General features: G+C 40.7%; 1 protein-coding gene across 5 annotated transcripts; it reads left to right on the top strand.

Annotated features, from left to right (window-relative positions):
• The first annotated feature begins 2,928 nt into the window (after nucleotides 1-2,928).
• MARCHF3 (membrane associated ring-CH-type finger 3) lies at nucleotides 2,929-105,741 on the top strand. Of its 5 annotated transcripts, XM_067568773.1 has the most exons (8): nucleotides 2,929-2,985; nucleotides 6,053-6,134; nucleotides 6,229-6,975; nucleotides 46,777-46,911; nucleotides 81,353-81,596; nucleotides 84,012-84,216; nucleotides 98,516-98,725; nucleotides 105,128-105,741. In XM_067568773.1, the coding sequence occupies exons 5-8, from the start codon at nucleotides 81,409-81,411 to the stop codon at nucleotides 105,284-105,286; spliced, it is 762 nt and encodes a 253-aa protein (XP_067424874.1). In that variant the 5' UTR covers nucleotides 2,929-2,985; nucleotides 6,053-6,134; nucleotides 6,229-6,975; nucleotides 46,777-46,911; nucleotides 81,353-81,408; the 3' UTR covers nucleotides 105,287-105,741. The 5 variants fall into 5 exon arrangements, with proteins under 5 accessions (XP_067424874.1, XP_067424872.1, XP_067424876.1 ...); XM_067568771.1 differs by lacking the exon at nucleotides 46,777-46,911; XM_067568775.1 differs by lacking the exons at nucleotides 46,777-46,911; nucleotides 105,128-105,741 and adding an exon at nucleotides 99,339-101,109.
• The last annotated feature ends 15,740 nt before the right edge of the window (nucleotides 105,742-121,481 follow it).

A 121,481-nucleotide genomic window follows, 5' to 3' on the forward strand; every position in this document is an offset into this window, starting at 1 on the left:
AAGTCAACCACCATAGTCAACCACCAATGAGGGGCTGAGGTCAGAGGGGAAGTAACTTCTTTCTACTGTGTGCAAGGCCAAGGAGACTTTATAATGTTTAGGCTAACCCTTAAAGAAGCATATTGAAAGGACGCCTTTAAAACATGGGTCTGAATTGCCTCTGTGACAGCAGGCAAGTGCTAATTGGTTCCTTTTTGTAATATAGAAAAATTTCAAAGAGCCCGAGTTTTTTCCCTACCAAGTTTTTGTTATAAAATAACAGCACTGTGAAGCCATTTCATCAACAGATCTCAAAGCATTTCACAAAGGCAAAGCATTGTTACCTCTGTTTTACAAATGGCATAGAGACGTTATGTGATTTGCCCTGTATCACAAGGTTAATCAGTAGCAGAGCTTGCAATAGTCAAAATACAGTAGCTATCCATGAGATAGCAGTATTTTCCCTTGTTTTCATGACGACATCTGCTGTGTGGGCAAACTCAGGAGCAAAAGTGAACCTTTCTTAGCATGTCAGAAGATGCTGACTTGTCTGTGCCTTATTCATTCACACTGAGGGTGGGGAGCTTTATTGTGAATGTCACATAGTATTTTTCTAATACTTTTTATTTTAGTGTGAATGCTAACAGGATTTATAATAGTATTATTCCTATGGATCACAAATTAAATTCTTATCTCAGGGCTAACTTGTATTGAGAAAATGGGAATTTCACAATGGTCGACCAGATTGATTTTGTTTTAGGAGGTCCCTCTAGTCTAGTATGAGGTTGCCTCTCTTCCAACCCTTCCTCATAGGCAGGATCAACCCTGATCCTGCATTCCTGGCATGCCCCTTCCCTTACTAAATTTCTGTTGACTTAAATAGGAGTTTTGGGGGTGCAAAGTATGTGGGTTTGAGCAGACAGACCTAGATTTGTGAGAGGTAGATTTCCCTGATGACTAATGAAAAAGAGTTATTTCATCCATTCATCTTGGGAAAAAACCTCCCCTTTCAAAGATTTCATTTTATGTATGAGACAATGCTAAACACTCCACATGTATCTGAGAATACATTACTATTTTCTCTGTTCTCATTCTATCCCTGTTAAGAATCAGTCTTTTACCAGAGAAAAGAGAATGCCTTTTTCTGGCTGTACGGGCAAGGCAACAGAGGTACATTTCAAATCAGGGGTGGGTAGCAGGCATAGGAGAAATAGCAGAATTAAATTACTTTCCACCAAAGGAAACACTGCAGGATAAAGTGACTGAGCAACAAGGAATGGAGGCCAGCTTGTATCAGACTGGGAAATGCTGTGTCTCTGATGTGGCTGAGTGTTGTTCCAGGATCACAGGCTGTAAGATACCGTCATTGCACTTTTGCAGACCTGCCAAGTCAAAGGTTTTACCTGCTGACTACACATTTGCTACAGAGAAACCTGAGCAAGCTTCTGATATTAACCGGGTGCTGGCTCAAAGTGGGGGCAAAGGAAAGAATTTTATGTGAAATCAGAAAATTAATTGTGTGTTTTAAGAAGCAGCCCTCACATAAAAATGTTTATGTCCTCTTCTGTCTCCCTGGTATTATCAGTTCTAAGAACACCAGGGGTGAAATCCTGGTTCCAATGGCAAAACTCCCATTGACTTCAGTAGAGCCAGAATTTGGGTCAGATATAGAATTTTTAAATGTCTTTACTTGCTTTGGGGTCTTTTTTGACATTTTTGGAGAGTTGATTAGTGTTAGTCCAGCTTGGGGTAGCACTAACAGGCCCTCCTCTTCTTCCATCTTAAGACTTGTCACCATGAAAGAGAAAAGGAACAATACTGGAAATATTGCATGGCAACTTGTATTATTTATTTTTTGGATTTATGTACTGTGTATGGCATCTCGTAAACACACTAAGCTCCCAGCAAATGTATACAGTAATCCACAATAAAGTTTATTAAAGTATAAACTTTAAAATTAGAAAGCATGTGCTCCTGCTGAATCTAAATTTATGCAAATTTGTGAAAATTTGCCATCTACTTTTTTTGGCAGAGGATGTTGACAAGAATGCATCTGCTCTGATATCCCTCAACAATCCGTATTGTAGAATGGCATAGTACACATACCTAGTAAATTATTTGCTATTTCTATCCCAGGTGAAAAAAACAAACAAACCCACAACTCCCTCCTTCCTGCCTGTCCCATTCCTATAAATAACAAATATGTGCTAATTTTTCATCACACTCAAATTTACTTGTATCTCCATCCCCTACTCTTTGTGTCATTAGATTGTAAACCCTCCAGGGCAGGGATTGCTCCTTTCTGTGTTTGTGCTGTTGTGCAATATGACTCCAATCCCAACTGGAGCCTTTAGGCCCAAACAAAATGTAAATATTTACTAATACTTATACTTACTCCAAGTAATTCCCCCCACACACATACCACAAAAATAGTTTTCCATGGAATTTGGCTTATCCTTCCAGTTCCTACACTTCTAAATAGAGTTTTTCAACCTTTTCTTTAACCTCTCATTATCAAAAAAGTAATGAGAATTAAGACAAAGGCTACATTTGGGGTTGTTATTCAATTCTGAATTAAAATGGTGGAAAAAATCCTGTTTAATTTCAGGCCTCAATCTTGCAAACACTTATGCATGTATTCATCTAAGCATGTGAGTAGACATATTGACACAGTGGTTAGATTCACAAAGGGACTTAGTCATCTAGAAAACCACTGGGATTCACAAAGCATGAGTTAGGTGCTCCAGCTGGCTGTACATTGAATGGAAGGGGACAGAGGACTCAGAATGGGACTCACCTAAGCTAGTCAATGGGATGTAGTTAGGAGAGAGGTGTGTCCTAAGCCCTGCCCCTTGCAGGGTGTTTGGCATCTAAAGCCCAGGCTGGAGGAAGGCACTTATCCCTGCTTCGAATTCCAAGCTGTGAACCCTCTCTTTGAGGCTGGTGGCAGTCCCACCTCTACCTGATGAGGAGAAGGGATTTAAAGAGGCATCTGAAATCTCTGAGGTGAGTGCTCTAACCTCTAGGATATGGGATACTCTGATGTAGAGCGCCCTCAATCTCCACTGTTGCAGCTGTTCCATTTTGGATAAATAATTAGAGTCATTGGACCCAGAGGACTAGATTTTAGGCCTTCCACCACCAAGCTATAGAGTCATTTTCATGCAGGCTGTCTCTATCTATCTCTGGCCCATTGGCTTTTTAACTTTTTAAAGGTTTAATTATTTAAAGGTTATTATTTAGAGGTTGAGGGAGCCCCATCTCAGAATATCCCATAGTCCAGTGATTAGGACCCTCAGATCAGATACAGGGGAACTTCAACCAGGGGCTCCCACATTCCAGATAAGAACTTTAACCCCTCCCCAGCTGCTAGCTGTTTTTTGTGGAATTAGATGTTCTCTGAGCACACCTACCGGATCAGGTCCCACAGGTGAGTGAGGTGGAGGAAGTTTTTCATGAATTGCATTGGAGATTAGGCTGAAGAGAAGTGGCCAGATGTCTAGAGCAAGGCAGCAATGTATGTACCAAATGAGGCCCAAATGAGTTGGGCTTGGCTGCAGCTAAGCAGGATTTTTGGGAATACTAGTGGTACCTAAATCTGGGATTTATGTGCATAAAACCTTATTTGAATTTATCCCAATGAGACTACAGATGTGAGTAAATGTAAGCCCCAGTGTAAATATTTAGAGGGTATGGGCCTAAGTGTCTCCTTGAATCTCCCAGAGCAATAGTTTCTAGTCATCTTTATTAAAAAAAAAATACAACAGTATTCTACAGTAATGGCCCCAGACACTGTAGTTACACCATGGTGAGCTATAGTTCTTTGACCATTATTTTAGGGTACTGGAGGATGATTGGGGTTTTTTTGGTTTGTTTTTAGTTAAGGACAAGATGCCTGAAAATGGGATTGGAGGGAGCGGGGCCTAGCTTCAGGAATCAAATGCTTTTAAAACCCATACCAATATATATCAAAACCTAAGCTGCAATCCTGCAAGCTAAGACACGAGTGCCTTTTCCGTGGGACTCCACGTGGGTGTAAGCATTTGCTCGTGCAGATCAGATTACAGGCCCGGATCCTAAAAGTGATTTTTACTAAGGCCCCAATCCCATCAACATTTAAGCACATAGTTAATTTTACTCACACAAGTACTCCCACTGAAGCTAAATGGGATTGCTTACACGAGCAGAGTTAGACAGGTGTGTAAGAGTTTGGAGTCTAAATGTACCTTTTTTTTCTTTTAAGTATTTTAATTATTTGTATTACTGTACACCTAGGAATGCCAGCCATGGACCAGAGCCCCAGTGTTCTAGGCTCTGTACAAAACCAGAACAAAAGGACAGTCCCTGGCCTGAAGAAATTACAATCTAAGTTTGCTGCCTCCATTTTCACATGTAAGAGCATCAAGGCCACTGGTAGTTGTTAAAAAGCCGAGAGCTAAACAATTACACCTAAATGCAAAGATTGTTTGTTTTTGGTTTTTGCCAGTGGAAAAAAACAAACCCCAGCAATTAAAACAAACATCTGCAACAACACTGGATAACTAATTCATTTTTGTTTTCTGTATTCTTGTGTGTAGAAAAGCAACGTGACAAAAATATTCAAAAACATACATTAGTGACCAAGCTTGTATTTTAGATGGGCCAGCTGTCTCTAAGGCTTCATAACTGTGGGTATTTCTTTAAGAAAATTCACTGCTGGGAGTGCTAGTGTAAGCAGGAACAACTCCAATGAAGTCAATGGATTGACAGATATTATCACAAGTGGAGAGTTTGATGAAATAAGAAGTCCCTTTAGGAGGGATGGAATCAGAAGTACTTGTGAATGTTATTTTTTAAATGTAATTTTAACATGGCCTCAGTTGCTTGTTGCGGTTCTTATTGACTTCAAGGAGAGTTACCTGTGCACAGAAGATCCACCAAGCTCTAGATGTGCTTTCCTTTAGAATCTCTGAGAGCAGGCTTTTGTTTTTTGACTTTTCTAGCAGGCATATTGCTTCAGGGGCTCAGTGTGCCCAGGCAAACTCATTACCCATCTTAAAAGGATAATTAATCATTTATGCTCAAAATTAGATTTCATTTAATATTGTTCTGGCCAAACCACAGCTCTTTACAGTTAAAGTGCAGCTCACGGAGCCCCACCATTCTCCCCCTACCAGACTGGGGTAAGGAACTTGGGGCTTCTGCCCTGTGATGGGCTAAGGGGGAGAGGAGTCTTGGGGCTCCAGCCCTGTAGGCAGGAGATCTTGGGCTTCTGCCCCACAAGAGACACCTGCTGGGGCTTAAGGCTTCAGTAGGAGCAGGCCTGAAGCCCCAGCAGGTGTGCCCTGGCTCTTGAGCTTCTGAAGATTGTTTTATGTGGCTCTGAGGGCCACTAAGTTTGGTCACTCTGGATCTATGATGGATCTCGTTGCTTTGATTACAGTTTGTATTATAAATTTAGCATTTTTAAAATGAAAATGCTTCTTTACAAACATGAATTTTGTTATCTTCATAACACTCCTGTGAGTAGTTATTCCCATTGGACATACAGTACTTGGAAACATTAAGTGATTTGTGACCCGTCACAAAGGGAAGTACATGACTATGTGTTCCTGGATCCCAGTTCATCCTCCTCAGGCATTCCTCCTCTTCCAAGACCTCTGGAGAACATTTATAGGGGCACTTCTACTCTGAAATTTAACACTATACAAACAATAGCTTCTTACTGAATAGATGACTTCCCTCTGTGTATTTAGTCCTCTCTGCAACACAAGTTTGCATTGCTTTTAATTGCATTTACTTTTATTTAATTTAACATTTAATTGCATTTACTTTTAATGCTGCAGAACCACATAGGGGAAAAAATGGAATCAGCTGAATTCTCTTCCTGTGCACCATACACAATTGTTTACTAGAGGCCAATTAGCTTGAATTCAGTGGAATTGCACAAATATCACTTTGGGGCATAATTTGACCAGCAGTAGCTTTATTGCAGGTGATGATGCAATAAAGGAAAAAAACCAGAGTGACTCTCAGGGGCCAGGCTGAGTTAAAAGAAGAATATTCGTTTGTTTATACTGCATATTCCACACAGAAATCATCCAGGGCCAATGACTGCAGAACCCCAGGGCAGCATTTGCACAGGTTCAAGCACTTCAGAGCAGACCTGCACAGGTGTAAGAGATCAATCCCTTTAAAAATATTTACCCTCCCCCCCACCCCCAAGTAGTTGCTCGGCATGATGTATTTGTTTTGCTGCTTGCACTGCAGAGTGACCTGCTGGCCCTTGACGTCTTGCTTGCCCTTGCACGTCTTTGCAAATCAACCGACCGGCCCTTGAAAGGCTACACGACGGATGCGTTTCACGAATACGCCTTTTAGTGCTCGCTCGCTCGGCGGAGACGCAGCAGCAGCAGCACCTTGCGAGGCACGTTTGGTTCTCTGCCTCCTGGAGGCTTTGACCGGGCGCGTTCTCCGGGATGTGTATCCGCTCTCTGGCCACCAGGGGTCCCAGCCACGCGCCGCTTCCCAGCCGCTCTTTGTCCTACTGCTTCCCCCGCGAGCCCGCCTCCCCGCCCCCCACCCTTCGGAGCGCGGGGCAGGCGGGCGGCGGGCGCGGCCGACTTGTAGAAGTGGCCGCCAGTCAGGAAGCGCGGCCACGCCCCCCGCTCCCTTCCTCCCTCCCCTCCCTCTGCCTGCTCAGCGCAGCGCGGCGCGGCTCGGCTCTGCTCTGCTGCCGCCCTCGCTCTCACCGGCCGGGCTGCTCCAGCCCCTGCCGCCGTTCCGCCTGGCTCGCTTAGCAGGTCAATGCATTGCCGGAGGCTTGAGGCTGAGGAGCTGGAGAAGCCCGGCTCTGTCTGGAGCCGTCCGGCTAGTCCTCGGCTCGCTGTCTAGCCACCATGCGCCTCAGCACTTCCTCGGAGTGCCCAGCCGGGAAGGCAGCGGCTTGAGAAGTTGGGGGGAAAACCAGGAGGGCGAACAGGGGCGTGTAAAGCAACCCGCAGCTACGGAAGGAGGGTGAGTGTGTGCCCGGGGTGTGAGGAGCTCCGCGCCCACCCAGGCGTAGCTCTCGGGGGACCTGAAGTGTGCGCGCCTGTCTCGGTTCTGTCGCTGTCCCCATGAGAAATCCCCGCAGGAGGGTGTAACTCGCCCCGGTGAAAGGGGTCCCCCTGAAACTTGGTGGGCAATGGGGTGTTTAAAATAACGCGTGCCAATGTCTGTTGGGGGCCGTCTCTCTTTAAATGATCCATCACTCGCCCAGTAAATTAGCTGTTGGTTTTCTTGGCTGCCTCTTTGCCCACAGGTAACGCAAACGAATTTAGTTCATATGTCACGGACCAAGCAAGGACGATAGCGAGTCATTTGCTTTTTTTCTGTTTGTCAATAATAAAAACTGAAATCAAGTCACAGCATGAAGATGAAACTGAGCAATAACTTCTGTCCAGATAATTGGTTAATGAGAATTTTTAGCATACAGTTATATGTGACATACAAATACATTAGATCAGACAGGGTTTTGTAATGATATTCTAGTCTCCTAGGAGGCAATTATTACAGTTTACCATCTGTAACACACAATTTAAAAACAAACAGGGAAAAAAAAACCCCAAGGAAACTATTTAAACACAGGATTGTATAATAAACATATTAGAGACACACTACATGCGAGAGTGTGTGTGTGTGTGTGTATACACATACACATATATACGCGTGTGTGTGTGTATATACATGTACAAACACTTAAATATTTAAGTTGTTGAATTGTACAAATAAAACTCACACTATGGCAACATTTTAAATTGCAACACAAATTAACAAGAGCTAGAGCACTCAAGGTTTAGTCTCATACTTCATCCTTATCTCATACTTGCGTGTTTTTCTCCCTGTGGAGAAGAGAGAGCTAAGAATTCAGTTTTATATGGGATAAATATGGCTACAATAGTCACACCATTGACTTCAGTTTATGATTTTGTGTGTCTACAGTATTCTGTATTCATAATATGTGATATGATACATATTCACGGGTAAATTTTAGAATTCCTGTGTAGTTTCTTGTTGACCATAAGTTTCACTGTTCTTTTAAAATCTATAGATCATTTTTTGTATATGCATGAAAATTTGTTGTGTGTACATATCACATTAACTGCTCAGAAGCGTTATATAATATGAAAATGTGGTATGTGTTTTTTGGTTGTGTGCATGAAAATGTGATAGAAAGCTCAGTCTTGAACTTCCCCTGGACAGTGGGGAGGAGAAAGGCAGGCTAGCAATGTGTATATTGTGTGTGTGTGACTGAGTCTGTGTGTGTGTGCGCGCATCTGAGTCAGTCTGTGTCCATGAACTTTACGAGCATTCAGTTCAAGACCATTCAGTAGAGATTCCACATTGCTGGTTTACAGCCCAGTAGCCAGCCAGCCAACCCACCTGTTAAAATATAACATGTACGTTCCAGTCAAAGCACTTGGAAAAACAACATTACTTCTTAGAGTTGTTTTGTTATCTTAACACAAGGCATGTGTATTATCTTCTGCGTGATGTAACATAATGGAAAATGAAGTCTGAGTATAAGCCAAATTGCATTTTAGGAGAGGTTTGGGTAAGTGGCTAGTCTTTTGGGGGTTTTTTTGGACAGATAATTGAGAGTCCGCATAAATGAAACGTATATAATTTGACATATACAAGTAAAAATTAAATTGTATATAAGAATGCTGTATCTATATCAGGATGGATTTCTACTTGTTTTTTCATAATGTGCTGATGTGTAATTTTAATTTTATTACCAGAAAAAATTGCAACAGAAATAAACAGTTTATTAAAGTGACTGTTCCAGCCACGACACTTAAGGTTTCTTCAGCAATTCCATTGCAAAATCAATCCATCACACACTTGTATCATAAAAATGTCCCACTCATCTTGAGTCTTAGCATAGGAATACCTTGTCCTTTTTTATGACTTAATCTTTGTACAGTGGTTTGAAGATGAAAAGGTCTATGTAAGTGTTAAATATTATTGTCTATAACATTTTAAAAAATAGTTTGATTTAAATTTCAATGAGTTTTCAATGTACCAGTTTAATGCTCTCTTGTGCTCACCTTTAAAAATGGTTTGGACATTTAAAAAAACATTGGGGAGAAATAATTTGGCAAGCGATAACTGCATGGAGAAATGTAACCACTTCAGAAATCATTAAGTTGTATAAAGCAAGGGTTATCTACGTACAAGAAGCAGAGCTATAGCTTTTTCATGAGGATATTTAGGGCCTATCTAATGCCAATGGAAATAAGTAGAAAGATTCCCACTCACATTAGTGAGCGTTGGATCAGGCTGTTGATACACCTACAGTACCAGAACCCATCTAGTGCTGATTCTGTTAGGAGACCAACATGGACAAATTCCTGCACTTGTGCTGATCCCCAGTGGTATCACTGGGAATTTTTGTGGAGGCAGGAGGCCTGACTGCACTGAGCTCATTGCAGGATCAGGGCCTAAATAATCTAAATGTACTTGCATGATCAACAAGGCTAGTTTTTGAGATGCCATTACATAGTATTACCCATCACTCAACTTGTAGTGGCTTGGTGTTCAGAAAGTAGTGCATTACAATCTGTCACGTATATCAAGCAATCCACTTGTAACTACTCTTTTCATGTAAGTGGCTATTTTAGCAAAAGTTAAAATAATATGGATGGATGATAACTGTCTTTAAACTTCCAAGTAACGGACTTCACTGACCTTAAGGTTAGTTGAGGCAATAACCACTTAAACTCCATAAGGTCCCAGTTCTGCAAGATTCAAAGATTCACAGATTTTTAAGGCCAGAAGGGACCACCATTATCATCTAGTCTGACCTCCTCCATAACTGAGGCCACAGAGTTTCACCTATTAATTTGTGTATCAAGCTCATAACTTCTATTTAAGGAGTGCCGTCACTTGCTACTCATGGCACTGGGAATTAAAGTGTGCTCGGAATCGCACAGCTTTTTTGCAGATTTAAGCACTAACTTGAAAATCCACTTCACAGATCTGTCATTAAATAAGAGCTATTCTGGCATATACTTGTGCATGTAACTCCTATTAAAGTTCATGAAGACAATCACACTTCTTGTGGGAGGCATACTGGTGAGAGCCTCCTGCTTCCAGCACTGGAATGAGGACAGGAGCCTTGGACTGACAGTAAGGTAAAGAAGTGGCTCCTGGAAGTGGGATAAGAGGACCCTGCTCTTAGAGGATTGTCCCAATCCACAATTCTAAAATGGTGCCCAGCTGCCTGCCTTTGGCTTTCATGCCATTCCTTCCACTCTTGCTGGATTCTGCCCATCACTGAGTAGCAGTAAGATTCTGGGGTTCTTTCCAACTTCCCAGGGCTGGTACTTTTTGTAGTAGGAGGGGAAAACATCTTGGACCTGATTCTGATCTCTCATCAGTTTTATATATGTGTAAGTCCATGGACTTCAGTGGTGTTACTCCTGATTTACTTTGGCTCAGGTGAGAAGAGTCAGGAACCTTGTATTTCATGGTTTCTGCCACATCTATTGTCACAGCCCTAGCCATCGACTGGCAAAAGAAAGCTGGGGCTGTAAAATAAAATTCACTATAAAATAATCCCTCAAGGCAAAAATTTACACTAGTGGCCTTAGCTTCTGGGTGCCTAACCCCAAACTCCCACTAAAGTCAGCGAGGTGGAAGCTCTGGATGCTTAGCACCTTTGAAAATTAGGCCCTTGGTGTCTCAGTTTGGGCATCTAAAATCAGAGGCTCCTTTGGCCATAATTTTCAAAAGTCCCCAATTCTACAAGATGTTCCAGAAGGGCAGACCCTTGAAACCATACTGATCCAATTTCAGATCCCCGGCTTAAGAGCCTAATCCTACCAGTTCTGAGTGCCTTTAAATGAAAATTGAGGACCCTCAGCACCATGCAGTATCAACCAATAAAAACAAAAGGCTTTTTGTTGTTGTTGTTGTTGACACACTCCCCTCCCACTCTTCACTTCCCCCCAGCATTGACTAGACCTAAAAATATGTGGGTGTTATTGTTTCAGACCCAGTCTTGAACAACTAAAATGTTTCGGGTTGACATTAAGCTTTTTGTCCGCCCATAGGCATGTGCACAGGGGGTGCTGGGTGTGCCCAGGCACACCCTAATGCAGGGGTCTCAAACATATGGCCTGCGGGCCGGATTCGGCCCACGAACCTTTTTGATGTGTGCCACGGCGCCATCTTGCTGTGCCGCTGAAAGAGTGGATGGCACGCGATTTCTCGGCGGACACAGCGAGCTGCCACCGAAAAAGGAGGAGCTGCGAGATTTTGTGGCGGAGACTAGGACACCACGAGAATTCTGACGGCGGGTAATTCAGATATGGCCTGCTGGTGGAATTGAGTTTTTCCCTGGGTGCATGCCCTCATGAAAATTCCCTGGGTGTACACCCTAGTGAAATGTGCTGCACACGCCTATGTGTCTGCTTGAGCTATGGTGGTACTTCATTGGCATTGTAGTTCTAGATTCCTCATGAGTCACCCATATCTCATTCTCCCCAGAGAAGTCCCATGATGCACCACGATCTCTTGCTGTTGCTGAGCCACCGTGGTCCATTGTGGGAAATGTAGTCCTGCCCAGCTGCTGAGCGCACAGGGGAGAAAGAAGGCACAAGACACTGCAGGACTCAGACAAACACAGCAATTAATGTTGATCTGAAACTAAAGGTTTGTTGACCTGAAACAAAACAACTGAAATGTTTCAATTTGGGACTGTCAAAACACTTAGCTGCAGTGACAACTGTGGAAGGGAAATGTTTTGACATTTCGTAGTTGAATTCTTTAACTCTTTTTCCACCCAAAATTTCAATATCAAGTTGAACGCAAATGTCAAAATATTGAAATTTCCTATGAGATAGAAATTTCAGTTTTTGGTCAGCTCTAGAATTAACCTCTCAGGGTTGAGGAAAAGAACTTCTCAAATCTTGTGCAAGGAACAGAATTTTTTTTTAAATAGTTAGAGTGCCATCAAGCCACCCAGCCAACATATTTTTATACTAAATGCCTGCCCTTTTGCACTCATTTGTTCTGATGAATTCAGTGGGACTACTCAGATACTTAAAGTTAAGCATGTGGGTTAAGTGCTGTGCTGGCTTGAGGCCTTTAATCTTTGATGTTGCAGTAGAAAGGGAGACTGGATTGGCCCAGTCCTGGAACTGAAAAAATCCTCAGTGTTTCCAAATCAATAAATAGATGACATAATATAATTGTAACTGGTAATTAACTATGGTTTAGAATGTCATGTATGAAGCTTAACAGATAGTGATGTGAGAGCCATTAGCTCCTTTTCCTTCACCTGTTACTTTACATGTATACATATTTAAGTTCAGTAAGCAAAATGAAGAGGGCTTGTGAGTGCTCTCATCTGTAGGAAAAGTACAGTAGATGCAAAATTTAATACAAAGAAAGTGAGAAATAATTTTAATAAAATGTCAGCTGAGGTAACGAGATGCACGTGGGTGTGTGTTAGGCTGGAATTCATTGGTGCATGTTCTACTTCATATTATCTATACATATGTATATTTTTCTTCAATGTTCTGAGGCTAACCCCAGACTCCAGTTAAAGTCTGGGGCTAAGTAGAAGCACAATGTCTAAGAAGCAGCGGCAGAACTACATCCTGCCAACTTTTTGAGGTAAGGGAAGACACCTCTCAATCTGGATCTATGTTCCTTGCTGTGCTCTCACATTCTTTTTCCTGTCTCATAATTTTTGTATCTATATTTAAAATACATTAACTTTTATGAAGTTTGCCACAATGAGTCTTCTGGGCTTACTCTTCTTGGCTGGAGTCATCTTAATACATCGTCAAACCGCCATTGATCCAATGATGTACCTATTACTCACTAGTCAGATATTGGCAAGAAATCTAGTAAGGTTCTAAACGTTTCTATCAAAAGGGCTAGGAGAAATTAGTTATATTTTTATCTAATCTTTGCAAGCAGCCAACCATATTTTCAAGTATATATGTTCTTTCTGATGATGAAATGTATACCTTAGAAAGAGATTACTTCTCCCTCTCCTGCAGAAGATATAATCAATCATTTGTGATGTCCAAACCCGGATTCCAAAGTGTGTTGAAAGAAAGGGAGTAGACTTCATATTGGTCTTCATACTACCACTTTTTAAAAGCAAAATGCCAGATGTTTCCAAAATATTCAGCCTTTCCTCCCCATGTCAAAAAAAAAAAAAAAAAAAATTGGGGCCAAACTGTCAAAAGAGCTCTGCTCCCAATTAAGTACCTACAAGAAGTAACCAGATTTTTTCAGAAGTGATGAGCTCTCAATGGGAAAAACATAACATTCTGTGAGAGGTAAAAGTGAACACTAAGCAATGCGGTGAGGACAGTTTTCAAAGGTCTACAGTGCTTTGTAGACCTCTCTATTAAATATGAATCTAGGTGGTTGCACACTATTTGAACCCCTTCTGTATTTCCTGATGCATTAATAGATTCTGGGTTAGTGTGATGAGGTGGGAGGTTCTAGTAGGATGGATTTTTCTTCTTTCTTTATCTTGCCCATATCTGTTTGCCCTCCATTCCCTTCCCCCTACTGTTCCTTCTCTGCTTGTTTTTTTTTTCTGACTGGTTATCACTGTGTTCTCATTTCTCTCTTTTATCCACTCTCTCTCTCTCTCTCTTTTCCTTTCTCTGTTCCCTTTAGTTTTCTGCTCCTCTCCTTGGTCCTAATTAGTTTTCTTATCACTCTAGCCCTCTCTGTTAGGTATTACCCCTCTCTCCCTTAATTCTTTGACCCTTTCTCCAGAGTTTCCCCCATCATTCTTCTTGCCTTCTTCACATCTTCCCAGCCCTGTGGTTTAGTAGCTCTTTTTTGCTGTTCTCACACCATCTGCTGTGTTCACGTGGGTAGTCTTGCAGCACTTATTAGCATGACCCCCATGACTCTACCAAAACCTTTTGCTAAATTACCTCAAATGCATACTTAATCTTGGTCTCTAGCTGCATATGAAATATTTAAAGCTAATACAAAACTGTCAGTGTCAACAAAGAAAAAGACTCCTGCCCTTCAACATAGACTATATCCCTATTACTCTGCAATTACCCCCACCTCAGGCAAAGGGATTGGCTTTGAGCTGAGTCCTGAAGGTGAGCACTCCGGATCTGTCTAAGCAGTGAGAGGGAAGTGAATTTTAGAACCAAGGACCTACCACTGAGAATGCCTGGTCTCCTGACTATGGTTTATGGTGGCACACAGGGTAGGGCCCTACCAGATTCACGGCCATGAAAAATGTGTCACATACCGTGAAACAAAACCTCCCAGTGAAATCTAGCTATGGGGGGTGGGGGCGGAGGGGAGGACAGGCCTGGGGGTGGGGGCTCCTACAATGCTCCAGCTACTAGTCCTGGTGGGGTTGGGAAGGGACAGGACTTATTCTTCCCCTGCACAGCTGCTCTTGGGGGAGGGAGAGCAGACCCATCTCTGGGTACCTCCCCCGGCTGCAGGAAGCTCTGCAGCTAGACAGCAGCTCTAGTGCTTCCTGCAGCTGCAAGAGGTTCCTGGAGGTGGAAGTGAGTCTGATATATCATCCCCCCCCCCCCCCCCCCCCCCAAGAGTGGCTGTGCAAGAGAAGAGCAAGTCTTGTCCCTCCCCAGTCTGGCCAGGGTATGCACCCCGGCTCGGGACTTCTGCCCCTGCACCTTCTGCTGCAGCTCAGGCTGCCCATTTTTCTGGGGGGCCCCCAAATTTACCAGGGCCCCTGTGCACGGGCCCCTTAGGCCCATGCATTAATCCACCACTGGCTGGGACTAGCAGCTAGGAGCCCCTGGCTGCAACACTCCCAGCAGCATGGGGGAGATCAGATTGCCCTTCCCCTCCGGGAGCCTCCTCTTTTTGCAGGAAGCTCCATGGCTGCTTCCTTCAGAATCCAGCTCTGAAGGTAGCATGTAATTGAGAGTGGCAATCCTGTGACCCACCCCATAGTCCTCTTTTGGGTTGGGACCTCCACAGTTACAATACCTGAAATTTCAGATATAAACATCTGAAAATGTGAAATTGGCTAGTTTTCGAATCCTATGGCTGTGAAACTGACCAAAAATGGACTGTGAACTTGCTAGGGCCCTACACCTAGGAAGTGGGATCCCCTCAGGTAGTCTTGACCCAAACCATATAGGACTTTGTAGATCACTGTCAGCTCCTTTAATTGCACTTGAAAATAAGTCTCAGATGCAAATAGGAAGTCAATACAATTTTTGTAAAAGTATTGCAGTATGCTTCCTGTGGTCACCACTACCAAGCTGTATTCTGCAGCATCTGAAGAGTCTTCAAAGGTAGCTTCATGTAGGGTGCACTGAAGCAGCCCAGTCTGTAGGATACGGAAGGTTGGATTGCTATAGCCTAGTCCACATCAGAGAAAAATCATTGCAAACACCTTACTAGACCCAGATGAAGTCAGGCACTCTTGGCCACCACCACCTCCTGGGAAGACAGGAGTAGGTGAAGATCCAAAATCCCTCTAGGATCATACAGGGCAAACAGTATCACTACCAGAGAGAGGGACAAATTAATTTTCTTAGTCTGTGAGCTGGGCTACAAAGTTAGGGCCATCTCTCTTTAGGGACAGTATAACCCCCCCTGATGTGAATAGAATTTTTTTTGCAACGTTTGTTTCTCTTACCACCCCTGTCCTACTCTGTTATTTTTGCACAACTCTCTTTTAAAATGATTTAATTCTGTCAGCCATGTGATTCTTTGTAAGTCCTTATTATATATAAACAATAGCATACAGAGGCTCCACATATGAGCAAGCCTTGTGCTGGATACTGAAATTATCTGAGGAGGCAGTCCATGTCCCCTGGAGTTTCCAGTTGAAAAAGATAAGTGCTGCATGGAGGGGAGAAAGACACCACACAGTCATTACAGGTATATAGTTGCAAAAAAATTATAGATAAAATGCCTATCATCTGCATCTTCCCATTAACCTGGCCACCTTAAATTTGCTGATTATTTTTTTCTAGGTTTCATGGCAAAGGTGGGACTTGGAGAGGGATAATGGGTTTTCAGGGAGGGTATCTCATATGTAACACAGCATGGAAAAAGGCAGGAATACCTTTGTGAGAAACTGACATGGGCAGATGAAACTGGTGTAGTCAAGGAAACTGTTATGACAAGAGCAGACTTGGGTCCTCTTTTGCTCTCTTCTCCTACTGTTGGTTTTTTGTTTGTTTTAGTTTTGCAGGGGTGCAGCCAATTTGCTGTTTTGTGGTCATTTTATTTCATAATTCCACCGCCCTCTCTGTCAATCTTTTGAATGAATATTTTGAATGAATATTTTGAATGAACTGGAGCTTTTTCAGGGAAATTTTCTCTCATGTTCATCTCCTATATTACAATCCAGTCTCCTTCAGCACATTTAGCGCCAAAACAGGTAAAACTGGACTAAATCAAAGAAATGTTCATTTGTCCCCTCTGAAATTGGATCAGTCCCACCTAAAGTTGGACATCCAATCTGAACCTAATTGTTCTTGGCCTCAAAGACAACATATCTCAGAGCAGAAAACATTCAACTCTGCTTCCAGGCCACACACATTCAGAATCCATGCTGGTAACAAAGAAGGTTGATCATGGTCCCTCATATCCTAAGGTCAAGGTTGTGTTGGAGTGGGATTACTGTTTGAGAGCCTGGATTCTGAGTTTCCATGGTGATGAGTATGGAGGGAGAAGAACACTTAAAACAAACACAAAACACCCACAAAAAAACCAACCCATTTTAAACACGTAGACTCACTCTTCAGCAAAGAAGGTACTTATTCTCATCCCCCCCCCCATTAGTCTAGTACTTGAGCACCTTATGATCTTTAATGTATTTATCCTAACATCTCTGTGAGCTGGGAAGCAATAAGCACTGTTATCCCATGTTATAGATTGGGAACTAACACAAAGGGAGACTAAGTGTCTCATCCAAGATCCCCCAGGCAGCTGTTAGGTTGAATTCCATGTTCTATGTCCCAAGTCCCAGTCTAGAGCCTTAACTATTAGATGGTTCTTCTTCTCCCTATCTCTCCTCTTACTTGTGCTGATGTGATCTTGTCTAAAATCTCTTAGGAGCACGTTGACACAAAGCTACTCTTAGGTTGACACTGTCTAGTGTAAAGGCAACAACTAGTAAAGTAACAATCATCCACAATTTAGTCATTGATGAGGCAACCATCATTTCTTGCACAGCTGAAACCTGGCTGGATAAGCTCTGCTGATCCAGTTCTTTCCAGTTAGATGCAACAAATAAACAAATGTATTTGATTGTGTCCAACTAGTTAGAGTCCTGGAATGGTGTTAATTTGGGAATAATTGTTGTGCACAGGCTGCCATTTTGAACTTCAAAATTGCCATCCAAACCCATGGTTTTGTCCAAATTGGTGCTCAGATTTGTATTTCAGTGACTTTCAAGTCCATGTGGATGAAGTTCTCCACAGACTCTTATGGCTGCCACGACAACTGTGAAGCTCTCACATACTTCAGCCTACACACATGGGAAAGCACGCTGGCCTGGTCAGACCATCCACTCTTCCGATTTGCAGCCAGGGCCCTCTTTTGCTCACATGTTTTTGATCCTATTTGTTTCATAGGTCCATCCATGGAGACAGATGAATGTGGTGGGCTCTCATACGTCTTAAAGGCACAATGTTATACAGCAAGTAATGAATTCTCTCAAGGGGGTTGGAAGGACAGACACTATGATTTTCTGTCCACAGCTATTGCTATCATTGCCTGTAAGCATATCATGGAAAAGGGAGAGTGGAGGACTGGAGTTCTATTCTGTTTGCAGGAGTTAAGAGTAGACTTGACAGCATGGGAGTAGCATGAAGAAAGTTCCCACATCAGTGGCAAGTAGCTTTGTACTTAGAGCACTGTTCTGGGGCCCACACTGATGCAAATAAGTTTTGTTTTACTTTGCTATGGTACTGTAGCTTTGCTGCTGCCAGGCAATTTCTAATAAACCATTTCTGAATTTTTAAATACAGACCGCAGTTACTGTAAATGTTAATAAATATATACATGTCGTTGCAAACTCCCATTTACTGGGCCCTGGCTGTATTTCCTTTTTGACAATCGCTGATTTCTCCTCTTGTGGTTTGATTTCACTTATGTCACAAACTAGCATTATCATCATCAGACTCTCTTGTCTGGTTGTGAAATATAATGCCTGACATTAAATTTGAACCTCCCTGAAGAAAGCAGAAAGGAAGAGCGCACCACTCCTAAATAAATTCCTAATTTTGGTCATCAGTACTGAATGGGAAAGAAAACAAGCGTACGAGAAAGAGGCTGTGGTAATATATGTATTAAAGCGCTAAAACATTTTAAGTTTTCTGCTCCTTGCAGTCTTTGTTTCTATAAATGTACAGTTTACAAGCAAATCTTCTCTTGATTACTGTCTCTCACAGATCCTAATGAGTACTTCCTCCTGACCACCCACTAGGATGGCTGTGGAGGGAATCCAAGCGTCTGTGCTGTGGATCCATGGGGGTGTATTAAGCTTGGAAGCCTCAGCAGGCTGCAGCACAGGTTCCTCCCTTGGCCATTCTGGCACAATTCCTGGGCACTGACTCTCCAGCTGTTAGCCCATCTCAGAAATGGGGCTCCTCTGCCCACCTGCCCAAGACCCTAAGAACCATCACTGACACCCAATATATCCCAGTTATCTAAATATAACCCTCTTCCACAGCTCCACCCCAAAGCTTCTGGTTACAGTGTAACTCTCTCAGGGGCCCACAGCAGTTGTGAAGCAGTCAGCGCGCGCGCACACACATACGCACTTTGCTCAGTCTAACGTCTTTATGCTCTTTTATACTTAATCATGTAAAGCCAGAGGAGTACAGATCGTACAAAACAATGAACTCTAAATGCATGTCCCTGCCTCAGTTTCCTCACCACTCTAGGACATTCTTTGGGCTGGGGTCTGAGTCCCTCAGATTATCCAAAGTTCTGGGGCTATCTGAGCTCAGGAAAGTGGGCAGTGCTGCCCTACTCCAGGAGGCTGCTGCATGACGGGTGACCTCTCCCTTCTGGAGCCCTCAGCCAGGTTCTGTGACCTTGCTCTCTCTCTTGCCCTACACTTCCTTTTCCTGTCTGGCTCCCCCTATTCCTCTGTATTTCTTTATTTAAACCCTTCCTGGTCACCTGGTCTCTCCTGTTCTACTCATGGCAAGTTTCCACTGCTCCTACCTTCCCCTCTCCAGAGGAACCAGCTTCTTTTTTAGCTTAACCTTTGTGAGGTCTAAGTACAGTTGTTAATTGTAAATATTTCCCATTGTCCCTGTGTGGTGTGTATCTGCTATAGGACTGGACACATACATAGACACAGATGATACAGCTATTTTTCAACATACAGCTTTACAATATCAATCATAATTCAAAAGTTGTACAGATAGCTTCAGTTCATCACACTGTCATGTGGTTATATGAATAAATATCAGTGATTTTAATCTTTATAATGTTCTGTTTTTCTAATATCTTGCTTTGGGCTGATGAATCTAGCAGTAGTGCTAAAAGAGTTGCATTATACATTCAGGGTAAGTAGCTAAAATTATTTTCCAAGCACAGAGGTCATACTCCTCAAAATTATTCTTCTGAAAACATCTTTTTTCTTAGAAGTATAAACTGATTTTTTACTCAATTATTCTACAAAAACTAGGACCCTAAAACCAGTTTTAATAATGATCATAAGCAAATATGTTTTTCCACAGGCTGACAAAAGTTGAGCCTTCTTGTTACCACTCACCGTCTTGGACGTGTTGCCAAAAAGGGCTGTGCAAAATAACAGCAGTGTCTTACCTAGTCTGTCCAGCCACCCCAGACAGAACTACTTAATGAAATATCCTCTTCTTCGTTAAGAGCAGAACTCCTAGTGACATCAACAGAAGTTGGATAAGGCCTTTGCCTCTCACAGGAGTTTATGTTCAAACACCCATATTTTATTATATAATATGAGAGACTTCATGTTGTTTTATTCAGAATATTTTATTGTATATTCGCGTCACATTAGAAGCAGTTCAGTAAAAGACTATTAGAACACAGACAGTTTTCTTTGTGTATATTTCCTGGGAGGAATTCACTACCATTAATACTGGTAACATACACAGATTTAAAGTATAGATTCCATATTCTATTGAATGACATTGGAAAAGACAAATAGACATCAGAGTGCTAGTAAAAACAGCTTGGTTTTTGTAAATAAAGATGCATGTTGTGTATGTGCGAATGGGTGAATGCAATAAGATAGCCCTGTAACTGGTTCAACAGAGAGAAATTCTCCCAATGCTGTATGGATGAGAAACAACATGAACGTATTGCAGAAGCAATTGCAATTAGAATCCATAATGGTTACATGTGCATAGCTGGAATACTTCTCAAGTAATATGAGCAAGGCTCTTCTGATACAGCTAGAGCTGGGCATGTGGTTTTCTGTGTGTGAATACTGTGCTTTGAAAGCTCCTTTATGATTCATAAAAGCAGCTGCTTTAGAGCTGGAGTGGCCGCCGAGTTTTTGCAATTCATTTAATAGGTATATCGCAGACTACTCCCATCTGTTTTGAAGATTTGGGGGAGTTGAGTATTGGGAATTTACTTGTTCACCAGCGGCAGTGACAAGGAAGTGTTGTTATTCATTCAGAGTGAAGTAGCCCTTTCTCCTCTCATTTAAGGTCTGTGGATCAAAGCTAGCAAGAATACCTACTTAAGCCAACTCAGAATTTGAGTTGGCTTTCGCATCTAATCAATATAAATTTTGCAAAATCTTCAGAAAGGTAATTCATACTCAACTTTTCATTTAAAAGTGTGGAAGAGATTCTGAAACTAGAGTTCTTCTAATATCTCTAATAATAATATTTCGGATGTTAGGATTAAATACAAAGCCCAGTGATTAAATAAAAAAAGTAGGTTTTTTACTGTCTTAATTTTGATTTTCGGTAAGTGGTAAATATTTCTTTTCTTTATATTTCTGTCCCTTGGTATAAAGATTTTTTTTCCCTCTGGTAGTCAGTCAGATCAGGAAGTTATCTTTTGTGCAGTCGTTGCAAATCTAAACCCGAACACAGTGCTTGTAATGTATAGTATCCTTTGCATGTAATTTTAATCCCACTAAGTGAAAATAAATAGCAGAGATATGATCTTCTTAGAGTGTCCACTTGGTTTTCAGCTTTGGGTTAATATTCCTTATAGAAAAATCTTATAGAATTTAATGGGGATGAAAACAATTGGTAAAAATATAAACTGAAAAAAGAGAAAAGCATATCTTCCTTTCTCCATGGGGTTTTTTGTTTTTGTTTTAAATCTGACAGAATTCTATGGAAGGATTATGGTTCCTATTATATTCTATAGGATTTTCCATAAGAGAGAGGTCATATTAGTAAACGTAAACAAAAGAAGGGAAACTATGAAAGAAAGCATGGTTATTGAGAATCATTTATAACCTTAAAAAGTTTCAGTAATGCAAAACCAAAGCACAGGCATTTTTATGAAGACAGTATCTTAGATTCAGATTTGGCTAATATTTGTCAGAACACTTCTCTGGCAAAGAGTTCTCTAATATGAAATCTAGTTTTCAAGTTTGCGATCTGAGCTTTGAAAATCCCATTTTAGACTTGAACAAGGAGGTCACTCTCAATGGTGTAACACAAGACAGGAAATGTCACAGTTAAGATTAGAAGCCAAACTGATACATCTTGCCATTCTCTACTCTGTTGTTCATTGTGAGTAACTGAAAGACTCTGTGCACTAACTGAGTTTCCCTCAGTCTCACAGTGTTATCAAGAACACCCTTTCAGTCCACCATCCCTAGTTGTGTCTAGACCAGCGGTTCTCAACCGGTGGTACGCGGAAGAAGGCTGGGTGGTACGCGAGGCATACCGTGCCGCCGAATGTGCCGCAGTGGGAAGGGGCCTCCCACCCACCCTTGCGAAACTGTGCCACCATCGAAAGTCCCCCCCCCTTTTTTTTCCCCAAGTACCACTTGACCTGCCTGTACCTGACCCGAGTGGTACTCAGGGTAAAAAAAGGTTGAGGACCGCTGGTCTAGACAACTCTATTCCTCAGTTAGAAAAGGTAAGTCATCCCGGTTTGTCCACTGCCAATGTCTTAAAATCCTAGTTAGTCAGCAATATTTTCATTGTATTGTATAGGAACAATTGCCTGTACAAACCTTACCTCTAGATATCCTACAGGATGAAGGAGAGTGATGGTCTAGTGGTCTGAATAGAAGTTAGAGAACCCAAGGTTCTGTGATCAGCTCTGACATCAGCTCTCCTGTGGGTTTGGGTAGGTTACTTCATCTCTCTGCCTATGTTTACCTATCTGTAAAATAGGGACAATAATATTGAACTACCTCAGAATAGTGTCAAGATTGGTTTAGTTAGTGCTGTGAAGAGCTGTGGAGATGAAAGGCACTGTATAAGTTTATAGTATTATCATCTGAAATTATTGCTATACTCTTTAAAAATGTAATTCCCACTTAAAGCCACTGATTCTGTAGAATATGGATTATTTTGTTGTTGATAGGGAAAAAAATTACTTGCATGAAACAGGATAAAATATTTTCCAATTTGGCTACCTTTACTGACTATATTGACTCAGATGGTCCAGCATATTGTTTTCTGTATCTTATTGACAGATTGTTTTACAGAAATGTTTCCTGCTCTCTCCTGAATGTGTGGCCCAAATGTGATAATGAATTTCAATGTTTTGAGAATAAACAATTCGTTCTCACTGTTCAATGATTGTATCCCCATGACTATTGATCAGATTTCTTTTTTTTTAAGAAGATGTGTGACCCTTGAAAATAAAATATGTGCTAAAACAGTTTTTAAAATTTCACTTATCATGGATTGTAAGTTGGCCTGTGTGTCAGAGAAAAGGGGAAAAGCATATGCTTCCACAGAACCGTGTATATCTCCAAGTTTTTGCAGGAATGCCAGAAAAAAAAACCCAGAATGTGCATCTTGAAAGACTTGTTATTAAGAAAAACCAAAATAAATGTGAAACTTGTAACTGCTAAGCAAAATGCTGGAGCAAAATAGAGCTTTTCTAGATCTAATCTACTTATAATACCACATTTGCTGGTGCCAGACTGAGATTTACTTTGGAAACTGATAGAAACCATCCCCTCATGCTAGATGAAGCAGTTGAATACATGCCCAAAAAGCCTGAGGTTATTTGGATGAGTAGATGGAGGCATGCAGCGATGATTGAATTTGAATCTGTTATGAGATCAAGTATTCATTCACTCACTAAACAAAGTTCTGAACAGAAATAACCTAAGCTCATATGCAGGGTACTCTGCACAGATGGTTTGTTAGCTGTTGCAAAAACTCAGAGAAATTTCTAGTTTCACATTTTCAGGGGAAGTTATATAGAGTGGATACTTTACTTTCTCATCCCCTTTTTAAAGAAGCATTTAGAGGATGTTTTACTAGTAGGGAAGCTTCCTGGAGCAAGTGACCTCGTAGTTAAATTTCAAATCCATAATCTTAATCAAGGCTAAACATATGAGGAGATATTTAACACCTCCCCTGCCCCTCCCCCCAATGCCCCTGATCCTTTTTAGGGTTGATTTAAAAAAAAAAAAAAAAAAAGGGGGTGGGTGGGGGGGCTGAGTTCTCGTGGAAACCGGCATGGCATTAGACTCTGGTATGGATCACAGAGAGGCTTACTGTTTTACTTCTCATTTGCCTTGAAGACTTCTTAGCACACAAGATTTCTCTCAGGAAAATAGGAAGTGGGGTTGGCAGTGCTCTGCCCATGAAGTTTTCATTTGTATGCTGTCATTGTACTGCACCTCTCTGCTGCCATGAGTTTGTATGCTGCCTTGCCACATTCTCTCTGACACTATGCAAGAGAATTGAAGAATAAGCACATTATGGAGGGGTAACGTGATTGGTCTCCTGGGAGGATGCCAATATCTGTGCCCTTCAGCATCCTTTTCTGCTTGGTGTGGGCATCAGCACTGATGGTAGTTTAATTTGAAGAAAGGAAAAATCATTGTAAACCATCCTCAAGCCTAAAGATAAAATTAAACAGCTGAGGAGTGAAACAGCACAAAAAGCACACCTGGGGTGAAATGCTGTCTCCATTGACGTCAGTGGCAAAATTCCCATTGACTTTAGAGGGACCAAGATTTCACCCATTGAAAGAGCTTTATTACTTACAGCAAGCAAAAATAGAACTCCTTAACAAATACAGAGCTAAAAAAAAGTTTTGTGAGAATGAAATGAATCAGTGACTAATAGTTGCACAGATTAGTTAATATTTGTATTCTGTCCTACATAGTATAAATAAAGGTTTCCCAGTGCATAATTTCTATGATTTCCCTAGGGTGCCTATTACAGTGGTATCTAATAACTACAAACAAAGTAGTGATTTGGAATAACTGTGATTATTTAGGTATTTTGGGGGTTTCTTTTATGAACTATAGTACAAATATGGCTGATAAAAATATTAGTCTTAGTAAGACAGGCATAAATATGATAGTTGCTACATAGGGGTAACTAATTCCACCTGTAACTTATGCTGTTGATCTTTTCTTTAAACTACACTAGTGCCATCATTTCAGACTTTTACAATGGGAAATATTTCTCTATTGCTAATTAGCTGTTTTGGCCTCCCACAGCCTCTGACTCTGTTTTTTATGACTAGGGACAGACAGCTGCTGTCGTTGGCTGGAGGCATTTAGTGTTGGAAAAATCTGTACCACAAGAGATGAAGGTGACAAAGTAGGAAACACTGTTAAAATGATGGAACAGGCTCTGCTCCCTCAGGGAAGGCAAGGGTTAGAAATCTGAACACTCTTTTGCTTTGGGCATGTGCTAAAATGAGAGATTCTAAATCAGATCACAATATTTGGAAGGCAGGCATTTCCCAAAACCTGATTTCTTCTGACCTCAACACCACCAAAGATGAATGGAAATAATTCCACTAATCCACCCACAAGCCCTGTTCATATTTTCATATTTGTAGAAGCTTATTTTGGGCAACACTTTACCACGCTGCTTTTCACACACACATCCCTGCTCAAATAGTCCTCAAAGAACCACATGGGAGGCATGAAGCTTCTTTTCTCCCATTCTTGATGCCTTGAGCCTCTCTCTGTCTCCCTTCCTAATCCTTTTAGCAACACTGCATCAGACTCTTTTCACCCCTCACTTCTCCATAGCATCATGCAGCAGATTCTTACCTCCCCAATGTCACTGCCTCAGTTTCCCCACTAGTTCTCTCTTTGTCCAGGAGTTTTAGCTTTTGACATTCCAGTCAAAGCAGAAGTTCATGTGTTCTCAGACAAAATGGAAGTCCTAAAACAAAGAACATCCTTGGGCATTGCCAGGCCACGTCTTCACCCTTCTTGACACAGTGATGTCACAAGGGTCATTTTGCCCTCCTAATCTAAGCATTCCCTCAGTCCTTCCTTCTTCCTGTAGGAGATTTTTGTCACTGCCACTAGGTGGCATCAGGGAGCCTCTGTACTCAGGGACCTTAAACCATAGGTCACAGTATGTCCGAAAACTAAGACTAGTTTATATTCACAGAGCCACTTCCTACTATTGCATGTCAGAATCTTCACCCTTCTCCACAGCTCAGCAAACAGTTATCTCTTCACCAACTCCAACCTTCCTCATGGGTTCTTCTCTCACCCATCTCTAGGCCTCTTCACCATAGTCCCTCCTCGGTTGCGTCCCCAGCTCCCTTGGTGGAGAGCCTCTTCTAGGTCTTGCTCTCTCCCTGGTCTCTACCAAACTAAGTATGGAGTTAGTATTTTATAGTATTGCAGTCACCCAGTCCTCGTTACATGTTTCCTGGGGTTCGCCTCCCATCAGTCTCACCAAACTATATTACCCAGAATACCATCTCTCCGACATGTCCAGAATGGCTGTCTCTGTCAACTCAAGCATAAAATGTCCAGAACTCCTTATCTTCTCTCCCAAGCTTTCTCCATTATACCCATTCTTTCTCACAGTTCATACAGATCCATAATTAAGAAGTAACTTTGACTTCTACCTCTCCCTTGCCCAAAACATTAAAACAGTGCCCAAATCTTGCCAGTTCTTCCCTCACAACATCTCTAAGACTCCCCAATTTCTTTCTAACCCTACAGCTACAATGCTTGCTCAGGCTCTTACTTCCTATCTTGATTACTCTAACCTTGTTCTCACCGTTTTCATGACCCTACATGTTGCTTTGGTCTTGTCACTTCACTCTTTGGATTCCTCCACTGAATCAAGTTCAAGCTACCATCGAAGTCCTGCATAATTTTGCCTCTTCTTCCCTACTTATCTTCCTTTTTGGTTTGTATTGTTTTACATCAACTTTGCATCTTCACTTTGCTCTTTATGCCTGACTCGTTACACTGTTTGTCCGCGTCTCACACAGCAATTTCTAACTCTTCTTCCATGATGCCGTACATGGAAATCCCTTCCTGAGCTCATCCACCAGACCACTACTCCTCATTCAAATCCCTCTTGAAGACCTATTTCTGCTGGGATTTCTACAAAGACACTGTCTAACTGATAGTGACAAGTTTGCAGAATAATTGGGAGTAGTTTATATGTTCTTCTCAGAAAGTCATCCTATAAATAGAAAGCACTTCTCAACCTTAACTAAAGGAGAGCTAGCACTTCTCTATAATGAAACAAAAAAAACTTTGGCCTATACCATGATGGTAACATGAAATTGTATTATCAAGATGTGCCTAATCATTACCTAGACTACTTTATTTGTATGTCACTCTTTTCCCTATCCTCCACTTACCTTTTGGATGCAGGTTGAAACAGGGACTATACCTTCTTTCCTGTTTGGAATGTGCCTAACACATTATTAGGTCAACTGGAATAAATAGTTCATTGTAATATGACATTACTAATATATAATTCTTAATCAGATAGATAAGTAATTCCATAGTAGTTCTGTTGTAATTTTGTATGCACTGATGTCATCTTATCCTAAAATGCTGCCAGATTTTGAAATATCAGAACAAAATGCAGCTTCAGAGTTAACCAAGGGTAAAGGTCTGCATATGCATTGTTACTCATTACAGTTTCAGATAACAAATCACCTCAAACAGATTTAATGTTCTCAAACTGACTTAAGATGCTACAAAGAGGGAATGCCAAAATCTAATGAAAGGTGTTGTGCAGCTCTGGAATCAGTAAAACCTGCTCACGCCATCTAGAAGTTTGGAATAATCAGAACTGAGGGTGAGAATGGTGGGATGGTGCATGGGGAAGAGAGACTTTCCATGTATGCACTAAAAGTATATTGTGTTCTGATATAGCTGACCAAGCCCGCAGTCTTTCTTACTACAAAAAGAACATTAGGTTTAACTCTTCCTAATTTGTATTGAATTATGTTAACTGTCTGAGATAGTCATGTGATGAGACACAATTTTGAAGGAACATAGTATTCTCTCTAAAAATAAAATGATGCAGTACATTGAAACGGGCACTGTTGATTTGTGTCAGGTTCTTGCCAGTATAATAATTGCAAAAGGCTAAGGCCAGGTTTTCACAACTATTTCCTGTGAGAGTTTGTTGTTAATTATCCTAAGAAACAAACAGCATGTACCGTCATTTCACTTCTCAAAGTGTCTATATGTAACACACTAAAAATAGCTTTGATCCCGTGTCTGTGACTAGAATTATTGAAGACAAGGTGATTCCGTACTAATGAGTTGTTAACACCAGACTTAGGTCAAAATACCATTCTGAAAGATGTAGGCATGATCCTGGGAGATGCAGAGCACCTGCAACTTCTGTTGACTTCAGTGGGAATTGTGTATGCTCAGCAACTCTCAGGATTGGGCCTTTATTCAGCAAAGTCCTTACCATCAATTAACTGCATTTCAGTGACCTAAACAGGGCTTCCCACCCAGGGGTCCACTGTCCTCTTAGAGAGTGTAGGGTTCATAAGGAAGAGCATTTATTTCCAAAGGAATTTTAAGAGGTAGCAGACTCCTGGAGATTAACAACAAATTCACAAATCAAAATGCTTCTATGGCATTCTTGTGCCTGAGTGACCAGAGTTTCAAATGCGTCTCTGCAGCTGTGTATTAGAATACAAATCAGGTCAGCAATACATAGTGCCTCATTAAGTAAGCAGTTTTTGTTGTGATCCATGCTCTTGTTACCTGGGCAACTGCCCAGGTAACCAAAAACCCAGATACAGATCTTTGAAATGGGACAAGAAGCCTCCATTAGAAAAGGCTTAGGGAAACTTGTCCTTTACAGTAATGGATGCTGTCAACTGGAAACCTTGTCTCTTTTTAAGAAATGAATTAGCGTAGATACACTATCTGCATCCGCCTTTGAGCATCCTTTCAGTTTTTGTGGGTTTACAAATATAGTTTCCTATTTAAAAATATTTTTTTCTCTTCTGTGTTCCTGTGTACAAGACTCATTGTCTCATATGTGACAATGGAAATTGACAACAGTGAAACTGGCAACAAAGCGCTGTCTAATGCACAAACTAAATTAAAAAAAATTTCCTTCCTAATCTTTCAATTTCAAAACTTAAAAATGTCTGACTTCCTCATGAAAAGGGGCTAAGATCAAGCATAGGAAATGCAATCACAAAAGGAATTATGAGTAATTAAAAGGAAGGATGAGATGAAAACTGGAGTTTAATCATAACCATAACGGGCACTACCAGTGCCCAATGAAACTGTGATGTGGAAATTTGCTTTTCCACTGCATTGAGAGAGTGGTGGGCATTTGGGGTCTGATCCTCACTTGGTTTTGCCATTGATTTCAATGAGAGCTGGATCAGATTCTTTGTGAGCAACTTCGCAGACTCTTATTTTGGCAGGATACATGCCTTACCTATAGAAATTAAGCACTGCTACATTGTATGCTCACTAGCAAAGAGACATTTGGAGATGGAGAAGTTGCCTAGTGTTGTGTGTTTGAGAGAGTGATGTAGTCTCAGACACCAGCTGTTTTCTTCTCGCCCTTCTATCTTCCGCTCATGTCTATCCTCTCTTCCACTGATATTTCTGCAAAAAAAGTGAAATTGGTTTGGTATGTATTTGGATGGCTCAAACACAAACTGTGCTGTATCGCTGACTTTTGCATAACATGGCTGCATAATCAAGTTTCATTTCGGAAACAGATCTGAAGCAGTCTTTGGGTTGTCAATAAAAAAAAAAAAAGGTGAGTTTCAAAACTAAATCAGATCTCAGTTTATTTATTACCTTAAAAAGATAATTTCACCTCCCAATCATCCCTACCATTTCCTGGTATCTGATTAGGCCTTTTTGAAGCCATTCTTCTTTTCTGTAACTGCTGAGACACTGCTGCTGGTTGAGTAAAATGTCATTGTCTTGCTTGTCTAGGGTGTCTGCCTTATCTTGTTACCTATTTTCTCGCTCATTTTTCTTTTGTCTCCCTATCTTCTCACTTTATCATCTTTGGCATTCTCCACCACCCCAGGGCTTCTAACATCACATGCTACTAGCATTTCTCACTTCTAACTCTAGTAATTTCATGTCAGTCAGATGAGTGCTGAAATTAGAAGCTGTCCAAAGAGCCCTACTACTGCATTTTTCATGCTGACAAAGAGGTTCTCAAGATGAATGCAGCATTCACCTGTAAAGTCAGCTGTATGTCCAATACATTTCAGTAGACAGCATTACTCGTTCTGTCCCAAGTAGTCATAACCAAAAGCTCTGGTGGCACCCTTGGATAGCCACAATGCTAAAAACATACCTGCCCAAAACTAAAGCGTTAAGGAACAAATGCTCATCATTTGCTCTCTATCATCTGGCTGAAAGGGGTTAAAAGATTTTTCAGAGCCTTTCATAGGCAGATCGGATGGCATATATTAAAGGTATACAAGATAAAGAGCTTGTCTCCTTCTGCACTCAGACCACATTGCCCATGAGAAGCTGCCACAGGGGTGGACATAGACACAGAGACACTCATGAACAACACGGCAGGGTGGCCACCTCATCCTCAGTGTATTCCTTCATAAAATACTTAAGAGTTAATGCCCAAGCCATTGTTTTTAGGAGCACAGTGTTGCACGTGATAGTGCTTTCGCCAGTCAGAAATAATCTACATGAAGAGTTTTTCAGTTTTCATTATATATTAGGCAAAACTGTTTTATCTCCCTAGTTGTATGCTGCTGATAGAATACTGTTGTAGAATCTGTGGATTTTTATGGGGCTGAGGAATAGGAAAATGTATGCATGCTTAACTATTAGGTACCCAGATCCAACTAATTCTGCCCATGATAAGGGATTGCTATTCAGCAGCTAAATGAATAAGAAAGTTCTCTCTCTTACTTGTTTTTATAGTGAAAACAATAAAAACTGTTTTACTCATAATAAGAATTTAGTCTGTTAGAAGAGAAGGTTTCATAACCATGGAAGTTCTCTCAAATGGCCAATTTTTTGGCAAGAGGGCTGTGCCCCTGCACAAGTGACTGACAGATCTGAGTTCTGCCTCAGAGCATCATGTCATCTGCAGACTTGTAGTTGGATTTGTAGACCTTTATTACTTGAAGGAAGAAACTGTTGGGTAAGCATGTATGCATTTTCTCTTTCCCCAGGCTGTCTTGGATGGATGGAAAGTCCTACTTTAAGAGGATTTCACATTTAGGACTTCGGTCCTAATTTGTAGGCTCCAGAGGGGCATACGGTTAAATAAATCAAAATAAGCAAATCCATTGTCCCTACTGGAGCTAGCATACAGGGAATCAGGCAAATAAGAACAATACCTGGCATGTTTTCAGACTTGGTTTTTTTCAGTGTTTTGGGTGTAAACTAATAAAGAAACCTTGCAAAATGCATCCTTTTAAAAAGAGTAATTTAACTGATCCTTTCAAAACAACTTTATGGTCCTATCTGATAGACTATAAGATCAGAAGGGACCATTCTGATCATCTAGTCTGACCTGCACAACACAGGCCACAGAACTTCACCCACTCCCTCCTGTAATAGACCCCTAACCTAGGACTGAGTTATTGAAGTCCTCAAATAATGATTTAAAGACTTCAAGGTACAGAGAATCCACCAGTAAGTGACCCCGTGCCCCATGCTATAGAGGAAGATGAAAACCCCCCAGAGCCTATGCCAATCTGCCCAGGGGGAAAATTCCTTCCCAACCCCAAATATGGTGATCAGTTAAACCTTGAGCATGTAGGCATGACTCAGCAGCCAGACACCCAGAAAGAATTATCTATAGTAACTCAGGATCCACCCCATCTAACATCCCTTCACAGGCCATTGGGCATATTTACCAGTAGTAATCTAAGATCAGTCAATTGCTAAATTAGGCTGTCTCATCATACCATCCCTTCCGTAAATTTATCAAGCTCAGTCCTGAAGCCAGCTAGGTTTCATGCCCCTGTCATGCCATATCACATCACCAACATGGTGCATCCTGGAGCATCGAAAGGGAGTTGATGCTAGCTAGCCAAAATTTTGGGAGGCCTTAACAAAAATATAACAATTAGGCGGGGTGCTAATGTATTTTCTACCCGGTGATATTCAGCACATGATTTAGCACCAGAAGGATATAAAACAATAGAGTTTTAGAAAAACCTTGGAACTGCATACATAAATATAGCATTGCTTATAAATCCTTGAACTAGAATTCCGTTTTAAAGACAAATTAGTCTCTGGCACACGTGATGGGTTGGGTGAAGAGATGCTTGCATTTGATTATGGATCTCTAACTCTAAGTTCCAGAGTAGATCTAGAAAATGGCCCAAATAAGATGATTAACCTTTCACAGCATCCAGAGTTAAAAATAATTGTGTGCTTGTATTGAGTGTCTAGTGGGTGCAGTAATAAGATTTGAATAGTTTCATTATTGCTTGGTACGTGTTAGTAAGTGTACAGGACCTCTTTCTCTTTTATGCTTAGTAAATAGTTTTTCTAGAACCATCAATGTTTGCACAGTAAGTGAAGTGTGTAGTTTCTCTGTATTCAACATGGCATGAAAAAAAACCCCACCATTGGCACAAGCTATAGATCAATTCTGAATGGAAGTTAGCATACTGAAAAACCTTACGGCAGTTACATTAGCCTAGTTTATTTAGAGTGCATAGTGCTAAACATTTTGTCACTGGGGACTATATTTATCAAGGAAAATAATATAGCGCTAATGAATACAGGGGAAAGAAACAATAATGGAAACTAATAATGTCAGTGCTGTTAATTTTTTTTTATTTAAGAAATGCAAGCTAATACTATATTACAGAGTATAAAAAGCTTATGCAATAGTATAAAGGCTGTTTAAAATTACATATGAAGATGCTGTACTATTGCCAACACTTTCATGCCAATAGTATTTTTTCCCTCTACGTGTTATGTTTTGTGGTTTAGTTTGCTTGATCACTAGTATTGGCTACTCATCAAATCCTTCACTCAAACCCAAAGGAAGAAGCCAAGATGAATCTGGGCCAAGTCATGGCCAATGAAATGTTAGTTTGTTCAGTTTTTACAGTTACAATTTACAGTATTTAGCAAGCAGTCATTTCACATTCATTGCGTCTGTTGGGTTGCTTAGTCTGTATTTAATACAAAGAACAGAAATGGGCCCAAACCAAAAGCCTCCTAAACTTAGGCCAAGTTGAGATCCAAGTGTGGATCCAAAATGCCCATCTCTGCTTTCAGAAACAAGAGGCTTTGAAACTTCTATTTGACTTGACTTGCTTGAAGTGCAAATTTTGACCTGTAAGTTGTTTTCCCTTTTTAGCAAAACAAACAAAAAAGAACAAACCACCACTGAACTCTGAGCCATATTCTGTCCTCTCTTTGTAGCACAACTGCTGAGTTATGTGCATGGTTCAAAAGCAGCATATGGCCTTATACTTTTTTTTTTTTTTTTTATTTAAACAATGATGTGTTGCCTGCAGAAATAGATTCAACCAATCATAATCATACGAGTATAGGAGGAGCTAAACTTATTTATAGGCTTAAATTTTGGCGTTTAATCCATAGATTATCCCCACTGAGTACTTGGTTTACTTGGATGTATCTGAGTAAAAAATATTTCACATGGACCAAATATAGCCAAGTTGGGACTGGGGGAAGGACACCACCAAAATAAAGATGTGGGACCTAATCCACTGCTAACCTGCACCTTGAATAGTCATTTACTCATGTGCCAAGTGACTGTAAAATACTGTCTTCTGATTTTAGTAGTGTCGTACATCTACTTCTCACTCGTATTTAAATGATTACACATGCTTGTATATCAACTGCAAGACCAGGAATTATGTAAGCTTCTGACTACCACTGAGAGATAGCCACATGTTAGACCCAAATTACAGATGCATAAAATGAAGCATAGAACAGTTAAGACCAAAATGTTCAAAAGTAGTGTTTGATTTTAGGTACCTCCAGTTTTGGGTAACTGGAATCTCCAGTTTGTGTGAAATGCAGGGCTGGGAAACAAAATGTAAAAGGCCCTTCTGATAGCAGTTATTTCTGACAAGAAACAAACCAAACCTTTAAAACCCTATCCCTTTAAGGACTAAGACAAAATAAGCCAAATTCTCCTTTCCTTCCTACAAGAAGGGAAAAGGAGTTAGGTTTATTTTGGCTTGATAGTACTTGAGCTTGTTCGCCATTAGACTTCCTAGCAACTTCCTTCACCAGTTCCCCTACACTTGTCACTCTGCTCTCTTTTGAGAGATTAGAGAGAGAATCAGTGATGGACCTTCCTCTCTGCCCAAGCTGATCCCAGCCTGTTTCTTTTCAGATCCCGTCAATTTGGACAGGAAGCTGTGAAATGAATAGTGGATTAAACTTTCCCTCACTTCCACTTGGATGGAGTGGGGTATTTTCACCTATTATAGTGCCCATCTTGAAACACTGTCTCTGATTTTCAGGGTATTGAGTATCCCACAGCTAACCATTGACAGCATTTGGAGCTGTGGGTGCCTGGCTTTGCTCATTATCAGGTTTCCAGGTATATCAACTTGGGCACCCAAAAGTGGAGGCACTGAAATCAGAGGTCACTTCTGAAAATTGACATACACATGGAAAACCAGATACTTGAATTCTAATTGAAAACATCCTTTTAAAACAAACAAACAAGAAAACAAAACAAAAACAGCCTCATCCTAACTAAGAGGTAAAAAGTACTTGCAAATCCCAGGCCCTTTTATCACATTGACTCCATAACCTTATGTGTAACCCCTGTCCATTTCATTACACAGAATCTACCACTAAAAAGTGTAATAGAATTTCCATGCCTTGTTTTAGGGCTAAGAGAAAGGGGCAATAGAATTCCTGGAGATTAACAGGAACATAGTGAGACTGGGGAAAAAAAGATACAAATTTGAAGTACAGATTAAAGTTCAAACAAAATACATCCTGTAATTCATACCAAACTCTAAACATTTGCAAAGATTCAAACCACCCTTCCTTTGTTTTGTTGCCTCAATAGAAGAAAATATATATTTTGGCTGTATATTTCTTCACACCTTATACAAAAAATAACGTAAACTGACGTAATGTAATGTTTCAGTGAATTGGTCTGCACAGAAATAATGAAGTTGTACAACAAGAAGTAGCAATGGGTTTGCTCTTCATTTCCCAGGAAGTGCTGGTCCCCATTCATTAAAAATAATCGTATGAGAAATCCAGAACTATAACTAACTTGACTGGAGATATTAGTGGACTTTAAGGATGTGCTGATAAGTTAAGTATTCCTGACTTGCAAATGAAGTATTTAAAGTTACCTGCAAAAAGGGGGTGGAGGGTGAGTACCTGTGTACATTTTTCCTTCTTCATGTTTAAAGGCAGCATGAAATATTTGTATCATGAGAATTCTGCTTGTTTGTTTGTTGTAGGAAATCTAGTCTTGCCCTGTTTTTTTTGCTGGCCGACTCGTTTGAGGCGTCAAGACTCAGAAGGGAAGTCATCTTAGCCCTCTATTTGATTGGGAGGTGGGAGGGGGGAAGCAGGCTGAGTATTTCACAAAGAGAGCTCTACATTCATATTTCCAATTTTTTTTTAAATCAATAGTTTTATCGAAATAAGGATTGACAGAGCCCAAAAGCAATGTTTTCACCATTCTGATGAAAATTCCCCTCTCTCACTTGCTCAGGTTTCAGTCTTGTGTGACATTATATTCCTGCTCGTTCTCCAGATCTCTAAAGAGTCCTACTGCAAAATTAGAGAAGTATAAAGTCTGATTTTTGTAGTGTGTAAAAAAACAAGCAAACACAAATCCACAGCCTTTCAGGCTTTCTGAATATGTAAAATGAGGCCAAAAAAGTGCACAAACACCTTTTCTTTTCATTTGTGGGTTTCCTTTAAGTCCCAAGCTTATAAATGCTTATGTATTCAAGGGATTAGACTTGCAAGATGAGACTTAGGAAGAAGTAACTGTGATGATAGAGAGATCTATATTTTTACTGAATTTTTTTATTCTTTTTCATTATTGGCAGGGCTTCAAAAATCCACTCATTTGTAAAGTGTGACATTTTCCATTACGCCTTCACAATCTACAGAATCTAAACTTTAATTTGTTAAAAATGATTTCCAATACTTGTGATTACAAAGAAAGCCTTCCAAAATGTGAACAGAGGGTAAGTCAGTACAGTACTGCCTTCCTAATTCTGCAGACAGCTCCAGAGCCCACTATTTCTGCTCATAGCTTTTCCAAGCTGCATTATAGTGAAAACTGACCACAGAGTCCTGTAAATATATGCTACTGCTACAGAGTCATGTGGGGAGCAGTAAAACTGCCAAGAAGCTTGTCATTCCAGTTTCTTCTGCTCCCTCTGATCACAGCTTAGTCTAATAGCAGGAGCAGCATGAAACTACTACTAGGCTAAGCTATGATCAGCAGAAGAGACAGGAATTGGAAATATTCACTAGAGAGAATGATTCAAAAATAGAGGCCTAGAGAAGGATGAAGTAGTGGCGACCAGTCCACCCAGTCTTATAGCAGCCAGAAGATTCTGAAGCTGGAACAGAGAGAGAGAGAGAAAGAAAATGCTGTCTTGCAACAGCCTGGGAAGTATGCTGGGTGGAGGAAAGTTTATCAATTTTGATCAGAAACCTAAGTTGAGACTGATTGAAGGGATGGAATCCTCAAGCAGACATCTCCCTGGCTGGAATCCCAGCACCTTCCTCTTTTCCAGTAGCTAGAGCGAGGGAGAGAAACTTTGTATCTCACATTGGAGCTTGTATCAGTCAGTTTGTATTCATCTTTCTATCACTCTTTGGGTAGTATATTTAGTCCTCCTGGTTATTAGATGTCACAATTTCTAAACCCTTGTGAGTGGAGTGTGTGTGTGGTGGGGAAGGGGGAGAGGTTTTGTGTGAGGATGGTAGTGGAGGAGAAATTTCTGGAATATATTAGCAAAGAAAATTACAGTACTGAAAGAGACAGTGGAAAGAAGAGAGTGGAACAAGGAGAGAACAAAATGTATGAAAATAAAAAGAGAGAAGGAAACAAAATAAGCACATTGAGGACAACTTCGGGAAAGATACACTATTAAAAAAAAAAAAGAGGGGAAAAGTGGAGTGAAGCCAGAAGGGGGAAGAAATTATGAGAAAAGCAATATGGATGGAGGATGTTTAAAAAATATAAGTATTAAATAGAAAGCTAATTGAAACAGTTACAAAAAATACAGCATACTACAAACAATCCACAATTTTATTTCTTTAAATTAAAGATGGAATGGAAGTGAGCTATTGTTGTGGTCATGGCAGCACAGTTATTTTTGACTCTGGTTAGCTTATTTACTTCTCTAGGTTGGAGGATTAGGGAACCTTTTTCAATCCTTTATCATGGTCATATAATTACATTATATTATTTTAAGTATTTTTCCCTTTCATGTGCTGTTGAAGAATGTTTAAGTGTAATAGTCACCAGAGGTATATTTCCCCCCCTGGAAAGGAAAGGACACCATATCATTCCTCTGTTCCTCACCTGCTGATTAGTGATGTAACAGTTTGACTCCTGTTCTCACTGCTCCTTTGAATTAGATGTTACCAGTCACTAAGTATTGACCTGTTACAAGCAGAAAAAGAAAAATCTCATGTATGCTTAGCAAACCAAACAGTATCAACAATGTATTGGAGATCTGTCATTCTTTCTCTCTCAAAGAACTGACTAGGTCAGGCACCCACTAAAAGTAAAGGAAGGATGCCTGTTTTCTTAGTGTTATCACATTTATATAGCACCTTTTCATCCCAAAGAACCCCAAAAGTCTTTACAAAACACTGTTAGAATTACCTGTGATTGAAATTCAGCCCTCACTGAGTGAAACACAAGAGCTGTCTAACAGTACACAGCAACACAACTCAGCAGTGAAGGATAGGAAATGATTAAGAATACTATATTCAATCCAAGCTCCAGGAGAATTATGGTAGGTGAAAATAATTGTCTAAACTGAAGATTGGTCACAACTCCAAGATTCACACCCCCTACTCTTAAGAAAAATGTCATGATCTTTGTCCATCAATGGCCAAGACCTCAGGCAGCACCTGACCTCCTAGTGCTATGTGAAAATAGTGGGTCAGTAGTGACTTGGAAAGAAGAGTTCCATGTATTGAATTTCCACCATTGCTTCCTTCACCAGAGATGTGGGAGCCAACCATCCAGCAACTAATTCAACCTTCCTTGTCAACCTGCCCCATCTTACAACACAGGGTGCACTGGCTTATTTTAATGCAGCTGAGATCAGTTTTCTAACATATGTAATTTCATGATTACCTTTTTGGAAAAGGTCACATGGAAACTCATTATAAGGTTGTACAGAAGACCGGGCCCAGATCCTAACTGAGATTCTGTCCCTTTCTGAGCTCAGGCAATGCCTAGGGGCCAGACTCTGGCTGCACATGGCCAACAGGGAATTCCCTGGCACAGGGCTCCCACCTACTGATGTAAAGCAGGCAGAGGCATTTCCTGCCACAGCAGTATTCCATGTGGAGGCACGTTGTGGGAAGAACCACTAGTTTCCGCTGGCATGTGGTCTGTTCTAAAAGCAGAAGTTAGAGTAGTTGTTCAGCTGCTGTCTTATTGGTGCCAGCACAGACCAGTTCTTGTAGTCTGGGAGCTGAAACTAGCTTCCTGATGCCTTCTCTGCCCCAAGCCAATCTTGAGCACGCGAGAGAATTTGGCCCCTGGTGAAGAAGGTATGCAGGCCTCAATGCATTTACATATTTAAAAAAAGCCAACTTTGTTTAGTCCAAGAATAAAGATTTATAAAAACAAAGGTCTTCCTTAACACAATGGAAATGCAGTAGCTTCTGAGACAGCCACAATGAAATACTAGGTCAGCACAAATCCATTCTATTGCTGGAATATTAGACTTCAGAGCTTGGCATCTACGTCATGCAGCTGTGCGTACTTCATGAGTTACTGGCATGTGTGCTGGCTCAGCTGCTAGATTTAAAGGAGGAAAAGAGAAGGGAAAGTAAGTGAAACCTGCAGTTCCAATCCATAAGCTAATTTTCTACATTAATTTACCAACCAATGAAATGTATGTAGACCAATCTTATAGCTGACATGCTCCGGGTAGCAATGAAGTCTTTCCCTTTCACTCTGTTGTGCCTTGCAGTGCCTTACTTAGAAAGGTTGGGGGATTTTTTAAAAAACGGACAGTGAAAAGCTAGTATACAATTCTAAATAAGTTGTATACTTTTTTCATTATTAGGAGTTTGTAGCCCTTAGGCATTCACCTTTGCAATATACAGCGCCTAGCGCAACGGGCAGATTGTAACTGAGATCTCAGGCTGAAGCTGCGATATAGGATACTAAATAAAAATAATAGGCTCCACATTTTCCTGGGCAATTGGGGAGAGTAAAGGCATGAGGAGAGTGGAGCTTTGAGACAAAATGGGGTATTTTTAGTCTTGCTCAGACTGAATGACTTTATTTTATCATCGAGTTGGGCTTTTTATGGTGTTGGAGAGAGTGGACAGCTCTTTGTGTAACAAATTTGGTCTGATGTGATATTTTAACTGCCGTGTAAAACACCTAGAGCTGCTGGATAGGTACTGTTTGTTCCTGTTAGAAATGAAAATAAATTAAAAAGTTATATCCTATAATGTAAGGGATGCACTTATTCTCTGGAATGGAGAATGCTGCAGTTGTCTTTCTCTCTCCATAGCACTCTTGCTAGCCATGTCACAAAGCAGTTGTCTTAATGGAGGTCACACATCTAACCCTTTTCAGCTGTAAGAAAAATTGCTGTGTTAATGGCTAGGGAGGGGGAAGGGACTTTGTATGCAGAAGTGGGAGCCTCTAGAATACAATGGTGGGCAGCTGAGAACACTTGGATGATTGTGGACCCACCAGCAGGAGGAAAAATCTACACAGATGGGAAACAATTGAAACACTTGTGTAATTAATAAAATAGTACCATGTTATAGTTTGTCTGAATTTCCTTGACCTCCTATACTTGCAGCACAGAGAACTTCAGAGTAGCCATTTCTGGTTCACGTCTAACTTGCATTAGCTTTGAAGGGAGTTATGCTCCCATTTAAAAGAATATACTTATTGTTACTCCCTTCAGATCTTTTTTGCAGCATCTCACAGCTAAGTGCACTGAGCTATTAGACAAGACACCTGTGAGTTAGAAGTAGTAAGATAGTAGAATAATTCGGGGTGTAATTAGACTTTCTATTTAAAAAGCCTGAGTTATTTGGAAGAGTGAGGCAAACTATTATTGGCTGCTGTCTAATTTGTTCTGTTTGAGGACCTTTGAGGGAACAGGGTTACATGCTGTAAAGTTTTGTGCATTATGTCGTAGTCATTGCAAGTACCTCACACAACATTTGAGGTGCTTTTTTTTAAATTAAAAAAAAGTATGAAAAATGCATTTTGGGGGTTTTATTGGCTTTTTACTCCACTAGTTTACTAGGCTACACAAGAGGCTATTGAGTGGGTTCAGTCTAGCTGAGGTTTGGAGGACAGGAAAGATCAAATCCAGACTAAGGTCTGATCTTGATTAGCTCTGAATGACAGTAATTGTCAAAGACTAAGCATGTGGCTGTGTTTTAGGAACAGCAACAGATTGAGGCAATGCAGTTGTCCTTGTAAAGCTTTTCAGGAATAGGAAAAAGAATGAAGTAAAGGAGAAAGCTAGTGACATGCTATCTACCAAGCTACTTGGGGAGAAAGGAAATTGTTGCTGAGAAGTAGAAAATGAAATATGAAACATTAGATGGTTGAAAATCTCATTTAAAAGTTTTCATGGCAAAGCTAGAGACATACTGTGAAAGTGTATGTGGTGACTTTGTAGGACAGGAACTGCAAGTTTCTAATAATTGTAGAATTCAAAATGTCAAGTGGGAAGAGCAGATTGAGAAATATTAGTGATATAAGACGTGAGTAAATACCAAACAGTTGTGGCCTATGCTGTAGCAGAGGGCTTTTCAAACAGTGGGGAGTAACCCCATTCGAGGTGGATATGACAGGGTTGTTGGGGGGCACAAGGAGCCGAGTGGTTAGGAATTTTTTCTTCGTTTTTGGGGGAGGGCAGTGTGTACTAGTCTGGTTTCCTGGGGTGCTCAGCCTCCCTCCCCTCTATCCCAGGTGCAGTACAAGTGGATGGAGATTGGTCTTGGGGTCCCTCCCCCGGCTCCCCTAGACTTCATTGCTGAGCTCATCTGGCATTGTGCCGTCAACCTGCTTCCAGCCGGCTCCCATGGGAGCCACACAGCCTCACTAAAGCTTGCTCCCTTTCTCCTCTCCCTCTCTGTCCCTTGCATTCACCCCTTCCCACCAGGGTGGCGCTGCTGGGAGTCAGCGTGGCAGAAGCGGGGACCTTGCATGTATGCAGGGAGGGTGTGATGTTACCACACGTGGGTTGCCAGTCCAGGTGGCTAGGATTTGGACAGAGTGCATGAGCCTCCTACCCCACGTGAGCTGCTTGCATAGGGTTTCCTCCTTACAGTTTAGGGGCTCAGCGCTGTCTGGGTCTCCCCTTCCCGCTGTGCCGAGGGGAGCACAGGCTTGGGACAGGGGTTTCCCAGCGGAGTGTGGCAAAAGAAGTTTGGGAACCTCTGCTGTAGCACATAGTCAGAGGGTTTACCTCGAGAGCACCCCGCTGGGATGGGTATGGGCACTTCTTCTGTCCCCATGAGGTTCCTTTGACAGCAGGGACTACTACGGAGTGAGTGGGGAGAGGGGCTGTCTCGCTACAGGTATCGGGGGGACAGTTCATACCCCCTTTCTGTGGTTTAACAGTCCAAATGAAAAAGGCAAGGCTGAGCAGTCCTACAGGCCCCTGCTGTCCCTGCAAGGCCGACAGGCCAACCATCTCTGAAATGGGGCTGGATTTCTAACCCTTTGTTAGTCTAAGGGCCCAGGCTTGGGCTCTGAAGAAAAGAAAACTAGAATAAAATATTCCTCTACTTCTCCAGAGGATCAGGCAGCAGCTTCTCTGGGCAGCAGTTCCTGCTGTGTGGGTTCCAAGAGCCCTCTGAGCTAGCTCTGCTTCTCTCTGATGCCACCGCTTACTGAGCTGGCATCATTCTTTTCAAGGAGCTGCTCTTGTCCAGATGTAGCAAGTCACTCGAGGCATGTCCACATTGCAGCCGGGAGCGAGCCTCCCAGCCCTAGGGGACAGACTTGTGCTAGTAGAGCTCAAACTAAGGTGCTAAAAATAACTGTGGATGTTTCAGCTGGGGCTTGACCTTGGGCTCTGAAATGTAAACAGTGTGGGGGCATGAGAAACCAAGCTTCTGTGTGGAGGCGCAATGTTCAAACAGCTCTTTTTAGCATGCTAGTGTAAGCACTGCTTGCATCCATCCATCTATCCAGGCTGGGGGGCTCATAGGTGCGCCCCATTGGAGTTGATAGTGCCCAGGTGAGTTCATTAACTTCTTCCTGGCGAAGGTGAGAACCTGTCCCACCACACAGATTCAAATCTCCATTACAATGTGTGGCAAAGTGCTAAGAATACCCAGTAAGACACTATGCTACCCCTCTCAGTTAGTGGGAACTTTGCTGTAGCTAAGCTCTGTGACAGCTCCCTCATACATCAGCTTGTCTGTCCTGTCAGGGCTTTCCCAGCCCAAACCTTACAGAGCAGGTAACAGTCTGTTAATTCCAGTCAGCAGGCTCCTTGGAGTGGGCTCTCTGTAAAGCACAGTCCCTATTACTGTACGTTCACAGAAGATATTAAATTTGCTGTTCCTTTAAAAAAAAAAAAAAAGACAGAAACAGGAGTTTGCTATCTTGACTGGCATTAATAATCAATTCAATTCAATCAGAGCACTGGGTTGTTTTACTTTTTATCTAAAACCAAGTTTAGATAATTAAATGAGAGGTTTTAAGTGAATGAGGGATAAAAAAAAAGGGTTATAAACAAACAAAAAGTGTTTAGGAGTTTAACCATGTGTTAGGTGCTGGTTTAATGTGTCTCCTCAGGTGAAGGAAAAAAAGCCTCACTATACTAGATTTTTAGTTCACGGAGTTTTTATAGAATCATGTTAAACTGAATTAACAGAAAAACAATTTGGATATGAAACATTTTGTTTTATGAATGTTAGCAAAAATTTTAAATTCAGCTTTTCAAGGTGCATTTTCCAATTTTGAGTTGTCGTCTTTTGTCACCTGGTAATGCTATAGGTGCCGAGACAGGCTAAGCCTACTCCATGTGTCAAGGAGGAGCCACTTTAATCAGACCTGTGTTCAAAGACTGGAGGAGATGTGTCCCTAAAGACACTTGGGAGACCTTCCATCCACCCAAAAAGGCCAGATGAATGTAGCAAACCAAACCACATGTTCGTCTTCCTTCTCTTCCCCCCTCACCAGATGATAGAATTCACTACTATCCCCCATTGTGAGCTCTCCTCTCAAAGACAGAAAAGTAAAAGATGGCTGTTATTTCACTACAACTTGAAGTTGTACAAGCAGCATCTCTTTGTGCTTGAATATGATTAGTTGTGAAAAATAGCCACAGCCCTAAAATGGAAGAATGAAATATCAGGAGTGTGAAATCACACAAAGCTAAATGGAGAAATTTTGTGCAAAGAGTTTGATATAACAAGGTCCTTGTTTTCACACTACTCTAATATAAGCAGAACCACACACTCACACACATGTAGAGTACTGATTTATTGATTTTTTTTTTTCCCCTTTCAGACATCCATCCACTGGATATTTTTGTATTTTGGCTGTTCACAAAATTAAGTCTAGCTGTTCAGAGCTTTCCCCATACACTTTGGAACCCACTGGTTAAAAAAGTAGTGCCCAAAAGGGCCTTTATCCAGTCTGAGCTCTCAGCAAACTGAGTTGCAGTCAGCAAACAAAATCTCTCTAATTCTCTGGAAGGTGCAAAGTAGATCAAGTGCATGTTTTTATTGCAGGTGAATTCAAAGAAGCCATTTATAGCAAATACAACTGCATGCAAATGGCTTTTTATTTTTAGGTTATGTAAATAGGGTGCAGCACTTCTCTTCCTAAGATGTTCCCAGTACCGCCTGGATGCTTGAGTGTTCTAGCATTATAGTCTCCATCCCTTGTAATGCTATATTATGCAATACTCTGATTTTGCTGGTAAAGCAGAATATATTTGAAAAAGAAGATACTAAGAGAACATTCAAAATGTGTATGTCTGACATCTGAATGAACTATGTTGGACTATGAATTCAAACCCTGAAACTATTTATTTAATTTTTATATATAATTTGTGGACAAAGAAAATCATCATGCTGTCTATCAGTTTTCCTTAAAGTCAGATTTTAATTTTGCATTGTGTGTTTGTATATACAGTTATAAAATCCTAAAGATAACTAAGCAGGTAAGAAGCCAGGCAAACCAACTCTAGGGTTTGTTCTTAAATATTTTCTCAATTTAAAAAGGGGTAGAGTAACAAACCCTTTTCCTGTATCTGCTGTTCTAGGTCAAGTCACAATAAAATATTCAGCCCTGGGACTTGAAATCTTGTTCCTGAATTGCTAACCTCACAGTCTGTTTCTTTCACACATTTGTCCGGAGCATCTTTACCAAAACATTTTTCTGGAAAATGACTTATGTTTCACTTTTCCGTGTTGTGAATAATCTGTTCTGAAACCTGGTGCCAGGGTGTAGGTTTATCCACCCAGAGTTATGTTTTGTTTTCACAATAATTTTCAGATATTTTATGCCCAAAAGGAATTATGCTGCTCAACTAGTCTGACTGCCTGCAGAAAAGAGGCAATAGAATTTCACCTACTAATTTCTGCAGTGGAAGAAATTATTCTTCCCTGCTATGTAAATGAACACTATCAAGCCCAGAACCTTGAGATTGAATTAGAGCAGATCTTTTTAAAAAAACAGTCTAATCTTCATTTAAAAACGTCAAGTGATGGAGAATTCAACACATCCTTGGTAATCTGTTCCAAGGGTGAGCTATCTTCACAATTAAAAATATGCATCTGATTTCTAATTTGAATGTTTCTATGTTCAGCTTCCAGCCATTGGATTTGTTAGGCTATTATTTCCTAGATTAAAAGGCTCCCCTAATATCAGATCACTTCTTCCTGTGTAAGTACGTTGAGACCTTGATAAAGTCACCTCTTGGCCATTCCAAAGAAAAGTCCTCTCTCTCTTTCTCTCACCCTCTTCAAGGGGGATTTCTTCACCAGAGACCAGAAAACAGATGGAAGTCTCAATGTGGAGAATCTTTGGATTGCAGCAATGCAAGACTCCACCTCAGCCACTTTTTACCAGAGTGTGATTACCTGGGCAAACTAGTTAAGAGGCTCCTCAAAGGGTCAGCATGTAGAGTCAGATGGCAAATGTCTTTGGCTCCTTCCTTCATGGCTTTTTCAGAATGGTTACATTCTCAGCAAGAGATTTATCTTCTAATTCAGTCTCACATAGACAGCTTTGGTTGAGAACTTAAATAATGATGCACACATACAGCAACTATTGTCATTTTAATTTCTCAGATAAATTATTTGAAGAGTTCCTGGAAAAGCAATTGCATAGTCCAGGTAGAGAGGGGAGAGCTGTGGGTACTCAGCATGTCTGAAGATTGTGCCATTTATTAAGATGTCTATAGAAATATTTAAATGCCTAGCTTTTGGTACCCATCTTTGAAAACGTTGGCCTGGATTCTGAAGAAATTACCATTTAAAGAGAATTTTGTGTCTGTTTCTTGTTTTATTAAATTTAAACTTTGTCAGCCTTCTTAAAAGCCCTATGACTAGTTACCCACTGTATTTTGAGAACAGGCAGTTCTTTTTATTCATGTGGACGTGTGTCTGAAGCAATGATAAGTTCCTTTTTATTATCAAATGTAGAAATACTGATATAGTAAATGCTGACTTCCTGTATACCCGGCTGTTTGTGAGCAACCAGTTGTGTCATTGCCACTGTGGCTTCTGTGGGTGAGTGAAGGAGGAAGTGCTGTTTCCACATTAATTCAGATTAAATTGGTCTGTTTTTAGACAATCTGGGCAAAATTCTCCACTGTAATCTTAATACCTATAGGAAGAGCATATTTGAAATTGACCATGTGGCTCAGAGATTTTTAACCTAGTAGTAGAAATTTATCCCTAAAGTGTAGACTTCCCCCTCCTACACATACTCAAATGTAATTGCCACCAAAACTAATGTCCATACTTCTGTTGAAGGTTCCAGAAACACTCAGTGTTGTGTTGCTTACTATGCAATAATCATGGCAGAGTCACCATGCAGAAGTCACTGCAGAAGTATAGAACTAATTAACCCTCCTTAGTCAGTATGGCCCCATCCTCTGGAGATGCTGACTGCTTCTTGGGAAGAGCCAGGCATTCTTAGCTCCCACTTTCCCCAAATTTGTCCCTAAGAAACCAAAGTCAAAACTCTCATTAACTTCAGTGAGAGCAGGGTTGGGCTCACTGACTTCAACTCTCTTTAAAAATGCTTGGCATTTCTGGGGAGGTGCTTATCACTGCAGAGGATGGAGATCCATGTTGGTGTTCTCTAGCCTTTAAGTGGCACTTGATTGCTGATTAAAAACAAGATTTTGCTATCGGTTTTAACCATCTCTAAAACACTCATCGCTACAGTTCATAAGTACTATTGAAAGTATTGCAAAGTACATATAGCAAAGGAACACTGAGCAGGATTTTATTTGGTCTCTTACGTGATCAACCAAAGTATTAGCTGAATTCTTCTTGCAGGCCTTACCTTAATTCTGGAGAGGTGGTAGCCAATTTTGGCACTCCCCCACCATACACGTTGTTTTTAAAACTCCAGTGTCTGCCTCAAGTTTGGTACATGCAACCTGAGGCAGAGTTTGAGTTTATCTCACAGATTTAAAGTAAACCTGACAAGGGGTTCATAGGTGTAGAAACATTGTAAATACATGTGAACACCAGATTTCAGGAAGCTTTAAATATTTTGACACAAATAGGATGAAAACTAAATGAAGAGAGACAGACAGTTTACCGGATTCATCTAGTTGAGAGCTAGTACATAACAGCCAAATTTAGTTGATTAAACTCTAATTTCGGAATAATTTGTATTATTTGTATTGCAGTAGCACTTAGAGGGTCCACGACTATTGTGCTAAATGCCATATAAACATACACAACGAGACAGTCCCTTCCTGGAAGAGCTTGTCTCTAGTCTGCTTTAGAAGGTAAGAGACTAGAGTCTACAGTACATAGACGGGAGCACAAGATAATAGCATGATAAGAACTGATCACAGAACACCAGAGGTAAAATCCTGGTCCCTTGAAAATCAATGGCAAACCTCCCATTGACTTTATTGGAGCCAGGATTTTACTCCCAACTGCCTAACAATTGTAGACATTTTCTAGGTATCACGACAGAAATGCATTATAAGGAGGGATTTGAAGGAAGACAATGGTGATTTTTTTGTGCATTTTTACAGGGAGCGCCTCCTTATAAGGAGCGGCATGGAAGAATTCCCACAAACCTCTCTGCCCAATTTTGGCAAATGGACAATGAAGGCTGGTATCATTGGCAGAATAGATGTGGGGGTTGATGTCTGAATACCATGTAAGAGGTAAGGGGGGGATAGGCCATGGAGGGCCTTAAAATTGAAGAAAGATTGTTTGTGTGTGATGCATTAGAGAAGAGGGACTCAGTGGAGGGATGTAAAGAAGGGGTGATGTGGTTTAAGCAACAAATCAGAAAAGCAGATCATTATGGTAGAGTTTTGAATGGGTATAAGTGGGTCAAAATGGCATTTTTAAAAAGTCAAGAGAGAAGGAGGTTGCTGTAGTTGAAGTGCAACATGATGAGGGTTTGGATGGAAACTTCAGCTGGGTGAGTGGAGAGGCTGGATCTTATAGACATTAAGTATGAAGAAGGAGCAAGATTGAAACACTGTCTCACTGCATTGATCTCTAGAGAAAGGGACGGGTCAGAAACAAACACCCAGATTATGGGCCTGAGTGACAGGGAAGATGGTTGTGTTGTCCACAAGGACTGAAAGAAAAGAGAGGGGCAGGAGGGAAAGAGAAGAAGCTGTTTTGGCCACATGGAGCCAGTGATGACCCTTTAGAGTAATGTCAGAATATAATATCTACTCAGACTATTTTAAATTAGTGGGACAAATGCCCGGCACATTGCCTTTCCCCTCATCAACCATCTGTGCACAGGGGAAGGCTGTAAGGAGAGTTGGTTGGAGAGACCAGAAGAGGTGTGCCTGGGGAAGGTGGAGGTCCCTATCTACCTTCTGAGTGCTGGGTGATCACCAGACTGGAAAACTTGTATTCATTTCTCTTTTTGAAACAAGCAAGGTAAACATGAGCAAAAACTCTCTCATGCAGAACACATCTCACTACCTCTTGCTGGGTCTTGGTCTGCTCAGTCACCCTACCGGTTTACAGTAATGTTGATTTCTCAATCATGGGGCTTTAAAAAGTGGTTACTTTTTAACATGTTATTCACCTCAAATACTCCTGGGCCCGTCCAGCTGCAGTAGGCAGCACTGAGCTGCCAGATTCCCTTCAACTGGAAATAGACTTTGGCATCATGTAAGTCTTGCACTTTGTATTGTATTTTTATTGCAAGGTGTCTTGGGATGCAATTATTTAGAAAATAAAAATAGTATTTTTGTTAATTGTAGCCCTTGCAGAAAAGCATAAATAAATACTGATATGTAAACAGGTCAAATACTATTCCTGATAAATACATACAGACAGCTAAATTTGTGTTTAAAAGGAGGCTGTAAAAATAAACAAAGTCAAACTGCTTGGTGGGCACTAACACTGTAGTCAGTAGCTTAAGCCACTGACCGATTTCACCTCTAAAAATAAATAGTTCCTATTATTAACAACAACAGTTTACAACTCCGACCAACAAGTGAGGAAGTGAAGCTAGTACTAGGTATTAAGGAAGGGCGATACAGGAGAAGTAACTCAGATAAGTTAACTTTTTTATCTACACTCTCAAATCACACGTGTTGGAATAACCAAACACAGAATACATTGTACTTTTGTAGCATTTTTCATCCAAGGACTCCAAAATGTTGTTTTGAGAATTAGGGCCAAATCATAGCCTATATGGGGGGAAAAAAATCTGTGAGCCCGTAAACTGGTAGTATTTCCTATTTAGTATACTGCAGAAATGAGTGGGGAAATTAGCCCTCCTTCCCATAACAGAGTGGTGAAAAATATGGCCTCAAAAGGCTATCACAGATATCCAAGGACATGGAACATTCCCTGGGATCTTGAAGTGTGTACACTGTCTACGTTAGAAACAGTTGCCTGGGAAGGTGGGGGCCAGAAAGGGAGAGAATGGGTTCTCCCTCATATCCAACTCTCATTGACAGCACAGGTCTCTCATCAAAAGGGCCTGTGCATGACTGGAAACACCCCCTGGAGGGTATGTTTTACATTGAGGGGCACCACTCAAGGCAATGACAGTGTTATTTGCATGGCTTTTTCCCTAGTGGTAGAAGAGGACAGTTTAGTGGAGAGTGGTCACTACTATCCCCCCACCTATGTATCCTCTAAAACTGCAAAATCTCAGACCTGTGGAGTTTCAGAGAAAAGACTTGATGCTGCTATTTCCCAGCCCTCCGCACTTTTGTTTTCAAGAAATTAATGTGAACCATTATTTAGTTAAGCTTTGCAACATCCTCATGAAATAGGTAAGTACCATCACCCTCATCTTATAGATGGAGAACTTGAGGTACAGGGATGCTAACTGACTTTCTGAAGGCTACACAGCAAGTTGGTGGCAGGGCCAAGGATGATCTAACCACTGGAGGGCACTTCCAGGTGTGCAATACTAACATTTTTCAAGGCAGAGCAATAATTTAACAACTCGAATCACAAGGGTAAATTAACATCAAGAACTAAGTGATAAGAACAGTTACCATCCCCTCTTCCATGATAACCATCAATTGATTCCTCCAGTGGCAAAGGGAAATAATAAGTTACAGCAATAAATCTAGGAGGCTGAAGGCTATCCTGGCATTTCCAATAACTCATCTTCTCCAAACAAAAACAGAAGCAAAGTATATGCCACTTTAATGTAACCAAAAGTCCCAGATTTATTCCAGAAATATTCCACATCCAATTTTAGCTGAGAAATTCTAAGCAGGGTTTGGGGAAATGAAGCACAAGATGATTTGTCTCCGTAAGAAACTCCTCCCTGTCTTTCTGTTATTTATCTGTAAATTTTAAAAAGGGGGCTAATTTACATCAGTTAGCCAATGAACACAAATGGTAAATTTTTCTGCACAATAAGAAAATGTCTAGTGCTTTGGCATGTGGAACTCCCATTGACCTTAGTGGAAGTTCCATCACAGAGCAGTTGCAGAATTCAGCACTGTATATGTGTAAAGGCAGCACAAAATAAATGTGCTGATCCTAAAACGCCACCATCAAATGCATAAAAGACTCAGTTACTTTATTATTTGTGTTACTGGGGCATCTAGAGGCACAAAACTGAGAATGTAAACTTTGGGGGCAAGAAATCTAAATAGACAAGATAAGAGGAAGAAGAAACCAAGGCATAAAAGTGAAGTGAGTTGCCCAAGGTCACACAAGATCAGAAGCAGAGCTAGGAATAGAATCCAACCCTTCTGACTCCAAGTTCAGTGCCCTTTCTACTTTTTCTCCCATTTAATTACATGTATATGCAGAGAGTTTATAATAATGATGTACCTTGTCCTGCAAAACAAAAATTAGACCAAATCTGAACATACACAAACATACAGTAGAGAGCAAGAGAGCTAAAATTAGATAAATATCCTATTAAATTCTCTCTCTCATATGCCTGTTGGAAAGTACTTCTGAAAATTAAAGGCATGAAACCAATGCTGTAATTTGTTCAAAGATTGTGATCAGGATGACATGCAAGAAAATCCCCTTTTTGATGACTTTCAAAGGCCATCCTGCATATATTGTACAGTTAAGAATGCACATTGGCCTTTTCTAATGAGTTTGAGATTTGCAGCTACTGTAGTTCATGGTTCATTTCAGATCCTGATCAGTAGTTTCCTGATCACAACTGAAGTAGTAGCACTTTAGGGGATGGGGGAAATATTTTAATACTTGCTGAAATGAATTAGACACTGTAGCCCTGGTCCTACAATGAGCACTGTATGGGCACCGGTGCAGAGTTCACTGCATGATGAGGGCCTAAGAGAGAAACAGTCTAAATGTACTCAGTTACTTTTTTAACTATGGGTTTGTCTACATAAGAGAGTTTCTCAGTTATTTCAATGTAGTTATACCAGTTTAATTTCCCCTTGAGAACATTCTTATTTCTGTTGAAAAGTTGTTTTTGGTTTAGCTTTAACCCTTTGTCTTGTGACAAGCTAAACTGGAAGAAGCCAAATTTATACATTGTTATGCCAAAAATCTTTCCTGTGTCAACAAGGCATAAGTTTACATGGCGCACAAAGATATTTTTAAATAATCACTGGAGACATCTAGTCAGGTTAACTCAGCTCCTATATAGCAGCATCATGAATAGAGCAGATATGTATAGCAATATAGGTTTCATCGATGTAGTGGCATTTACTCTTTGGAATAATTGGCAGTTCGTTGAACTGAATATCTGAGGATCAATGAGGCTTTTGCTTTGGGGGAGAAAAGCAAAGCTGATAATAGTTCCCATTCAATTTCACTTAATGGAATCCTGAAGCTTTTGTTAGCAGAATTTAGTAACTGAAAAGACTTGTTAACATGACCTCTAATTACTTGTAGGTTGTCATTTTAACACTGTACCTGATAAGGAGGAAAATAATCAGAAAAATTATGGTATGGTATTCAAGAAGTAACTTTCAGCTGAAAAGTCATTGTAATTCTGGTTGTTTCACAAAGATCCCAAGCACATTTTGTTTTGAAGAAAAAAAAAACCTAACTAGAGAAAATAATTCTTTAAATTAATTTAAAAAGAAGTGATCTGCTGACTTTGATCACTGCATCTCAGTTAGTATTGATTAATCATCATGGCTGATATTACCAAAAGAAAAGTCAAGAAAATATTTGGTCTAAGAACATTTGTCTTGTGAAATGTGTAAGATGTCTAGGTCTCTGTCTTTGATTCCTTTTCTTTTTCCATTATTTCCTTATCCCTACTAAGGTTGATGTTGTCCACCAAATTTGCTACCAAAATGGAGGCCTGTTAGTCATTTATGTACACAGTGGAAGCCAGCCAGTTATTTTGGTACCATATATTACCTTCCTCATCTGTAATTTTTCACTATTGTGTTCATTTTTCAAAATAATGCGGTAAATGCAAAGTATTTCTGTCTACAGAATGTTCACAAGCTATTCCCCACAATTCACTATTAGCTTGTGTAATTGGTCAGTAAGGAACATGGTACTTTTCTGCTCTCAGACTGGAGGACTTTCAAACCCTCAAAGAGCTTTGAAGATGACCCCATGACCAATTTAGCCTCACATGGAGTGGCACAGGCTTCCCTCAGATTTTTATATAGTTGGGCCAAACTGTCAAGGAGTTAGGGTGACCAGACAGCAAGTGTGAAAAATCAGGATGGGATGGGAGGTAAAAGGTGCCTGTATAAGACCAAGCCCTGAATATCGGAACTGTCACTATAAAATTGGGACATCTGGTCACTCTACAAGGAGGTGGCGTGCTTGCCCTGTTCTGTTCAGGGCAGCTCTCTGAGATGAGAGCATCATGGATTTGGTGATCTTTTCAGTGACATAGGATGGGGCCCCTGGGTATTCTGAGGAACTTGGATCTGCTGTTGGGTGAAAGCTGTCTGGGTAGGTTAATTGTTTTACCAGTTCTATATCTAATGAAAAATTGTGGGGAAAAAAGAAAAAAAGTTTCATTCTGAATTTTCCGTATCTTTTTTTAAAAAGAAACAAAATTGAAAAATGTTGGTGCGTGCGTGCATGTTTTGGGAACTCATTTAAAAACAATTCACCAGTCTCCTTTTCCCAGTAGAAAAACAAATTTTAAAAGGATGGTCTTTGTCTCCTTCAAAAAAAATCCCCAAAATTCAAAATGAAATATTTCAGAAAAGCTTTTGGGGGGAAAAATTGTCGTTCTCCCCCCCCCCCCCCCCCCCCCAAAAAAAAAAAAAAAAAAAGAGAAAAAGACTATCAAACTGAATCAGTATGAAAATGTGTTTTAGTTGACTAGACATATATTTGATCAACTGTAATTAGATGATACAATCTTACTTGGTGAAAGTATTCTGGGCAATGTGTCAGCCCATTGACCAGTGTCTGAACAAAGGGAGGGAATGTGTTTTGGTGATGATAGTGGAAAGCAGTTGTTACACTGTCCAGCCAGTCTGGCAGCACATTAGTGTAAATAGACACTTTTCACAAAGATGTTTTGGAAATTCCCTGCATCCAGGAATCTCTGCGGGGCAGACCAATATAATTCGCTTGCCAAATGATAGGTAGAAAAGGCTCCGATCTGTTTGGAAATGGTGGTGGTTGGACCAAAATAATTACTATAGCCCTATATTTGCATTTATATTGAAGGTCTAATCTAGCATGAGTTTACCTGTGGTTGGGAGACTTCATGGAAGAAAAATTCTGCGGTTGCCATGAACAGAATCTCTTGAGCCAGTGATTCACTGATGTTCTCTATACAGCTTCTGAATTTTCCTGGAATGGTGAATCTTGGCATTTCCAGTATTGGGCATGACAACAGCTCCATTGGCTCTAATAGGAAGCTAGCAGCCTACATACAACTAGGAGTCCCACACTGGTTCTGTCTGCAGATCTGCACATCAGATGAATGAATTTGACAGAGTTCATTTTCAGGATGGGAGCTCTTCTGTATCTGAGGCAAATAACATGACCAGTCCACTTCCCTTCATTCCCTCTGTGTTTGTGATCTACCAAGTAGCCTGCAGAAGTGAGCTGTGCCAATACAGAACTACTGTAGTCAACTAGCCATTGCACAGCGTCACAAGTCAAGCACCTCACTGAGATCTGCTCATGAAAGGTGTTGCTTTCTCTTAGAACTGCTGTTTTGCTGATCTGTGTGAGTGAGGGTCTCAGATGATGAACCATCAGAGAAACAAGGAGGTAAAGGGAGCAGGCAGAAAAGGCCCATTACTTGATCCCTGCAAGGGAACAGATCTCTTTGTGCTTTATCTTCTCATGCCTATCAAGTAAGGAAATCCTGGGCATTGGAGTATGTGCATCCAGCTTTTGTTGTTCTGCTGTACTGCTGGATTCTGAGAACAGAACAGTTTTTCCCTAATCATCTTGGCTACAAATATTAGTCTAAAGGTTCACACATTCAGTGCAACAGGATTTTGGAGTGGGAGAAATAGAGAATGTGAGAGAGGCCTCCAAGCAATCGGTACGGGGTTGGCAATTACCAGGAGGTTAGGGAAATGGGCTATGGCAAGTGATTAATCCCTACAGGTTGGGATGGATGCCAGAAGGGTCTTCTAGAGCTCAAAATACTAGTGTTACTACTAAGCCTGGCTTTTAGCAAGGGGCAGTTTAGGATAATAGCAGCAAAGAGCAGTTCTCCCTTCCCTTTCCTCTCCAGATTCCCTGATAGAGGGGAAGGCCAGAGATGATGGCTGTCACTGTCCCAGGCAACTACCCCTGTCTTCTCTCTGTGGTCCTTAGAGGGCACTCCCTCCCAGCTCCTCAGCCATCACTTCTCTTGGGTAGAGACCTACATCTTTTTTCCCTTCTGACTGGGGTTTTTCCAGGCTGCTGCACAATTACCTGCCTACTCTGTGATATCAGCAAGCCAGACTACCTAAACAGCAACTGCTCTTCGCTTTCTCATCTCTCAAAGGCTATGAACATCTGTAATTGCCAGCAGTCACAAGTTACCACACAGCTCCTTCGAAGCAAGCAAATTTATTCTTAAGGTAAAAGCATTGCAGAGAAAATTAAAAACAAGAAAAGTTCCTAGATGCATGTTAAAAGCTTCCAACAATTTTGTGGGGTCAAAGTAGGCCAAAGTCCTTCCAATCCGTCCCAGGAATGATCGGAGCCTCTCTTTGTCCGAAGGTCCTGTCCATTTGCTGGATCAGAAAGCAGGCCCTGGGTCAGTTTAAACTCAGGCTATTTATCTGAATCAAGTCCTTGTCTTCATTGGTCTCTGGAAAAGCCAGTTTGAACTAGTATATGCGAGCCTCTCCAGGTGAAGGTGTTAGAGAAGTTGCCTGATCACCCCCCTTCACTTTTCATTGTTCCTGGAGAAGCTGTGGTCACCATTCCCAAGGAATTACATATAATCCCTGGTTCACCATGATATACAAACTTAATACAGTAAGATCTCCCAAAGATGTTGCAGGAAGTTGCCATATCTCTTACAATGGCCACTGGAGCTGTTTGGCCCAGCCTTTAAATGCTTGACATAGGAGAAGGCAGCAACATAGAAATTCCTCCCATGGATTGGGAAGGAGAGATCCCTTTTGATACAGCTGACCATTGCCTTTGCCAGCATTCTATTGTAGTGTGTAATGCTGTACCCACACTTCAGAACAACTGTGATAGGGACACTTAGTGCAAAATAAGAAATAAATCCGTAAAATAAATATTGCAAGTGTGGAGTGCACAGAAGTACCTGTGATGGAAAAACAATTGAAAGCTGCTGGTGTGTTTGTGTGATTGTTTTTTCTTTTGTCATCATCAGTGACACAATTTTGTGTCTACTGCCATGCAAGCCCCATTTAGGGTGAGCCAAAAGACTCATGCAGTTGCTTTGAGACCTTGATAGCCCAAGATTTTTATTATAAAATGAAAACCAAGTACATGAACTTATTGCAACGAGACAGCTGGTTTTGAACAAGCAGTTCAAACAAATTATTCACTGTTGGCAGTTTATAAATAAATAATAAAGAAAAAATTCACCATATCACACTTAAAATGCAGGATAAAATCCCATCAAACTTTATCTAGTGATCAGGATGCAGCACTGAGTCATAACTGCGGTTCTTGTCATGGCTGTCTTCAGCATTTCCTCTAGACAGGCTCCTGTGGAGGGCTAGTATTTACAGCTAGTGCTTTGGCACTGAAAAATCACATGCCTTGATGGGCAGTACTGCAGGAACTCATGATTGGCGAGTGGGGGAGAGAAGCAGCTGCCAGCCAGGGTTAAGGTCTAGGCACAAACAAGACTAGTACACTAGCAGTGATGATAGATGCAGGGCTTTTATTTATTTTGTTTTAATTTTTTATAGTAACTGCAGTTGTTTGTCCCTTGTACTGACATTTAACACCCCCCTCCCCAAAATTTATCTAGTATATTTATAGTAGGATTCTTAAAAACAGATGTGTGATTGAGTTCTGGCATCTCTAATTAGGGGTGTAAAGTTGCACACTCAGACATGGCTAACGTTGTGTTTGGATAACCTTTGAACAAACCCTGAATGAAGATCAATGTTCACCAGTTATGACAGAGTGCATGTTGAAACTTTTCCACTAAACTGTCATTAGCAAAGTGGGGAGGGGGATGCAGAATTTTCAGTTTTCACTCAAAACGCAAGATACATTTTTCTTCTTACTGCATCGTTGAAACGGATCTCTAGTGCCCTAGCTCCCAAGTCTAGCTGAACGCTGACCTCACGAGAGACAAATGGGAAGATGAAATCACGGCTCCAATAGTATCTAGCATTTCAGCAGAGCATTAGCCCAGTGAAAATGTTCACTTTGCCTTGGCTTAATTATGAGTTGTCTTTAAAATAAGTTTAAAATTTCAATCAGAAGATATGTATTTAAGGCCAGGTCTCTAACTAGTGTAAGTCAGTGAAGCTCCACTGAAGTCAAAACTACAGTAATTTAAAGGAGGACCTGGCCCATAATTTCTTTCTGTTACTATTCATGTTGGTACCATGCTTTGAAAATGTAAGCCACAGTGTAAGGACTAAGTGTTCTTCCTCATTCCTAATGCTGCACTAGCAGCTACGAATTGACAGATGAAAGTTTGTGGGTTTTGTAGCTTAGGGGTCAGTTTGTCAATAGTGACCAACAAAACAAGCATATCCTACGTTTGTTGCATTAAGATATTGGAGAGCAGTGTTTTCCCATTGCCAGATGCACTGGAAACTCTGGTTAGCTGAAAACTGGCAGATCACTGCTCCTCATAAGTAGCTCAGGGGAAGGTATTGGTTTTCTGAAGTGTTTTTAAAATAAATCACAGCAGTGGCAGAAGATCAGCATTGGCCGTTTACGTATCAGTTTTAGGATGTTCATAGATGGATCAAATTAATTTAGCTACAAAATATTGTAAAACAAAAGTAGAAATAGTTCAGGTGTATCTACACTTAAAATGCTACAGTGGCACAGCTGCACTGCTGTAGTGCCTCGGTGTAGATGCTCCATACTCTCCCATTTGCGTACGTAATCCACCTTCCCAAGAAGCATAATTAGGTTGACGGACAAATTCTTCCATCAACCTAGCGCTGTCTACATGTGAACTTAGATGAGCTGAATGTTGTCACTCAGGGGTGTGGATTTTTCACCCCCTGAACAATGTAGTTAAACCAACCTAAATGTCTAGTATAGACCAGGCCTTAGTGTTTATCCAGATGTAGTAAGTGTACATGGTGCATCTTAAGTCTCCTGGTGTTCAGAGTTGTCCTATTGTTTTCACACTAAGACAACAGTAAAGTGCCACTGTCCCCTGGGATATTGTGATCATTAAACTAACCTTTTTGAATTGGGCCATGTCGAGCTCTGATCTCAGTATAACAAAATAAATAATCTATGTGGAGATGGAGATGTCTGGAGAACTCTTCTAGAATCCTCTAAATCATTCTAAAATTATCTCGCTAATTATTCTTAAACAGAGTACTGCTATCTATGTCATTCATTTCTGTCACATGCATAGGGAAGCACAGTTTATACATAAACTGATGTTTTGTAAAAAGACCTATTTCTGAGGACCATTTGTATATATACACTATGTAATCCCAATAGACAACAAAGAATAGATTGCTGATAGGGACCACCCCAGGAGATGATCAGATTGATACGAGTGGGAAGGTTAATCCTCTCCCTACCTCCTTTCCCTCCCAGCTTGGAGTAGCCACTATGGCCAGTTACATGGTCTGTGTAGAGGCGGGCAGAAAAATCCATGTACTAGCAGATCCTCAAACCCACTCATTCATCATTCCCAGCTGCAGCTGTGTTTGTAGCCCCACCTTGTGCAGAAAAGCTGCAGCAGTTCTGTTAGTACATGACCCCTCTTCAGCTACAAGGATGTTTTCCTTATAAGAACTGATCGACAATTGAGTCTCTGCTAAATCCTGCATAACTGAAGTGTCTTCAGTAGGATCTTGATGCTGCCCTCACTCACAGAGTAGCTGTCACTGGTTGGTCATTGTGCTGTGTTACAGAGGTAAACTAATCCTGCTTATAAGAAGAAGTGTAGTAGCAGCAGCAGCTGGCTACAGCCCTTTGAGTGGTGTTGGTTTTTAAATTGTAACGTATGTGTAGAGTTAAGACATTTGGCTATTTCTCTGATGCCTGATATCCCAGTCCGGTCCATGTGAACATCCAGCAATTTACAAGATATTAAGGAATTTGAGTGGATTACAATTGATATTGAGGGCATGAAAGTGGAGTGGATGAGCAGAAGTGGAAATGGCTCATTTGGTATCATATCAGAAACTATGACTAAAATAGCAACAACTATGGTGAGACATCAGCCGCAAGGAAGCTCACAGTCCTTTCAGTTTCTTTATAAGAAGTTTCAGATGGTGGTGGTTACATCCAGATCACTTGAGTGAGAGAAAACATTGTAAATCAATAGAAGCTATCTGCTCCCTTAAGTGAAAGATTACAAAGTTGTATTGTTGAGACTCAAGTTTTGTTTTGTGACTGGATATTGTGTGTGTTTAATGTTAATAAATCCAATCCAAACATGGGGTTAGATCAGTAGTGCTATAATAAAGTCCCCCCCCCCCTTTTACCCAGGAATTACCCTTTTAACCTGGAATTGCAGAAAACTGTCGCCTGATAAGCAGTAAGTGTAGTAACTGCCCTATAGCTGCACAATAAATTGACCAGAAGATATTTGCCACTAACAGGATTTTTTTTCCCTTTGAACTCTTGCAACTTACATATTTTCTTCTCTAAAGAATTATAGATTTCAGTTCTCCTTAGATACCAAGATATCATGGGGGGCTGAATGGTTCAATAAACTTATACTGGGTTATAGTGCTTTCCATCTTTGTTTTCCTAGTTCAACCCAGATCATCAGTAACCGAAGGCTATCATCATCAGCTGGCTGTGTTGGTAATTATGTTAAATGAGACAGGTGATCTCAGTTCAGTTCCCAGTGGACACTTGTTCACATGACATACCTACTAACTTAATTAGCACACTTCTGGGCATTTCAGCACTATCCAAGAATTTAATGGGCATGAAGCAGACACCTCATGAGCAAGGTTGTCAAGTGGTTGTCACAAGCGCTAAATCCACATAATTTTTCTAATCATATAAAAATTGGAAACTGCCATTTTGGAGAAGGACTCCATGTTGAGGAAAGACTTGAACAAGACCATGTGAATCAGATTCTATTTCTAAATTGATTTAGTCACCATTCTGAATCAATATTTTTCCATTTAGGGTTAGGAATTAATTGAATACTGGAGACTGTGGCATCATTGTACGTGTGACAAAGTAAATCAAGACACTAAGAAATAAATTACCCAAGAACACTAACTCATGAGAATCAAGACCCTGATGTTGTATCTAGAATTCAACCTGTATCCACAGCTGTGGCAGCTGATAAACCTGGGAAGAGGGAGTTACTGTAAGGGGTAAACTTTGACTAAACCACAGGGCTGCTTTTGATGTGGGGAACCCCAAAGAATTTGACATCATGTATGAATAACCAATGGAAATACCCAGATGGTGTGAGATGTATAATTAACCAAGAGAAATTCAGCAACCAAGTCAACCATATGATGCAGTTGCAAAAAAATGCTAGTACTTTGGGGATTATTAACAGAAGTGTTGTATGTGAGACATGGGAGGTAATTGTCCCACTGTACTTCAGCACTGGTGAGGCCTCAGCTGGAGTACTATGCCCAGTTGTGGGTGCCACACTTTAGGAAAGATGTGAACAAAAATCCTAGAGGAGAGCAACAAAAATGATAAAAGGCTTAGAAAACTTGACCTATGAGGAAATGTTTGGGGTTGCGGGGAGAGAAACCTGGGCATGTTTAGTCTTGAGACAAGAGGACTGACGGGAGACCTGATAACTATCTTCAAATACATTAAGGGGTATTACCAAGAGGACTGTGATCAATTGTTTTCCACGTCCACTAAAGATAGGACAAGAAGCAATCAGCTTAGTCTGCAGCAAGGGAGATTTGTTAGTTGTTAGAAAAACTTGCTAACTGTAAGGGTAGTTAAGCTCTAGAATAGGCTTCCAAGGGAGCCTGCAAAATACTCATGATTGGAGTTTTTAAAGAACAGCTTGGACAAAATACCTATCGGGGTGGTCTAGGTGTACTTAGTCCTGCCTCAGTGCAGGGGATTGCCCTTGATGACTTTTTGAGGTCCCTTCCAGTGCTACACTGCTATGATATTATATTCTCAGAGTGTAGGTCTGTTAGGGCAATGACTGTGTTCTCTCCTTATTCTGTAATTCAGATCACACACTTGGGAGCTCATCAAGTCAAAACCGATAGAATTGGAAACTGAAGTTATTTGATCTTATGAGGGACTGCATTTTTGTTCCCAGCCATGTAGGATTATTGCTGAACTTTTTTTAGAGACTTAAAACCTGAACATTAGTCGAACAAGGGATTATCATCCTGTTTGTTGAAAACATTATTTGCTGATTTAATCTTTCTGAGCCCTGTCCTGACTTTAATAGCCTTTCTGGCTCCAAGTCTTCATAATTTTCACATTTCAGGGAGCTGGTAGCTTTGGAAGTACTGCAGCTCCTGTTTAGAAGAGAATGTGGTTCAGAAAAGCTTCTGCAAGCAGCTACTGATTGTCCTATTAGCAGCACAGAGCCTAACTACTCCCCACTTGGTTGCCCTGTGGGGTCCTTAGACCATAGGAATGACAATAGTGTGAGAGTCCTGGAGTACACTCAGGAGGTCTCCAGAACATCTTGACATGGGGATAGGTTTGTGTCTGGCTAGTTCAGTGTTATCCAGAGAAGTTCTTAAAAGGTCTGTGCGGCCCCAAAGCAGGCTGACCCGTGCTGAGTCACCTAAAGGGAGCTGTCACCTAAAGAGATGTAGAGAGGACATATCTTGCCCACAAAACTCAACTTTCTGAGGGAGGTGAAGAAGAGTATGGAGCTTGATCAATGAGCTTTACCCATTTCAGAACCCACAGGACCAAAAACCCCATCCTCCAGTAGAAGGTTCTTCTGTACCTGGCACCAGTGCCCAGTAATACCTTTAAGGAAGTAGGATGACTAGATGGGGAGGGATGGAGAGGACTAGGCATAGGGAGTTGCAGGAGGCAGGGAAGTCATTTACATTAGTTTTTCCATCAGTTGTCCAGCACACTGCAACTCCTAGCCTGGGAGCTGCAGAGGTTAGGCCATTTTTTTTTCTTTTGCCCTTTTGCAACATGCTGACTTTTTCCCCCTTTGTAGGTTGACCTGCTACAGAGCCAGCATCTGCAGCCAAGTTCTAGTGTTTCCACTCTCTACATCCGTGGATAATTTCGGCACAGTTAATGAGGCTTTGTGATACACAAAATGGTGCACACAGATGCATTTTCTGAGACTTAAGTGGGTCTATAAGAAGATATTGGTTTAAGAGGATAACTAAAGAAATTTCATAATGATCATATCCCAAGACCTAATGGAACCTGATGGCCTTTGAACAATTTGGCCCGAGTCCCTTCTTCCCATTTATAAAAGGAGAATGAATCTCAAGTAACAACCCTTAAGGTTTCCTTAATATGTGTACATACAGAGAGTAATGTTGGGGTTAGTGTGCCTCTTTTTTTAGGGGAAGGAGATGGGAGAATTGTTTCCAAAATGTATAGTGCATTAAAAAGAAAGTAATTCACATTCAATATACAACAGTTCTTGTGAGGCTCAGGAAGCTTGGATTTAATGTGATCCTGTTAATATCACTTGATGATTCTGGTAGCAGATTTGCTTTCAATTAGTGAAAAAGTAGCTTCTGTAAATATGGTTGGGGTGTGTGTGTGATATATGTCACAACCTCCCTTAACCAAAATTGTTTGGAATTTTAGTTCATCTTTTTAAAAGCTTGTAGAATGTAAATGTGAGTGATCTATTTAAACATTGTGATCTGGAGAGCATTTTCTGTGACATTTGAGGGTGAAAGAAACAGCATGAAATGAGAGGAGGACTTGAAAGGGAAATGTTCTAAAGCCTTTCAGAATTGCCAGCTGCATCTCTCTTCAGCTGATCTTCATAATGGTCCCTTCTGGGGGTTAATTTGCTTTTCTCCTTTGCATCTGGTACTGACCACTGTGGGACACAGTATGTCAGGCTACTGAAGTCACTGCTCTGAATTCCTATAACAACAGATGTTAGACAATGCTCAGTATTGGGGATACCTCTCAGTTAGTGCAGAGGAGATGGAATCTGGCCCTGTTGAGAATTTCCCAGGTTGAGAGGGAGTTCTCCTGTAACATAAAGCCAGCAGAGCCAGCTCCTGCACCAACTACCGCTCACCAATGTAAGGGGGACATTGAGGGTGGATAGGATATGTCAGAAGTGGGAAGGAAGCAAGACAAAGCTATGCCCTGCCAGTCCTCAGCTAGCCCCTTAGAAGTCCATTGCCAGTGGCATAAATTAGAGCAGCCCCTAGACTGCTGTAAATCATTGCATATGTAGGGCTGACACAGACTGGGCATAATTAGCTCTGACAATTTCTCAATCGAAGCAGAGCATGGATTCACAAGATAATCTGTCCCAGAATGATTATTTCTGTGCAGAATTCAAAAGAACACTGTCAGGCTGAAATGCATTCTAAACGTCCCCACTATCTCAATCCCTGACATTTCATTCTAATAATAGAATATTTTTTTAAGATCTGATTTTTTTTTTTTTTTTTTTTTTTTGCCATTTTGTTATCTTTTGGCATCTCACTCAGCTCAGATAATGAAAGTAAACTTCTCAAGTTTAACTGTTTGTTTTGTTTCTAGTAAGTTTTACTTCCTGGTTCTCATGACCTAGCACAATGCTGCAATATTTGGCTTGGAAGTATTGGAAGAGAATGTTTAAATCCAGACAAGCTGTTTTAATTTAAATAGGTAATTTAAAATGAAATTTTGTACTTAATTTTGTTAAAATGTCATCATCCTGCCCCACACATCTAAATGTTGGCCCTAATTTACTTTACGTTCTCCCTTCAGATGACTAATAATAAGAGAAGACTTAAAAGTATCCCATGTAGCGTTGAGGCTTCCCATTACTGCTACCGCTGTGCATGCTCACCACAGAAGGCTATGAGCACCTTCTCTAAGACCTGTGGTGCACCTTTAGCAGATGGGAGGAACAGCAATCTCAGATTTCCCCTCATTGCAATATACAGCAACACTAGCTGAGTATAGAGACCAGCCAGCATGAGCATGTATTTTTAACATAGAATCATTTTAAATGCACTCTCTTTTTGGCATTAGGAACTATTTGTCATAAAAACTCACAGATTAATTAAGTTTGGTATAAGGTGGCTTTCCACAAAATTCAAGTTCAGATGGAACTCTGTGTGTAAAAATTATAGAAGACTGATTTAGAATTTACAACTCATTCTCACTGGGAAAGTGTGAATTCTCTTTGTTCTCTTATTAGTACATCTTCCTGTGTGGAAGCAAATGCTAGCGGAGTATTTTTAGCCACTTTTGTCTGGAGGGTAAGAGAGGAAAGGGAGAAGGAAAGGAGCTTAATTTTTATATTCCTTTTTTCTTTAAAGAATGGCTTTTTAAACAAAATATTTTTGGAAGATTAATTCACTTGCCAATAAACATCAGCTGCTAAACCAATGCCAACGAAAACACTACAGGATAAAATACAAAGTTAGTTCTCTTTGGTGAGGGGAGATGGGTTAGCTGGCACTCCCAAAAAAATTACGTAGGCTGATTACACACCATTATTTTGAGACGGCACATATAAATAAGTTAATGTCTAGAGAGTGCTTTCAGGAAATAAAGTACTAGATAAATGCTATGTTTTATTTATTTGAGTGCCAGAAGTGGGCTCAGCAGTGGACAACACATTAGGAGAGCTGGTCCCAACCCCAAGGAGTTTATAATTTAATCCTGATACTAGACAAACAATATAAGGAGAAAGGCACAATCTGTTCCATCTGCAACCAAATTCTCACCGTACTTCAATGCACATTAACTGCAGTATTGAACCCAGATGATACAGATGCATGGGTCACTACTGAGCGGCTTTATGGTGCAATTTATTTGGGGTTTGTAGAATGAGAGAGAGGTGGTTGGTTTAGGAAATCATTTTAATATGAAATGTTTATGTAGATTGAGAGAAGGAAAAGAGGTTAATGTAAAATACATTGGTAATATTAAGTTATATTAGTATGCATTGAAGTGGTGATGTGATTAGGATAAAAAATAATTTTAGATACTGCATTCATGTGGTTTTCAAAAAAAGTCATCTTACTTTTTTTTTTTTTAAATTGACCAAGTCACATTTAATATTTGGCTTGTAAAAAAGTCTTTGATGTCAATGTGAAATTGATAGTCAGTATTGCCAAACTCATATTTAAAAAAATATTAGTCAGGCCCCCAAAAATCCCAAGATACTAAACACAGTAAATGTTGGGTTGTGGTGGTGGTTTTTTATTTGCCTTCTGATTTGTGAAACTTTAGGTTTCACATTTTCACGCTTCTCTCTTCAACCATGAGAACAAGAAACTTTTAAAAAAGTGAAAGCAGCTTCTGAGGTAATCACAATTCCAGGAGCTCGGGCTTTAATAAAAGCCCCAAATATCGTAAGACTCAATAAAATAATGAGCTAGTAAAACTGCACAGAATTTAGACATTTAATTTTATTCATTAACTTATATCAAAGATTGGGACCATATTTCTCTAGTTATAAATTGGGTCTGATCATTGTCATTTTTTAGTTTTTTAAGTCACTTGCCTTCCAGATTTTTTTTCCAAAAATTAACCCCCATTGCTAACCAGCTTCACCACTATTGTATTAGCATCTTTGTAAGACCTAATGCAGAAAGGCTGCTAGTCTGCCTTTAAAGCACTGTATTGATTAGACCTTCTCAGAGCAGCATTAGATGACTGAGGCTCCAATCTTGCAGAGCCTTCCAAATGTGCTCCGCTTTGTACACGGCGAAGAGTCCAGGGTTACTCATTGCATAGAGTTAAGCACATGTGGTAGGTCAGAGTCCTCTTTCAAACATAAATCAGGAGCAACCCACTGAAGTCAAAACTTGAGTTTTACCAGTGCATAGCCTGCATGAGTGGAGAATGAGGCTCATCGTTTGTAAGATTAAGGAGTTGCAGGATTAATGCATTAGGGTTTAAAATGGTGACAGTAGGCAGCAGTCCATCTGCTAGCCCTGTAGAATGGTGAGACTTTAAACAACAAAACAAAAAAAACCCATTTCCCTAGGTAGACAAGGGTTTCAATGTAAATGGGATTTGGCTCTGATTACTATCTCCTCAATCAATGGCTCTCAGCATTTCTGGACTACTGTATCCCATCAGGAGTCTGATTTTGTCTTGTGTACCCCCAAGTTTCACCTCACTTAAAAACTACTTGCTTACAAAATCAGACATAAAAATACAAAAGTGTCTCAGCACACTGTTACTAAAAAATTATTTATTGTCTCATTTTTACCATATAATTATAAAATAAATTGATTGAAATATAAATATTGTATTTATGTTTCAGTGTATGTTATAGAGCAGTATAAATAAATAATTATCTGTATGAAATTTTAGTTTGTACTGACTTCGCTATTGTTTTTATGTAGTGTGTTGTAAAATTAGGGAAATATCTAGATGAGTTGATGTATCCCCTGGAAGACTGCTGCATACCCCAAGGGTACATGTACTCCTGGTTGAGAATCACTGCCCTTCCTACAATTTCTTCCTACAATTAAGGTAAACTAAAGGTGTGGCTTGCCACACACTAACTCACTGTGTGGGCTGGGTGTGACTCTCCAGCACACCACATACTAACTCACCCTGTGGACACTGCACTATAGCAGCATCCCCATGTACTTGGTAGGCTGGTGTGTTGTAGATTATGTCCTGGTTTGCCATGCACTAACTTCCTGTGTAGACAAACCCTAACTAAGCTGGTTCTACAGCCCACTGACTACTATGAGAGTCTTTCCAGATAGACTTCAACAAGATTTGTATCAGGTTCTAAATTACCTTTAAACTATGTATTCTTTAACCAACATTTCAGACTTGGAGCAAAGTAATGTAAGTAGCAAAGCATTCAGCTATAAAGCAGCCTGTTGTAACAAGTTAATTTGTATCCTTTTCTTTGGGAGCTGGTTGTCTGGTTTTTTTAGCTGCTCCAAAGTGCACTCATTTAGTCTCTCCCTTCAGTCTATAAACATGAAAGACAATCTAAGGTCAGCTTCACAGAACAAGGGAAGACAGGCTATAAGGAAAGAATGTTGCACGGGGTCAGACAATGCCTTTCCTTTTTAGATCTGCACTGCAAGGGAAGGATCTGTTCTCCAGATAAGAAGACGGGTTTTGCAGGGACGCTAGCTTTCTCTGAGACTCTGGTATGTGCCCCTCCATTGGAGGCAGTGGGGAAGAGAGTCCCTTTCTTCTTTCCATTTCCCCTATCCTCACCTCACCTCCTGTGCTGTTACTGTTAGAGGAGATGTAGGGATATCTTCTGTGACTCAGACAGCTGCTGTTGGAACTCACAAGAGAGCATTTCCTCAGAAAAAATAGAAGTACTAGAGCAGTTTATCAGAACACTTACAGTTCCCATTTTAAGGGATGTACAATAGCAATAATAAATACTGTACAAAGACGCTTGCTCTTATCTAGATGAGAATATTTACTAAATTGAGTGCTTGTAGATTTTACATTACCAAGTGTGGTGCATGGAGGTTTGCCATGTGACTCCCATGGAAGTGAATGGAGTCATGGTTAAATCTCTTCCTAGCACCTTAGGCCAAAAATTAAACCTGAGAGTCTAATGTTTGGTTCCTAAATCCATTTTTTAGGCATGTGAGTGACCTGATTTAGAGGGATGAAGAGCACCTCTAGCTCTCTTTTACTTCAGTAGAATTTGTGAATACCCAGCCCATCTGAAAACTGCCCACGTATGTCTGTGGGGCCTAAACATGGATTTAGTCACCAGAGTGTAGGCACTCAGGTTTGAAAATTTTGTCCTTAAAATATGCCCTTGAATAACTGAATATATAGCTAGCACATTTCTAAATGACAGAGTTCTTGGTAACAATAGAACTAGACACCTTGGGTAGATACCACCACTTCCACTTTGCCCTCACTCAAAGCTAAGAAGCTGTAGTTATTTATGAAACTTTATTATGGTGAGAAGTGACACTTCCTAATTCATATAGACCTAATCAAAAGACAAGGTTGCCAGATCTCTCAATATTTTTGTCAATGCCACAGTTTTGGAACATTAAAATTGGTCTCTTGTGTGAAGTTCCTAGGTTTCTGCCAAAGCTGTAACGGATGCTGCAGCTGACAGGGGTCTCTGCTAGAAACTGAGTTGCAAGCTTTGGACTGCAATTCTTGCTACCCTAGCAGAAGCTGCTGCTCCGTTTGCGCCCAGTGGAATAAGTCTGCCCCCTGTTTGTATAGAGCAGGGGAACAGTGAGCAGCTTAAAAATCATGCTAATTTTCAATTTGTCTGGTTGGCAGTACGGTCATCCCTCCTGAAATACCTAGAGACAGCAAAGTGAATTAAGATACAGTAGACTGGGGATTTTCCCTGAGTTGAGTCATTGGTACAGCTGCCTGATGTAGCCAGTGGTATTTGCATGACTGGTGTATTGCTTACTTTAATTGGGTGTAAGTTCTACCAGTGTAAATAGCAAGTTTGCCCATCTACACTAGGCTGAAATCAGGGCACGTCCCTAACAGAGATGATGCCTCGGCCTTCAATGCTGAATGTCCTTACTTTTGTCGGTTTTGATACCAGTCATCCTAGAACCTTGTTTAAATTATTTTAAGCAGTAAAAAGGGGTTTAGGGAAACAGTCGAAAGAGAGTCGTGTCAGTTCCTCCAGTACAATGTCATTCAACTATTATTTTTTCCCTCTCAATGAAGATGCCTATGTCTCTGCCTAAGGGTATGTCTAGACTTTAAACACTACAGTGGCACAGTGCTTACTAAAACAATGGGGGAAGTAGGGGGTGTTCTTCCATCACTAATAAATCCACCTCCCTGAGAGGCGGTAGCTAGATTGACAAGAATTTTTCTATCAACCCTGTTGTCTAGATGGGTACTAAGGTCAGCTTAACTACTTCACTCAGGGGTGTGAATTTTTCATACTGCTGAGTGACATAGCTGGGTCAATTTAATTTTGTAGTGTAGATCAGCCCTAGGAGCCAGATAGGCCACTTTTTCAAATGGCATCTAGACCCAAACCTATACAATCTGTAGACGTCAGCCAGGTAGTTGCAAGTCTGTCAGCCTTAAATTTACAAGTGTGTGTTGGGTATGCAAATATTGACTTCATTGGAGCTGGATGACATTATGTGTACAATAGGCGGGTGCAAATTAAGTGGCCTCTTTGAAGTTTTGTCTTACAATAACAACGTTGGGACCCGTCCATGCCTAGGGTAGCCGCCTGAAAATGCCAAGGTTAGGGCAGGCTGCAAAAGGAGAGCAGATTCTCCCAGCACTGGTGGGTGACACTGAAGTCAGACTTCCCAACCAACCACAAACAATGCTTCTCATTCCTCACACTGGTTATCAAGAAGCCAAAATAAAAATATACACAGCCCCCTTTACTGCATTTTAGTCTCTGGCTCCCAATCAGCCACTAGGTCCAGTAAAGAGATCAGTTATTTAAAACTCTATGCTCTTTACCAAAAAGGTTTCTCCTGACCCCAGAGGGTCAGCCAGAGTACCAGATCAATATAAGTTTGGATCTTACCCAAAATATCATGCTGCCAGCCAATCCTTCAGTAACTAAAACTAAAAGTTTATTATAAAAAGAAAAAAACAAACTATAAGAGAAATGTTAATGGATTAAATCAATCAGATACATACAATTGATTTGAAAGTCCATATATATCAGGTTTCTGGTAGAATTGTGGAGTTTGCAGGCTTGTATAGTCCCTCTGGTGTACATCCAGTAACTGGATGGGTCTCAGTCCTTTGTTTCACAGCTTCAGTTCAGTTCAGTTGTAGATGAGTTGATCGAGAGGTAGGCTGGAGACTAAAGACAAAGACTGAAAGACAAAATGGATGTCGTGCAGCTGCCTTTTATGTCCTTTGGCCTTGGCCATGCTGCTTGTGGAATTTTACAGGAATAAAATGGAGTCCAGGGTCACATGAGTGACTAGTGACTCATCAGGTATATCCTTGGCTTCTCTCCCTGGGCCCATTGTACCTCTGAATTTCTTAATGGACCATTAAGCAGGCTATTGCTGCAGCCATCCTGTTTGGGGTGTCACCCAGACACAGCACAATTTGAAATACAGATATATCAACCATATCCATAACTTCCATTACACATATAACACATGAACATAAACATTATCATCTTTCTTAGCACATTATAGCCTTTCTAACAGTACCTGACATGGCATATATCTCATATGAATTATTATGATTTTGACATACTGATGTTAAACAATATAATAAATGCCCCCCTCCCAATCCAGCCAGCGTGACAAATGTATTGCTGGGAACTTGCAGAGTGTAATTGGTAACATACTACTTTGTATTCATGGATTGTGCTTAAGTGCTACATCCATGGGACTTTTTTCATCCCTTTGTTCCAACAGCTTCTGCTGGCAGAAATCTAGGCATCAGAAAGTCCATCCACTCAAAGATAGATTGCAGTGACACAAGGGATCTGCAATCCCTGCCCCATGAAGAAGCCTGGAGACAGCTGGCACATTTCAGGAAGTATTGGACTGGCCTGGGAAATCTGGTCACAACACCCAGAGGATGTGCTGAGTCATGGCTTCCTCCTACTATTTGCCTAGTGATCCAGAAAACTTCTGAGAGAAACGAGACAGACGTCCTGAGTTTCTAGTGTTAAGAAGACTAACAAAAAACTAGCACCCCTTCTTTGTATATCTAAAGAAAGAAAGACACAACCGCTATTTTCTCCCTGCTTTCCAGATCAGCCTAAAGTTAAGTCTTACATTAACAGAAATAAATACAAAGTTATGAATAAAACTAAAGGGCCAGACTCATAAAGATACGTATGTGCCCTGCTGCATAGTGGAATTCTCAGCTCTGAGTTAGCCTGCTCAGGCTACCTGCATTATATAGCAAGAATTGGGCATCTAAGAAAGGGATACTCAGAAGCCAGCAGAGCAGGGAGCCACCTAAACTAGCCAGGAGCCAAATTCAAAGGGTTTTGGCACAGATTCACAAAGGTACTTAAGTGCCTAATTGCCATTGATCAGAACTTTGGGCACCAGACTGATGGGCCAAAGATAGGCAGCTCCCTCACTCAAGGTTCTTAGCCATGAACCCTTTCCTGGCATTAGGACTGAGCTGCCTTTAGGCACCTTTCTCCTGAAAAAACTAGAGAAATAGACCACCGTACCAGTAGTCCAGAGGTTAGGGCACTCATCTGTGATGTAGGAGACCAAGATTGAAATCCTGCTCTGCCTGACTTGAAGCCAGGTCTAGCTACAGAGTACTTTGGAATGGCAGGGGAGGATTCTCAATCTTTCCTGTTGTTGCTGTTTCATGTTGTATAAACAATTAAATATTCATTGGGTCAGAGAAAGAGACAGAGACACTACAACCAAGTGGCTAGGGCACCCATCTGGATTCAAGATCCTGCTCCACATCAGGCAGAATGGGGATTCAACCTGAGTATCATACTCCAGGGGAGAGCCCTAACCACTGGGCTGTTGAATATTCTGGACACACATGCTGGCCACTGCCTGTCTTTTGTGCAGAGTCCCCCGACCGGGGCAGGCGACCCAGGCAACTGCCTGGGGTGCCAGACTTGCGGGGTGCTGTTTGTGTTGTTAGCGACAAAAGGGAATGTTTGAAGTAGAATGAAGAATGTTGAGGTATGTAAAATGAAGTATGAAGTAAGAAGAATGTTTGAAGTAAAATGTCTCAGGTGTTCCATATGTGGATTCATTTTTCACTAACTTCCTAGAATGTTCTGGACCTTTATAGAATCTCCTGGAGCCTTCCAGAATTTCTGAGAACTACATTTTCTTTGAACCTCCTAGAATGTTGTCAGCCATGCTCTCATGGGTATATTTGCTTATATTTGGTGTGAATAAATACAGATTTACATATCCTGGTGTGCAAATTTATCATCTTATGTAACAGAGATAAATCATGAATCAAAGTTGTGAAAGAGGCTACAAATGCAATAAAAAAAGTCAGGTATTCAAAAGTTTAACCAATGGGAGGGAGGTGCTGAAGACACTCCTCACCTGGGGCGCTATTTGGTCTACGGCCAACCCCACCCCATCCCTGTAGGCACTCTCAAAGCATGCCTACAGGATCAGGCCCCACTGACAAGATAGGCAGGGGAGTACAGTTTGAGAAGCTTACTGTGGCAGCTCCAAGGCTTTGGCTTGTGTGAGACTCCAAGCTGCTGGCTAGCTGTGGATGCTCACTGGTGGACACTTAAGTGCAAAGAAGACTTAGGCACCTACAGGGTTAGGCAGCAGCTAAGCTATGGTTTTGAGAATTTCAGTGAGGCCTAATTGTTGGATGTTCAAGCCCAACTACCTGTGTGAATGCGGCCCAGCATTTGGCTAGTTTAAGTATTTATTCATTTGGCAAACTTCATGAACTTTTTTCGCTAGTGAAAATTTTGATACTTGATTTATACAGACATTCATATTTATTCTATTTAACTTTGATATTTATATAGTTCTACTATGCCCAGGGAAAAGAAAAGTGCCTCATTTACTCTAATTGAAAATTATTTGAAATTCAGGGCATCCAAATAGGAGCATTGATTTATGGATGGGCAATGACATTTTGAAAACATACAGTGAATAAAGGAATATTCAGAGATCTGTCTTGGGTCTGGTTCTATTCAATATCTTCATAAATGATTTGAATAATGGCATAGAAACTATATAAAGCTTGCAGACAACGCCAAACTGGGAGGAATTTCAAGCACTTTGGAGGTCAGGATTAGAATTCAAAGTGATCTTGACAAACTGGAGAAATGATCTGAAACAAATAGGATGAAATTCAATAAGGACAAATGCAAAGTACTCCACTTAGGAAGGAATAATCTGTTCCACAAATAGAAACTGGAAAATGATTGCCTAGGAAGGAGTACTGAAGAAAATGATCTGGGTGTTGTGGTGGATCACAAACTATGAGTCAACAATGTAATACAGTTGCCAAAAAAGAAAACATCGTTCTGAAAAGTATTAGGAGGAATGTTGTAAGCAAGAAATGAGAAGTAATTCTTCCCCTTACTCAGCATTGATAAGATCTCAGCTGGAGTGAGATGTCCAGTTCTAGGCACCTCACTTTGGGAAAGATGTGGACAAATTGGAGAAAGTCCAGAGAAAAGCAACAAAAATGATTAAAGGTCTAGAAAATGTGACCTATGAGGAAGGATTGAAAAAATGGGTTTGTTTAGTCTAGAGACGAGAAGACTGGGAGAGGGGGGGCATAAGTCTTCAAAGATAACATAAAAGATGGTTATAAAGAGAAGGGTGATAAATTATTCTCGTTAGTCACAGAGGAAAGGACAAGAAGCAATGGACTTAAATTGCAACAGAGGTTTAGGTTGTACATTAGGAAAAACTTCCTAACTGTAAGGGTAGTTAAGCACCGGACAAATTACTAGGGAGGCTGTAGAATATCAAGCATTAGAGTTTTTTAAGAACTGGTTAGACAAACATCTCTCAAGGATAGCCTAGTTATTACTTAGTCCTGCCTCAGTGCAGGGGACTGGACAAGGTGACCATTGAGGTCCATTCCATTCTCACATTTCTGTGATTCACACTGAATTGCCTTATGCTACCATCTAGTAGTAGTGACACTCAGGTCTTTACGACATACATATTTATGAAATTGCAGTTAATATGCAGTTTACAGCATAGCAATTTTAAAGGCCTGCAGCTCTCTATGTTCAGGCCCCCTGAGCCGAAAATTGTGATCTATAGTATTCAAAACTAGTAAGATGTTGGCTGAAATAAAACCAGCCTGAATTGCTCAACAATATCAATGAAATCTAGCATTGCGCTGCTATATATTGTAAAACTTTACCGTGAAATCTTGCAAGTATTACATAGCAGGCCTTTGCAAGTGCCAAATAAGCATAACGTCTTCCTGTTTCAACATTCACAGTCGTGTCCCGTAGCTCCTAGAAATTGTTTTTCTTCAACACTGAATGCTGCTAAGTTATGGTTTTAACAGGATTTTTCTTTTAAGCCACAGCACTGATGTCGTGAAAAACATTCTAAAATTGTTTTCCAAATATTTTTAAACTCCCAGTAGGTCCCCCCCGCTGATGTTCTTTGTGAAAAAATATTGCAATCTAATAATATTTTTGCACTTTTGTAATTCACTATCCAATGTGTGTTGTGTGCCCTCCTCTGGTGGATTTTTAGAGGATACCTATATAGCTGCCAGCTAAGGGAGTTCTATCTTGAGCTCCAGTTTTTAATTCTGGATGGCTGGGGTTCAATCTTTGGTGGCTAGTCGTGATGGATCCCTTACGATCCCTTTAATCAGAGGTTCTGAACATGCTCTGTTGTAGGCAGAGCTAGCCTATAGTTAAGGCTTCCCAACACTTCCCATTCTAAGTTTTCTGTTGCTTATAATTTTGCCAGTCTGGGACATCCATCCGATGGATAGAGGGAGAGAGAGATTGGATCAGGAAACTGGGCAAGGACTCCAGGGCAGTGGGGGCAGTTAAAATCAGATGAGGAGATGGGGGGACATTAGTAGGACAGACTGGAGAGGATAGGGGCAGAAGGGTCTTTGACCAGTAGAGGATGCTCCATTCTGAAGCGTGGAATAGACCTAGGATTCCTGAGTGCTCACAGTCTTCTGCCAGCAGATATCCGTGAAATCTATTGGCAAAGTGTCTCATCCCCTTGTACAGCTAGTCCATCACATATAAGATGACGACCTACTGCCTCTGCCATCACTTATTCCATTAGCCCAAGTGGCAGAAGTCTGTGCATTGTATTTAAGGTTCATATGCAGGATGTGAGTTTCAGTATGATTCCACATGACAGAATTTTTGGGGAGGTGGTTTGTTTTTTAAAAAAAACAGGGAAATACGTAGAGAAGCTACGTTCAGAGAACATTACGATTGCGAAGTCGAGAATTCAGAAATGCCCAGAGGTAAGTTCATTCGGCCCCCGTATGCCAATGAGTGCTTGATTTTGCAACTTTAACAATGTTTTGACATCTTTTATTACATACCTGAAACTAAATTTCACAAAATCCTGTAAGACGGCTAAGAATCCTGGTCCCTATTTTGTGTGTTAAGTGAAAATAGGGGCACAGAGATTAAGGAATTTGGCCTAGGGTCACACTACAGAATCCAGGCGTCCTGATTCCTATGCCTGTATTTTAACCACTGGACCATCTTAGTCTCCCACTGCAAGTCAGAGCCATCTGGGTGTCCAAGGAAGGGAAAGAGGTGGTAAGTGAAAGGTAGCAACCAGGGAATTCTGGTTTTGGAACTGTCATGGAAGGCGAATGCAGCACCCAAAACTGGCAGCTGGGATCAAACTTACTCAAGGCTGTAGGAGAGTTAGGAAGAAAAAAAAAGTCACAGAACGGACTGGACCTTTTAAGGGAGTTGTGCTCAGCCCACCTGGGCCTGTGGGCTGGGATAGTGAATAATACAGAGAATACTGTAATCTCTCATATAAAATCAGTGGAGTGGACCTCATCTGGAATACTGTGTGCAGTACTGCTTAGTTATCTCAAAAAGCAGTCGGAGAAAGTTGATGAGGGTGGAAAAATTCCCATATGAAGAGATGGAAAACATTAGAATTCTACCTTAGAAAGGAGATAAATACGGGAGGGAAGGAATGACAGAAAGATAATGAATGATAGAAGGCAGAGTAGGAACTTTTGCTCTCTGTGTTTCATCCAAGAATAAGGGAATCTTCAGTGAAAATAAGATAGGAAATTCAAAGCCAATAAATGCAAGTACTTTTCCCACACAACTTGTAATCAGACTGTGGAACTCATTGCCCCAGGAAGTTACTGGAGCCAATAATGTGCAAGAGGATTGAACATTTATATGAAAAGACTATCCAGAATTGTTGTTAGCAATAGGAATTTTTGGAAAGAATATTAAACCTCATGCTTCAGGGTTTATGCCAATCTCTAATCTGACATGTGGATCCCACCATATGTGGCAATATTGCCTTCTCAGATGCCAAGGACTGTAAGGTATCTGCCTGAATCTCCCCACTCTGGTAAACTTACTATCTCCCCACAGGATCTTCCAGCTCCCAGCACTGCTGGTTCAGTGACATGACTAAGTCATCCATGTATATCACACAAGTCTGCTTCTTCAAGAATTAATAGAATAAAGCCATCTTCCAGCTGTCCTCAAGACTACAGAGATCTTCCCTGTTTGCTCAGGATGCCTCCTCCCAAGGCTCCCTAACATCTTCACCCCCTTTGGGCAGTAGCTCCTGTTCTAGTTCCCCCCGGGGTTCAGCAGTTCACTTTCCCTGTTGACACAAAGCCATCAAAGGGGTTCTTCCTCCCACCGTCACTGAAGTCCTAACCTCAACCCTCTAAGCTACTGCAGGTATCTATTCCTTTCAGCACCGTTCTGCTCTAGCATGCCCAAGCTATTTGCTTACAAAAGTACCCTTCTCCAGGGCATCCTGATTAGCTGTTTATCAGGACTCAGGCTCCCCCACACCCTTCTTTCGAGCTCATTACAGAGAACCACCCTCCTCCCCTCAGCACTTCCTATCACCCACCTGACCTTACTGCAGGAGAGCCTTCCATCTCCCTGCTCATTGAAATGAGCAGCCTTCCTCTTATAGGAAACCTAAATACCCATTGCCTGGGGAGGCAGTTGAGCTCAGCCCTACTTGTGCCTAGTTAACTCCCTTAAAGGACAAGCCCACCTTCTGGGAGTCCCCAAATTATATTTTTCAGATTTACATTGACATAATGAAGTCCTCCTGTTCTATGATACACAGCCCTATACATTTAAAAAACATTAAATTCTCCTAAAATAAAAGTCTGCTGTTTTTAACAATTGCAAAAGCATATGAACACAAATTGTTGTTTGTTGTGTGCCGCATTGTCATAAAGACTTCTAGGCAAAATGGCTTCATTTTCGGCACAATTTATCTGGCAAATTGAGGGTCTCTGTTCAGGCCCTTAGAAAACATGAGTCATATAAGGATTGTCAAGAGCAATACGTGGCTTGGTTTCCTATTTGGCCTTTAGCATCACTAGTCTGTCATTTCTCCTTGATGCTTAATGGTAACTTTAAACAGTGAGCAACAGGTAGCATTAGACTGGAGGGAAAAGAATTCTGGAGAGAGAAAGACATGTTCTTAAGGAATGTAAAAATAAATAAATAGGAACCAAAGTGCCCCCACAGATTTGGTTTTTGTTTTTCATGACTAACACTCCTTAGGGAAACCTTCTCCTGGTAATAAGTTTGTGTGTGTGTGTATTTTCCCCTTGGTTCTAAAGTCTCAAAGCTGATTGATATAAATTTGAGTTGCATTTCTTGAAACTAATCGGAGGCTCATGGGAATGTGGAATGGGAAAAGAGAGAGGGTTTCCAAGCATATGAATACAACAGATGCATTATGTGCTGTTTTTAATAAGGGTGTTGAAAAAGCACAAATGGGCAGTTCACACAAGGAGCTCCACTTCAATATTTGTATAACTTTTACCTCCCACAGCTTACAGTATAAGAGCTTTTTGTCTCATGCAAATCAAAACTGCTCAGGGTTTCTGCCGAGCTTGGACTCTGTTTGGTTAAAACTGAAAATCCACTTGTAATTGAGTTCATCAGCATGATAGTGATTTATGGGTTTAAGAAATGAGTGCAATTTATACAGAATAGTCAAAAGTGCAATGAGTATTCCAATGTAGGTGGCTGTTGTAAATGCAAATGAGCTGTTGTTGCAATTCCCTCCCTGGCTGGTGAGACTGGTTTTTGACATTTCCATGTGTTTGAACTTAGAGTCTGAGTGCCTTGCATACAGGTATTGGTGGAGTCCTGTAGTTTCTCTTGATCCCAGAGTTACAAATCTCCTACAGAGTAAAATCCTTCTGTAAAGAAAAGCTATTTAAATAACTGTTTGTTGTTAAGAATACGCAGCTGTTGGTGTAGCCAAGAAATGAAGGTCTATAATTTCATTCCATACTGTGGATTGCCAACATTTGGTGGCATTTGTGTGTAAGGGCCTACCAGCAGCCTCCGCATCACATGTTGCCCCTTCATTGTAGTGCAAAAAGAGCACTGTAGTGTTTGAGGAGCCCACAGAAAGGGACCTGGAATAATAATTTAAAAAGAAATAAAATAATACCACCAGTGAACTGCATTGTACCACATTGGGTAAAGAGAATATATGTTAATGTTGACCTTTGCTGGAATAGCATCTTGCAATTTTCAGTAAGTCGTTATGGGGAGAAGGGGATAGTGCCTTGTGACTAAAGCAGAAGACTAGGATTCAAGAAATGTGGTCCTGGCTCTGCCACAGATTTCCAGAATAATCTCAGGCAATTCACTAAGACACTTTCTAGGCTTCAGTTCCCCTCTCTACTTCCCTGCCTCACAGGGTTGTAGTGAGGTTTTTTAATGTACTAATCGTTGTAAGGTACTTAAAGTTCCTCGGAAGAAATGTTACATGTAAGTGCAAAATACTACTGTCATTCAGCAGGCACGTGGTAGTCGCTCAGGAGTAGGCTCTGTACATGTGCTTTTCACATTGGTCAGTAAAATCAGATATCCAAAAGCAAAATTATACTACTTAGGAATGCGTGCGTGCGTGTGTGTGTGTGTGAGTGAGTGATCGGAGGTGTGCCTGGAGGATATTGTCCATAAACCAGTGAATGAATGGGAGTGAGTCATATATAGTATTGTCCTCAATGACTATTATAACCTTGCTCCGATATCTTTTCTTCCATAAAGGAAGACTATCCACTGCCTTCAGGATAGCATTCAAATTTCCAATGACAAAGCTCCTTCGAGTGGGGATAAACTAAGAAACGACAGCTAATTTGATGCCATCTTTTAAAACCTCACATCTGCAAACCAACTGCATCTGAGGAAGTGAGCTGAAGCTCACGAAAGCTTATGCCTGCTGAAATTAAATTTGTTAATCTTTAAAGTGCTACAGAACTCTCGTTGTTTTTGCTGTATACAGACTAACACGGCTACCCCTCTGGATCTCAATCACATCTGTGTGATGAGCAAAATGCATACAGTATGTTTTGTTTTACACAGCTACACATAGGATGAACACACTGAAACAGAAGCTGCTTATTTCAGAAATTCTCAAACTGGTCAGAGAATCACTCTGAGAACAGATTATTTAGCATTTGTTCATAAGAATAATAAAGGTTGGCACAAAAAGTGGAGGGAGGAAATAAAGCGTGTTATATTATGTGCTTACCTACAGTTATGGGCAGACAGTGCCTTGAACTTTTTTTTTAAGTGGGATCACTCTGAAATGCAATAGTGGTTTAATAATCTTTTGCACTTTATGGCACTTTCAGAACAGGATCTTACACCCTGAATGTGGTGACAATGAGTTTGATCCGATGCCAAGGGCAAGGTGAAAGGACTTGAATAGGGAGATACATGATTGGAACAGCACAATGGGAAGATTGTCTCAGCAGAATTTTGGTTACATAGGAAAGGTGCAAGGTGGGAATCAGGGAGTCCAGACGAGAAGGTTGTAGTAATCAAGGTAGAGAGAGGAAACAGCTGATTATAAATATATTCTCAAGTGTGACAATAAGTATACACTTGTCACCACAACTTAATGCCAGCTCTCATTAGAAACAGGATCAAGTCTAGAAGTGCCCTCCTTGGGGTTTCCAACTTCAGAGTTTTGGGGCAAGTTTGTCTCTCTACTACCTTTATGTTCATCTCAATCCTTTCACATGATCTTGTCCCTTCGTATTAGTGCTGCTTTTCTCTGCAACTCCTGCCATCTGAAATAGTCCTACCTCCCTACTATTACATCTCTCATTACGTGCCATATGAAAAACACATTTTCTTCCTTGCCTTCACTCTTAATATCTCCTCTTCTGCTAAGATATTTGTGGCCACAGAGATTTCCAAATACTTTTGATGAAAACATTCAGAATGAATTTGGGGTTTAGATTGGCTATAAAGATTTATTCTTCAAATTCAATGTTGACTTCAGCTTCACCTTAGTCAGTACATACTGCTCAGGACAGTTAATCTTGCTCTTTACCTACTTATTATTTAACCCTGCAATTGTATTAACTCCAAGCATATGCTGTGGGATGCAGTTTGCATGAAAGATACTCCACGGAGTATTGTGTTTGGGAATCAAGTTAGTTACATTACATTACATTAGGCTCGAATTGAAACAACACAATGTTTTTTAAAGTTATTCTCAAGGCCTGAATTAATGTCATTATTGATTTTTATGTTAAAATGGGTTTCCTCATTAGAAAAGTGAAAATTATTAAGTTATTATTATTAAAAGAATAGGGCAAGGTGGCTACACTAGCTTGGAACGTCAAGGCCGTGTGGTGCACAAGGATTTAAATTAACATCCCAGATGGGAGATAGAACTCTTAGTTGTAGCTATGTGCTTTAATAGTCTGCATTTAGTTGCATCATCTGGTGTTTCTAAAAATGTTTTTAAACTTATCAAATGGCTGATGGATGTATTTGTAAAGGCTTGGATGGTCACTTTATTTGGAACAATAAATTTGCTGTTGTACATAATGAGGTCAGTGAAGCAACCAGAAAATAAATATATAATTCAGTAGCATGGGTCTGTAAGCACAGTACTGTCTAGGCTATTTAAGTTTAATGAAGCAGCTATTCTGCTGCTGCGTATTCTTGTTGAACAGTCTCAGCATGTATTTTAAAACTAAAGTGTTACTGGTAATCATGTCCCTGCACACTCTCCTTGGAAAGCCTGTGGGTCCTATTCTCTTAAGAAATCTTGATCTTTTATGTGCTAATGGTTTTGAAATTAGTCATTTGCTTCATTTTCATTGTAAATGAGGGTCAGAATGTAATTTTCTTCTTTTCCCTGCTCTCTGACTATTGAAACTACTGTAAGCTGGCTCATCAGCATCCAGTTCTCTCTGGGGTGTAGAGTTTGAAAAGTAGCTGAAACAATCCTATTAAAACACACAGACAGAGAGTTCCCAGGTATTCTTAGGAACCAGTCTAAGAATTCCTGCACCCATACTAGAGCTTGCACTGTACATGTGGCATGGCATCACCTTCACATCTTTGCATCCCCCACAGTCTTACTGCCAAAGAGATCCAGTCAAGAGACTTCAGAAAGTAAACAGTGACATTGCAGTGTCTATTCAAATCCAACAAGATCAAATTACATTACTTCTTTTAAGAGCCGTTTAGAAATGTGTGTGAAAAGAATGAATGAATGATTAATATTTAAATGCAAGGTTTGATTCCTAGCACGCTTAGTACTATATAAATAATGGTGATTGAAACATGAATTAAGTTTTCTTTTTTTAAAATGGACAGAAACACTTAGGCACAATTTAAGTCTGGCTCCAGCGTGTGCAAAGAATCATCATCATTTATATCACTTCAAATGGTATTTTACATCCATGGATTTTACATCCAAGGCACTTTACAAAGGAAGCTGAGGATCATTCCCATTTTATAGATGTAAAAACTAAGGTCTAGAGACCCAGAGCCTTAAAGTTATCTAGGCACCTAACTCCCAAAAGGATCTGGGCCCAAGTGATCTGCTCAATATTACACTGACTCAGTGACAGAGCTGGAAACCAAGTCTCCAGGCCCATAGCCCCATGTCCTACACATTGACTCACATTGCCTCTCCTTTAAAAAACAAAAACAAAATATATCACACATGGACATAATGAGCATCATGATGTGAAGCTGCAAAGAATTTGTGTACAAAGGCTCTGTCTTCTTCCCTTATTGCTAGCATAACCTTTGCTTTGCAATTACCACTACCTAGGACCGCATATAAAATATATTCTTTTAAGTGATGGGAAAATGAGCCAAACATGAGAAAGCCATATGATTTTTACCTCACCTTGTGGCATGAATTATTACTGCATGCAGGCTGTCATTAAGTGGGTTTGTGTCACGAATGCTTGGCATAGGATTCTTTGCTGTTTCCGTATTCTACTGGGTTGGTGAAGTAATGCGCTTAGCAATAATGGGTTATTTTCACAGAGGGATTTCACAGAGTAGATTATCAACTACTTTCTCTTTCAAGATGTAACCCTGACAGTTTGTGGTCAGAGGCAAGTATCAAGTTAAAATGAACCCAATATATTCATTTGCAGTACACAGGCAAAAAAGACAGACAAAAGGTTTCAATCTTTTCATTTATCATCACCATGACTTTAGAAATCCACAGAGGAAAAAAAACAAAGAAAACCCTGTATATGCAGTTACTTCCTAGATATGCACATTGCACAAGTTGCTATTTTTTCAACTAAGTAATATTTTAAGATCTCTTTCAATGCCAAGAGTAGGTGGGTTTTTTTTAAAAAAGAACCTCTCATTTCATAGAGATCCATTTGACAGAGTTACACACACACACATGTGCCTGCTCCATTGTTATTGACTGCTAGTTTCTTCTGTGTGTATAAAATTTGTAAGAAGATAAGGTGCTACTTCAACCCTATTTCATTTAAACTAATGGAAGGTTGATTGCCTGTAATTTTGCATTGACTGTTAACAGCCCTGCTTTAATAAATAGTTTTCTGATCTGTTCCTAGATGGAAATCCTGTATGAATGTGGAAGCCATTAGCCGAGTAATTGCTGTCTATTACCATGACAACCAGCCGCTGCAGTCACCTGCCTGAAGTCTTACCAGACTGCACCAGCTCAGCTGCTCCCCTGGTAAAGACCGTGGAGGATTGTAGCAGTCTTGTGAATCGACAGCCGCAGTATGTCATGCAAGTTTCAGCCAAGGACGGGCAGCTTCTATCAACAGTAGTAAGGACTCTTGCCACACCGAGGTACTGTAGTACCAAATCAAGAAAACGTGTAGTTGATCGTTATACTGTTTTAACTAGGAAGTGCAGAAGGGGGCTAGAATTACAGCATTCAGGTCTGTGTCAGACAAGAGATCTTTGGCTTTTTTCCTAAAAACACATACAGGCTCACACATATCTGTTTCTATGACAATTAGGTCAGAAGCTAAAATTCTTCTTGGTTAGTTTTCTATTTTAAGTCACACACACAAGAATTAGAAGGTAGATGTGTTGCTGCTCACTTAAGATTTATTACTGTGATTATAATTAAACTCTCATCATTTTATAATCATCATCATCATCCCACCTTTTATAATTGAACTCTCATTATGCCTTCATGCAAAAAAAATGTGGTAGCGCTATCTGAAGATGCAGATGGTCAAGTGAGTAAGCTTCAGTAATTTCTCCTGATTTGTAGAAGAAAATGTCAGGAGTAACATTCTGATGACTTGTTCAGGCTACTCGTTACTTACTGATGAGAACACTCATTCCAATGATGCTTCATACGTGTGTTTCATCTCAAACACCCACTGTCGCTGTCTGGGTACAGAGTATTGTGTACCTCTCCTGCCGCACGTGCTGTTGTTAATACTTCCGTAACACATTTTGTTCAGACTGCCTTTCCTAAACCAAGCAACATGCTAACTCACTGGCAGAGAATACGTCTCTCAAGGAGATTCACATGCAGGCTTTGTTGCCTGAGCCATTTCTCACGTGATTGATAGCAGCTTTTCATGCTGTCGATGCAGACTGACAAATTGTTTGGCAAAATATATATTTAAGTCATATACTTTGAGATCTTAGGCTGGTTTTTACTTGAGTAAAAGAATCCATTAGAGTATGGCAATACTCGCACAGGAAATCTTGGGCAAAATCTACTCCATTGACTTTAGAGTAGCTCTGGATTCACACCAGCATACCAGAGACAGAACCTAACCCACTGCATTGTTTAAAGGGGGGGAGATATTAACTTGCTGGGTGTGTCATGTGAAAACAAGGCTTTTTAAAATGAAACAATTATTCCTTTATGTTTTTACCAAACTGAACTTACTGCATGCAATGTCTTAAACACCATTGGTTTTTTACTAAACAATGGGACAGATTGTCCATTTGCTTATGCTACCTTTACACTTCACTGGATTTACACGATTGCAGTGAAAGGAGAACCAGCCCTATATACACTGGGCACCGTTGAAAAGCAGCCAAAGCAGGGGTAGTGGGCAGCAGGCACCAACTGTTTGACTCACAACACATTGCGCAATAACGAGGAGGGAAAATGTGGGTCCATGACAAAGAGACAAAGGCACTATTCTTATAAGAAAGCCCTGTGAACCCGTTGGCAGGAGCTCTGTTTTCAAGATCTCAGCCAAAAGATCCACACATATGAAAATGCAAGTTATTCAACTTATCTGCCTCGGCAGGATGAACGGCTAAGTCAAACCTGCGGTGATTTGAACCTGTGGATCCAGGGAATCTAGGTATTTCAAGGCGGATACTTAATCTGCTCCTCCAGCATCTTACAGTTCTTGCATTTTAGGGATCTATTCCTTTCAATTACTTTTCACAAGTGTTACTGACGATTACATGTGTCTGTAGAAGGGAGAACTGGGATTTTATGAGGGAGAGTTTATAAGGGAGAGTTGCTCTCCCCCCACGATTCCCTCCCCCCATGCCTCACCAAAAGTGATCCTTCTTTTGGCTCAGAAGAATCACAGAGCTCCTTTCAGAACTCAATAATGGTGCTCCTTTGCTGGCCATAAGGAATTGTTTCAAGTGTGTGTGGTGCTGCCTTCACCCGACCAGACCATCCTGAATCGCTTTAGTTCCCAGTCACACTTGACTTGGAGACTCTGCTTGTCTACTGGGCAGTGCATGGTGCTGCTGCAGAGCACACAGAGATTTTATTTCAGACTAATTTAGAGAGGGAAAGAAAGCATCTTACCCTGTAGTTCAGAAAGAGTGGCACAGATCATGATTAATCTCTTTGTAACAGGCACTCTCTTTGGGGTGCGGTTAAAATCTACTTTGCTCCACATAGAGATTTCTCCTGTAGTGTCCCAAAGCAGTTCCTGGTGTTCTCCTTTCTCTATATTGTGGGGAAATGATAAATTTGTTGGTGTAAAAAACATTCTGTCTATTCCCTTTTCCCACTATTAGGAACTTCCTTCCAGCTTGTCCCTGTATAGACCAGAAATAGCAGCACTTTTAAACAAGAATATCGAAGTGCCTTCAATCTTTAGCCTGGGTATCATGCTGTATGCTAATGTATAAATAAGGGCAAAATATATACACTCTGTGAACATCCCCATCTTGTTATGTTGGAACATGGACTAAAAGAGAGAAATGATGTGCTTTACAACCTAATATACTGACCAGCAACTTCCCTTTCTTGTATGGCAGCCCTTTCAATGACAAACCAATGTGCAGGATCTGCCACGAAGGCAGCAGTCAGGAAGACCTGCTCTCTCCATGTGAATGTACAGGAACCCTGGGGACTATTCATCGCAGCTGCCTGGAGCATTGGCTATCGTCTTCGAATACCAGTTACTGTGAACTCTGCCACTTCAGGTTTGCAGTAGAGCGCAAACCCAGGCCGTTGGTAGAGGTCAGTAAATGGGGCACGTCCTCAAAAGCTTAGCTTTAATGAGCAAGTGATGTATGTTTTACACCAGGATCACAAAGCCTTTGCAGCTTCACTGAAGCGAAAGAAAGGCTGTGAATTTTGGGCATAGGGAGGTGGGGGCAGGAGTGCAGGAATAACAAAACCTTCATTTTGAAGCAATCAGTATAAATGAGAAGAATGGAATTAATGGTTTTGCTTCACTGTAAACATCTAAACGAAGGTCTTGTGAACAGTTTGCCTAAAGTAGAAAATGCATAGTATATCATTTTGGTTAGGCTGATTGTTTTCTAGATGCATCCCTATCTATGGAACAGTAGACAAACATTACTTGGGTAGTAAATATAGGTCAGGGATTAATTTAAAAAACCCACAAATCTGGCTTCTGTATTTAGCGCCTAGAAAGGAACTGTTCTTGTTCAATATTTTACATTTTAGCAATTCTCAGATGACCCTTTTGCCTCTTCTTGCCTGTGCACTAGACTACAGGGTAATATTGGGCAATTGTTTCCCTTTTGTCAATTAAAATCTGGCTATTGCCTACTGCAGATGCTTTAATTAATATATGAAATTGCCTGATCTTGTTGTGCTAAAAGGCAGTCAAAGTATGGGTTTGACTTGGCTGATCAGCTTGCTTCTCCCGTATTTTGACTTCTAAATTATTGTGAAATTTGAATCCCTTTTGCAATTAAAACTGAATTGGAAACAGTGAAGCCTTATGAGAATAGTGAGAAACATCTTATTTCATGCTGGTTGGGGACACAGAGCCTTGGTAAAGTGCTATACCTGATTCATGTATAGCTGATTTTGGATTGCTATTGTATGCTTATGTAGAAAAAGTGGCAATAACTGGAAAAAAAAATCTTGTTTTCATCCAGTTCATAAGCAGCAGGTGGTAGATTCTGTATCCACCAATCCCATAATCTATCTCAGGGGTTTTCAACCTTTTTTAGGAACTGTACCCCTACAGTCTCAAGGTTTCACCTGAAGTACCCCTTCGTGGTTTTCACTCTACCTGATGTTACCACGGTTGCAATAAAAGGCATAATGGCCTAAAATACATTCAAGACCATTTTCCTTTTTTTTTTTTTTTTTTTTTAAACTTTTGTGCTTCTGAGTCTTCTTGCGCAGGGCCGCCCCTAGGAGGGTGCGGGGCCCGGGGCAAAGCACACTGGGTGTGCCCCTTGCCCGGCTTGAGTGGCATACCCTGTCTCCGGCACCCAGGGGCAAAGCCTGCATTTGGGCACCCCCCCCATGCACGGCAGGAGTGGTCCCCAACTCCCACAAGACAGCACTGCCCCCCAGCTGCCAGAGGGTGGGGGGGTCTGTACCTGCTGGGAGGGGGGAACATGCCGCTTATCTCCTCCTGTGCAGATGGCAGAGTTGGCTCTGGCCAGGCTCCGCAGTCCCTCCCCCCACACTTACCTGCCGCCCCTGCACTTACCCGCCACCCCTGCCCTCTGCACTTACCCACCGTGCAGCGCCTGGCTCTCCTGCTCCAGCCTGGCACCAGCTTGGACTGGGTGGCCTCACCTCCCAACCAGGGGATGGGGTCGCCCAACTGGCCCTTCACAAGAGGCAGCAGGGACAGGGGGTGCAGAAGGCCCAGCACCCCCCTGCAGGCTGGTGCTCGGAGGCCCCTCGGTAGGTGACTGCCTGGTCCGGTGTGCAGCCAGGAGGCGGGCTTCAGCCGACCAATCCTGTTGCATACCCCCTGCGGTACTCTGAAGTATCCCCAGGAGTACATGTATCCCCGGTTGAAAACCTCTGATCTATTTGCTGGAAAAACTACATAGGCCCAATTGGATGGGAGTGGGAAATCTTCTCCTGGGACTACCACCAATGATGCTTTGTATTGCACCAGTTTTAAACATGAGGACACAGCAGCTTCTTTAGTCTTTCTTGAGTTCAGCAAAGCAAAGATTTTCTGCTAGGTAGTACATGTTCAGAACTGAATACTAGAAGCTATAGTTTTGTCAGCTCCTTTTCTTTGGCCCAGTCCTATCCCCCGTTTTCTAGTGGCTTCTTTGAGCAACTGAACAAGATGCAGCCTCACAGTTTGAGAGATGCTGATTTTGGATGTTCCCAGTCTAACAATGACTAAACAGCAAAATCATCATAATTGGGCAATACTCGGTAAAGGTGACATTTTCCTTTAGTTTTACCAATGCACTTGGATCCTGAATCAAGCAACTTTTAGCCAGATGCAAAGAGCAACAAACATATCTGTTTGTGGTTTGAGATCCCTACCACTGTGAATTTGCCTCCTAAGCAACAAGATGAATGATTTTAAGATTGTGTAAAATAAACAGCTAGATTTTAGGGTCCAGCTTTGTCCTCACAGTGACTGCTCGTGAAGTTTTCTTTGTACAAATGGAGTATGACATTTTTCAGAGTTGTTGATGATGGAACAACTTGAAAGTGAAATCTAACCCTTCCAGAGCTGGGGGAGGCTAGCTGTTTGATCATTTCATGCTGAAGGGGACCTCTCTCTTTGACAAAAAGTAATTAAAAAAAAAAAAAAGCTGTCTTTTTGGTTTTTCAATTGAAGAACTGTGAACCAGCTGCAAGCAAATTTAAAAAAACAGTACACATTGGTGGTTACCATTTTTCTTTTAACTATGTAATGGTTACTTGCTCCTGAACTACCACCTCCCCAAAGTTTTTAATAGGGTGATCAACTGTGACATGAAGAAAAGGGCATAATGAATACACTGTTTTTGAAAATAGCTTAAATTCTCATTTAAGCGCAAACCACTTTCTTGGTGTAAGATTACAGTGAATTAAAGTTGGAAGGAGCAAAGTAATAAAAAGGGATAATATATGAAATTTGAGCGAGAGGACAAATCCAAGTAGAAAATATCACAAGCTATTTTTATTTCTATTCATATCTTTGAGTACAATAAGTTTAAAAGTATTTAACAATATATTACTTCTTGAAAACAGTGCACACACATATGCATGCATGATTGTTAAATCCCTCACACAATAAAAAAAGGCTGGAGGGCCTCAAAACATAGCTAAAGTGAAAACAAAGGGCCAGATTCTCTGGTCCTTCATTTTCTCTTGGTGCTGTTTCTGTATCTCCTGTTCCAGCTGCTTCCCTCACCCCGGCATACGGGGAAGGAAAGGGGCACGTCCAAGGCAGGTTGGGGAACAGGATTGAGCCAAGCTCCAACAAACCTGATTCTTCACTGCCATAAAGTTTCAACACGATGGTAACACCCGTGCTGAAGTGAGTGTCAGCTTTCTGCTTTTCTAAAATTTCTTCAAGGATTTAAGGATCAAGGAACTGAAACTAGCACCTCCACAATGTCCAAGCACAAGCTCAAATCTAGTGCGGGAAATCGAGCCAGAGGGATAAGTTTTTCTTTATGGAAAAATCAGTTATCTGTTACTGAACAAGAGCTAGGAGAAAGGAGTTCATTTCAGCGCATGGATGGTGTATCTATGTGAGATTAGCTCTTCCATTTATGAGAGACAGACTAATGCATTTTAAGGCCAGTAAGTATCATTATGCTCACCTTGTCTGACCTCCAGTATAACACAGGCCAGAGCATTTCACCCAGTAATTCCCAAATCAAGCCCATATTTTGTGTTTGACCTAGAGCCTATCTTTCAGAAAGAGATCCACTCTTGATTTAAAAGTCCCAAGTAATGGTGAATCCACCACATTTGTTGATCAGTGCCAAGTGTTCAAACACTGGTACAGAAATGCTTTAAACAATCACCTGCGAAGTAGCTGCACCAGTGCCCTGTACTTCCTCAGCCCTCTTTCTCCCTAGTGTAACCGAATGATTTTTCCATAAAGAAAAACTAATCTTCTTCATATTAGAAGAAATGTTAAACTTTAGTTTCTTAGAAAGGAACTGAGAAAAGGGCATGCTATTATGTCCTCCCTATTCATCCCTCTTCCTGTTTGAACACTGCCTCTTATCGTAAGCATGGAGGGAAAGTGGCTTAAACAAAAACAAAATGGAGATATTTAGTTTGTCTGAGCTGAAATTGTTACACCCGAAGAGCACTCAAGCTCTTAGTGCCATAGAGAAACTTGATTTACTGAAAGTGGCCTGGCTGCTCATTCAGACATATTGCTTTCCTGTGTACTTTATTATTCTAATACCAAAAGATTCTTCTGTGTTTTTAATGAGATGATCAGAACAGGCTATTGCCAATTGTTCAGTATTAGTAATTTTCATCTTTAAAAAAAAAAAAAAAAAAAAGAAAGAAACCAAGTATTCCCTCATTTGTCTAAAGATGGATTGGCATCAACTTTAAAAGCATTTTTTCCTTTCAGTGAAAAGCAAGAGCCATGCTGATCCTAATACCAGACATTTTCAGCATCTTTAAATTTGACACTCTAGTATTACTCTAGACACAGAAGAAATCCATTATGTGAACATTGAGGTGTGTGGATTGGATGTACTTTGTAACAAACTGGCGGGATCTCAAACAAATGCATTAGCTAATAAAACAACAGTAAAAGTAAATTTTCTTAGGCCTGGTCTACACTTACCTGGCGATTCGGCGGCTGTCGATGTGAGTTATGCAAGCTATGCCTCCAGGCATGCACACACTGCCTTTACTCTATGCACTCGGGTGCCTATCTACAGCCTAAGCCCCAGAGCGATTCACAAACTAGAGAAGATAGGTGTTTGGCCATCTAAGTCACATGTGGGAGCCTGATCTGGTAGGTGACCTCTGAGCACATTTACTGGATCAGGCCCCTCAGGCGAGTTCACGCAAAACAGCCAGGGCAGAAGACCCTCTCTTTAGCCTGTTGGTAGGGTACTCACCCAGGGACGTGGGCGATCCCTGCTTCAAGGCCTCATTACTCCTAAAGAAGAACAGAGATTGGCCACCTCTCAGATGAATGCCCTAGCCACATGGTTTCTTACTCAATAAGGGCATTAATGTATGTACTACCTCACCATTTCCTGCGCTAGCCTTGGTTCTCTTAGCTTGTTGAACAATACTGTTAGAGAGCCATCAGGTCAGCTGAAATGTGCCAAAAATTAAGAAATAAGGATTTGGGAAATGGAAATGTTCACATCATGTTTTGATCTTCTTTTTGGATCAAAAAGGCGTGATATTTTTCATGGTGAGAGAGATTCGATTGCCTCATTTCTTTTTTCTTTAACAGACTGATAAGAATTCTGCTTGATAAGAATTGTATGAACAATTTAAAAGGAATTTGTTCCCTGCAGGCTGTGGAGGTTTTAGCTAAATTGAAACTGAGGCCTTTTTTCACACATTTCAGTTTTAAAAATTAATGAGGTATACAATAAGTTACATGATGGGTAAGTATTTTGAAGGTGCTTTTGTTTTATCATATAGAAAACTCTGAAGACCTAGCATATTATATGTGCTGCTATACAGCAGCACTGCAGAGTTCATCTTGCTACACTGAAACCTCTTTGTACCTTTTTAAATTACAGCTCACTAGACAAGCACACTATGACTGTGCCCTTTTATCTGTTGCTCTGTAGAACATCCAGGACTTAGTATAACACCTTCAGAAACTTAAATCAAACCAATGTAAGCTTTGCCTCTTATTCTTGGAAGTCAGTAACACCAGTAGTTTCATGTATTTTTCTCCTGCCTAATCAATACTGTATTTTCATCAGCACAAGAGACAGCTAATAATTCAAGTGAACACCATGGGCACAGACATCTGTTTAAAAAACTAGTATTCCCTGCACCAAACTATTATAGAGTTATGATAGTAAAGTCTTAGAAGCGAGGCTGAGATTAGAAAATAATACAGGAAGCCACCTCAAACAGATTAACTATATTTAAGAAGAAGTATAGTGCATCAAGATTCTGCTCAATCAGTCAGACTCCAGCCATGTTACACTGAGGATATGCAACTTCTTGTCCTCTTGTGTCTCTTTAATATCTACCACTGCTGCTGCAGTGGATAAAATACTGAAAATGCGTCCAAATACAGTAGGAGGGTGCAAGGAAAGCAGACACATAAATGCATAAACATGGGGAAATGGGAATCTGGGGTAGCATTGCCTTTAAAGCTCTGGAAAAAACACTAGACAAAGCATGTCATCTTAACATCAGAAATCTGGATAATAGTGTTTTCTGATTTACAGTTCTATTTGCAGTGTTCCCTCTTGAATTTAAATTTATACTGCACTATTTAGAAGTTATTGCCATATTTTTATGTCCAATTGAAATAGCACTTTAGATATCTATTAATTGGTTCATTTAAAAAAAAAGAAATATAAGTAAACAGTGTGTAATAGTAATATTGGATAGATATGAACGTCTCATTCTCTGCCAGCCCATCGTTAGCAATGGAGCTTGTGACAGGAAAAAACTAACTCTGGCATGAAAGGATTAAGATGAGTTCGCATTATAATTAAAAACTTTTAGAAGCCTTGTGTTGAAATCTGAACTGACTTTCTGTGCAGGGCTTTGAGCCTTGCTCTCTCTTTATCCCTTGGAGTTTTTTCTGGGCATTTCATCTCTCTGCTGCTCAGTGAAGCAAAAGGTTAGTTATTCAGTTACGAGAACAGAGGAACACTAGGAGTTGTTTAACACAGTTAGCAAAAGGACCACTCTCAAGGCCAGAAGAAAAATGTTTCAGATGCATAGTCAACAACAAGCAGCATTCCATTCATTCTGAGAAGTCAGAGAACCTGTAGCTGGCAATCCAGCACATTAGAACAAGAGAGCACATAACGTCATTACATGGTTCTAAAGGGAATAAAGGATGTGCTGCAAGGTTATTTGAACTCATTTCAGAGAAGAAAAGGGAGCACAGGAAGAACTGGCAAGAGAAAAAATTATCATGGACAACTAATATAAATAGCTTGGAACACAGATTGACTCAGTGTGCTAAGGAGCAAAAAGGGGTACAGCTAACTCTAATTAACCTGTGTTAAGAAACTGCTCAGTAATAAGACACTAGGACTGAAGTCCTGGCCCCACTCAATGGAAATTTTGCATTTGATTTCAGTAGGACCAGGATTCCACCCCAGGGACCTGATTCTTGAATCCACCCAGGCAGCGTAAAGCAGCTGTAAACCTGGTCCAATAACTTGCCAATAACTTCTAAAACCTGGTGCTTTGGACACTTCAGAATTCTCCTGGAATAAAAAGAATGAGTGGTACAGTGCCATTTTAGTGGCTTTATGTCACTCTCTCTCACATCAGACTTCTCTGCCATAGAGAGTGAGCAGAGGAAAAGGGTATGACGGGGGTGATTTTATGTCCCAGTCATCCCAAGCTGTGGGAAGCTTCGGGCCAAGGACAGCCAAGCATATTTTCGGGCAGCCTTGCAATTAGTCTTAAATTAATGTGCATGTTTAATTTATAAGGAGTTTTGTATAGGGAAATGTAAGTGAGAAATTCTCACAGCTAAACAGACAGCTTTCATTTACTGTTAAGATAAACACACACTTCTGGGTGCTAACTTTTTTTTTTTTTTAAATGTATTTGTATTTCCAGGCTGTATCTATACAATTTACTAGTCACTCTCAATGAGGACAGGTAAGAGGCTCAAGCAACTTGGAACAACAGACAAAATAACTCTCATATTAGTTACAGAGGTCTGTTGATATTGAATTTTTTTCTTCTGACTTTCCTCAATCCCTTTATGGAAACCTGGGTGGGGGGAGTGCTCAGAATACTTACCATGGGACATACTTAAATGGGACCCTTAAGGCTACAGCTGCTTAGCTCTTTAAATTTGGGAGATACAACTACAGAAAAGGATGCTGGGAAATATTCCTTTAAGAAAGAACTCTCAGTGGGGAGCTTACTCCCAACCAGCCAATCAAAGAGGAAGAAGCTCCTGTGTAAGGGATTGAATGCCTTTCTTTAAAGGTTAGGATTTGGGCTGAAGATATTGTGGGTTTTCAAAGGCACAACTCATGTTTGAAATAGTTATGTTAATGTGTTTTCTCTTGATTCTACAATGAAAACCTAGATTGCAAATGGGACACAACAATTGTCCAAAACAATGTTTGCTACCACTATCACATGGCGCAAGATGTTTCCTTTTGCTAGGGGAAAACAAAAGTACTGAAAGTGACAGTTGTATTGCCTCTGCTTGCTGTGAGGTTTGCCCAACTTCTACCCAACCATCCCCACTAGTTTCTACAGATCTGAGTTTACAGATCAACACTTGCATAACATGGGGTTCATCTGTTAGGTGGCTCCATACACAGATGTGAAGCTAGATGCATCCCGTTTAGTCTGTCACGTTCTGAATTTGAAACAGAAAACATGATTGTGCTTACTTTTGTCTTAGTAACTGGGGCAATAGCAGTATCCGAACTGTATTTTTGCATGTGCCAAAAGACAGCGGTTCCAATAAGTAATCAAAGGGTTTTTCTGCCATATACAGTTTGAAATATTTTATTTACTACAAATGTCACCTCAAATCTGAACTAAGAGTGGAGAATAGGAAGGCTTCTTATAGCAACATATTAGGGGTGACAATATTGCTTTCTTGGGGCTGTAAGAAGCTTCATAGATTTTAAACAGCTGTTGTTTTCCCTATCAGATAATTAGAATGCTTCTAAACACTTAAATGTTATAACCCAGAACTAGGATATAGAACACACCTGATATTTATAGTATTGCATGTTGGCAGAGTGAGTGCCATGTCAGCTTTTAAGCTGTGCTACAACACTAATACCTTGTGGCATTGCAGCTGCAGAGCCTACTGCACATAACACACCTGCCTAGTCACGTACATATAATCATAGGGTCTGCTGCCACTGAAATCCATCATAAAACTTCCATTGCAATAGGAGCAGGCTCTGCAGCTGACCAAGGTGCTTCAACCTGCTCCCTTGGTAGGCTGGAGAACTTCTCAGTTGCTCTTACTGTAAAGAGCATTTCTTCTAGCACAAACCTTTCAAGCCATTGCTCCATCTATCTACTGAGTCCATAAATAATTCTCTTCCTTCATCAGTATTGTTACTGTGACAGTATATGATAGACTATGATCATGGTCCTTCTAAATAGTTTCTAAATTCTATACATTTAGTTCCCCCCAATGTCTCTTAATGCAGTATTCCTGTGAACTGATACTTGTATCAATTTTGTTACCATTCTTTGTGTTTTTCCTCTCTGGTGTACTTCCAAACAGGCCTATTATTCCAGGTGCATACACACTAGGGCAATGTAGAGCAATACTGCTAGCTCTGCATTTTATCCCTTTATGTATGTCAAAAGAAAAGTGACTTTATTTCAAAACCAAGTTAAGGTCATTAAGGTCCAGATCCTGCAATGAGCTCCGCACAGGCACAATGGGCTGCCCATGTGACACTCATAGCAGAACTGGAGCTGGGCAGTGTAGTTAGTTAGTTGTCATTTACAAGTCTCAGGCTCTAAAAGAAATGAAACAGAGAGTAAAGGACATCAGATCTTACAATGCCCATGTAATAAACAAACATTCTTCTCAATTGTGAAGAAATGCAAATTGTTTGATTCCTCTTGAGACTAATAGCCCTGGTTTGTTCACAGTTCAACAATGAAAATATGCTCTATCGCTTTTGTTATTTTCTCCATCAGCTTCATCTTCAAAGAATCTTGTCCAGTTTTCAAATAAAAAGCTGTTTCATAAATATTTTATTCTCCTTCCCTTAAAACTGCCACCTCCCTGAGTCAATGTCAAAATTTACCTATGTGTCGTTTTTTTGTGCTGTATTGTAATTTAGCTGGACAGATAGGCACAAAGAAACTGACACTTTGCAAATATTTCCAAAAGGAGACATTTTTAGTGACCACATTGTCTAGTAACCCCACAGTGGTCTTACTCAACATACTCCAGATACTCAGAAAACATTCTCATTGTGAATGAGACAAACCTAACAATATGAAAGCATGAGGGTTTTTTTAAGGGGGATGGGGAATTGGGGTCTATCACTTAAAAGAAGGCTGAAGCACAGCCTTATAATTGCAGCATAACTGCAAACTTAACTCTGAAGAGGTTATTGCTTTGCCATAATAAAAATGCATACAGCAGCAGACAGAGCCTGGAAACCCTTCCCTTCTAGCACTTGCAGCACAGGCCTCTATCAATCAGTCAGGGGAAAGGAAGGTGTTTGTTAGTTGTCACCTACACATTTTCTAAAGTGAACCAAACCCACTGAGAGTAACAAGTTCACAGATCTATGTAGGGTCAATCCTTACATCAAAGGCAAAACCAGCTCATTCACCTCAACAAAAGCAGGTAGGAACCACAACAAAAATTGTTAATAACTTTGTCTGATTGCAGTCTGTTTTCTATACGGACAGCTGGTGTCTGAGCTTTCAAGGAGCATGAACTGTTTGGAAAATTTGCTGCTTTTTAGTTGAAGAGAAACAAGCATCAGGAAAGGAAGTCAAAATTTCACATCAGGGTAACTATTTAAGCACCTGTAACTCAAAAACAGCTTGGTGGAGTTTCCTCAAAGTCTGCAGAATCTTCTTTGCCTCCAAAGTAAGTCTGGAAATTTTCAGGCCAAACCACTTTTCCAAGCCAAAATTATAGGGGAACCAGAATAGAGCTTTATAATAGAAGCTGGCTACAACCTTAGGCCCTGATCCTGAAAACAGTTAGGCATGTGCTTAACTTCAGACACAAGTCATCCCATTGAAGTTAAGCATCTTTGTTAATGTTTGGCCAGTCAGGGCCTTAACTCTGGAAAGGCTTCTACCAATCATTTTTCTACTGGAAGCTGGTATTTATTTAGTTTGCTATTGGCCTCCCCCCCCCCCAAAAGTTTACCTAAGATGCTGCTTCCAGATCTGTCCCCAGTTTTTGCTTATTTCCTTTTCCGAAGAGTAGGACGTCACATTCATGACACATAGGTCAGCCCAATCTTACATTTCAGGAATGCAGCTCTTCATTTTGTGATATTTTGTCAGTCTCAGACATGATGAAGTAAATCAATTAAAAGGAAACTTTACCCATTTGCTCATCCCAGGAGTCAGAAGTTCCAAATTATTTGATGATGCCAAATCATTTCTCAGTATATTCATGTTGGAGGGGGATCTTTGGAAATTTCAAGGTGCTGGCTCTGTGTGTGCAGTTTTCCTTGTAAAGGCCAGGGATGGCTTTGGAACAAAATTTATACTGCTCAGAGAGATATCTCATTGTAATCTATTAATTGGCTTATAGACCTAAAGCCCTCAGGGAGTGTCATAATCCACATTTAATTTCTCAGTGCTGGAGTTTGTATTTGGATCTTTAATTTACTTGAAATATGTGTGGAGTCACATGAAGCCAGTTGAGTCTCTGTTAACTGAGCATCTTTGAAGAAGGCCAAGAGTTCGGCTTGATCTACCTAAGGTAGATGACAACTTAAAATTCAACTCTGCTTTGAAAAGTAACTTGGAAAAGTAACTATGGAAAAATGACGCATTTTTACACAACAGATCTTCAGGTGTTCCATCAGTCAGTATGCCTACTAATCGGATATAAATGTTTACTATGGTTTGCTCCTGTTGGCACTGTGGTGCCATCAGAGATAAGAGAGAGTGGGTTGGATTCTGATCCTTCTTGTTCATCAACATAATTGATTACTAAGTTCCAAACAATTACATCTGTGCTGCGTAAGGCCATGAGCTTCTACATGTGTAACTTAGGGCATAAGACCATGGGTGCTGCAATAGCACTTTAGAGTGGTGGTCTATATAATCCAGTTCTATCTCTGTGAGTGGCCAGTACCAGATGTTTTATAGGAAGGTGCAAGAAAACCTGAAGTGGGCAATTATTAAACAACCTTCCCATGTGGAAATGTCTTCCTAAACCTTGTCAGTTAGAAGGGATCTAAAGCCTCGTGCTTTAAGTCATATGCCAACCACTAACAAAGAAAAAATCTGTATCTTCTTTACTATAACAGAGGATATTCTGATTTTCCATGTAAATGTCATATTTTTTTTCTGCATCCTACTAGCCTGTTGGACTCATAACTATTTTGTGGTACTGAGTTCCAGAGGTTATGATGTGTTGTATGAAAACAATCTTTTCCTCTATCTTTCTTAAAATTTAATGTATGTATTATTTTCCTTAGATATCCCCTTGTTCTTGTATAAGAAAGGGTAAATGGGAGCACCCAATTTATCTTCTCTCAACATTCATTATTTTCTGTACTTCTACCTTATGCTCTCTGACTTGTTTCCTTTCTACACAATTCCAGCATTCTTCATCTCTTTATATGAAAGTATCTGATCATTTTTGTTGCACATCTCTGGAGCTCTTCTATATCTTTTTTGGTAGGGTGACCAGAATTGAGAACTGTACTCCAATGAAGACTTGATTTATTAAACTGCACTGAGATACATTTCAAATGATTCCTTCCAGTGTGTACTGCTGTGCATTTGTCAACATTGCATTTCATTTGCTGTCACTTATTCCTGATTTATGTCGTCTCTAGGCTGGTTCTATTTAAGTTCTTTACCTCTCCCCCCATGACTACCTAGTTAATAGCCTATTGGGAAGAACTTTAATAAAGGCTTTTTGAAAGTCAGTATTATTATATCAGCTGCTGGTTCTTTTTTTGGTGACAAATTCTAGAATTAGAGGTGCATGTTTTCCCTTTATGGAGGCCATCCTGGTTTGGTCTTCTCATATCCATCTAAGAGTTTTATAATTCTGTGGTAAGTATCAGACTGTCCTTTGGCCTGGTGAACCTTTGTTACCAGGATAAGATGTACAAGAAGGGAAAAAAAGTTTTTCTCATAGCCTAGATTAAATTTGTAACATTGCCACTGAGAAAAAACTTTTTTTTCTTGTGACCAGAGCACAGTTGTTATGGATAATAATGGGAAACAAACAGGGATCCCCCCATTGTTACTTTTCAGATTGGAACCCACACTCTGAAGTCAGTTTCCAGACACAACTGATACTTGTTTCTTGTGGCAGCTGTTATCTAATGTTGGATTGCACATTGTGCAGAGACTGGGTTGTGAGCTCCATTCCTGAATTTGCACTGACTGATCCTGCTGCCTTAGGCGAGTCATTTAATTTCTCTGTGACGTAGCTTCTGCATCTGTAAAGTGGGGATAGTAATGCATGCCCACTTGGAGATATACAGATAAACACTATATAAGTGTGAATATTTCTTTGAGCTAATATTTTGGTTAAAACATGACCATTTCCGTGGATTCATTCCCTTTTCAAGGGTGGGAATATCTACCAACCTTAATTTATTGTAGAAACCATCAAAACTTATTGAATCTTTTAAAAAAAAGACAAATTGAGCACTGCAGCGCCGATCTGGCAGTAGCATCTGGCATTACATCTCAGTCTTTCACAGCACACTAGCACCTCTATACCTCAGGATCAAATAATCCACTCAGCACTTTGCTGGAATCGTTGTGTGGGTTTCAATTTCATGAAAGGATTTGCTGGCTTGACTTTTTAGCTGTAAAGTAGGTTGACAGTGCACGTTTCCCCAAAAAAACAAACAAAAAAAAACAACCCCACATTCTAAACAGAAGCATATTTAGGAAGAAGCGTGTGCTATTTTGGGAGGAAAATGTGCAGTGACTGAAATTCATGCAGCCAATACAGTGAAATGCATTTGCAGTTTTGGGTCCATATTTCAGAACCAACTTTTGAAATATATTTTATCAAAGCATTTGCACTATAAGACCCACTTCTAACATAGCCCCTGGAGCATCCTTGTTAAATTAATTGCCCTGTCCACATTCTCATCCAGTACAGTTTCATTCAATCTTTGCTATTTGTCCCACTGAACCAGCTGGTTCAGACAAGACGGAGCCATATAGCTGGGTGTTATTAACATATGGGGGCAAAAAACCTAACTGGCTTCAAGACTGAATTTGATAAGTTTATGGAAGGGATGTTTTGATGGGGCTGTCTACTATGGCATGTAGCCTATCTGTGACGCTAGCAGCAAATATCTCCAACAGCCACTGATGGGATACTAGATAGTGAGGGTGCTGAGTTACTACTCAAATTCTTCCTCAGGTGTCTGGCTGGTGGGTCTTGCCCACCTACGTACTAACTGATCACTATATTTGGGGTCAGGCAGGAATGTTGCCCCAGTCAAATTGGCAGAGACCTTGGGGAGTTTTCTCCTTCCTCTGCAGCATGGGGCATGTGTCACTTGCAGGTTTAAATTAGTGTAAATGGTGGATTCGCTGTAACTTGAAGTCTTTAAATCCTGATTTGAGGACTTCAGTAACTCAGCCAGAGGTTAGGGGCCTTTCCTTCTGGAGAGGACCTAAGTTGAAAGACAGCAACTGGTTTCAGCTAAAACACTCCTTTTACTGACACTTGTTTTGTTTCAATTCCCTTCTGCAGTGGCTAAAAAACCCAGGCCCACAGCATGAGAAACGGACTCTGTTTGGAGACATGGTGTGCTTCTTGTTTATAACTCCATTAGCAACCATCTCTGGCTGGTTGTGTCTGCGGGGAGCAGTGGACCATCTGCACTTTAGTAGTAGGCTAGAAGCTGTTGGCCTCATTGCACTCACTGTCGCACTCTTCACTATTTACCTCTTTTGGACACTAGTAAGTACTGTTTATTTAACTATCATGTAGTAGGGAGGGGATGACTGAGGCGTGGTCTACACTTAAAATTTAGGTTGACATAGCTAAATCGGTTAGGAACGTGAAAAATCCACTCCCCCTAGGGCCTTAGCTAAAACCACCTATGCCTAGGTGTAGATGCTGCTAAGTCAACAAAAGAATGCTTCCAGCAGCCTAGTTACTGCTACTCAGAGAGGTGGTGTTCCTACAGCGATGGAAAAACCTTTTCCATTGCTATAGGCTACATCTATCCTATGGGGTTATGCCAGGATAGCTACAGCACTGTAGCTATATTATGATGGTCTCTTTAGCAGAGATATGGACCTAATGTTTCGATCCCCTGAATATCACATCTCCTTATGGAAAAACTCTGCAGAATTTAATGGAAAATGATTGCCTTTCTGTAGAGCTTTTGAACCATCCTCTAAAATGTAAGAGAGAAGTACATCACTGTTACAGAATTCTATAGGTGGATAGAAAACCTCGATCTAAGTTTGTCATTTTCTATGACATACTATAGGTTTTTTAAGAGTAATGTCTGAAGGGGACCCATGGGTTTTATCCTAATTAAATTGTACAGAACTCTTCCTTAAAGGTACTTTGCCTTTGGTAATTACTGACTCTGAACACCCCAGGACATGGCAGGAGGGAACCAGCAAGGCAGAAAGGAGAAACATGCAAGACAGCTGTCATAGGCGTGAACTGCCATTGATGCCATGGGATACATGCATACTTAAAATGGCTGCCAGATGGCAATGGCATAAGCATTGTCTTCTAATTTGATTTCTGACTGTTATGAGTGCTGATACTTTTCAAAGTGCTGAGTTTGTGCACAAATTTAATTTTAGTAGAATATTTTTCACATCCCTCTACTTGAGGCCCCATCGATTCTGTCATGGAATCCACACCTCACTGCAGGACTGGGCTCCAGAATGTAAGCATTCATTATTTTAAAAAATAGCCCCCTTTTGAGCCTTTGCGGTTAGGATGATACCCTTACATTCTGTTCCAATTGGGTTCAGCTCTGCTGGTGAGTGGCTGCATCAATATAGTCGCCCCCGGGCAATGCACCCACACACGGGATTTGGACCAACGTAGCTACACCAGTTCCAAAAATCCCCAGGGTAGTAGGCAAGCCCTCAGGCAATACAGTGTTGAGTCACTGATGCTGCAGGCAGCCTGAAGCAAGCAGCTAGCTCTGGAGAAGGTGTGAACTGCTTCATTCATCCCCTTTGTGGTGTTGGCTGTAGCATCCCATGTTGCCAACACTGTTGGGGGCTCTCCCAAGAAAACACATGCAGCTCAGAAATTTTGCCCAAGCTGTCTGCAGTTGCTCCTTTCTGGGGCTAGAGGCTTCAGTGCTGCAGTGTCAGGGCACCTGTGTGTGCACTATGCTATGCAGGGCTAGGTCACCCCTCCTCTGAGCTCAGGAGCAACTGCCCCCTTCTCCACCAGCACCAGACAGGGAGGGGAGTTAATGGAGGTAGGAGCACAGGGCAGCTCCTGCAACTTAAAAACTTAAGCAGCTCTTGGAGTCTGCCAGGAGAGTGGGGGCTACAGGAGCCTGCCACTGAGGACCCAAGGAACAGGGAGATAGGTGGGAAGGGAGCCAGGGCTTAGAGCATGTGGACATTGTGTATGCACTAAAAGTTGAATTTCCAACATACATTCTCTCACTCATTCCAATTCACCCACCCACTCTCACTCATGCAGAATAGGCAGGGACAGTTAAAACCCAGGAGCTAGAAAGAACATGAATTATTTTCTTTAAAACATGATTTTTCAAGCCGCTTTTTATTTTTTTGGTTCTGGCTCAAGATTTTTGCACTCTTGTGGCTGGGACTATTGCTGAAGAGACTCTAATCCTACCCCTGCCTACAGAGATACTCCAAGGGCTTTATATAGAGTAGGAAAAAGTGGGTGTTAGAAAACACAACTAACATGTTGGAGAGAGAGAAGGGTTAACTGTGATCAGGAACCCCAGTTTTAAAGTGTAAAACAGTGCAAAAGTTAAAAAGGAGCAGTTATGAGAAAACTTGTTAGCCAAGTGATGTTGAAACATTTTTTTTTCAACTATAACTTATTTTTCCTAGAGTATAACTAGAGTAACTTTCACAAGAGGCTGAAATGGCCCCAAGGATTGAGGAGGAGAGTAGAAAGAAACCCTCTTTCCCCCACTGCACCAAGGAGATAGCCCTCAGTGCTGTACCTTGCCCCCACTCACCCAATGAAAAGGGAAGAGGTAGCACCATTTTCCTTTGGCAAGTGTAGATTAATTCTTCAGTTTGTAAATGCACTAGGCTAGAAACACACTAAGAAAGGTGGCAGAGTGTTTTTGTTTGATGCTACCCCTCAGAGCTTGTGGATTTCAAATGATCACTGTACTGTACATCCAGCTCACAGTGGAAGACCAATTACTGCCTGATTTTTCTTAATTTTATGTTCAGAAATACCACTAGGATTTGGAACTATGCAAAAATAGTTTAGCTGAATAGTTAGATTTAATTATTCATGGTGTGTGGACTCTTATGTCACTGCCAATTATACCTACTGCAACAATTAACTGCAGCTACTAAATTATTTGGCTGGGGCATTCTTACCACTACCTATAACATTAAAAATCACTTCTATTCATTTTTTTAAGAGGTTTCTCCTTTTGGAGTATGGTAAGAGAAGCGTCTATGGTACGTGTCTTTCTTATGGTGATGAGCTGATATCAATACCTAGCTACATCAGTTTAACTGAAATACATCATCCTCATAGGCCAGGGGCCCCCTCGTTGTGTTTTCTACCATATGAGGAAAATCTATATCCATTCCTACTGTATTACTCAGGGCAGCAGGAGGTGGATGTGATAAGGAAGCACTGTGCTGTTTGGGAAGAGCAGGAAATGTCTCAGCCTGCAGAACAGCAATTGCTACTGTGTAGGAGGAAGCAAGTTGCAGGGATCTTGGTGCAGGATTGCTGCACAGTGAGAGTTTTAGCACAGCACTTAGATGCCTCAGTTTCTCCATGTACAATACAGTTTATCACTTCTGTATCCGACAAAGGTGGTAAGGCTTAAGCCTTACAGAGATTTGTAAAGTGACTTGATATGCTTAGGTGAAAGGCAATGGCTACATGCAAAGCATTTTAGAATACTTTGTCAGCAGCACAGTAATTTCCTGCAGAACAGCCACTATTTTCCCAGTGCTTAGGACTTCAGGTGCCTAACTTAAAGCACCTTAAAAGGGCTTGACTTTCAGATGGTGCTGGCTACTCAACTTCTGAAAATCAGGCCCAGCCCCCCTGGGTGAAGCTGGGCACCCAAATATCACTTCTGAGACATTATGGCCGTTATCTTTCTCACTATAGAACACCTTGCACCTCCATATTGCAAATTTGTGTTAACAAAACAAAAAGATCCACCAGCAGGCCCCTTCTAATCTAAAGGATGGGGAACACAGGGGGACCTGCACTGCACTGTTAAGAGGCAGGGAGGGAATAGTCTCATCAGTGCAGGATGAATATGTATAGTATATGTGTAGCAAGTGTGATGCTCCTTGAGATCTTGGGGGGGGGAAATGTAATTTTATTTCCAGCGAATCTTATTTTCTCTATAATCCAAATGTGGTATAGGGGTTATTCACACACACACTCAATGAACCAAGAGCTTAATGGGCTGACAATAGGAGACACTGTTTTTGATACAGAGGCTCTAAGTTAGGGATAGGGTAAAATACCTTCCTTGCAACTATAACAGGGGAAGTGGCCCAGAAAAACTGTTGCTTTTCTTCTGAATTCAGTCATGATCTCTAACACATACACAAAAATGCCTGTGTTCTTGAATAGGAAGAACTGCATCGTGGGTCTGGGAAGCTTTCTATTTAAACCAAGAATTTAGGGCCAAATTCTGCTTTGACTTACAGTGCTCCGGCCTCCTGGTGTAATCAAAGCATTATTTTAATTCTCCAGTGTGCAAAATAATGTAATTGCTTTTTAAAAATAGTAAAACAAAAGCCTGTCTGAATGAGTTCACAAGGCTTGTAAATGAGGTTTGATGGATTCTTCCTCACCTTTACTATCCTAGTCCAAAGACAAAGAAAGAAGCTTACTGTGCCAGTGACTGATGTAAAAAAACATACATTTTATGTAGCATCTCAAGAGTTTCATGTCTAGTAAAATGGCTTATCTGAAAAATGCAATGGTAATCAGCCCTTACTGTTGCTGAAATTCACTAGCTAACCACTTCAAAACAGCCCTAAAGCAAGAACCCATTGTAAACAAGCTGTCAAGTTTAACTAGGATATCCTGTGAAAATGTCTTAAACAAACAGTTCTAGCCTGGTTTAACAATACAGCTTATTCTGAAAGGACTTGCTCAGTGCTGATGGGGAGAATGAGCACGAAGAGCCAGTTTATCTAGAGTTGTTCTTGTATTTTCTTTCCAGAATTTATTCCCATTCATTTCAGCAAAAGTTCTCCACTTCATTCCAATGCGACTTCTCCTGCTGCTATACAGTCGTCCCTTTAGAGACCTCGTGCATATTTGTGTGTACAATGAAAATGCAGATGGAGGCTATGGCTCTACTGCCAAGGTGTGTTTTTACACCACGTAGCTAACAGTGCAAAATCCTAGTCTAGAGAAGTTAGACAGAGTAGCTAGGTGAGATAAACACTACATATGCCTAGTCTCCACTAGGATTTTTGTATTGAGATAGCTAACTTGAGCTGGCTCTGAAGGAGACATTTATAGGCATTTGCATCATCACTTATATTCCTCAAATTCTCCTGGCAATCAACCCTGGGCTGCTTACTTGCAGCTCCTAGACGAAGGATGTGAGTAGCTTCCTTTGATAGTTAGACAGCTCACAGCTGAATGTATTACAAGCTCTGTGAGAACAAAATGAGCACTACCTTCCTGCTGCCCCTCACCCCAGAACAAGTGTGTCCCCTCCAGCCAGTGTCATTTGACTCCATATCTCCTGAAGAGCAATGACCTACAGCAGTGGCACAGGTGCATAAACAATGCCAAATGACAAGCTGTCATCAGTGCATAGGCGGTTCCCACCCAGGGCTCAAAAACACTGTATTATTGTCATGTATCAATACACTTCACAAGTAAAGAGCCTGATACACATTTAACACCTTTATATTCATTTAGCACTTAAGCCTATAGTAATTGTGTGCACAAAAATTCTCACCTGCTCCCTTCCTTGTCCTTTCAGGAACTCAATCCTCTACCCATGCTTTCCCCTCTCTGCCCCTTCAGTCTTGTTACTCCCCATCAGCTGCCCTGCTCCCACATATTCCTCTTTCCCCATAGTCTCATTCTTTGTACCTTGTTCCCCTATTTACTGTGTCTCAAGCCTAGGCCACACCTAGTGAATAAGCATGGTCATCTGCACTGACAGTCTGGTTTCAAACTCATCCAAAATATTGGGTACTAGTGCCGATCTTTACGAGAAGCAACTCCACTTGCACTTACAAAGGGTGAAGGGAAATGTTGGCCATCTCACCTGAAGACAGCCTAGCTTCAATTCCACTGAAAACAAAGGTAGTCAGTTTTAGTACACGTAGAAGTCATAAGCAAGCACCAGCTTTTTTGGAGATCATGAACAACTTTAAAAAAACCCAAAATCAAACATCCCTACATTGAAATACTCATGCTATCATGGTGACAACTGGCAATTCTGCAATATGGCATACAGCTACTGTATCTTCTGTGCAGTCTTGTTTGACACACACTGATGGAAAGAGAGGCAAGAGCATCCTAGCCATTATTTATGTACGTGATATCCTGTGATCTTCATCTTCACAATGAAATTACTATCAGCGTCTCAAGCATTAAACTAGATGTTAAGATTCATTTGTTTCTAAGTTATAATTTTAACCCTTAGGGAAGTGGCTTATTTGCAGATGGGGAACTGGTTTAGTTTGTAAGACTGAGCATCCAGCTGTGGAGATAGGAATGGACTCTAGCATGGATTTTGTCCCAAGCTACTCCACTTCCCTGCTGAAAACTTGCGATGCATCTGTGCAAGAGTCGTCTCTAGCCTCAGATTGTCATCTGGCTACAGTTTCTGTTCAACCATTAGGTTGGCAATACATGACCACAGAGCTCAGGAAAGGATAGGTGAGGACAGTGAGGTATCTTGGGAGGATTAAAGTAGTACCAGGGATCTTGTTTTGTTGGGAGTGAGCAGACAGCAGCTCTTGGGAATGGCTGGGGGGGGGAGGGGGAGGAGACACGATGACTCAAAATAAACATACTAGCCTTCAGTATAATTCATTACTGAGAGAACACTCAGCCCATGTTAAAATGTTTGTTTTGTTTTTAATTTCTTTCATCCTAGGACACCATGTATTTTTAAATTTATAATCTCTTCTCTCAATCTTCCCCCAGGTGTCATTTAGGTACCACTGTAGATTATACAACGAATGGCGTCGGACCAATCAGAGGGTGATACTCCTAATTCCAAAATCTGTCCATGTTCCTTCTAACCAGCAGTCATTGCTGGGCCTGCATTCAGTCAAAAGGAACTCAAAGGAGACAATCGTTTGATTTTGGCAGTACTGCACTGGGGCCGTGCACTAAATATACTTAAACCCATGGGCTGTGATTCCATCCAGAACTCGCTACAGTGCTATTCTGATTTACAAACTCTTTGCAGAGGAAGGAATCACTGTTTTAATTCAGAACATGGATGCTGCAATCATATCTTTGCTAAGCTGCCTGCCAAACATGTTTGTTTAGCAGATACTGTATAGAATTCTACAAACATGTTGATACCCGCCTTGTCAATGATGCAAACCCTCCTTTTTTATTGTTTAAAAATATTAAACTATGATAATTAACAATGCAAAAAATGTAAAAAGTGCTTTCTTTGTTTCTACAGTATTATTTTTCTGGGTCCATGGATCGGAACCAATGCTGTATTTTTTTTACGTTCCTGATTCAAGAGGATGGCATTAGATGAAAATTGTGCTACATTTAATTTTATCTGAGGGGTGTTTTATACTAATTTTGGAGTATTAAAAATACATTTTTTTAAAAAGTGAGTTCTACAAATGGGCCAACACCATAAAAACCCATTAGAAAACAAACACTCTCTTCCAATCGTTGCTTGGTAGTGAAAATCTGATCGAAAATATTTTTTCCTAGTAAGAAATGAAAACGTGTGAAAAACAAATCCCAGATTGCAATATCTTCCCAATAAATATATTTCATAAACAGTACCCAAAAAACACTCAGTAACGGGGTTATTTCCTTTTCATTTGGAAGGAGCAAAATTAGCCCAAATTCTACACTAAAGTTTCACTGATGTAACTACAGTTACACTATATTTACCCCTGAGCTGAATTTGGCCCTTTTTAAAAATTAATTTTGTAAGGGGGACTTTGCATACATAATGAATTAGTAGATTATTAGACAATTCCTTGGAAGCCTAGACCTGCCTTGCATGACAATTAGTATTACTCTAGAAACACTGAATTTTCAGCTTGACAGATAAATGTAACTAAGTATATAACTCTCTCATTGTAGCAGTGAGACTAAGGCTCTTTATAAAATGTAAAAAGCACTCCTTGCTTTTAAGACCACACTGATTTTGAATCTGAATACTAAATTGTATTCCTGGTTAGTATTTCCTGCTTTCAACAATCCCCTTTATTTTTATTTTATTCACTGACTTTTGGATTTTGGCTCTCAAATTGTGCAATCTAAGGGATATCTAGTTATTTGGAAAGACTGATGCTGAATGCTTCTAGAGCTAAAAGCTATTACATGCTGCTATTACAAGTAACTTATTTGCAAGTACAGATTTCTAGAATATAACACAGTAATTCCAGAATCTGCTTTGTTTCCCAGCCTATAGAGGAAATGAAAAATGGAAGGGAGTGTGTAGCAAGGAGGTAAGGATTTATATTTCTGATGGATCAAGCTGATGCAGGTGTTCTTTGTCAGCCAAGATAGCTATTTAACTACAAACCTCTAGCAAAAACCAAACCCACGAGCCATGCTTTTGTGTCTCAGCTCACATGTATTGTAATAATAGATTTTTCAGACACTAATTCCATTAATACATTATTTAATATTCCATTTAGTCAGCAACCCTCTGGGAGTATTAGAGCTACAACCACCCACCCTTGCCTAACCTTTCTATAATCAAACACCAACTTTGTTCATCTATCACATTTTACTTTCACAGAGAAACATGATCAGCTCTTACTTGACAATCATTGGCCTGAGCCCACACACCTGTACTTGTATCAGTATTCCCTACTTCTGTCAATAAGAGCAGGGTCTTGTGTCCTCTATTATGTAACACAGAACATCTACATGACAGAAATGGCAAACCAACAACATCCAGACTTTTTCAGAAGTTGAGAGTTCTAAAGTCACCTAAACCTGCTTTGCACACTCTCTCTAAATTCGAATGGCTCAAAAGTCACAATCTTCTTAAGCCAGTGATTGCTTTACAAAAGTCAGGATGCAAAATTGAAAATGGATTTAAAGAGTAAATGTACTTGTTGAATGTTCCTACTAACCATAGGCATTCAGCACAGAAATTAGTTAATTATGGATGGATCTGAACCCTCAAATTTTGAAGAAGTCTGGATCAAACCTTTGCAACTCCGGCCTCTTCTCTAGTTTTAAACAACTTTTAAAAAATCATCACACAGAATACATATTAGCACCACTGACCTTTCTGAATGCAATCTGTGACCACTGAGATCTCATCATTGCCAGCCTGTCAAAGGATGCACCATTGGATGGCATTTGAAAGAGACAGAAGATGAGAAATGTTTAAGGTTGATAGTTTTCAACAGACTGGGGGCTGGGAGGGAAGCAGTCTTCACCAGAGGGCTCTGACACATACCAAGACTCCCCTCTCCAGCATTTTCTTTAACCAGAGACTGAAGAGCAGTCAATTTCTTCTCAAACCACAGCCAGTATGCTTCCCTTTGCAGGGCTGCTGGATAATTGTTTCATCTGTCCTCCACTTTTATTTCAGACTCCAACAGCTGACTTACTTGTACCTGTTTTCAGCATGGTGTTTATATGGAGTTTACTTTTAAAAGGTAAAATAAAGGAGCTGTAGGTCTTACTTCCTCAGTTTCAGGATCTCTCCAATTTAATGAAGGGGAAAAACAAGAGATGTTTACCAACTGCAGGTGCCTTAGCAGCTCTTTGACAAGGACCTCTCTCTAGAGGTCCAGCAGTAGACTACTAAAAGATAAGAATAAAAGTGTATTCTCCCTTCTGGATTCCAAACATGACTGGTTTTTAAACTAATATTGCCTCCTAGTACACACAAAAAACAAGAAATCTACCCCATGCGAGGTTCCCTTTCAATTAACCACACCTGTCCCCTACTGCTCACATCTGCTTCTAGGAACAGGCTTTTGTAGGGCCATTTCCTACCACTAATATATACCTTTGTGAGCATAAAATTGCCCTCTAGTGGCTGGCCCTGCTACTAGAGCTCTCCATCAATCTGTCCAGAGGTTTATGTTTTAGAGCTGAAGGATCAGTTTCAGCCTGAGCTATGAGAGCAAGAGATAACCTTGTGTTGGTGGATGTGAATTCATTACCACACAACCAGTCCCAATTGGGGAAGAAAGCTTCCTGCATAACTCATGTAGGAATTGTCCAAGGACAAGACAATGGAAGATGCTCATCATTGCCTCAACATATCCAGAGGGGGAAAGGGAGTGGTGAGAAAGATTAGGAGGGGGGCTTGTTGACCAAAAGGAAAAGGAGAAAAAACACTCCAATTCCCCATAATTCCTATCATACTACCAGACAGCTACTTTTCCTTTTATCCTGTGGGCTGTGTGGTTATTTGAACTACATAAAGGGATCTCAAACTAGAGATTCAACACAGGCAAATGCATCCCCAGTTCTGTCTCAATTCAGCCAGACTGCTCTGAAATAAATGCTAAAATCTATGCTTTCATGGCTCTAAATACTTATCTGGCACTTTGCAGTTGGGGTTGGCTCTCAGTTCTCAAACAGCAGGGAGCACCACAGAAATAGCTTCTCCAGCTTTAGGAGTCGAATTGGTCTCTACATGACACCACTGGGATAACTGCAGCAGGTTGATACAAAGATCTTTTGAACACAAGAGTGTATATTGTTCAGCAGGCTTCTTAGATTATTACAAATGGAATTTAATCTGGCCAGGACACTTTGAATCAATCCATCCTTCTCAAATGGATATGTCCACACTGCTATTTTAGCACCATAGCACAAGCCCCAGGAGCTCAAGCCTGTAGACCCAAGCTCTGAAACTCACTACCATGGGTTTTGGTTTATTTTGGGTTTTGTTTTGGTGGTGTTTTTTTTGTTTTTGTTTTTTTTTGTTTTTTTTGCAGTTTTGAGATAATGGAAGAGGAGTCCTTGGAGAAAATAGGCTCTAATCTGGCTGACCAACAGCATTAACAGGCTAGCCATGATCAAATCTCCTATGGTTTTAGTACTACATAGATGAGGCATGAATGAGTGTGTTTAGTATTCCAAGGTGTACACTTGGCAGTCAATAAAAGGTTTAATTAAATTATCTTCATGGTCTTGGAGCATCACATGGATGTGATTGTTGTTGACCCACCATTTTCATGGCTCGCCCAAAAAACATTAAACTGAAGCATCACTGTTCTTAAACTTATTAGCATGCTTTTAGCCCCAGAAAAAAGACTGAGGAATGTTTGTGTGTTCACATGCCCACAGTAAATGAGAACCACTTACCACTGAATTTTCATAGATCATAACACTGTTGCAAAAAAACCCAAACAAGCCACAAACAAACTTGTGGTATTGGCACTGGAGTTGGTAACAAAAGCTAGTTTTATGAACCACCCAAAGCTACAGATCAGAGACTTGCTGACAACATCTAACGTAAACCTGATCCCCTTATTCTGTAGAGTTTATAAGCAAGGTATCTTAGGACCTCCCCCAGTTTACAGAATCTAATTAATAAAAAAACCTAGGCCCACCATTTTCATTTTAAGTCCCATTTGCATGTGCATTTTTAGTGTAATTTTATTTTTGTTCTCAATTTGGCCTCCTTTCTTTGAAAATATTCCTTAATTTTCCAACATTTGTTCTCACTAATAGAAAGCCATTAAGTTGGTGGGTAGGAGGGAAAGATTAAGGGTAACTGATGTTTTAATCAGGATGCCCTAATTATGAAGTAGCCTTAGAACAACACTGAATCTTGGTGAATGATGAATGTTTTATATGGCTTCATTGATACCATTTAAAAATGATGGTCTGATTCTCACCAACCATTTCAGTCTAGTGGGTGCAGTAATCAAGAAATGCAGTCTTAGAGAAGTCAAACTCTAGCCTTATACCTTATAAACAGCCACTTGTACACATTACTAGCCAGATTTACAAAATACCATTGTTCAGTGTCTTGTATGAAGTGAGTTGGTAGTTTGTTATTCTAACAGCAGACCCATCATACCCACCATCACAGTTGTCACTAAACACAGAGATCAGGCACTGAATAGCAACAGAATAAGCCACTCTCACCACTTGAAGCAGCCCTTGCAGGGTCAAGGCATGTTCAAAAAGTTTGCAGGGTCACTACCTGTATTGTGCATGTTTTATATAACACACAATCCAGTCTTCAGCAGAATCAATCCAGATACGTAGTAGCATCAGCACATCTTTAACTGCCTCTTCAGCCCACCTCCAAAGAGGTGGTTCTTGAAAGTACACTGTAGGAGAACAGATACTAAAATAAAATTTGAATGAGGCTAACATGGAAAGAAGTTTTAAAAATTTCTGAGATGACAAATGTCTGTAAACAAACATCCTTGTAAAATACAAATGGTAATTAGTAGTTACACCCAATAAAATATCAATGGGCAGACTAGCGTAAGAGGTGCAAAAGTGGGAGCTTGCTATAATCCTCACAGGAATATGAAGAAAGAATCAGTAGAGTGCAACAAAGAGTGAATTTAAACAAACCTTAGCAGGAGAGGAAGACTAATATAACAAAGATTACAATGTGAAGAGGAACTTGGTAAGGCAAGATATGAAGTCTAACTGTAGTTATAAAATATTTCTAAAGTTGTGTGGCGTTCACTGAAAGGGAAGTGAGTTGCATGTATGATTAAGATTTCTAAGGCTTTCATATTCCATTTTTATGAAATTCTGTAAAAATAGAGCTACAGACTGCTACTGAAGATAGTATAACAACTTTGCCTCGATTTCACACAATGTTGTGGGGTGATTGACAGCTTAGTATGCTAAGGGGAATAGGTCTCAGATACAAAACAGTTCAGACATTTATATCATCTCAGAGAGCTGCCAATTTAAGTGAAATATGAAAAGCCATAAGCACCACTTAAGCCTGAAAAAAGCTAAATGCAGAAACATTAATGCAGGGGTCCCTGAAGTACAGCCCACGGGTCACATCCGGGCCGCCAACACATTTTGACCAGCCTGCTGAATCCCCTCCCCCCATGCCAACTCCACCCATTCCCCCCGCCCCTCTCCCATGTGACATGGGTCCAGCATCCTGGCCAGGAGCCGCTGCTCCAGCCCACCATAAAAGCAGGACTGAGTGATGTGACCCTGGCAGCTGAAAGTTAGGGATCCTTGCATTAACATCTCCATCAAGTGAATGTAGATCCAAAATCTGTTTTAGTAATTTAGTAACATTTGCCTGAATTGCATATATTCTATAGCCTTGTCTACCAGAGGATTTCTTCAAATCTGACCATTACAAGTGTTACAGAATGCATCATATGACATAGGAACACAAGCATGGGTTTTGCTTACCCAAAAGCATGCTGCACACTTTAGAGAAACAAGAATGTGGTTCCTGTTGTGAAGATATTACAATATAAGACCCCAAACAATAAACAATTATACATATGCTTAACTACATTCATGCAAGTAGTTTCATTGAAGTCATAACTCAATGAGAAAGGGTGACAGCACCTTGTGTATTATCAGTTTAACTGTTTTCCTCCACAGTGCCAGTTTCCATTGAAGCAAGCGAGGAAGGAAAACATTTTCAAAACAAAAAAAATTGATTTTTAGCCACAAAAATCGCTCAAGTTAAGGACTTAAAATTACTTTCCATTTCTAGGCTGACTGGATTGCTAGTTGACATCTCTCAAAGAATGGGCACATTATGATTATTCAGTTAAAATTTGGGTTTTTTAGTATTGTATTATCGTATATAATCTAGAACCTGTCTAAAATAAACCTGCCTGTCAAACTTTGCCTGGTTCATACAAATAAGTCTGTCAAAGACATTAAGGTACAAAATTAAAATATATTCATACTAAAACCAAGCTAACCCGTTAAAAGAACAAATTCTGTATAACAGGCTTACCGAACACAAGAATAGAAGCTGCATTGTTGGTATTCTAGCCATTAGAATCAGTTACAAGGAAGAGCAAAACATTTCAGTGTCTAGGAGAAAAAGTCCAGTAACTAAACAGGAAAACAATATTGTAACATTCTATGGCCCGTGTTAGGCAGGAAGTCAGACTACATGGTCACAGCTGTCCCTTCTGGATGTAAAGATCTATGTAACCACCTCATATGGCAAATTAATATCTAAGAAAATTACCAACACACATTGAACTGAAGAAAACAAGCAGTGACATTTTTAGCCTAATGTAACATTCCTTTGCAGTCCATCTTGGATAAAAGAGCCAAGCCTAGAGAAAATCAAACCAAGCCTATAGAGAATACTAGAGGAGCACAGGCTAGTCAGATCAGTTAAGTCATATTAGGAAAAGCCAAAAATATAGACTGAAAAGCTATAGTTTTGCCTTACCTTGTAATGGATCAACCATTTCAGATGGAAATCACAATTCATGGGAAGTAGCAACCATGTTAATCATTCAATCATCACATAGGGAAAATAGTGAACAAAAACGATGCACAATTAGAAGGAACTATGGGTCAGAGACCATTCTCAAATTAGAATTATTCTTAGTTTAAAGAGATACTGTAGTTTGTGAACATATGTGCACAATACAGGAGCAGGACAGAAAACAAAAACATGCAACAGCACCTGTATCAGTCCAGAGAATTTCTTCCAGTTACCTGAATCTGCTTTCATGCTTTGTGACTTGATGCCAATACTGGTGCTGAGCAGATTGGGAAAAACAAAGCAACACAGCCAAGCTGATTGCAAGCTAACTAGAAAGTTAGCTCAAGATGATGCTGGCTTGTTCTCCTCTTTAGGAATCACCAAGTGGCGAAAACCATTTAGACTTAATGTCCTTGGTGTGTCTTCAATCTGTTGTGAAATGTAGCAGGACTATAGGGTTACTCATCCTGTGCGGTACAGTTCTTCGAGAAAGACCACCCATAGGGGGACACAATTTAGGTGCACTTTGCACCCCATATCGGAGATTTTAGGTAGCAGTATCTGTTCGGACCATGCACGTGCCCACCATAGGCTCATGCCCTGCACCAGGCTATATAGAGCTAGGGGAGGGAAGGGGGCGCGAATTGCCCTCAGTTTCTTTTTTTACGGTGGAGCCTCTTGTAAAGAGCTCTGAAGCAGAGGGAAGATAGTGGAGCATCTCGAAGAACCAGAGCTACAGCACAGGTGAGCAACATTCTCTTCTTCGTCAAGTAGTGTCACCATAGATGATAGTCACCTAGAGTGGAGCAAGCAGTACCCTGTACAGAGGAGTGGGACTTCAGAGACAAGTATAACATTGAAGATAGAACAGAAGAACCAAATATGGCATCAGAAGCTGAAGCATGAGTAACTACATAAGTGTTCAGCAAATGTATGAAACGACATTCAAGTTGAGGCTCCACATATCTCTGCAATGGAAACGTTCTTAAGAAAGGATATTGAAGTACAGAAGGATCTTGTGGAGTGAGTTAATACTCTAGGAGATTGAAGACCAGGAGACTGATAGCAGTAGGCACCGCAGCCAGATATTCATCAAGAGTCTCTGCCTGAGAGATATCCATCGAGAGTTTCTCAGAAATCAGAGGGGTCTGCAACAGAGAAAAAATCTGGGAGATTTCCTCAAGGGTTTAATCCTTGATAAGTAAAAGGCTAATGGCCCTCCCGACATCAAGTATATGTAACGTTGCATCTTCTTTATCCCAGTGTGACATAGGGAAGAAAACTGGATGGTGGATAGGTTGATTATGTGGAAGACCGAAGATAGCTTTGGCAGGAACTTGGGATGTGGTCACAGTGAGACCTTATTCTTAAAGATTTGGGGTGGGGGGGAGGAGGGGTGTAATACCATCAGAGCTTCTCTCTCACCCACTCTTTGAGCAGAAATAACGGCTCCTAGAAATGCAGTTTTCATAGACAGGTGTAGAAGGGAATAGTTTGCCATAGATTCAAAGGGAGGCCTTGTAAGACACCTGAGTACAAGTTGAGATTCCCTGCTGGTGTAGGCATCTGATTTGTGGGAAGATGTTGTCCAGTCCTTTGAGAAACCTCCTTGTTGTGGGATGAGCAAAGAAAGAAAAGTGATGGAAAGCCATAATAGCTGCCAAATGGACTTTTATGGATCTTAAAGATTATCCTGTCTTTTTAAGCTCTAAAATGTAATCTAGTACAAATGATAACACTGAAGACGTAGATGAAAGATGTTTTAGGTCACACCAGTGTCTGAATCTCATCCACTTTTGGGTATATGTATCACGAGTAAATTGTTTCTTGTCATGTAACAGCACTTTGTTTTCATATTCAAAACAGGTTGTTTCTAACCCCACCAACTCTCTATCAGCCTTGCCTGGGGCTGAAGAACAGATTTGACCAGCATCCTGAGGAGACAGGGACAGTCCGGAGAGTGATCAGTGGACAAACAGCGAGCTGAGTGAGGTAAGGAAACCATGTTTGTCCCAGCCATATCACAACTATGAGAATAACTTTGGCTTTCTTTATCTTGAACAGCACCTTGGATATGAGGGGAAATGCTTACTGGAGGAGTGCTTTCACCTGGAATATGAGAGGAAATGCTTTCCAGAAGGCCTGGACTCTACCAAAGAGAAGGCATCTCCCAGGGAGACTAGCAGAGACGGGAGCACTTCTTGTTCTTAGCTATGGTGAACAGGCCTACTTGTGGGACGCCCCACCATTGAAACATGCGCTGGAATATAAGTGGGATCTCTCCCCCATTTGTGATCTTGTGAGAGCATCTGCTGAGGGCATCTGCTGTGGTGTTATGTATGCCCAGAAGATAAGCTGCTGAGATGTTGATTTAGTTTTGTATGCACAAATTCCAAAGCCTCATCGCTTTGGCGCAGAGGGAAAGCAATATCATTTCTCCTTGATAGTTTGTGTAAAACATGTCCATCCTGATCTTTATGTATTTGTCCCAATGAGCAGGAGAAAATGGATACAGGCATTTCGATTGCTCTGAGTTCAAGCAAATTGGTGTGCAGGGTGGGCTAGAAAGACCAACTGCCCTGAACAATGTGAGCATCTAGCTGGGTTCCCCATTCCAGTAGGAATGTATCCATTATTAACTGTATCAGGAGCATCCAGAGAGGCTTGCAGAGATGCTCTTGTAAGCAATTGGCCCCCTGATGATTGCCTGGAATTGCTCCTACTGGTCTGTTGGAAAATGCTCAACAAAGGCAATTTTTAATAGTTGGTATGGCTGTATTTACCCATGACAGCTTGATAATTGGCTACTCTAAGTTGTAAGGTAGCCAATAAGTATGATTTATACAGGCAAATAAACCCAGACACTAAGTTTATCATATGGCTGATTTAGCATGGTGCTGTCTGCCACATTCATTCACAGCACCAACCACAAGGGAGTTAGGGGATGGCTGCGAAAATAAAAAATACAGAGTGCTTGGAGGGAATGTAACGTTTTCTATCCACTCTCTAACAGGTGGGTAGTATTGCAGCTGTGGTATGGCGAATTATTTTTGCAGGGTCTAACAAGGCCTCAATAGGTAGTACAATGTGGGCATATGATGAAGTATGCCAAATATCAAGTAATTTATGCTGCAACTCCTCAACCTCCTCTAGTGGAATTCGCAAGGATTCTATCCTTTTCATGAGATCATGTCGGCCAAGGATGGTAAGAGGAATGACAGCTTCATCTGGGGAGGAGGAAGAGCTGTTAGCTGCAGGGGTAATCTTTGTCCAATTTCGTTTCCTGCTCCTCAAAGGTCTCCTCTTATGGATCAGGAATCCTAGAGAGATGCTGGTGATTTTTGTCTGTTCTCCTGGCAAGAAACACTAGGGGCCCTGGAGAATTGCTTGTGGTAAGACGCCCAAGGGTCCCAGTATGGCCACTGATATGGTAGAAAAGGCATGGGTGGAAGCATCAAAGGGTGTCCATACCGGTCGGGTGAAGTGTGTTTCTTATAAGGATAGTCAACTCCTTAGGAGGTCTCAAGATAGAAGTTCCTTGATAATGGAAGGGAGAGCCATGGACAGAAATGTAGGGGAATGATGAAATGTTGCCAAAGTCTTCCACCTTTACCAAGTGATGAGGAAGAAGAGCAGTCAGAGACAGGTGGAGACTATCAGTACTGGGTGAATCTCTGAGGACCAAGAGATGGTTGGTACCAAGACTGGATCAGTGTAAAACGGGAGATTCAGGCGTTTCAGTTACTGCCAAGTCCCAAGAAAATAAAAGCTCTTGTGGTACTGGAACAGTCTCAATGAGGCAAGTTGAGCAGAGGTAACTCTTGCAGATGGCAATGACAGTACCAAAGGTCTCTCACGCTCCAATGAATTACCAGTAGGTGTCAGTCTGGTCTTTTGCAGAGCCAAACTGCTGGATACCAAGGTCCTAGTAGATTATCAATACAGATTTAGACCATGTCTACACTAGCACTTATGTTGGCAAAAAACTTGTTACTCGGGGGTGTGAAAAACACCCCCTGAACAACCTAAGTTTTGCCAGCATAAGCGCTTGTGTGCACAGCGCTATGTCAGTGGGAGACGCTCTCCCGCTGACACAGTTACTGCCACTTGTTTAGCTGGTTTTATGTTGATAGGAGAGCTCTTCCCCGTTGGCATAACGTGGCTACACGAGTGCTCTGAAAGCCCCACAGCTGTGCCATTGTAAGCACAGACATGGCCTTAGAAGAGCTGGTTTTCTCTCTGCTGCTCTGATCATTTGGCTGTACTAATTTTCTGGATCCAGGACCGTTAGATTTATTAGGCTTTCTGGTGGTCAAGGTATCTGAAGAACTTGCAGCCTCGTGGGTACGAAGTCGGAGATCGATCAGTGCCGAAGTGGGTGTCTGAATTGGACACCATCTCTGAGGTAGATTCACTACCCTTAGGTCTTCAAGACCATTTTCTAGAGAATCATTTTGAGAGGATTCCAGGGATTTCCTCTTTGATGCTCTAGGAAGTGCTGTGCCAAGGAGACTGAAGACGTTGACCTGTTCAGAGACTGTCATATGGGGTGGGAGTTCCAGGGTCAGAAGCTGGTTGAAGCAAACTCTCCATCATGGAGAGTTTAAATTGTTGGTTCTTTCTAGACAGATTTTGGTTGCAGACAGAAATTACACATTTGGAGAACGTGTGACTCCCCAAGGCAGCAGACACTCCAGGAGTGTCTGTTACTGCCAAGTTCCAAGGAAATCAACTCTTGTGGTACTGGAACAGTCAAGAGTATCCAGGAGGAAAGTTGGGCAAGGTAACTCTGGCAGAAGGCCAGGATAGCCTTCTAGGATAGCCTCTCGACATGAAAGGCTATGTTTAAATCGGGCATGTCTTCCCAGGGTTTAAGTCGTTCCCCTGAAGGTAAGAAACAAAGAACAGGTGGAGGGGCAATGGTCATTTAAAAAAAAAATAATCTTATACTTTTAGAAGATTTTATTTTGTTTTTCAAACTATAAAATTACTATAGCTAACTACCACAAAGGAACTGGGAACTAACATTAACTATTAAGCACGAGAGAAAAACAGTTGAGGTAATCTCAACACAGACGCTGCTGAGGCTCCGTCTCAGGTCGACACAGTTGAGAAAGAACTCAGGGTAGTTCGCCTGCAACACTCTATAAAACTATGCACAAGGCTGTTGGCATGCGCAGACCAAACACTGCTACCTAAAATCTCCAATCTGAAGAACATGGGGCACCCATGGAGACAGTACCCCGAGCAGCAAAGCCACGGGTTGCAGAAGTAAGCACCCTACCATGTCTCAGTGAGGCAGCTAGGTAAGGGGAGTACCACTGGTCCTAACTGCTAACCCCAAGCATTGCACTCTGTTCCAAATTCAAAGTTCTTCTTCTGAGCATAGAAGCAGGAGCCCCTTTAATTGTTGCCACTGGGGCTTCAGACGCTGCAGATGTGGATAAGGTTTGGGGAATTTACTGTTAAGCTAAGGGAGTCCCCCAACACCTTCCAAAAGGGAATCTGTGAAGATCCTTCTCCTTCCTCCAGATGGTGTCTAAGTGAGGGAGAAACTGCCAGGGGCAAATGGTGTAAAAAGATAAAGGAAAACTCACTTCTGAAAGGAAAGTATCCCTTGCAAAAGGTTCTCAGAGAACCAGAGGAGACATCTGCTCTACTCAGTTGAGGGAGGTGTGTGTGTAAGAGGAAATCAGTAAATGCTCCAGCAGAAGCTTTTAGTTGAATAAAGAAAAGGGAAAAAAAGGGGGAACTCTGCCTCCATTCTAATGGGCTGGGAGGTCTTGCATACAACAGGGACATTGTCAAAGAATAAGAAAGATTTTAGCCACAAAAATTGGTATATTTAGCACTTGAAGCTACTTGGAACCCTTAAGTTGACATCCATTTTAAGCAGTGGGCATAATAGTGCAAAGATATGGTTTATTTTGTATATTTCCTAGAGTGTCTAAAATAAACCCATCAGAACAAGGATACCTTTTGCCTGCTTGACTAGTATTGATTTCTGTCCACAGCAGTGGATCCATAAAAAAACCTCTATACTTGTTAAATTGAAGAAAATTCATTTATAGCATAGCAATTCTTATTTTGTAATAAAACACTACTGTTTGTACCAATATTGTGTCTGCTTTTCAATACTATTCAAAAGGTTTCTGTTTTGGGATTGCTGAGTTCAGTTATTCTAAAATCAAAGAGATGGAGATTTTAAAAAGAGTCAAAATGGAAAGATGATAGTTTGGAATGAGCCACTAAAACATTTAATTTAGTTATAATTCACACATACAGCAACTTTCATCCAAAGATTGCAATGTGTTTTATAAACAGTTTCTAATACCTGAAGTTATCATATTAAAACAGTAGGAAACATCTCCTGCCACTCAACTTTTGTTTCCAAAAGACTTCTGTTTACTACAGTAGCCTGCAGAAACTCTTATCACACAACAGCTATTTCATTAGTGAAAGATTGAAGTCAGAGTTAGATGTACCATGATGGGGAAACCTAAAATATTTAGAGCTTTCATAAGTAGCCACCAGTCCCTTTGCAAAAGTCATCTGATTAGCATTAGCTGTCCTATTTGGGGCAGGCACTTTGAGACAGTTTGCTTCCATTTCCATTAGATATTCCCTCCTTTGTATGAGGAAACATACTTCACATTATAATAAAAAAGGCAGACAATTCACCCATATGCAAGGTGCTGTAGGAGTAGAAATGCAGTTTCCCCTCAGGAGTTTCCCCTCCAAGTATCACTCTGCCACTCCATTGCTCAAGACTCCAAATAAGTAACAAAATACACGATTCGAAAAATAGTTCCGTCCTTAACAGTTAAGGCCAGAGTTCAGGATTTGTTGTTTGTTTCTTCTGCAAACAGTGAATGAAATCACTGACATCTAAAAGAACAATTCTGTTTATTTTTTCTGAACGTTTCTATACTATGCCAGATGCTTGGACAAGTCTGATTCAGATACATGTTTGGCTGGTTCCCTCCTTCTCCATGCAGCTGGGAGGCAAATTAAGTGGAAGGAGGAGTGAACACAGAGCTAAATTTGGTTTTATTACAACTTATTAGCACTCATCCATTGTATTTAAATGATAACGGCTAAAGGGTTAATTATTTTGCCAAGAACTGAACCAGGCTATATTAACATAGCCCAAATCTGATATAATATTTTATTGATGATATGCAATTAAACCACTGAACAGTTTCTTGTATGGTGAGGTAACCTATAGCTGTTGAGAAGTGTCAGGCTTGGACAGGATTTACTGTACTTATGTACTGAAGAAAAAAATCTTCACACGTTAGTGCAAAAGAAATAATTCGTTCATGCAGATCAGAAGTGGAACATGTCTGCAGGGTTAACTGCTAGATTATGTTAGGAAGCCAGGGAATAAACTAACAATGACCTTCAGAGATATCATTGAGAACTGCAGTTAATCTAACATTGCACAGTGCCATTAGTAGTTAATTCACGGATCAGGATCCTGTCCTAAATACATCAGCATAGGTTAACCCTCACCAAGATGAGTCCAGATGTTAAGAGACTTTAATGCAGCAACTGAAGTAATAAAGTGGGTTTTGATGCAGTTCCACCCCAGGATACACATAAAACATCACTATGGAGGGAGAAAATCACTTTTCACAAAACAAAAGTTGCACTTAGTATATATAAATGTGTCTCCTTCCCTGCAACCATTAAGCTAGTGTCAAAACTAAGTTTTTGATTATGGTAAGTAAGAATTTAATATTTAAACACAGACTGTAGCATAAACCCAATGTTTACTTCCTGGGCTTAAAAAGGCTATGTTTTATTTCACTATGTCCATTTGGTAAATGGAACAAAAACTTTTACAAGTCACTATGAAGCTTAAAGTAGTGGTAAAAATCTGTAGAGAATATTTTGGTAGCAAGATCCCCATCTTGTGGTAGGATGTTTCATTGTGAAGTTCAGCAGTACATGATCACAGGAAAGTCATTTATATTTACCAGCACTTACTCAATTTTTTTTTAATCTTCTTAGGACAGCATTTTTAAATTGGCATTTAGCACAAATGTTGATTTACCAGAGCATTCAATAAATCTGCAGTAGACTCAACAAAAAGCTCTTTCTATAAAGTTTTTTCGAGTACCAGTTCTTATGCATGTGTTCAGCTAGCAAACAGACCTATAATCCTGTTCATCTAAAATTCCAAATTCCATGAGTGCAAATAGCAAGGCTCTATCAGCTTGACACCAAGGAAATGTAATGATAATTTAGGCTCTCCAAGTTCTACAAAGTATGAATGAACAAAGCACCAATCGCTACTAGTGAAATATGGTCATTAGTAATAGTGCGAGATCAACAGAATGGAAATTCCACTTTAATCAGCATACCTTCCTAGTTTTTGCCACCAGCTTTAAAACTATAAATGAGAGTTTAGATGAAGAATATAAGTGATAGTTTCTTACAAGGAAAGAGTAAGTGAAGAGGGTGTATTCAGTTCAGAAGAATGAATAAGCCCACAGATAGAGATATTAATATAAACAACAAGGATCAATTAGCCCCATTGGTCAAATATAGACAAAGTATTTGGCAATTTATAAGATTCAGCAAAGAATATTTAAATTGATATAGACAAAGCAGTTCAAATTAAAAAAAAAAACAATACACCAAACTTTCACCCAACATTCAACTCAAACTTTTGGTTTTTAGAGAAAGCTTAGTTGATTTTGTTTTTGGGTCTCCCCTATGCTTTCCTGATTCTGGCTAGAGTTTTAAGAAGAAATTCACAACTGCTATGAGAAAAGTTGTTCATAGTAATTCCAAGAAGTTATTAGCATGCAAATTTGTAGTGCTTTATCTAAATGAACACTTGTGAGGGCTTATCCGTCACAAAATATTAGTTCAAGTTTTTTTAATCTTAAGAACAGAGTGAGA

The sequence above is a fragment of the Emydura macquarii genome, unplaced genomic scaffold, assembly GCF_026122565.2.
Source record: "Emydura macquarii macquarii isolate MOO-44397 ecotype Brisbane River unplaced genomic scaffold, CSIRO-AGI_Emac_v2 contig_2897, whole genome shotgun sequence".
Taxonomy (NCBI): domain Eukaryota; kingdom Metazoa; phylum Chordata; order Testudines; family Chelidae; genus Emydura; species Emydura macquarii.

Bases quoted from the DNA above. Each gene is read 5' to 3' on its own strand.
- MARCHF3 (XM_067568773.1), top strand. From the start codon at position 81,409: ATGACAACCAGCCGCTGCAGTCACCTGCCTGAAGTCTTACCAGACTGC. The intron at 81,597-84,011 runs GTACTGTAGTAC...CTTGTATGGCAG, and splicing joins AGGACTCTTGCCACACCGAG to CCCTTTCAATGACAAACCAA. The intron at 84,217-98,515 runs GTCAGTAAATGG...TCCCTTCTGCAG, and splicing joins AACCCAGGCCGTTGGTAGAG to TGGCTAAAAAACCCAGGCCC.